The sequence below is a fragment of the Rissa tridactyla genome, chromosome Z, assembly GCF_028500815.1.
Source record: "Rissa tridactyla isolate bRisTri1 chromosome Z, bRisTri1.patW.cur.20221130, whole genome shotgun sequence".
Classification (NCBI taxonomy): domain Eukaryota; kingdom Metazoa; phylum Chordata; class Aves; order Charadriiformes; family Laridae; genus Rissa; species Rissa tridactyla.
This window is the reverse complement of record NC_071497.1, coordinates 35,238,805-35,382,983: the sequence shown is the minus strand read 5'-3', so window position 1 is coordinate 35,382,983 and position 144,179 is coordinate 35,238,805. Positions and strand designations below refer to the sequence as shown.

The following is a 144,179-nucleotide window of genomic DNA, read 5'->3' as shown; positions in this document are numbered from 1 at the left end:
TTTAATATCCTTAATAGGCGGGAAGTACATGCAAATCAACTTTCTTCCCAGCAGGCTGTCAGCTAGTTTATATGTGAAAATGGAAAGCTTCAAAGACAAACTGATTATAAAGGCTTTTAGAGTGATCCAGCTGTGCTGAGGAAGCCTTGCTCAAGTGTGAAAAATATAGTCAGCATGTACATGTGTGAGAGGTGCAGTATTAATTTATTCCTCATAGGATACAACAAATATATATTTTGTATAATATATTGTGCTCTTTCTCTATAATAGCTTTTTCTATATTATATGTATAAAAATATACACACATAATATTTAATACCTAATATAGATAGTAAAATGTAACATATAGTGTAAGGTCCATGAAACAGTCCATGCTAGTGATGCAAACGCCACAAAGTATGTAATAGTACTTGTGTGTCTGAAGTTATGTGCACTTTGCCGCAACCCATCAGGTTGTCCAAGAGCTCAGTACCATCAAGGTTTCCAGCAACCTGAACAGTCTCCACTCAATGTTTTGGGAGGATACTAAAGCCCAGTTTTCTGCCAAGAGTCTTGACTATCTTATTTTTTTTAAGGTTTCAACCTCTTTCTTTAAAAGCATATTTGGTAAGTTATATTTATGGACATTAGAATAATTTTTTTCTTCCATCAGCAGTTACTACTGCATTCATCCAATCAAAAGTGAAATTTGTGGAGATGAGGAAGGACTGTGTTTATTCTTGCTGATGTTCTTCTAGCAGGATTGTTTGGATTATTGCATTTTCTTTGACTAACTGGAACTATTATCACATTGTAAATGTGGGTTTTCCAAAAAACCTTACAAAAAAAGGTTCCAATATGAATCCAGATTTAGAGATCTTGGATAGGAAAATGGATGAAGTATTAATGAATAGCTGAGCTTTAAGAGTTTCTTCAGACTTGTAGGACTTGTAGAGAAGTTCACCGTTCAAAAAGAAATAGTCTTTCCTAAGATTTCTAGTGATGTTTCTCCAGATTAAAATGTTTATTTACATCAGACACCCTATAAAAACTTTTAAGAACCGTAGCAAATTCCAAAGATTATTCTCATCAGGTGTTTGTTATCAACATTGGCACAGGGTGGAAATGGAAAAAATATTAAATTTGAGAGCTAATGAAGGAGAGTTTCCCGAGGTGTTGCACATTGCAATCCACGGCAAGTTTTGAGCCTTTCTGGTGCTTGTATGTTCTCTTCTTCCAGCCATTCTGAAGTCATTGCCCTCATCAGAGAACCATGGAAGCAGTTAGGTTGGAAGGGAGCTCATCTGGATCCTCCTTCTTTCCCTTCTTGTAGATTAGAGTGGCATTTGCTTTCTTCCAGTCCTCCGGAACCTCTCCTTTTCACCACGACCTTTCCAAGATAATCAAGAATGGCCTTGCAGTGGTATCAATTCAGCTCCCCCAGCACTTGTGGGTGGATCCTATCAGGTGTCTTGGACTTGCATATCCAGTTTAACTGCTTCTTAACCTGCTTTGCCTCCACTGACTGTAAGTCTTCCTTGCTCCAGACTTTCATTCTTGTCTCAAGGGCCTGGGGTTCCTAAATGCTGGTCTTGCAAGTAATGACTGATGCAAAGAAGGCATTGAATATCTGAGATTTTTCCATGTACATCGTCACCACGGAGCCACGTTTTCCTTAATCTTTCTCTTGATGTACTTGCAGAAGGCTTTCCTGTTGCTTTTCACATTCGTCACCAGATTAAATTCTGGATTTTGGCTTTCCTAACCCCATCCCTACACAATCAGACAGCATCTCTATACTCCTCCCAGGTCATCTGCACCCAATTCCACCTCTTGAATACTTCCTTTTCATGTCCGAGTTTGGTCACAGGCTCCTTGCAGGCCTCCAGGCTGCCTTTTCTGGGTTTCCTACTTTTCAGGATGGTTCTTTATAGAGATCAGGGTGGATCCTTGAATATCAACAAGCTGTCATGGGCCCCTCTTCCCTGCAGGGCTCTATCCTTTGGAATTCTTCCGAGCAGATATCTGAAGAGGTTAAAGTCTGTCCTCCTAAAGTTCATGGCTGTGGCCCTACTTTTTGCTTTGCTTCCTCCTCTTAGAATCTTGAACTCACCCAGTGGTCACTCCAGCCAGGATTGCCCCCAGCTTTCACACCCACAACAAATTCTTCCTTGTTTATAAGCATCAAGTTCAGCAGAGCACCTTTCTTTGCTGGTTCCTCAAACATCTGTATCAGGAAGTTGTCATCAATGCTCTCTAGCAATCTCCTAGGTTTGTGCTTTACTGTGTCTCTTTCCAGCAGATATTGGAGTAGTTAAAGTTCCCCATGATGATCAAGACCTGTGAATGAGAGGCTTCTTCCCATTGTGGAAAGCCTTGATCTAATTCTTCTTGATTAGGAGGTCTACAGCAGACACCCACTACAAATCCAACTATGTTATTTAGCCCACTAATCTGGATTCAGCGGCTCTTGGCTAGATCCTGACCCATCCCCAGGCAGGGCTCCATGCATTCTGGCTGCTCTCTCACATAGAGGGAAACTCCTCCTTCCTGGCCTTTCCCTACTGAAAAGCTTGTATCCACCCATCACAGCACGCCAGTCGTGAGTTATCGCACTATATCGCCATGATCCCAATGAAGTCATTGCCCTGTAACTGCACACAGACTTGTAATTCTTCCTGTTTGTTCCCCATGCTGCATGCATTAATGTAGAGACATTTCAGAGACTCTCAAGCATGCTGATTCCTCAGAACAGGCATGAGAGCTTTCCCCATAAGGCTGTTCTGCAGGCAGTTCCTTCTTTACATGACCATGCTTGAAGTGATTGCATTTCACCCCTCTTTTGTTGATTGCTATCTCCCTTCTGTTCCAGTTACCCTGGGCCCTTGGCTTTCCTACCTCATCCATGACTCCTTCACTTGTTGTTTGAGGAATCTCTCTATGACACCATAATTCCTAGTTTAAACCTCTCATTATCAGGTTGGCAAGCTCATCGGCAAAGATCCTTTTGCCTCCCCTTGTCAGGTGGATACTGCAGTTGTTGACCTTCAAAGAGGGTCCCAAGGTCATAGACACTGAAATTCTGCTGCCAACACTCCCTGAGCAATCAATTGTTCATCTGTAGGATCCACCTAGTCCTCCTCAAGCCCTTGTCCCTCACTGGCAAGATTGAGGAGAGGACTTCCCATGCCCTTCATCACTGTACCCAGAGCCCTGTAGCCACTTCCTAGGTCACCCCTAGTAGTGCCTACGTAGCAGAGCAGCCACAGGTAATAGCTGGACAAGCCTTAGTAGCCTCTACACATCACCCAGTATTTGAGCCTCCAGCAAGCAGCAAGCCTTCCTTGATGGCAAATCAGGTTGGGGGCCTTCATCACCTGCAGTAAAGTCTCCTACCACTAGTACTCACAGCTTCCTTCTAGTGGTCCTGGGTGGCTCAGACTCAGCTGCAAAGAAAGATCCATTTGGAAGCACTCCCAGCTCCTCATCAGCAATGAAGATAGTGAATTCTGTAGAGTATACTGAAGATAGTATTCTGTAGCTGCAAGGTGGTGCAGGTGGTGCAGGACCTTTCTCTTAACATGAGTCATCACTAGCCTTTGTCATGACAGGAGTTTTCACTTTTGCTTCATAGACACAAGCTCTTCCTGTCCCTCTGCTACAGCTGAAGGTTCAGGCTCTTAAAGGTGCAGTGTTTTAGATATGATCTGGCTCATCTTTTTCTCATCCTTTCTGATGCTGTACAGTATGGTGACCTTCTCCCACAGTTCTTTGGCTGCATTAGAGTTGAGCATTCAGATATTTGTGTGTAGCTGAATGGAGTCCTGTTGCTGCAAAGAAAGGAATACTGCAGAGGCCAACATATGCACTCCCTTTTCTGGGCATAAGACTGGTGGGAAGTGTTTATTTTCTAATGATAAACTGCAGAAGTTAACATCTTAATGGTGACATTCGGAAGGTTTGTTAACCAAGATGCTGAGGTGCAATTGGAACTATTCTTACACACAGGAAAATTATTTCTTCTCTTGTTGCTGTTACTATGTTTATGTACTCCAGGCTGTTGGATTTTTCGAAGCAAGTGTCTGTAAAGCTAAGTCTGTCTGTTTGTGGGTAGTGTTATATTAAGGATATGAAGCAGGGCTCAGTTGGGCACTCCCTCAGAAAAAGATTGCAAAACATGTCTGTGCTTTACCTGCCTGTATTGATCTAGCAAGGCCAGATGGGGCCCTGGAGCAATACCAAAATTCCTGGAGATAGTACCTGCTCACCTGAAAACATAAAAGAAATCAATCCAACGGAAGAGACTGCGCAGTACTCAAGTGCACGTCTACCATTAATGACATCGTGAATTGTACAGTGAGGGCTCTGATGTGCAATTCTCATACCCAGATGGGATTCCTTGAAGTGCTGGCTGAAGATTGTGGCCATGCTGTCCTAAACAGAGATAATCGCTTAGTTTTCTCTAAGCATTGTGAAATATCTGAATCTTGTTTTTGTGGGGAGGGGTAGTTTAGGTTACAAATGAAACCATCCTATTGTAACAAAGGGTTTCAAGTTAGACCTGGCTACATCCTGCAACATAAATCAACATAAACTACTGAGTGCTTTCTTTTATACTGTAAATCACTTGCAAACAAGTGAAATTCCTGTGCTGGTCTCCATTCTCAGTGTATGGCATTTTCATCCATTTTTTTCCTGGGTCTTGATTGAATCCATAGCCCTGGTATTAGCTACTTCACACTCCCCATGCAACAGTGAATTAAAAATATCACAGAAATGTGAGTGTATTTCTGATGTGCCTCACTCAAGTTAAAATGCATGTAGCTTGGGGAGATTCAGAGCTGTTTTCACTAATAAATGAACCGGTACATCACTACTGGTGGTCAACAAGAAATGTAACAAGGCTCAGGGGGGAAAATAACTTTCTGTACTGCTAGAGTCAGTCAACACCAGAATCAAAAAATAGGGAACCAAGAAAAAAAATTCCTTCCTGTAAAACTCATCCTCTCTCTTTGCTTCCAAACAACTCCTGTTACTTCATGTAAGTGAATCTGCTCTACAGTATTTTGTTTTTATCCTCCTGATACAGCTGGAGATATTTAATGTTATTATCTTGTTAGTGGATAAGCAAAAAGCTCACACAAATTAAGGTAAAGTAGGGCATGGAGCCCACTTTTGCAGATTTGTGAAAAAGACATAGGATCCTCAGAGGACTCTTCCCACCCACCTTGAACAACAACCACCATATTTAGGAAAGTAGAACACGAAGCAGGAAACAGACCAAGCAGATACGCTGACATTTTGCTTTCCCAAAATCCATGAGTGAATTTCCTCTATGCTGTAAAGGGGACAGGTTCTTATTGACACTGGTAGCATACTGAACCCGTTATCACTTTAATGGTTTGCTCCAACATCCAGTGATCCAGTGGAGTCAATGGGAAAGCTTTCAGTGAGATTAAGTCTTTTGTTGTCAGAAGTCAGCATTCTAGGCTAGGAGTGTTGGTCCCTTGTGCTTTCTTGTACAGGAAGGGTATCTGAGACAGAATTTCCCTGACTGTCCAAGGGCTACTGAAATCTCTTGGCCTTCTATTTGCAAATCTCAGTCTCATTGTTACTGGAAATCCCATCTAAACAATCACCGTGACTCACAGTATAAGGATCCTTTGCATTTCTGTGAAACTCGGGTAAAACTGTAGGTGAAGAGGGTGTCAGTAAAGAGCCTGACGCATTGCAACAGGACAAGACAAAGAGGAGCTTAAAATTCGCAAGTTAAAAGCAAGTGTTCCCATGATCAATTTTACATTAAACACCCTGCAAGAAGGGGATTCCGTATTAGTAGAAAACATCACTTATGACAGTGCAATACTCCCAGCAGTTAACACAGCAAGACAGAAATGCCTCTTCTTACATGCCTCTTTGAGAGGTGAAATTAGAGATTTCAACTATTCCGAGTTAGAAATACATTTGTGGCCAGTGTCAATTTACATTAAATCACCCTCTTTTTTCAGCTGGGTTCACCTGAAGGTTTGTTGATAACTTTGGCCTCCTCTGAGGATGTTTTCTGACCTTGTAATTTCCTTTGCAGGAAAAGGAAAATATTTGTGGAAAATACATAAATAGGTATCTAAGTGTATAAATATATATAATGAATTATGAAAACAAATATAAATATAATTACAAATATTAGTACATATGTATTGGGGATATTCATATAGCCCTGTAGGGGAGTTTCCATGTAATTTAATTTTTAAAAGCTTTCTACCCCAAGTAATTATCCATTTTGTTGACTTCTAGAGTTGGAAAATTCCAACCTCTTGTCTTGCTCCTATCAGTTTCAGAAGAGAAACAATATGATTATTCCAGATTAATGTGAATTCACCACACACATGAGAACTGACTAATTGCAGCCCCTCATGTGTACATCACTCTCATGTACAGCCTATATCTGGTCACATCTGTTTTCATCACCAGCTGGAGGAAGACATGAGGGTCAGCAAGTTCTGCAGCAGCATTGCTGTGCTTAGTCATTCTCCTGAAGCCTCATTTAGCACTGCTCAGAAAGCTTTTTTAATAAGGAGATTACTGAGCTTGTAGCTAAACAACAATTTATTGAGCTTCTTTGCACCATCCTGTCTCAGGGCTATCCAGAAAACAAGAAACAAGAGATCAGCAGGAAATTTCAGCCCTTGCCATGGGAAATTAGTAAGACCTGACTCTGAAAAGCAACGAGGAATTCCCTTGCCCCTTTTGGACTGCTTTGGGATTTTCAGACCTTTGGTGAATATGAAGATTTTACTGACTAGCCTAAAAGCTTCTTTGAGTCCAGCCTGACTTTAGAGTGAAGTGGAGTTTCCCTGTCACACTGAGGGTCTCACTTAGACTGAGTGAAGTAGAAGAAGCTGGTACAGTTTTCACAGCTGTATTCCTTGGACAGTCTAGACTTGTATACAATCCATAGTTGGAGACAATGGAGATGGGGAGAAGAGTGTGTTTTAATACACCTAGCCTCTTTCCTCTGCCTCTTCTCTGCAAGATTTTTTGGGCTGGGAGGGATGTGGGAGAGGTTCTACTGGGACTGAAGGGCTGATCTAGAGAGCTGTGGGCTGTCTATGGGGCGTCTATCATCAGTTTCATATGCTGGGCTAAGAATTTTGATGTCCTTTGTAGGTAAAGGGGACTAAGACAAAGAAAAATACTCTGTGGAGGTAGCCAGGACTGTCCTGTAGCTGAGAGGGCACCCTTAAATGTTTCAAAAATCAGCTGGTGCAGGTGGTCAACTCATAAAACAAGTAGATTAATTCCTGTTTCTCTATTAGCCATATGGGTGGCTTGAAAGACTACTTCTTTGCTTTGCCTCCTTGAGTTGTTGGGACTGAGAAGCCTACGTCAGTTGAACAGGGGTTCAACTCTGTGTTCCTGCTATACTGTTGTCTTTCTTTCATGCTGAGAAAAATCCCACACCTGTAGCTTTCGGTGCAGGGATTAGAGACATGGTTTCTCCCTGAGTCTTGTGCTATGGAGCTGGTCAAATACTATAATCCTCAAGCATTGAGGATTGAATGCTTTCCTACCCCTTGGAAGACCACCTAGAAGAAGCAGGCCTAGCAACATGCTGATGGGTCAGAAAAGTGCTGGTGACCACGGATGGACATGCTCCAGAGATGAGTGATCTGACTAATAGGTAAATGCAAAGGTAAATGCAAAGGTAAATGCACCACAAGACACAATTTTTTATGCATGGTGAACACAGCTGCCCATTTTTTTGTTGGATTAAAATTAGGTCTGATCTTTAAGTTCCCAAATGATTGTGGTGGAGGAAGCTTTGAAAATGCAAGGAAGAAAGTGTTCAGAGACCTTGACAGCCTTGTCTCTAAAGTGTGAAGAATCTCCTCTCCTTTTGATACCAAGCTTTGTCTGACAATGTTCAATATATCAGCACATTTTAAGTCTGCAAAGCCTGAGTGACCCAACACAATGTGAGCACATCGCCCTTTCAGTTTACCTGGGTAAGTTAAAGAGTGTGGCTGACTGAGTCCAAGATCAGGTCCTTCACTGTGATGAAAGCTAAAAAGGAAGGCCTGCTCCTCTTTTCCCTTGGGAACTACTTTTAAGCTGAAGCTTTACTGCAGTCCCCTGCCTGCTGTCTGCATCACAACTGTGCAGCAGAAACATCTGTGCCTGGTCTTATACTTCCTCAGTTCTGACCTGACACAGACCCAACAGCTTGGCTTCCTGGTTTGAACTCAGACCTGCCTCATCACTATAGAAATGCTGGTTGATCAGTGTGCTGTATCAGACTTTCCCCAGTGTCTCTGGCCATGATTCTGAACTGGACTTGCTTCTCTGCATCCTGGGTCCTTGTTGGTGGAATACCTGCTCATGCCTGCCTTGTTATTGTGCTCTGCTCTCAGCTCACTGTCCTTTGAAGAGCAGCCTCCTTGTTGCATCCTGACACAAAGTTGTCAATTAAGTATAAAGATATAGAATCATAGAATTGTCTAGGTTGGAATGGACCTTTCAGGTCATCGAGTCCAACCATCGGCTTAACACTGACACCCTGTACTCTCAGTTCCCCCCAGATACCAGTATGGAACCTCTGCCCACCTGATACCCCAGCCTGGACTTGAGGTTTCCCTGCTTGCCAGCTGGTCTGGCTTGAAGATTGCTAGTGAATACACACATCCATGCACAGCAGGTTTTGGGGAAGATACAGACACTCGTCCCTCCAGCAGTTGGTACCAGGCACACAGGCTGTGACTTGCAGTCCTGCTCCAGCTGCCAGTGCTGAGCCCCTCACTCACACCAGTTGTCCCAGGATACAAACTTTTCCCACCCCAGTGACTGGAAGTTAAAGACCCCGTTTTGCTCCAGTCGTTAGCACTGAGACCCCCCACCTCCTCTGGAAGCTGACACCACAGGCCGGGAGCGCCCACACCCCTGCTCTGACTCCAGCAGCTGGCACCCATTTCTCTCATGCGGGTCCCTCAGCAGCTGGCAGTGATTCCTCCCAGCACTCACCCACTTGGGATAGAGAGTGAGTTTACACGGAGAAGTAGTTAAGAACAGACAGGACAGACTGCTGTGACCAGGCTCAGGGCTCAGCTGGACAAGCGCACTGACCAGCCACAGTTTACAGGAGACTGGCCCCATTGTACCCTTGTCTGTCTACCCCACCTCTTTGTTCATCCCCGCTCCCTCTTCCCCTGCACATCACCTCCTTGGCTGGCATAGTTCTACCCACCTCATCCAATATCCCAGACGTTCAGGTTTGCATCCTTATCCTTTGCAAAGTTCCAAATTTGCCTGCAGTTTCTTGATAGCCCGTCAGCTCGTGTGACTGACCAGGTTTGTTTCTGGTTTTTGTCTTCAGTATTGTTAATTGCTCAGATTTTATGACTCTGATTGTTTCCCTCCCTTTCCTTATTGTCACAGCTGAGAAAATAAACATTCTCACACTCCATATATTCTTACCAATTAGTGTAACTGACCAGATATGGTCTTATCATGATCTTCCTTATCATTTGTCAGACAGACTTCTGTCTCTTTAAGTTCTTATTTATGGCTCCTTTGACCAGATAGCCTTAAAGGAGAAGACACTCTCCTTCCACATACATGTATGGTATGTAGTTGAATGTTATGGGAATTACCCCAAGGAGGTTTATTGAGATAAACTTACAGAGAACACTATTAACTACTATCCTTAAAATAAATAAATCAATATATATATAAAAGAAAGGTAAAAACATTGTAAAGCAATCGGAGTTGAGTTATGGGACAGCTCCTTTCTGCTGTGTTAAAATCTTATTGTAATTTTGTTTGGCAAAGCCAGATGTCTTCACTTCTACAAGTAATTTCATTTTAATTAGCTTTTAAGTTCACAGCTACCAAACCCTAGCTTTAATATAGACTTTGGGAAAATCAAATTGAGGGGAAAGGTCAGATTTACAAAACCCTGAGTAATTTGGCAGTGATCAAAGCTTCATATATTCTCTGCTTGCTCCATTTTTATAATAAATGCTTTTTTTTTAGATTTAACAGGCTTTTAAAGAGTGGAAAAATTATCAAGGATTTTTTTTTTGTTGCTTTGTAAAAAGGTGAGGTTTTCATTAAAAAAAAACCTCTTTAACTTTAACTGTAGTTAATTGGATACTAAAGCTTCCTAGTTGAATAAAACACATATTGATAAGTTCTTTGAAAGTGCAGTATCAAGAAACTAACAGGAATTGGCCTTTTGCTTTGCTTGTCCTCCAGATACAATAAATTCAAAATGAACTGACTGGAAGATGCTCTCCTAGACATGGTCTTGTCTGACCCTGTCTGGACAGCGGGGTGATGATATTTGTTTATCTATCTCCACGAAGCCAGAAGAAAATGTCACCTTCCTTGTACAATCCTTGACGGGGAAAATATGTAATCTTAGTAATCTACCTGCTTGAAATTGTTTATCAGAAGGGAGCTGATGGGAGTAGGATCTATGAATGCAGAGAAGAGAGTGTTGCAAGAAAGGGCAAATCAAACAGGATCTGCTGAAGTTTTGAAAGGGTTAGAAGCAAAGGGAATTTCAGCTCTACTCCCATCACAAGTATTTGCCCTGATCAGGAAACACTTTGTAAGAATACAGTCTCATTTCTCTTCAGCTTTGGTACATCAAGCATGGGTCTCATCGTTCCCATTCCCGTATTAAGAGTGGAAGTGTACAGAGACACCCTGCCTCTCAGTCTTCTCAATCCCATTATGCCAGGACGAGAGCCTTTGTGAAAGAGACAATAAGTTGGCAACACTGTCTCTTCCCCAAAATACTCTTCAGGACTTACTTTGTGGTTGAAAAGTTTTGTGTGTCTGTAGGAGTGGCTACTAGCAAAGTTCTTAAATGAGTCAGTGTTTCTGCTTACTCTGACTTCTCTTCTTGTGTCCGAGTAACTGCCAACGTTTGACCTGTCTGTTGTGGGGATGAGTACAGGAGTAATTAAATAGCAGCAGAAGATCTGTGTTATCATGGTACATGGGGAGAAGCTTTTTTCACTGTGGTCATTAATCAGGACTCACTTGAGCACCTCTGCAAAACCAGATCATTTTCCTGAACACCGAATTGAGCAGGAAAGACAAGAGGTACCAGTAAAGTTTAGAGACATCCCTGACGGCTGTGTGCATAGCAAATGTCATCAGCCTGCAAGTCTGTATGTCTGCATCTCAGCAAGGTCCTAGGTTGGTGGGACCAAGGATGGGAAAGGTTGGCTCAGTTGTCCTGGTGACAGTGAAAATGTTTCAGTGACAGTGAAAAGGTTTCACTAAGTACTAGTAAATGCATTACTGTGGCTGATACTATAATATCTTCAATACTGACTGGGGCTAAGGAGCTAAGTGAATCGTCTGCAAGTTTTCAGATGATACAAAACTGGGAGGAGTGGTTGATACGCCAGATGGTTGTGCTGCTATTCAGAGGGACCTTGACTTCCATGGGTACTAGCACAAGGGTGGCTTGTGCAGGCCCTGTGTGAGCAACACCAACTCATGTAAGCAGCAAGCTGGCTGTTTTTATATCAAGGCAGAGGGGCAGAGCCTTATGCCTGCTATTGCTTTTTTTCATCAGTGTTGAAAAATTCAGAAGTAGATTGAGATCAACTAAGCAAGATTGATAAGACAAGATTCTTCTCTCTTGACTGCAGCTTTTAGTACAGGTCAAAAGACACCATTGTTTGCTTCTCTTGGCCAGCTGTGTCAGGAGCTGTTTGATCTTGTGTCACATGGCACATGAAAGCTTTCCTTTGACTACACAAGAGATTTTTCTACAGAAACAGAGAAGACAGACAAAGGGGAGGAATGCAGCAGCACATTATTTAGCAGATGCGGTGATGCTTTGGCCCTGAACCTGCAAGGAACTTCCAACATAAAACTACTTCTGTACATGCAAGTAACTTGCAAAAATGGCACCGTGCATGGAAAAAGTAACAGGGTTAGTCATGGACCTCACAACACCAGGGTTAGGTAGTGGTTTAGTCCCAGTAAGCATCTGAGCCCCACACAGCCACTCGCTCACTCCCCCCTAAGCGGGATGTGGAAGAGAATCAGAAGGGTAAACATAAGAAAACTCATGGGTTGAGATAAAGACATTACAACAGGTAAAGCAAAAGCTGCACGCACAAGCAAAGCAAAATAAGGAATTAACTCACTACTTCTCATTGACAGGTGGGTGTTCATCAGGGCTCCATCACAAGTAACGGTTACTTGGGAAGGCAAACACCATAACTCCAAACACCCCCACATTCCTCCTTCTTTCACACAGTTTTTATTGCTGAGTGTGATGTCATGTGGTATGGGATATCCCTTTTGTCAGTTCAGGTCAGCTGTCATTATTTTATATTTCCTCCCAGCTTGTTGTGCACCCCCAGCATGCTTGCTGCAGTGTAGAGTGAGAATCAGAGAAGGCCTTGATGCTGTGTAATCACTGTTCAGAAATAAGTAAAACATCCCTACGTCATCAACACTTTTTTGGTCACAAATCTAAAACATAGCACCGTATGAGCTGCTATGAAGAAAATTAACTCCCTCCCACCCAAAACCAATACTGGCAACCTGGAACTCACTCCAGGTATCAAGAGTCCAAAACAGAGTTTTCTTGAAAGTATGGACAGGCCTTCTCCCCTTTAACGTCACCCTCAGCATGTGCTTCCTTTTTTTACTTTAACTGAAAATTTTAGCAGGTTTCTGCACATACTTTAATCTATGCCTTGCAGCAAGGTCTCCTGAGTTCAACAGGGACCATTTCCCCTGTGACACATAAGTGCACTGCTATTTCTTCCATCTAGATGCCTGGTGTGCCCTCACCACAGACTCAGGGCTAACAGCCTATCTGGAAAACCTACTAGTAGAAAACTTTATCTGACAAATATTCAGTTATGCCTGTACCAGAAATAATCCATCCTGATTACATGCCACTCACCATATTTTGTATGGATGGCAGATCGAAAGGGGGATTCATTAAACAAGGATTTGTTTGTAGTATGTATTGTTAAAAACCCTACTCCCCTGTCCACTGGTACTATTTTTTTGGTGTTGTTCCTCCCTGGATTCTGCAGTTGTGAATCCTGGTTGAAATGATGCTGGCAAAGCAGATGGAACAGTCCTGGGTATGGGAGACACATGGTTTCCTGGGGATTACTACTACAGTTAGTTTAATGTATTTCCATTTCAGTATCATCAAAAGATTCAGTGATTCATACCCTCCTGCCCCTGCTTTGGCTTCCTTCTCTGCTAAGGGTCAGGATCTGGTCCTATGACTGGTTTTAACCTCTGATGTGAAATCTGTCCACAGCAGCCAGTGTGCAACACCGCATTTGGCCTTAGTTGTAACTTCCTCTCCAGTTTCCTTAGGCCAACTTCTTTCTAAACTCTGTTCCAGTCTCCTTCAAAGCCTCCAAAAGGCAGACTCCTCTCTGCCTTTGACAAGTTGTGTACTTTTGCTTGGGGGAAAAAAAAAAAGGAGGCAATTTCTCATGGTAAATGTTTGGGGCTGAAGAACTGGCTTACATCAACCTGCCTCCTCCCCACATGAAAGACTTAGTTTCTTTTTTTCTCAAAAGAAAAGGACAAAAGATGCATCACACTACCTCCTTTCCTGGGATACCGAAGAACTTTTTCAAGGGAAAAAGAAAAGTAGAATCGTTCTTACAGGAAGTTGAGTGTGCATATGGGAATGACAACTTTTCCACCAAAAAACTTCCTGGAATTTCCTCATTTTAAGTTATAAAAGTAGCACTGTGTATGGAGGTTGTGTGATAATTCCTCTTTTATATATTGTCTCTTCTTATCTGGGTGCAGGAATGCACAGGTGAAAATACCACTTCAGATTCCTGTGAGGAGGGGTGGTAACATGACAGTCTGTAAATGCTGTCATCCATCACCTATTCCTGAGATACTGACAAGAATGTCAGACCTGTTTCATTTCAGCTGACAGCTGAGAGAGATTATCTTCCACCTATGCTGCTTTATGCACCATAAAAGATGAGCTCACACAATCAATCCAGAGCAAATAATCAATGTGCTATTTCATACTTGTCTTTCCTAAGAAGCACAAGGCTTAAAAATGAAAAGAGTAAAGAAAAAATTCACAACAACCAAAATCCACATGGGATAGACACGGTTTGCTCACTGCAGGAATTCAATCCTTCAAGCTTCTGGTAGTGATTTTGTTTGAGCATAATTGCTTTTGTGAACCAGGCAATCACTTGATGCAATAATCAAAACAGTAAATCAGTTCAAGCAGTGATGTACCTTATAATTAAGCAATGCAAGTAATCAGCCTAAAATGGGACCTACATGAAATTTTAGTGTCATCAAGCAATAACTCAATCACAATCCTGTGTATAATTGAGTAATCATCTGGAAAAGGTTGTTTAGTTATTAAGCCCCTCAATTTTAGAATTTCTAGTAAGAGACAGGCAATGTTTAAATACCCTGTCAGAAGACAGAACTACTTTTCAGGTAAGTATGAGGCCTCCTTTTACTGTTAAACTGGTAGAAGACATTTTTATCTCCCCTAAAATCTCATGAGAATTGGGTTTCTGACAGTCTCTGTGTCTTCACTCTGGAAGCCTTTCTTTTAAAAGAAAGAACACTGTGTTCCTATCCTTTTTTCCTCTCTAAAAGCTAATCTAGTCTCAGAAGTTTACAAAAGGGTCCTACCATTGCATTTTAGCAATTTTTCCTAGGAAAAAAGATATCAAAATCTCGTTTTTGTTCCATGGAATCCCTTTACAAAAACAAAGGGATTTTAAAGTTCTTTGTGATCAAAGTAACTCCTTGTAAGATTAAGAGAAACATTTTGTGAAGCAAACTTCCTTTTGTGGTTGAAAATATTTTTTTTTCCCGAAACTAGAAGCAGAAATGAGTAACAACTTTTAAAAACTTTAGGTTGTGTCTGTAACATTTTCTGCTGAAGTCTTTGGTATTCATATGGTTTTGATAGAAATACATGAGGTTGAATTTCTTTTTATACCAAAAGTGGTTTCCAGAAATTAAATTACCATTATTTTTAATCAAAAACTTTTTTTGAAAAACAGAAGTTGTGCTTCGGGTTTTTTCTTTTTTTCTTTTTTTTTTTTTAGTTTAACATTTCTTGAAGTCTTTGAAATCTTAAGCAAAAATAACTTGAATGAAAACTTGACAAAAAACAAAGGAAAAAGCACAACCGAACTAAAGCAAGAAAGTCCTTCCACAGAAACTCTCATGAAAAACACTATCATCCTGTAGGTTTTATTTCAATCCTGTTTTCTAGGGCTAGGGGTTAACACTGTTCTCAGAAGTTGCATTTATTTTGTTTGGAGTTAAACTCTCATTAGTCCTTGCTTGGTACATGCTGCTTCATTGATTTCAGTTTCTGCCTCCTGTGATATTTTAAGTTGCAGCCTCCGTGAAGTCAGAAGAGCTCGTATCTCAGCTGCATCACAGGGTGTGCCCTTTTTAGCCAGCTAAATATATTACCATGACTTGAATTTTCATCTGGGATTTGTGAATTGAATGGATAGGTTTCTCCATCCCCCCTGGATTGATATATAATTGTGAAAGCTTGACCTTTACCTCCTGAATACCTATTTCATTCTAGCCTGAAAATAATTCAGTCCCAGAACTGTAATGAGATTTCCCAAACTTGTTTGCCTGCTAATTGCAAAGTTCTATCCTATGCAGGGAGCCAAGGACGGAACTGGTTACCAATTAACCATGACATTTCTGCTGTTTTCCTGTCCCAGAGTGACTTGACATACCTCACTAATCTTCTCCTTGAGTCTTCAGGAAGTCTACACCATATTATTCTCTACTTTTGCACTAATATGTACTGTAGGAGATAAATGTAACAAAACCCAGTGCAAGACTTTATGGAGGGGGGAGGGACTTTTATTTAAACAATCTCTAAGTAGGTTAAAACTATGCACTTACACTTTCACATCCAGTCTCACTACCACTAAGATGAGTGTGCCCACCTGCTCTGACTAAGATCAGTCATGTATGACACAGACCAATGAATGCTCACTGCTGTCTCTTCATTCCGTCTCTTGGGTTTGTCTTGGTAGGTTCTTGGACAAATTGTTTTTTCGATAGGCCTTTCATACACTTTAGGAATCATCAGCTCTTTTTCATTGAGACTTCCTTACTCCATTCTCTATGAATACTGAACATGATAGGTCTGTTGTCATTGTTTCCTGATTTGAAGATAATTTCAAGAGTATAGTCTGTCTTCTTGAGATAGGAGGAAGAGGACCAGCATAGGCTATGCTATAACCATGTTGCCATCTTCCTGTTAAGAAAGGTGTCAGTGACAAGTTGTGGGCTGCGACCTTACAAGGGCACTCATCTATGGGTCAGTGCAAAAACCCCAGTTTGCCAGTGCTTAGCAATTTAATTGTTGTCCCTTATGTCCTTGGTTACCAATACGGTCTGTGCTTGTAAAACTTATTCTGCTGTTTCTTCTGGTGCTTTTAGGTACATGCACACACACAAATATACACTTTTTCAGTAGTTCATCTTTCAGACCAATTGTTCTTTTTGTGTTAAAAATCTTTACAGAACAATCTCAAAGCCTGATCATCCAGCAACAGCTGTACGGCTCAAGGCTGTGGCAGGTCACACTCTTATTTTGTTATTTCTAGCTACATTGCACCTGGACCCTCATTGTGAGCACCTCTGAGGGATGGAGAGTAATGGTTTCCTGATACTTCACACTGATGTTATCTGATTGGGTGAACTCTGTTTACATGTCATACTATGTTTTTACTGCTGCTGCAGGAGGCTGAAAAAGCAAGCTTTCCTTTTCAGGCCATGTTTCCAAAAAGATCTTATGATCCTTGTGTGTTCAGCTTAGAAGGCTGTATCCCATTACAGGGAAGAATTTACCTGTAGAGTGTGTGAAGAGTCTGGCTGAAATAGCTATACTTCCTGCTCTGACATTCACTTCTTCCTTTTCTATCATCACTCATGTTTCCAGGAGCCCCCTGGTTGTGTCATGGTAATCAGAAGGTAGAATTTCTTCTTACTACAGCAAGAACTGAAGTTTCTAGGGGCCACACTCTGGTGATGGTCACCACACCAGATGATCACACACTTTCTGTCCCAGAAAGCGGGGGAAAAAAGGGCTTAAACTCTCTGTGTCCCATGCAGGGAAGAGGTGTCTTCATGCCTTCATATAGAGCCCTTCAAGAAACAGGTCACTCGAAAAATGTTCTGATTAGAGTAATCTCTTCTAATGCTTTGGAAAATATTAGCTTACATCAGGATATTTGCATGAGTGTTTTCTGCTTCTCTGAGCCACTGAGTAGTGTCACTTATCCAGGGCTGCTGTCACAGGTAATGGGCTTCTTTGGCAGTTTTCAAAGGCCAGTATGAAAATAAAGAAAATTGAGAGTAAATAGAAGATATTTTATGTGAATCTGATGATGAACTTCATGTTGCTGAGGCCATGCCAGAAATTTAATGCCATTTCTAACAAAAAACATCCAAACCACTACAATGTGTCAGCTTTCAGAGGAAAATCTGTACAGGAAATGCAGTGGTATGAAGTAACCGCTAACTCAGAAATCTTCCTCACCCTTAGAATATGGCTATGATGTCAGAGTGATGACTGTATAACATCCTAGGATGCTCAGAACAGCCAGTTGTAGAAAAGCAGTGCTGCGGTGGAAAACCAACTCAGCTGACATTGTCTCAAAAATTGTTCAACATAAAGAAGAGGGAGGTTCTTAGGGGTACCCAGTGACAGAACAAGAGGCAGTAGTCACAAATTAAAGCATGAAATTCCATCTCAACACAAGAAAACAGTCTTTTACCATGAGGTTGGTTGAACACTGGAACCAGTTGCCCAGAGAGGCTGTGGAATCTCCATCTGTGGAGGTATTCAAAATCTGTCTGCACATAGTCCTGGGTGACCTAGTCTAGGTGATCCAGCTTGAGCATGTGGCTTGGACAAGATGATGTCAAGAGGTCTCTTCCAACTTAAATACTTCTGTGATTCTCTGATGAGAGTGAGGACTTCAGAATGGCTGGAAGTGATGACCATACAAGCACTGGAAGGAGTCAAAACTTTCTGTGGACTGCAATGCGCAACACCTCAGGAAACCCTTCTTTATCAGGTCTCAAATTTAAAAGTGGGTTGGTTTTCTTTTTCCATTTCCACCCTATGCCAATTAGTTTTTATCCCTGACTCTGCTTCTCTTGTTCTGTTGCGGGTGTGGGGGAATAGGCCAACTGTGTTTGCAGGGAACAGCTATCAGTCATGATAAATGCACTGACTGCTTATCACAGAGCAAGGATGTGTGGCTGGGATTCCTGGCTGTAGCTAAGTTTTGTATCTCTATTCTGGCACTGTTTCTACTGGAAACTGTTTTTCCCTTTGGCACAAAAGATCCTGCCTGCATCCATATCACCTCAGCTTGTGTTTGACAGGACATGGAATGGGGTCCCAAAAATATGCACGTGCACACATGCATGAAGCTACGCTGTTGCACAAGTCCCTGCTGAATATAGACTCACAAAAAGATTCCTGAAATTAGCAGAAAGCAACTTTTCCTAGTCAAGGAATTTTGTGAGAACGAGAGCAGCTTCTTCCCTTTTAGCACCCAGACCAAGGGATTTTCACCAGGTTTATCAGACTGAGAGTCTCTCTCCTTCAGACCTTATGTCTGAACTTTCTCCCAAATCGGTATGCTGAGAAAATTAAACCAGAAGGTGAGCATGAAGAAACTAACTATGTTTGTTCCGTATGGCTTTAGCTCTTCTAGCGGGAAGACCTACAGAGGAGGGAGTTAGTTTCTGAGGAGATATGTACTCCCTCTGGATGAGTGCATAGTAGGGCATGCAAAATGGTCATAAAAACAGACCCAGCAAGAATGTGGGAATAGTCCTGTAGGGTAGTACTCCCTGGAGAAAGCGTGAGCCCTGTAAATGTAAGTTTTGAACTTTTTTGTCCCTTTTTCTCCCTTACGAGGCCTGCAGAGAGCTGCTAAAAGTGTGTGACAGTAAAACCAGGCATTGGAGAGCACAGAATACTTGGTCTGTGGTGGCACAATGCTGAGCATAAAGAGCACTGCACTTTTCAGTACAATTGTCTGATCTCCCACTCCACTCCATTATAATGTCTCTGTGATCTCATTTGGATCCCCTAGCAGCAACTGACTTTGCCCAGTGATTTCCAGTACTCCACCACTGAAGCCAGTACATTTTTCAGAACCTCAACCTTTTTCACCTCCACAAATACAGGAAGCTGCCAGGATCTCAGGGGCAGAGGGCCTGCGTTCTTCAGGTTGTTGTATAAGGTCAGGTGTCAGGAGCTAGGTTACCTGATATGGTATAATTTGACAGACAAGGATCAAAAGAATATACCAGGATCTTACAGGATTGTGGCAAGGCTTACCTTGTGTGCCTGTAAACCCTATATACAGTTGCTCATCATCACAGAAGAGTTGTTCTCCATGAAAGCTCCCAAAAACTTTCTTCACGTGAAGACTGTCTTACTGTAATTAGTGTTTCTATACATTTATAGCTTGATCTGTCGCCAAGGGAAAGAAGTGAATACCCAACAGGGTAAAGAGAACATACTTACCTACCTGTGAATTTTCCAACCTGCCCTCTCTATGAGACATTGATAGCACAGAAAACAATTGGTTTTGTTCTTTTGACTAGAAAAATTCCAAGCTTCTGTAAAGATGAAGCTACATGAGAAGCTTCATCTAGTAGCTTCATCAGAAGCTACTAGTTCTGAACTGCAAATTAACTCCACCTCCACCCCACCACTCTCCACTTTAGCAAATATTGACTCTCTCAGCATCCTGCTCTGCATGGTCCCAGGAGGTATGATCAGCTCCTTAGGGACCAGTGGTCTTCCCTGGGTATCCACACACTTCTGAGTAGACAGCAAGACACATCCAGCCACATCAGTTGTGCTAGCCAATGAATGAATGGGATTTTATCTACACAAGAGTTCCCTTGGGACACAAGCCAAAATCCCTTGGCTGGCTCTGGTCTGGCCTTATACAGGCAGTGGAATCTCACTTGTTCCTTGACGTCTCTGTTCATAAAGAAGACTCCATCTATGCCTGATCTGTATTTTGGTATCTGCTCCGTATAAAAAAAACTCCTCAGGGGATCCTATGGGACTGCCATCTAGTCTAGAACTAGGACACTGAAAATCACACTTATGATTTTGAATTGAAAGGGAACTTCCAGAGAAACCTGGTCTTGTGTCTGAAGGCCTGCCTTTCCTATTGTTCCTGCGTCTGTCACTAACGTGAGCTAGGATAGATTTTCCTCTGGACACACTCATGGGTCCAACTTTCTTTCATGGCCTCCTTCAGTAACTATCACAACACTTCTTCCATTTGACTTTGCTAACGAACTTCAGGTATCCATATTTGTGGTATCATGCAATGTTAATACTAGAGCTGTTGGTTTGTATTAGGAGTAAGAGTTCACTCTACATTCATTCCTGGAAACTTGTGTTCAAATTCTGCTCCTGCAGAAAGCTAATGTCTTTCTTGTTTTGCTTACCTTTTCTCTCTATGTAACGAGGGTGTCTTCATGGGCCATGCCCCTGTCAGCAGTGAAAGAAATACATGCTCAGTGAATTTTCAATAAATGAGTGGGGCAATTTGAAATCCAAGCAGATAACAGACAGCAGACTTCTAGAGCCTCTCAAAGTGCAGTTTCTAGTTTTTAGGTAATTTTCTAGTGTTAGTGCAGTGTCATATGGTGTACAGCAGAAGGCAAATCTCAGATCACACAATTGTGCAGACATTCATTTAAAGTCAGCTTATAAAGTCATTTTGTAATAGAGGTATCTCCAAGTAAAAAGTGGACTGTGGAAAAGATGGATTCAGTTGAGTCCCCCACCATTTCAAAATGAAGGGGAAAATGGAACTAACACGTCACTAAGCTTATATAATGTGAATTCCTTAAAATTCTCATAAGTAGATTCTCTATTTCCTAGTAGACAGTCTTAGTAACTTTTTCCCGTATGAAGACTTGATAACTCTCTTTTCTTTACCAAGCCAACAATTTCCATGAAATTAATCAAAACTCATAATTTGAGAATTTTACTCCTGTGTTCTGTGAGGCTGACACTTGCTGATGGATTTAAAAACTATGGACCAGATAGACAATACCAAAAGAATGCACTGTTGGGTTGCATAAGTTCTGTTTCCACCTTAAAAACCCTCAATTTTTTCTTACTCCTTTGGGGTCTGAATCAAGCCCCAGCTATTTTTCATGCAGGTTGCTTACGTGTGTGCTTACCGCTGAGTCCTAACCCATTATTTGGATGTTTATCACTGTTTCACCATGATACTGAAGCAGGAAACTCTCTGGAGTGGTTTAGTCCAAAGTATAATTGTGGTACATACTGAGTGGAAGTGAAACAAACAACAGTTTATAGAGGAATCCCCAGCAGGGAATTTGCCATGATTCCAAGGCAGCTTGGAAACCTGGATGAGAAATAACACAAATGGAATAGGAAAACAAATTTTTCTGTGTGGTTGCTTAAGCTTGATTTGAGCTCACATTTTTCAGTTCTCTATGGGCCACGCAAGAATGCAACATCAACCAGGCTTCTTCAACTCATCTTCCTCTGCTCTGAGCCTGCATGCTGGTTAGTTTCAGAAAGATAGTAAATGACCTCACTCTGCTAAACTGTAAACTGGCACAGCAAGGGGGAGCTTGCAGAGGCATGCATTTCTATCTGCAAGAATAATTACCTGCTTTGCTTGATGTGCATCAGCTGGCTTTGTGTGTTTGATAAATGCTCTCATTTGAAGATTAAATTTTACAAAAGGAGATTAGATGAGAAATGGCACATAACTAATTAGTGGCAAGCAATGTGAAGTTAAAAGGCAGACAAGTGTATGGAACAATGCTTTTATTTCACAGAGATTCAGACACATTTATGATTAAGAATTCGAGTTACTGAATCCTGAAATGCTTTGACTCTCAACCAGCACATTTTCATCTTTATATCTGCATCTCCTGAAGATTCATTAAACACAGTGAATTTTCTCATTTACTCTGATTTTTGCAAAGACTGATCATACAGGAAGGCTCTGTGTAAGAGTTAAATTGACAGATCATGTTTCCAAATCAAATCATTTGTACGCAGGGAAACTCATCATCAGGCCAAGAGGAGCTATTTTGGATTCACAAAGCACCTACAGAAGTGCACTAATTGAAGCATCTGCTTAAGTACAGTTATTTCAGTGTAGCTTAAGGAGGTGCTTTAAGTCAAACTCCTTTTCTAATGCTTTAGCTTAAATTGGAATCTGTGTTTTGGTCATTGTTGTCTAATACTCATCTCATTTAGACTTAAGAACTTTTTATGTCTACTGAAGTCTCATTTCTGCGGGCCAGTAGTCAGCCATCCACTCCGTGACTGTTCAATAGGGTCACAGCTGACGTGTTCTACAGACACTAACATTAAATGGCATAGCTAACTTCTTTCCTTTTTGCTGAGGGATTTGTTTGCATGCATTGGACATGGGAAGGATGTGGAAATGGGAAGAATAAAAAGTTTAGTTCTTGTTTTTAATCTATTTTATCTATAAAAGTTATTACAGGATCAGAATATATCACTTGGGTCTGACTTACTAGTTGCTATAAGCCAAGAAGACAGTGGGATAATATTATAAGCCCAATAGGTGTGGCGTAGAAAACACACTAGTAAGAGAAGAATCCAGAATACATGTAACATTTTAGGTCCACTTGCATTAATTCGCACGCATGTGGATACTTGCAGAGCAAGAGAGATGAAATGCAAACTTTCAATATTACTGAAAAGAGGAAGTCCTAAAAAACATCTGAGTGGAAACGAAAAAACTTTATAGGGACTATGATATATATGATCAACTGGCAAGACAAGGATGAAGCAGGAAGAGGGATGGTAGTGAATGTTCTCTTGGAGAGACGATGCTGAAAGAACAGGCTGTTGTGTAAGGCCATGGCCACCCTTGTAGTTGGGTTTCTTCATTACACGGTGGACCTTGTGTTTACTTGTGCAACCCTAAGGGGTAGAATCTCCAACATTGCTACCTGCATGTAACGTTGTTCCCACAACACCTGTGGAGCTCTTAGTTGACTGACACTAAATGGACCAGAGCAAGAAATATCATGCCAGTAAAGGCAGGGGATGTGTTGTTTGGACAGTTTATTTGTATGACATTACAAGTTACATTTCACAGATCCACTGAGGGAAAAAAATACTCTTTCTAAGGTGAGATGTATGTCTATATTTCATGGATTACATAGACTTGTTTTTTCCAGGTACTGCTGTTTCACTCATCCTGATTCAGCAAATACTCCCTACCTAGAAAATTACTTCAGCATATGCTTAAGTTCCTTATCAAAGTGAGGTGGTGGAAAGCAAGTTCAAGAGTGGAATAGGAAGGTATGAGGATTTCTGAGCTGTTGGATTGCATCTGACTATTGTGGTCTCTTTGGAGACATCTGAGTGTAAACAGCATAATACCTAACAGCTTAATTTGCCAGCATCACACATCACACCTAGGAGTAATTCCTCTAAAAGTACCTGAAGTATCTAAAGAGATATGCACACAATCACTTTATGTGTAATGAAAAGCTAAAAATGATGAACAATTAAGTTGGTTATGGCTGGGAAATTATGCCTACTGAGGTGAATAGCTCCCTTCCAAGTAGAGTTTAGAACTCGGGACTACTCTTTTTATGCAGGAAAAGAACTACAGGCCACAGCATCTGATACCAAGCTAGAGTCTCAGCTGAGTATGCTGTTTCCCTCTGTTCCTTTGCCAAGTATAAAAGAAGGCAAGGCACAGAACTAGCTGGGAAAATGGAAATTCTCTTCTAAAGTATGTTTGACATTTTGAATCTTGCTTCCACTCTAAATTGCAAAAAAGAGGAAAAATGTGACCTCTATGACATGGAAAACTGTGGCAGATCTATGAGCAGAGGCCTGCGTATGGCCAAGGACACAGTGAGCAGAACACACAGAAACAGGAACGCAGATATCGATATGGATGGAACGAAGAGGAACTGGTTCAATATAAACATGGAACAAGAAAACAGCTTCACTTGCTTCTCTTGGTGGGAACTGAATAAGGCAACTGGGTTGGTGATTTGAAATATGTGTTTACTTGCCTAGCAGGTGCATGGGAAGTTTTAGGGCTCAGGTATAAAAGCTGAGGCTTGAGGAGCAATAAACGATTTCCTGCTCATCGTAGCCAGAGTCCGTGCCTTCATACATCACAGAAAATCTCAAAAAGGAGGTACTCTGATATGATTATGTGTTTAGTTTTGGTAAATATATTGCTAAAACAGAAGAGTCAAGGCAAAGTGATTTACTCATTACCAAAGTGCAACATTTTTGCTATATCAAAGCAGAATGCCTCAACAGCATCAAATACAATAAAGTAAAAATATCTTCTTTAGCTTGTTTGCCTTTAAATTTCTGTATAAACAGACACATTTTCATAGAATGCACCAATTTGGTTGAGTCTTGTTTATGGATGGAAAAATTCCTGTCAAAAATACTTGAAATAGTAATCTCACAAAAAAAGCCTGATATGCTTTGGATAGAGATGGATTGTCAGCTTTGTGGACAACTTCTGTCTGCCAAAGAAGCTTTATAAGGTAGAGCAGTAAATCCTGGAGATAAGAGTTGCAGGATTTTTACCCCATCATGCCTATCTGCAGGAATCAGAGCCCTGCTAAGATGGGTCTCTTAATCTGTCTGGCAAAGCAAGAGCTTGTTCAGAGAACAGGAAACAGAGAAAGGCATGGAGCTACAGGGGCAAGGGGAGTAGAAAAGGGAGAGGGCAAACAAGAAATCACCAGCTTAGGAGCTAGAAGCTGTAAGTGGCAGTCTGTCAAAGGGCTTGTTCTTAAACCAGGCTTGGACACGTGCTCACAAAAAAGGAAATATAATATACATGCCTGTGTCTGCATGTCATGGAGACAGGACAATCAATATTTATTTGTTTCAGGTTTTATAAGTGCAGGCATCTAAAATTTGGTCTTGTGATAGATGCAGCAAATGCTTGCCTAGAAATGTAATCGTCAAGAAACCTGAATTGACTTTTTCTTCAGAGCTAGCAGAAATGGTTGGAAAGTCCTTCCACAGCTTTGAATTCAGGGAAACACCCACTTCTGTAAAAGAATATATGTATATTTCTACTTGGTTAGAAAATAAAGAGCTTACTTAAAGCCTGCTACAGGTTGAGTGGAACAACAAGAAACAAAGCAATACTTTTGAAGAGACAAAAATGCTTGAATTTTGAAACATTTTGACATCCAGAATTAACAGCTGAAGAGCAAACAGAAACATACTGTACGTTTATGTTCAATGAACTAGACTGCTGGAGGAAATGCAACCGCTGTCCACCAACTACCATTAGCAAGTGTCTGACTCCTCTGTCTCAGTAGCTGTATTGATTAAAAGCTAATAACCTTGCTTTTGTCCAGGTCTTGCCTGCAGTGCACTGAACTGTGCTGCAGTTACATCAGTGTAAATTGATCCTAAGGTGGAAGAAAACCCCAAACCCCAAAAAACAAACAAACAAACAAACAAAAAAACCCCAAAAGAAACAAAGTAGGTTCATTTTGGGCATCTGCTGAAGTATTTTCTGTAACCTTCATATTTGGTTTGTGAGCTTTCTTATTAGTATTGTTTTTACATGGTATTGATTTCAATTTAACAGTCAAACACCATATGGAATTGAATAATCAAACATCGCATCTAAAGATGTTGAAATGAAACATCTTTACTCATTTGATTTTTTTTTTTTTCCTGGAAACAGACCCTTTTCCTTCTTTTTGGAGATCTGAATATTAATTTTTCTATGGAAAATGTGACCGAAACCAATTATTGGCTTATTCTGGCTTCTAACACAGACATCAGTATGTGCACAGATTCCCAGCTGCTGGCCCAGGACTCTGGGTTCCATGGGCAAAGTTCCATGGAGGAGACCTTTGCTCTGAGTTTTCTGTACTGTTCATCTGCACCAAGCGAGGTCACAAAGTGGATTCCTATTGTTCTGGTCCTGTAAAGGAAGAACAAGCCTGTTCCCAAGATCAGGAGCAGGCATATCTCAGTCACACAGTGCAAACCAGACTGAGGACTGGCTTTGGTATTTTGGGAAGCGTTGGAGGTGTCGGCGGTAGCTGCGGTGTGTGAGGCGGTTCTCCTCTGTCCAGGGTGCTGGATTAGATCGCCCATACACATCCCAATCTCCATCCCTTGCTCTGTTAAGGAAACACTTATTTCTGAGATTTGTTTCTGTCCAGTAAATATGCTATTAAATTTCATTACTGCCAGATTCATATTCATAAAGTATTCTGGACAGAATATATTGTTAAATGCCATCAGAAAAAAGATCCATGGGGTCATTGCCTCATTGCCATGACGGGGCAATGCTGCTATTTCTCTGGTTGCAGAAGTGATGTTTCAGGTAAGTGACATAACAGATCCCCATGAGCCCATCCATCCAGTTGGGTTTCTCAGAAAATTGAGGAAAGGTTGAGTCACAACTCCTCTGTTCAATTTCAAAGGTAAAAGCCTTCTCCAGAAGCCTTTCTGGGACCACTATTAGACACAGATCTGTAGCCTACATCACCGCTTTTTGACTGTGTTCTTTCTTGTCTCTGTGCCTGAACCCTGTGTGGTGAGGAGTGTACTGGTGTGATTTTTCCTGATGAGAAGTCAGTGTATCACCTGGATAGACGGTACCCAAATCAGGCTCACAAGCATTCAGGTTTTCATCTTGAAGGTGCATCATATGGGATTTGCTTGGAAGCTGGCATTTGGTGTAGGGAATTAATACTGAAGCTGGGACTAGGAGTATCTCAGTGGGATTTGTGGTTTGGTGATCCTGCGCCTTGTTCTCCTGAAGGAGAGGGAGCTGTGAAGTATTTGATGTTGGGGTCACATTTCACCGCCTCACGTGTCTTGATTTTCTGTGGCAGCTGTATAATCTGGAAAAAGTGGGAGTAGTTTGGGGTCAGAACGATGGGCACTTGACATTTGGAGAGTCAGCTGGTTCTGGGGACAGACCAAAAGTTCTAAACAGGTCTACAAGAAGCTCAGGGACCTCTCACAGGGTCTTCTCCTTGATGTGTATATTGTTTTTCCTGGCATCTGAAAGCCCTGTGAATGACACCACTTTTTTCTCTGCACGCAAGGGAGGACGTTTGTCATTGCAAGGCTTGTAAGGAGCCTGTGGACAGGAAGGATGACATTTCTCAGCAAGCCCACTTGGCTGCACTGACCCTTGGCTGCTGCAGAAGTTGCTTAACATAGCATGCACCAGGTTCCCCAAAGCAGGGAGGAGAAACCTGATTTTACACAATTAGGTGTTTTAGCTATTAGGCCACACTTCTCTGATTCTTGTGTTTGAGGGCATTTGAATTGTTCTTTCCCAGACTCTAGGGTATAAGAGCAAGATGTGCACCTAGAGGTTTAGTAGTGTGGGCACACTGTCCTCCTCTCCAAGAGCAATCACATAATGCCTCACAAGAATGTGGGATGTTGTATGGCAGACCCAAACCCAAACCAAGCCCTGCTCAAAATTATATGGGTGCTTGGGGAGGCAACACAGACCTCGAAATACTGTGTTAATTGCACAGTTCAAGCTCCAGCAGGATCCCAGGTTTGTTTCTTGGCTGCAGCCATCTATGTTGAGCCCCTGCTACAATATGTATGGAAAAGAGAGCATCAAATAGGTACCAGTATGCCCTTTGGATTGGAAATCCTGGGGTGAGTTAAGGCTTAAAGCAAGAGGGTTTCCCACCCCCTCTGGGTATTAATTTTTCCTTTCTGAAGTGTGTTAGTAAAAGTGCAGCACATGCCTAGTCAGCTGAGCTTCCTAGGCTGATACTAGTGTCTGTTGGAAAAGTGGCTTTCTGGGACATCAAAAGAAGGAGAAGGGGAAAGGGAAAGGGAACTGTTGGAAAAGTGGCTTTCTGGGACATCAAAAGAAGGAGAAGGGGAAAGGGAAAGGGAAAGAGAAAGGGAAAGAGTAGGAAAAATAGTAGTTCAGTGGAAGGGACATACAATGACCACCTAGTCCGACTGCCTGACCACTTCAGGGCTGACCAAAAGTTAAAGCATGTTATTAAGTAAATTGTCCAATTGCCTCTTAAACGCTGACAGGCATGGGGCACCGAGGCAGACCCAGGTGGGTAGATGCTGTCCTGAGCATAGAAGCATGCCCTCCCGCATCTGCAGCTGGCACCCGAGAGCTTTGCAGGCTGCGGGGCCGTGGTGGCCGGCATCGCTGCCCCGAGGGGGATTGGTTTGCCTGCTGGACCTGCGTGACTTTCCCCGCAGTGCCAGGTGCGGCCCCGCGACCCTCCCCGACCTTCAGACGCGGTGGCCATGCCAGTGCCTCCCAGGACGTCTGCGCCGCTATTCCCCCACCCTCGGGCTCCCACTTCTGCCAGCACCATTTCCGCTCCCCCCCACCCCCCTCCTCCAGTTGCTCTGGGGGCTGCTGTCCCACCTCTCCTGCTGGGGACAGAAGGGCGTAGCAGGGGCAGAGCTCGTCCCCTCCGCAACCCGGTCCCAAGCCAGCTGTCAGCATCCCTAAAGGTGGGTGCTGGTGCCGTGACGGGGTATTGCTCTGCTTTGCCACGTAGCGCCGCACGCACCTCCTTCCTCCTTATCTTCAGATGCCGTCCCGAATCCGGGCTGAACAACGGGTCGGTGCACTGGTGCCCTCCAACCGGCAACAGCAGGAAGACGACTTTCCCCTTCCCCCGGCTTCCACCCCCCTCTCCCCCCACCCCCAACCTCCTTCTAGGCTGCAAACACCGATGGATAGCGAGATAACTGAGCCGAGCAGCCAGAGATCCTTCTCCGGCCACAGTAAAATCCGAGGCGAAGGAGGGAGAAGGCGGCTCTGCTCTCTCCCTATCTTCTTCCTTGCCTCTCCAACTCCTTCCAGGACCTAGGGGATGAGAGGACCCAGAACAGAGGACGCGGATCGCACTCCCACCCTCCCCCTTTTCCGGGAAGCTGTATTTGCAGAGATTTCCCCTGGCACACACACACTGACGCCCGAGGAGACGCAAGGAAGCAATTGCAAAATGCAACTGCGGGCTCACAGTCTCCCCTCCTTCCACCACGGCAGAGCGCAAGGACACCTGGCTGCTGCAGACAGCCGGGGATAGGGTGGGGGACAGGCATGCAAATACACGCACCCCTCCACTCCCCGGGGTTGGGGAGCGCCGGGGGCCTCCTCCGCGGCGAGCATCGAGGTGCGAGGGCGGCGCAGAGAAGGGGCGGGGGAGCCGGAGGCAGGGGGAGGGAGGGAGCCCAGCACCCGCAACGAGGGGAGGAGGAAGGAGGGACCGTGTCGGTGGGATGGTCCGGAAATCCTGTGATAAAAAGAGGGGCGCGGGGGAAAAGTAGGGAGAAGCTCTGGACTCATTGTCTCTCCCCCACCCCGCGCTTTCCCCGGCGGCCCTCAGGCACATGGGCGCCGGCCGGAGCCTCTAGGAGCAGAGCGGTGCGGAGAAGGAGAGAAGCGGAGGCGCTGCAGCAGCCACCTGCCGCCGGCCCGGTACAGCTCAGGTCAGCACTGCGCCCGCAGCCCAGCCAGGTACTGGCGCCGGGGCGGGCCGGGCCGTGCCGGCCAGCGTGCGGAGGGGCAGCCGGGAGAGGCGGGGTGTGGGCACGCAGGGATGGAAGAAGCCCTTGTCCTCCCAGGTGCTGGCGGGCCGCACAGCCCCACGGCGCGGCTGTGACCCGGTACAGGGCGAGGGGTCGCAGCCTGCCCCGGAGCCGAGCCCGCCGCTCCCTGCGGCCGGGGCCAGCAGTGGGAGGCAGCAGCCTGGGCGGCGGGGCTGCTGTGCCGCACCTGAGGCTGGCCGGTCACAACCTTGAGCCGTCCCGGCTCTTCCTGAGGAGGTGCAGTCCTCCCTGGCATTGCGCTGGAGTCGTTCTGGGTGAGGTTGCTGAGGGGCTAGGGTGGGGAAGCCTGCCCCGCATCCGTGCTCTCCATCCCGTCGCCCGGGCTGCATCCGCAACCAAGTCGCCCAGCTTCCCCCGCTTGCCCTCCCAGGCACTTGCGGAGCGCTTCACCTTCAAATGCCCCCTCGGCTGTCCCCGGCAGAGCTGCCACTCCGGAGCTAGCCCTCCGAAAACCGAGAGGGCTGAGAGGCAGGCGGGGAAATGAGAAAGTTCAAAGGTTTAACGCCTTCATGCCCGTCTGCTGGAGACAAGCCGGGAGCACCGCAGTGCTCCTCCAGGCTCACTCCCGGCCACCTGCCCTGCCTGGGGGGCCCACAGTGTCCCCTTACCTTCTCCTCACACCCGTTCCCTGCCTGCTAGCATGCAGCTCCGCTCCCCGGGTGCCTTGTCCTGTCTGGAGGGCTGGGGGTCTGGAAACTTGCTTACACTCAGGCAAGGGGAGGAAGGCTGTGGGGAGAGAGCTGAGAAAGACCACACATCAGGCTTTTCTTCTCCTACAGACACTATTCTTCTTTTGATTGTCTCTCTTTGCAGGCTGCCCTCCAAGGATTCCTGGTCTCTGCGCACGTGAGGTGTGAAGGTGGGCAGCACCCCTAAGCCATCAACATGGATTTTGTTATGAAACAAGCTCTAGGAGGTAAGTGCGGTTGGTACATGAGGAGTCTTGCATCCCTCCCCACCCCCCCCTCTCCTTTGCACTGTGCAAGAGAGAGGATGGACTGCTATGGGGCTGTGGTAAGGTCTGCAGCTTAAAGAGCTGTTAGGGGACCCGGAAGAGCATGCCTATCACCGATTCATGATCCTAGAGCCAAGCGCTTGAACAATCTGAGCAGGAGAGGGCAGCAACAAGCAAAGACCAAAGCCCCGTGTCAAGGGAAAGACCTCCCACACAAGGTGTGCAGGCCCTGGGTCATGCCTAACCTGGCACCCGACCAGCTGGCTGCATATGCTGCTGTACAGTGCACAGGTCTTGCTTTGCTTTGCAAATGTTACAGAGAGGTTTAGCTAGAGTAAACCCAAAGAGAATTTTGTGCATGTGTGTAAGCCCCTTTTTCACCCTGCCCATAAATGTTGGCTGGACCTTGACCAAAAAACAGTCAGTGCACAAATTTTTGTACCTGGTATTTGGAGCATTGTTTTTAGTAAGAATATTGCTGCAATAACCAGTGAAATAGTAATAAAGTTCCCATCCCCGTGCCCCCCACCTGGACTTGTGGCCAACTTTTATACATGGTTTCAATGTATTTCTTTCCATGCATGATGAACCATTTTAACCTAATGGTGGGAAATATAAAAGGTAGTGGTGTGGGGGACAGAAACTGAAAACAATGCAGAAACATTTGGGAATGAGATTCCCTCGTTCTGCCACAGTTACGCTGCCTTTCTGGGCTGCTTGGCCTGAACACTCAGTCAAAAAAAGGCTGTCACATACTGAATGCTGGCTGCTGTGGTGAATTGGAGCAGTTGGCCTCACAGGAAGTCAATGAAGTTGTTCTGATCATTCACTTCTATGCTGTATCTCATGCGTGCATTTTTCTTTGGAGAAATTGTGGAGTCATGAGACCGTGGGAATGTTTCATGCATGGTGTTATTGATATCATACGCAGCTTCAACATTTACTGCAGGACTCTGTCCCATGACACGGATTCATGATTTTCCTCTTTGAAAGCAGAGGAACTGGCATTTTTTTTCTCTCACCAAGGGAGCAAAATTAAGTTAGTCAAAATTAAGCTAAGAATACAGTAAGCTACTTAAGTTTTAGCTAGGGTGTTTTGAATGTAAGATCAAACTGGAGAGGAAAGGGTCTAATTTGATTGCACAAAATAGCAAGATATGAAGATATCTATGTGAGAAGATAATGGCAATACTTTTTGTTACTCCTCCGTGCCTGTTTTAAAGGAGAAATAGTTTTGACAAGAGGGCTCTGCGCTGTTCACTATGGTGTGAATAAGGTTGCTTGCACAGAAAGGAACAGGCGTACATGCAAACTGGAGGTATAGCCACTGAAGCTGGAGATCAGGGAATCCACTAAAGAGAAATAACTGCTTAGAGACTGCAGTTAAAGGCAGAGGGAGGAGGGTTGTGGCAAAGGAGTAACAGCTGAGATGCATGCCCTTTCTTGCAGTTTAGTGACTAACCTGAGTTGGAAGCAGTGTCTGGCCACGCTTAGCAGCATTTACTCTGGGCAGACACTCATTCTAACATATCGTTGCATGCTGGTGTCAGGATTTGCATTGTAATAGGAGTTGCTGAGAAGGCAAATTCAAAAGCCATCTTTTAGTGAAGCCTGAGTTTCTGATGTCTGTCAAGACACTGCCCAGGGCGTCTGCCCAGAAGTCATCACTTCTGCCAGATGACTTGAGGTATTAGCAAATGTGTCTGGAACTTGCCCGCTTACTCAATAAAGGTGAGGTCTCTGCAGAGTGGTAAAATCCAGGAAATTATAATTCATTAAGCAGAGACCTATTTTAAAATTAGAAATAGTTTCAAAGAGGAAAAACAAGATGTCCCAGGGCAAATATAACATGGAAAATAAAGGTGCTTTTGGACACTGTTTTCCCACTGAATTTAAAGCCCAAGCTGATGCAAGCGTGAAATCTGACCGTACAGACACAGCAAACCAAGGACATGAGGTTACAGTTTGTTTCCTTAATTATGGGGCCAGAACACTTTTTTGCCTGCCAGTTCTGACATCCAGAGGGAGATGCCCAAACTGAGAAAAGCACCAAACCTCTGGTGGGTAACAGGCTTGCTTTGGTTAGGATACATGCATAGTGTGATCAGCGAATGAGTGTTTTTCTTATCCCCATTTTCAGGGAGATATTCCTGTGGATTTCATGGCTCTTTGGTTTTAGTTTAATGTGGCTTTTCCCAGAACACTTTCATTTTGCTCTCTGCTTGGGACTTTTTGAGTGGTGCAGAAGTTCTTATCCCATCCCCAAAATATCTTCTGGCACCCCTGGAAGAAAGAAAAAAATATTGCAATTTTTTCAGTAAGGTCCCCTCCAATTTACAGAGAATCATACTTGCTATAGATACTGCTTGCAGACCACCTACAGCTATGACAGCTTAAGTCTTTCACTATCTCAACTGGGGACACCTCAGAAAGGCCACAGGCCAATGGAGTTTCCTTGTCTGAGCATTATGGGCATGGAATTTTCTTTTCCCGGTATCCAGCACCAAATTGGGACTTAGGCCAGATCTTATGGTAGCTAAGAGCCTGCTTTTGTTGTTTTCCTGTTGGACAGGACTGTGCAGGGCTCTGAAGCAAATGAGGACTTTGGGACCAGGTTTTACCATATTGGAGTGATCATAGGAGGTACTGGAAGGAAAACAGAATTGCTCTCCCACCTCCTCACTCACCTTCTTGAGGAAGAGGAAGTCTCACACTCTGCTTAATTAAGAATAAATAAAAACCTTAGCAGAACACTCCTGTGGTAGTTTTCCCGTTGCCTTTGAAGCAATCCATGAAGACATTTCCTTTGTCTCTAATGGCACAGGACAATCAGATCTGTTTTTCCTTGAGTTTTGCCAGTCAGAGGGGAAGAAGTCAGCAAGGTATTTTGAAAAGTAGGTAAGCCAAGTCAGCAAGCAAGGAAAGGCAGGTATGTTGTGTAGAGTTGCTTTGTTTGGTACAGGATTTAGGTTGTGTGGAATCGATTTGGCAGGTTATTGCATTGCTGAAGTAGAATGTGTTCTTTCTCTTTTTTTATCGTTGTTGAAGAGGGTCTGCAGAACCCTGCTGTTTCTGTGTGGTATAAGGCAATCAGCTGCACACTGCCGGCACTGGGATTTTGGCCACTTTGCTGTTCCTGGGACAGTTCACTAAATGAAGACAACAGAGTGATTTTGTGATTGCATTTTACATCAGGAGTGCTCTTTGCCAAGTCAGGTCAGAGCTCTGGAGTATTGTTTTCATGACCAAGGGGTATGACTTCCTGGGAAAAAGCTGGAAGTGAAGCACCTGGAATGGTCCCTAAAGGAATTTAGCCATAGTGTGCGAGTTTGGATCATGATGTGGCAGACAAGAGAAAGACTTCTTACGGCAGAAACTAGCATTGTGCAGACCAGAATGCTCTGAATATATGGATATACAGAACACACAATAGATCTAACTGTGTATTACATGGTGTTGTGCAGGGCCCTTTTAACATGCTCCTTTTATTGCCATGGATAAGAGACATGTCTAGCTGGGATGCCTGGCTTACCCAGTGACTTTTCCTAATGTCAGCCTGTGGGTAAATCATATAATTCATTTCATATATAATGATGCATATCTTCTTCATGTTACCAGTACCCCTTAAATTCATTGTGCAATGCATGCCCCATCAGGAGGAAGGGTATCTTTGAGTTTCTGGATAGATATTCAAGGGACTATATTACAGGCATGATTTTCTGTTTTATTGTCAGCAGCTTAGAGTGATGACTGCTGCTTGGCATTCACTTCTTTATCTGTCGAGATTCACTGGTGTCTTGTTTTGGTTCATATGGATTCTTAAAATACTGTAGGCAGAAGACAAATGCAACCAGATTCCCATCTGGAATATGTCAACAGGGGGGATTACCTACTTCATGTCCCTTACAGGCAGCTTTGGTTTAGCTAGGTATACCACAAAACACAGTCCAGAGGGTGTCCCCTTGTCCTTGAAGATAGGCAGAGATTTAAACTCTTCTGAAGATAATGGGATTTCAGTCACTGCCTATAATCTCTGAAAAAGGAGCCCATGTGCTAAGCTTACATTAGTGAAGGTGTGAGTGTATGTGCATGCCAGATAAACCTGAGTGGAAACTGTACTAGTGTTTAACAACATCTTAGCAGCGGCCTTTTTTGTGTCTTATGAAGTGTACATTTTGCTGCTGCATTTGCCTCACTTTACTTGCTTGTGGTATAAGGATTAAGTCCTTGATTTTTCCCTGGAGAAGTCAGTAAGACTGAGTGCAGTTAGAGGCAATACAGACCTGTCCAGGGTGGAACAGACAGTGAAATAAACACATTGGTTTCTGCCTTCTCCTCCTCCAACTCAGCCTCTTGTTTCTCAAACTTGCCGTTCTCTGTTACGCCTCTCCTGCTCCAGGACCTCATGCACCAGTTACACTGTTCTCCACTGCTTATGTTAATGTACGAAGTTCTGGAGCACGACAGAAACTGTAATGCAGAACTGCAAGTTGTGGTGCCAACAAGTAGTGCTGATATTTACTTCTGAGGTGCCTATTGCCTATTATACTTGAAACTTGTGACACACGAGGTCTTTCATTTTGCAGTCAGGCGCTTCCAAATCACAAAGACTGCAGAACTGGAGATGACATAGGAGGTCTACAGCCCACTGTAGCATGTGGTAGATACGGGGGGACCATCTACTTTTGTTCTCAGATAACTTCTGCCTATGTTGTGTGCAATTCCAGGCACCACAATTTAAAAAGGAGGTTAAGGTACTTGAATGCGTCCAGAGGAGGGTAACAAAGTTGGTGAAAGGGTTGGAAAGCATGTACTGTGAGGAGTGGCTAAGGATTCTGGGTTTGTCTAGTTTGAAGAAAAGGAGGCTGAGGGGCAACCTCATTGCTCTCTACAGCTTCCCGAGGAAGGGAAGTGGAGAAGAAGGTGTTGATTTCTTCCTGGGATCCAGTGACAAGACATGTAAGAGTGATTCAAAACTGTGTCAAGGAAGGTTAAGACGACATTAGGAAACACTTCTTTACTGAGAGGGTGGTCAAACAGGCTTCCTAGAGAGGTGATCAATGCCCAGTGCCTCTCAGCTTTTAAAAGGCATTTGGACAATGCCCTTATAACATGCTTTAACCTAAAGTAACGACCTAAAGTGGTCAGACAGTTGGACTAGAGGATCATTGTAGGTCCCTTCCACTGAACTATACTATTCTATACTAGTGTATTCTATAAACTTTTTAGTGAGTAAGAGTATAAGATGAATTCTTTACCCTCGGTATGTAGTATGGTTGTGTTATTGTTCTATTATTTTATGGATCCCTTTTTTCTTTGTCTGATGTTTTGAGTATATGCATTTAAATGACATTTTGAAGATGAAGAGGTAGTGTTGATATCTGATGGATACATTTTTCACAAGGAATGGTTTTATAGGCCTTTTTTTCTAATGAATATTGCTAGCAAAGAGATTTTCATTAAGGTATCGGATTAAGTTGAGTGCAATCATGATGCCTGTTGCCAAGACAAGGATAGAAAGGAAAATCCCATGTAGGCATCTCAATGCTTCCAGAAAAACAAGCTAAACATGGGTTCTACAGCTGTTCAAGGCTGATTAATCTATACAAGCCTTGGATCTTCCTTGTTTGTTTATTTGATGCTAGATCCTCATATGGTAACCTATAGGGCTTATTTTGTTCCTCAGGAATTCCCATTAAAACCAAGGAGCAGGTTATTTTCCAAGGAAATGAAATAGTTGACTGTGGAGATGATACCAGTGAAGCAACTACAGCGAAGGTCATCTGATTTATTCCATTAATGATCCAAACCAGGAGGAGGAAAATTGGCCAGGTCCTTTCTTCCTGTGCCTTTCTTGAGAAGCCTTCCTTTTATATTTGCTTGCCTCTGTTGGGCCTGCTGCTGTTAGAATTGTACAAATGTTCTCACTTGTGTCTGCTGGGTTCTTACTTCTGTTTGTCTTATTTGTAAGCAGGCACTGACAGCAGTGTGCTAATTTAGTGTCCTTGGAGGAAATGAGCAACCTTCAGCCTGCTGATTACAGAGATACACCACAAAGAGCTCAACTAAAATTTCTTTTGCTGAGCATCTGCTTGCCGAGAGCCTGCTTAAAGTGCAGCGACATGGATAAACAGGAAGTTTTCTCTCTCAGAGTGGGGAGAGAGAGAGAAATAAGGAAATTTCATGTCTATTATGATTCCTCCATGGCAGAACAAAAGATGCTTCTCTTTGATTCTCTGTCCACTTTGAAAGTATTTCTGCATACTTTTCATTTTGGCATATGTTGCCATACAATTGAATCTTTCTGGCTTTTCTCTTTTTCTGTCTTTCATAATTGAAATTAGATCTCATGGGGGCAGAGAAAAGTGGTGGTTTCTTGCCAGCTGTATAGTTTCGGCACAAATAGAGTTTGACAGTTCTTGATTTTTGGCCTGTGTTGCACAGGAAACATTATCTGCAGGAGCGGATTTGGAGCTGGGCAGGAGTCTAGTACGTGATGCATTACAGTTATTCAGACCCTCCTGGTGAAATGGGACTCTGAAAATGTAAACCACTTGTTTGCCTTTGTGTTGGCCCTTGGGAAGAGGGAAGTTCAGACTTTAGTTGATTTAGTTAGCTGTGGAGACCTATTCACTTGCTTATGTGCTGGCAAAAGGACAGCCATTAGAGAAGGCTGGTGTATATGAATGCTGATGCACATTGGAGGGCTTTGTTTAGATTAGAATGAAGGTAAAACTATGAAATCAAATCCATGAGGGCTACATGGGTTTAGAAATCTTGCTGAGTTAAGTTGTGAGTGTATAGACCATTTGTGTTTGCTAGTACTGCAGTAAGGTACAGGGCTCCAAAATGCCTAAGTAATCTCTGCAAAGGCTGTCCATTCTTAAGTCCTATCCTTATGGAGGGCAGGAATGTCTCTTTCTTTCTGGAGCTCCCCCAAGGCCAACAGCACAAAAATCCATTCCAGCAGCAAAATGTTTGCATGGGAAATTGCAGTATGAAACCTGTGACAGCTGCAGCAACTTTTGAAGGCCACCAAATTGCTTAGGAGGCCTGGAAGAGGAACGGCAGTAAGCAGGAAAGACTGGCAGGAAGAAAGGGACAGATCTGTAGTGTGTTGCCACTGGCTTGTCTCATGTCAGAGAGCATGCAAATGCACGCTTTTCTGTTTGAATATCATCATCCCCTTTTCGAACATTATGTGATAGTGCTCAGAGAGGAAAGAGAGGGAATAGAAGAGGCTGGTGTTGAGACTTAGAGATAAATACATGTTCTAGTGTTCTCTAGGGTGGGAACCCACAGTTTTTCAGCCCTTGGAGAGTGAATATGGTTCATAACGGGGTGACTATGGGACATTAGTTCCTCAAAGATGCAGAATTTCTACTCCCATTTCCAACAGCTGCAAATGCAGCATGCTGAGGCTCTTCCAAATTCTCTGGCTCTCCTCTTTCAGTAAAGGGGCAGAGAGCACTCTGCCTTAGCGTTGGACACTCCTCTTCGGGGGGTTGTAACTCTGCACTGCCTTTGTATTCCATGTGCTGGAATCAAGTGCTTGCTCAAGGCTGCACGGAACATTAACATTTGCTAAGTTATGGCTTTGAGAACTATGATGTTGGTTGCCATCTTATTTTCTCACCTATAGCTTGATTGTGAGAGCTTGGATATAGTCAGTTCTGTTTCTTGCAGGTTGGCTTTAGTGGCTGGAGTACGTGTCTCAAAGGATGTAAAGCTTTGCTGAGAAGGCTGAGAATTTCCACAGATTTCTGGGCAGATGATCATGTGGTTTGCTAAAGGGTAACAGCTGCAATTACAGGCATGGCAAAGGTTACTAGTGATCTTCCTATCACTGGTACAAATCACAGTGCATATTAGAAACAAAATACTTTAAACAAATTGTGTCTCTCTACTAGGGATAAATCGATGATCACACTGTGCAATTCAAGAATTGATTTCCACCCCCTGCAGTTTTAAATAACCCAATTTCAAATTGGATGTATGCTGTCACTGCAGAAATGAATTAATACAAACAATAAATTTAATCTTCTGCTTTGATGTGCATATTTTTACAATTTGAATTTGTCATTACCTACAGGAAAGAAGATTCTTAGCAGCTACTTATGCTTTTGCAGCATAATTTGAGTCTTGTGGCTTATTTGCAGTGATACTGACCTTGAAGGAATGCAAAACATGCAACATAACAGAAATTTGGGATTCAAATGGCTGTGAATTATCTTCTGTGGAAAATAAAGAAAGAAACAAATAAACACAATTCTGGAATGGTGGAGCTGTTTTGATAACTCTTGTCTCCCGAGAGAATGGGAGCAACAAAGGGGAAGGCAGACAACAATTAAAGGAAAAGGGATGACAAAGAAATGTGTGTCAATGCTTAGGTTGGCAGACAGCTGAACTGCCATGTCTCTGTGTGCCTGGATCCACCTCTTCTGTTTTGCTGGCAAGCAAAGGCAAAGTTGACCACTGGAAAAGACATTTGAACATTTGAACCTTGTTTTCAAGGTAACTGAGTGGGAGATGGTTGTCTCAACTGCTGGCCTTGTCCTTGGGAGAACCCTGGGTGTACTTGAAAGGCCACTTGATCTCTAGGTTAGATGGTATCTCTCACAGCCCCGTTGCATAGGAAGCAGTATGTGACTCCATTACCCTAAGATCAGGACAGAGTCAAGTGTGACTTATGGGCACCTGAATACTGCAATTCCCTTCATGGGAAGGAAATAGCATTCTTTTTTCCTTCTATTACTCCTTCTTCTGTTTCTTGGTGCTTAGCAGAGCTGAACATGCGTACTTAATAGACTTGAAAGCTTGTCCTTCTCTTGATATTGTCAGTGAAACTTTCTTGTTCATCTTCCTTCCCTCCCACCATGTTATTGCATGTAGTGCGAGACTTTCTGCACGCCGCCTGAGTGGAGAGAAACTGTGTGGGACTGCTTGGTCTCTGTTCCAGTGCCTGTCCTAAGCATACATGACCATTAAATTCCTTGAAAATGCATGCATTAATTAAAATTTTAATTTGCAAGAGGACTTTGGAAAGGTTTTACTAAAACATGGTGTTGTTTTTTTTCCATGAAAAGCTTTTAAACACAGTTTGTATCTTCTCAGTAATCAAGAAGAGAAAGACTGCATGAGACTAAGACATCGTATTTTATTTTATGCTGGAGTTAAGTGTATGCATGCCACTCTTCCTTGAATCAACATATGGCTCTTACTGAGTGAAATGTTTTGTTCTTTGTGAATGAATTTTTCTTTGCAGTTTCCTTTGGATCTATTTTTTCATTAAATAAGACATTTTATTTAAAAATATAAAGAAACAAAATAAAAACAAAAAAAAATTGAGGAGAAGGAGAAAATATTCAGAGGTTTTGATAACTACCAGCACATCAACATAGCTGCACCTGTCCACAGTTCTAGCTGGCAACAAAACTGCTTGGGAGAGTGTTTAGAAAAACACCAGTCTCCATTAGAAATAGACAAGTCTTTTTCAGTGGTGTGGGTTTGGTGTTTTTTTTTTTTTTTTTTTTTTTCATTCTGTATATTTAAAACACTTTTCTTGGGACTATTGCAACTTTCTCTTCTCTATTTTTCTTACTGCATGGTTTAAATATCAGCAGTTCCCCTTCCATATTAGCCAAGATTCACAGTGACAGATTAAAAGGAGCATGGAAGAGGAAATTTATAATTACATGGAGATGCATTAAAATGACGAGGGAAAAAAGGTTAAGACACAACTACTCTCTCTAAATACATAAGAGAGGTAAACACTGCAGTGAAGGACAATATTGGTAAAAGTATGAATGTAAATTAATTGGCTATGAACATACTCGAGTTAGGAATTAGAAGAGTTTTTCAGACTAGTGGAAGAGGAGAGAGGTGCTGGGGGAGCCTGCTGCTGGGGGAACCAGGGAGAAATGAAAACAGGGTCTCAGGTGGGTTTCAAAGAAAGTATCAGTGTAACTGTGCATGCCCGGAGAGCTAGGGCCAGTGAGGCAGGAAATAATTTTCTATCCTGAGTATCTTTATAGAAAGCAGACAACATCTTTGACTCTTCACTTGTAAGATTGTCCATATTAACAAAATCTTCCTTAAAAGAGGTTTAGTTTTTACGGTCAATTTGTAAGTTGTTACAATATGTGCTAGGAGTTGCTTAAAGTAGGTGGGTAAAACACATCCTCTTCACCACCACCACAGACAAGAGTGTTCTTCCACACTGGCTAAAGTGAAGACAAAGCTGCTACAGTTTTAACTCTGCTTCACATCTTGAATCCTTTCCCTGAGTTAAATGCAGAGACAAGCTCTGAATGACCAGTGAAACCAAGGGTTTGATTCTGCACAACAGGGTCTTGAGTCCTCAGAGGCACTGCCCCAAGTAGAGCATGGATGCTTTGGAGTCAAGCAATTATCTATTTTGTTGTCTTAAGAACAGTGACCTAGATTCTCTCTTCTTTTTTCTCTTTTTCTTTTTTCTTTTTTTTTTCCCTTTTTCCTCGCAGGGTGGCCCACTTAGGTGATTAAACTGCAACTCAATTATAACTGGTTGTGTTACAGTTGGGAATAAAACAGATGTAAAGAGTCTGAAGTTGATAAAGTAATTTATTTTTTGCCTTGTTGGTTAGATGAAACCTATGGTCGGGATTAAGTGACAGGCATTGATTTTGTCAGCTTTTGGGTGACAGGCATCTCACAATAGCCTTGGCTGGCAGTAGGGAATGCAAAAGTGATTCAGTGAAAAGTTGTGCATTTCATGGTGAGAGGAAAAAAGGTAATGATCTGGTTTATAAAAGATTTGAAATAAGCTTTAAATCCAAATTAAGACCAAAGTCAGCAAATGCAGTGACAGTGTGGTTTGTATTTTGTTTGAAGTGAATACATAAAACACATTACAATTTTGCATTATTTATAATTTTAATGCACCTGCAATTCTCTAATAAATCATCAGAGACATCAGGAGGGTGAATAAGTCATCCAGGTAGAGTTTGCAAAGGAGGTGACCTTACTCCAGCTGGAAACAACTCATCCTACAGAGTCTTTGGTAACAGAATTATCCTTTAGGTTAAAGGCATGACAGCCAGGTAACGTGTGGTCCATGCTAAAGAATACTGTATTTAATGGGAACAGACATTGGCTCAGTGTTGTATTTGTTTCCTCGTCTATATTGTCCTCTCACTTAAAGTTCAGGGAACAGAACAGAAGCAAATCTGTTCAGTGCAGGACAACTTGGAAAGTAGAATTCCTCTTCCCATGAAGTTAAAGGAGGGAAAGGATCCAATAAGAACTCTCAATCCCTGACGACAAGTAGAGTCAAATTACACTCCTACGTAGATACCTCTAGAAGATATCTTTAGGTATATATTTGCAGTAGGGACAAAGCTGTGGATGGAACCCAGCACCGGATTTATGCATGGACTCCAAGTGGTGGGAGGTGTACCTTCTGTCTCTTTTGGGCTGGATGCTTAGCATGGCTTCTTGCTGTATTATTGCATCCCCAGCAGCTGATCAGTGTGCCTTCACACTGTTGCCACCTGCACATTCAAGCATGACATCTTTGCCAGATGAAAACACGGTTGGCATTCCGCTCTTATTTCTGTCTCTGAAAATGTGGAAAGCTGATGCTCTAAATACATTTCCTGATGTCAGAACAAAGGAAGCCTACCCATTCCTCCTCTGAAAAGTTCCATTACCCAAGTCTGGCTGTAGTGTGCTGCTCACTTTCTACTTCAGCCTCTAAAAGTGGTCTCAGAGCTGCAAAGTCTGTTCTACACAGTGTGAGACAGATGCTCTCCATGCCTGCCTGGATTCCCATTTGTCTTCAGCAACACATGAAAGAAGTATCCATCTGCCTTTATTACTTTGTGACTTAAAGAAGTACCCCAGTGATCAGAGAAGAGCTCAGGGAGAAGGGCCTGGGGAAAATCCTCCTTCCTGTATTTGTGCTGAACTTCCCGTTTCAGGGAGGAGTGGTCTGGTAAGGAAGCAGTATGCAAATATTCTCGGAGACACTCTACCGGACTGATGGATGGGTTCATTGGTCAAGAGCCAGATCTGCTCCAAGTGCAGTTCACTTAGAATGAAAGAGAAAGATCACACTCTTCTACCTTCAAACAGTTTGTAAGAATGTAGTGCTTTATAGGGAAATTTTCCTCTGTTGGGAGGGATTAATCAGAGATACCACAAAAGATAAAAGCCAGTTGTGTAGTTTGAGGGCCTTGAAGGCCATAGAGGGCCTTGGCTTAAAGATGGCTGACATCAAGGGGAAAGCCAGACTTAATTTTGAGTGGTCTGTGTGCCGTTGGAAATTTAAAAGCATCTGAGACACACTTGCACATGATTTCATATGCTTTTCTGCATTGCCTCCGTGCTGTGCTCTTATATTGACTTCCATCAATAATTTTCTGTCCTCTCAATAACTTAAATACACAGACGTGGACATTGGCCTATCTTGCAGACTTCTTTTTTTCCTCATTTCGTGAACTGTCCTGTCAGGATGTTATCTCTCTCCTTTTTACTTTGGTGCTAAGACAGCAGTGAAACTACTTAACAGGAGAGCTTAGGAACCATTGAAATGTATCCACCAGGATCAGACAGGCTATCTGTGTGGTATTCCTCATTTAATATGTGCCTAGCAGAAGGATCACATTGACATCACTTGCCTCAGCATCTTCAGGACTGGTGCACTGCCCTGAAGAGGCACAGAGAGCATCTCTTTTTTTAGTCACTCTCACAGGGCCAGGAACGCTTTACATAGTCCATGTGAGAAAGACAGACAGGTCTTGGCCCTGATAACGCTTTCTTGCCTTTCTTCCTTGTCACAAAAGCTCCTGTCTAGCTGCTCTCTGAAGGCACCTGGTGATTCATGTCCATGTTGTCACCCTGCACAGAGCAGTATATCACCCTTGTCCGTCTGCGTTGCACTGTTGTGGATCCCTTTCTCATGTACTCCTTAGGAGCAGACTTTTTTTAATGGTGCAGCTGGTAGGAGGTAACAGCATGAATTTACTGACATTTTGATAATGCTATTAAGTACAGCCAGAGCTGCTGTCTGTATTTCACAGAATTGCTTGGGTCTGTTCTTCACGGTGACCTCTAATCAGGACAACAACAGAAGGGAGGAAATGAAACAAAAAGTCTTGTTTGAGGGCTCAGCACTACAATTATCCACCAATAAACTTGTTACCCTTCTTTTGACTGCTGCAACTTCTTCCCTGCAAACATGTACCTAGATTCTGGTACTTGCCATTATCTATAGCCAGGTGTTTCTTGGGCCCAGCAGTGAGGAAGAAGACAAATAAATGATATCCTGTGAATTTACACAGCTCAGCAGTCTGAATTGCAGGGCTAGTATTCACATGGTGCCACTGAAAGCACTGGTGTGAACTATCAGTGAAGGTAAATGTAGGGGTTAATGCTATCAGAGGCTTTCATTCAGTGAGCTTTGGTTCTGTCTCTGCTCATGATGGCATGGTAATTTTGTGATGAACCGGACTCACAGTGGAATTTTATCAATTTATACCGGGGCAATGTATGTGCAGCTCTCCCTGAGAAAGACCTGGCCTTGGCTTTAATGAGAAAGCATGGTGACCTTTGGTAGAGATGTGCATCCTAACCTAGGATGGGGAATGGCATCATTCATGTATGGGGCATGTTTCAGAGCTTCCAGCAGTAGGCGCAAGACTTTATTTATATGGTGGCAGGGTACCCTGTACTGCTGCTGGGTGTACTGCACCAAGGACCACAACTGATGGAGCCTGCTCACAACCTCAATTCCAGCAAATCTCTCCTTCTGGAAAGCCCGTGGCACCCTTTGAAGAGCCATTCTGTGCTGAGACGGCATTTTCTCTCTTTCTCCATCTGTTAGATGTGTTCATTGCCACACAGAAAAACCACAAGACTAGCTCTCCAAAACTGCTAGCCTTACTGAGAACGTGACCTCTCTGTGCCTCCCACTAGTGTGTGCACACACTAACTGCAGAGTACCATGGCTGTACAGGACATTGAATATGAACAAGAAGGAGCCCTTCATTGACTGTATTGATTATAGGCTCAGAGGTAGGAGAACAATTCCTGTTATCCACCATTCCCCTCAATTTTCATTCTGTGTGAACGAAAGGAGATTCAAAGAGACTTGCCATGATTATACCATTGACAGTCTCTGAGTAGTTAAAAGTTAAATTCAGTTCAGAGTTTAAGCAGAGAGTCATGAGGTTCCTTGTGTTCTGGGAAATGTTCACTGTTCATGTTTGCTAACCTTTTTATTAGACAACTAAACACAGAAAGTGATAAGAGGTAACTGGCTTGAAATGCAAAATACTCGATGGAGCTTTCGTCTTAACAAGGTCCCTATTCCCATTCTCTTTAACTACAAAGCCTTTATAAGGGAATCAACTCATGAGTCGGTCTTTATTAAGACAGGCTTTAAAGCTGGCAATAACTTATTTTTAAATATAAGAAATTAGTTGTGTTGGACAAAGCAGGGTTTGTTGGTTTTCATTTCTCTCATTCAAATCCACTCCCATGCCCTCAAAAACAAACGAAGAACCTCACACTGGGGCAGTGAGAGGAGAGAGGAGTACTGCCGTGATTTTTCTTCTTCTTGGAGAAGCTGGCCTAACCTTGCAGTCTTTGTTGCTCAAGGATAGAGAGCACAACACAAGTTATCAGCCACTCAGAAACCTGTCTGACTTTTGGCTGACTCTGTGATCATGAGCACATGCCAGTTCGGTAAATGAGGCAGAATTGCCTATCCAGGGATTATTCTCCCTTTCTGGCCTGTTGGATTACGTAGTTTTTCACAAGCAATATGGGAAGTCCTATCTGTTTCACAGCATGTTCTGAGCCACCGAGGGATATTGGGGAAAAGAAACTCGGAGCAGAGAGCTTTCTTCTCCCTGTCCATTATCACCTTAGCCTGCCATCATAAGCAGAGCTACTTCTCCTTTATCTCTCATTCCTGGCATGTCATTGTGACTTCTGGTTCCAAATGGCAGTTAATTGTCAGACATTTTCTCAGCACTGTCCATATACTGTCCACAGGCCTCTGGGTTTTAATAAGCTCCATCTGGCTTATACCTACACCGATCTTTATGTGTATTGGTATGGTTATATTTAGTCATTTGATGAGTGCAGAATGTATGCCTGAACACAACATGCCTCTCTTCCAAGATTGTGCCTGTAACCACAAATGTGTGAGAAGAAACTAAATGAACAGGCTGTGACACTGTTACTACTTTTTGGGGCATGGCCTTTAATCTTCCAGTGCAGTGTCATGGCAGAAGTAGGTTGGATGTCAGCTGTGGCGGTCCATCTGAAACCCCCTGGCGCTATGGTTTCACTGCAGCATGACCTGTGTCAGACAGATAAGCACAAGCACAGATATGTGGCTGCGTGTTGCAAACCTGTCAGCCACCGCATTCAAGGATGCAGACAGCTGAACTGGTTTTGATGGAAGAATATATTTGTCATGAAAAGCGGTTCATCATTATCTAAACTTCAGTTTAATTAACTTGTTATGAACTTGTCTGTGTAACTTTCCATCTGAAGCATTGAAGTTTATGGACAAGCTCATTACAGTGCTCAAATGGATAGACCAGCTTGACAGTGGAAAGTAACATAAATCGTTTTAACTAGAGACTGTTTCATTATGTAACATTTTAAAAATGTGCTTTCCTCAAGAAGATCTCAGCACCTTTGGGGAACATTTACAACTTTTTCCTGTAAGCATGTGTTCCTTCTCTGGCCCAAAGGGTGACAATGAAGTCTTTTAACAGGATCTGTGGTAGTTCTTTGCTAGAGAAGGATGAAATACAGCATTGACATATACTCTGGTCACCAATAAAAGGAACAGGGTGCAGGTCATTTAAACGTTTTCAGCAGAACACAATCACTCAGAACATCGGGATGATTTGCTGCTTGATACGCTCACATGTCAGGATGAGAGAACTGTATTTAGTAGCTCTTCTCTTTAATCTGCAATATGAGCTATTTCCTGGCACACAGCATTGATTTCCATCTCATAGTGATGTAATAATTGTAGAGGCAGGACAAAACCCAATCTAGTCTCATTTTCTAGTGTCTTCCATGTCTTAGCTGTGACAGTAGTTTAGATCTCTGTTGTCTCTTTTTCAGCAGAACTGCCGGTGAGTCCCCACTCCCTTGCAGATAGTGTGCTTGTGCACTTAAAAGTTCCTCTTTTGGTAGACAACTTTGTTTTTGCACCCTGTCTGTTTAATGCCATTATTCGAGAGCACTTGTAATGCTAATTTTGCCCTGTGTGGCAGCCCCTTTCCGCTTGCCATCATCCAGGTAAAGAACTGCAGAAAGGTAGGTGTGTTTGAAAGCTGCTCTGTGTTTTTTTCCCTGGTCATGTGAAGTATTCTGTCTCCTAACAAGCCGTGCGTGTCTTACTTCCTTACATTACTCCGTTTACACTTACACTACTGCAACAATGGGATAATTGTCCCTGTTGTCATTCAAGCAATTAATTAAAATGAGGGATAGACCTTGCAGAACACTCCCCCTGCAGCACATCCTTCCAATCTGACAGCAAATCGACTGTGCATCAGCTTCCAGACTTAACAAAGCAATAGAAGTGGTCTCCAGGACCCTTTTTATTATCACTTCTGCAAACATACAGCTAATTGGCAGATGCTGAGGTCCCCTCAAAGAACACCATTAACTGACCTTCTAAGGGATCTCCCAGAAGCACTGGCGTCCCTTTAGGGGAATGGAGAGAGCACAGGCAATGTTTCTTTACCATATCTGCTGGATGCCCATGTTAGCTGAGATGGATCCCATTTGGATCCCCTGGGAGAATGCCCTAAATGGTCACGGATACAGACCCAATTTAGGTTGCCTCAAAATGTTTGCAAACAGGAGAAGGTGGTCTCTTCTTGCAAACAGAAGAAGGTGGTCGGTTCATGCTTTCATGTCTGCTAACAAGCAGGCAGCTTTATAGCTTCATTGCAACAGTTTACTCTTTTATTCCTTCGCTTTCCCTTGTTAAAGCTTGGTAGACATGTGGAACAAAGAGGGGTGCTGTGAAACTAGAGAAGGTTTTGAGGGGAAAGAGGAGGTATACTGCCAGCAGAATTTGGAGTCTGACTGGTCTTGTATTATTAGCTGCCTCAGAGCTGTGGGTATCCTGGAACTGAGACATGCCCCTAGTCTTCTAGAATTTAGATAATAACTCTATGCAAGAGGCATCATAGATATATTCTCAGGTACTTCAGGTACATTGCTTTGTATTTTGACAGAAAAGGAAGACATAACCAACACAAACCATTTCTATGTGCTGTGGCTCCCTTTAACTTCTTCAGTGCTGCATCAGCCACCTGCAGAAATTATAACAACAAGCAGGAGGGTTTTTTTCTGAAACAGCACGTTGAGTGTTTCTGCACTGGATACATCTAAAGTTGAGGTAGGTGAAGTGGGAGGAAAAGACCTCTCACACAGTTTTCACTTCCAAAGCTGGAAGTAAGTCTTCAGAATATCAGCCAGATACTAGACAAAATTATTCCAAGCGCTATTGTGGGAATTGACTTCCACAGCCACACCATTTGGGCAAATCAGTGATGACCTGAAAGCACAGAGATGGAGTGGACTTTCTGCTCCGTGGTATGTCCAAGAGGCTCACACTGGAGTTAGTATTGGAGCTAAATTGAAAGCAGCTCAAGGATATGTTTCCTATGTGTCTGTTTATGTCTTCATTAGCCTCACTGCTAGATACTCCCCCCAGGGCAGGAATGAAAATGAGATGTCATATGGTGGACTTCTTTTGGTTCTCTCAACTGTGTGAATGCAAAGGCAAGTTATCTGACAAGGCCAGCAGAGGATGGATGTTCCTGAAGCTGGTCTGTGAGAGCGACAATGGTGATAGTACTGTTTTTGCTTTGTTCTTCCCAACTGGATCATCAGTTGTGCTTCTGAGACAAATTCAGAACCCTTGTCAGAATCAACAAGGACCTGATCTTATACAGGGGCAACATAATGAAGATGAGAGGTGAAGATGTGGGGAAAAGTAGCTGAGATGCCATGAGATGCCAAGAAGAGAAGTATGGTTCACAGGAGCTGAAAAAATAGTACAGTGGTTTGCACTGGGAGTGAGTCAGTTAAAGAGTTGCCTGGAGCTGCTGTGAATAAATATGCTGACCCTCTTTCTGACTATCCATGACAGCTGCACTTTCCCTGAACAGGCTAACTGGCATAAACATATAAGGGACACATTCATTTTGAGTATGCCCACCAGTCTAAAAGCACTTCAAGGTTCCAGCAAAAAGAGGCAGGCAGCTCTTCTTAATTCTGTCTTCCGTTCTGAAAAAGCATCTAAACCCATGGCAGTTTTCAGGTGTGTGCTGATTTAGGACCATATTTGAGCTTTCTTCTAGCAGCTTTGGTATTTAGTCTCCTTTTTTTTTTATGCCAGCTGTTAGGAGGAGGTGTGATTTCCCAGCAGTTGTGGCCAAAGTAGTGTCCCCTTCTGTTTAGGTTGCCTACGTGGTGATGGGAGAAGAATTCTTTCTGTACCAGAGAACAGTACATTGAGTTCACAAAACAAGTGAACCTGTTCTGTTCTTTTAAAATTGGATAACTGGAAATTTGTTGTTGGTGTTCGCAAAAGGAAGAAACAGAATGGAAGTGACTCAAGGATTAATCAGATTGTCCTATGTGCGGTGGTAGTCATAGTTGAGGCATGGCAGTCAACAAAGTTTTACCTTAAGAACATTCAAATTGTTCTCTGTTGGTGGTCTTCTCTTTTTTCAATGAGTTTGAAGCTGGGGCTTTTTTTCTATCTCTAAGCAAAAACGATACTCCAAAGAGCTATTTTGGTACTGCTACCTGTTCCCCAGCTGCCCCCATCTCTCCATCTGTTTCTAAGTCACTGTCTGTCAGCCTTGCCACAGACTTAAAAGGAGGAAAAAGAAGCATCAGCTTTTAGTAGGTGTGTTGGTTCTTGCCTTAACAGTGTAAGTTTTAACTCAATGTTAAGGCATGACTTTCTCTGCAAGCTGAATAATTGGGGTGTTTAGCATAAGAAGATGAAGATCAATGGGATTCCTGCAATCCCGGCTGATGATTTGTGGCTTTAATCTGGAGATGCTTTAAATTACAGCCCATCAGAATCTATTCAAGTCCCTAGCTGAAAGAAGCATTTCAAAAGTTCACCCTTGTCACAGAATCACAGAAACTTCAGAGTTGGAAGGGACCTCTAGAGATCATCTAGTCCAACTCCCCTGCTAGAGCAGGATTGCCTAGAGCACATTACTCAGGACTGCATCCAGGCGGGTCTTGAAAATCACCAGAGAAGGGGACTCCACAACCTCCCTGGGCAGCCTGTTCCAGTGCTCTGTCAACCTCACCGTAAAGAAGTTTTTCCGTGTATTTGAACGGAACTTCCTATGTTCTAGCTTGTGCCCATTGCCCCTTGTCCTGTCGCTGGGAACCATTGAAAAGAGTCTGGCACCATCCTCCTTCAACCCTCCCTTTAGATACTTATATGCCATAATAAGGTCTCCCCTCAGCCTTCTCTTCTCCAGGCTAGAGAGTCCCAGCTCTCTCAGCCTTTCCTCATAAGGGAGACGGTCCAGTCCCTCAATCATCTTAGTTGCCCTACGCTGGACCTGCTCCAGCAGTTCTCTGTCCCTCTTGAACTGGGGAGCCCAAAACTGGATGCAGTATTCCAGTTGTGGCCTCACCAGTGCAGAGTAGAGGGGGAGAATGACCTCCTTCGACCTACTGGCCACACTCTTCCCTATGCAGCCCAGGATTCCATTGGCCTTTTTGGCAACAAGGGCACATTGTTGGCTTATGGATAATTTACTGTCTACCAGGACCCCCAGATCCTTCTCCTCAGAACTACTTCCCAGCAGGTCCACCCCTAACCTGTACTGGTGCTTAGCATTCTTCCTCCCTAGGTGCAGGACCTTGCACTTGCTTTTCTTGAACCTCATTAGGTTCTTCTCTGCCCAGCTCTCCAGCCTGTCCAGGTCACGCTGGATGGCAGCACGGCCCTCCGGAGTGTCAGCCACCCCTCCCAGTTTGGTATCGTCAGCGAACTTGCTGAGGATACACTCTGTCCCATCATCCAGGTCATTAATGAATATACTGAACAAAATTGGACCGAGTATTGACCCCTGAGGGACACCACTGGTTACAGGCCTCCAACTAGACTCTATGCCGCTGATCACAACTCTCTGAGTTCTGTCACACAGCCAGGTCTCGATCCACCTCACGGTCACCTCATCTAGCCCATACTTCCTCAGCTTCCTAATGAGGATGTTATCGGAGACAGTGTCAAAAGCCTTGCTAAAGTCAAGGTAGATGACATCTACGGCTCTCCCCTCATCCAGCCAACCCATTAAACATCATAGACAGCTATCAGATTGGTCAAGCATGATTTACCCTTGGTAAATCCATGTTGACCACTTCCAATGACTTCCTGTTCCTCTATGTGTTTGGAGACGACATCCAGAATGAGTCGCTCCATTACTTTCCCAGGGACAGAGGTGAGACTAACCGGTCTGTAGTTCCCTGGCTCCTCCTTCTTGCCTTTTTCAAAGATTGGAGTGATGTCAGCCTTCCTCCAGTCCTCAGGAAAGTGCTGAAAGTCCTGTCATCAGGAAGATAAAAAGCATAGGCTAAAATTTAAGCCTATGTGTAGCTCCTTTGCTGGGTTGGGTCTCTGTCATTTTCTGTACACAATGAGAAAACTAAAACATGCCCAGCCTTTATAGCCTCTCCTTACTTGATGTTTTGGCCTAGGCTGAGATCTGTGCATGACAGAAAGCCGAACAGGAGTGCAGAGCTATTAACAGCTGGCAAGAACATTGGTGAGAGCCATGATGTGTTGAGACTTGTGAGGACATCCAGGCTACAGTCATCAGTTGCTACTTCTCTTTATAAGACAGTATTTAAGCCTTGTTTCTTGCAGCCACTGCCATTTATTCTTGGCAGCAGAAAGCCCTGTTTGCCCCTCATTTTAAACATTTGGTGTTTGGCACATTTAAAGAGTGTGCAGTCACAATTTTTTCCAGTCACTCTTCTAGGTCATGTCCCATCTTTATTTTCATCAGTTCTCTGTCTCCAGTATTGCTTCAGATGCAGTTGTGCTTCTGGGTTCTTTTGCATAGCAGATTTAAAATTGGGATAAGCAGCTGCTAGTTGGAATTGAGGCTTAGGGGCTCATTAGCTCACAGACACATGTATTTTCATTTGCATTTTAGGGGAGCTTATGATATCCTGTAATTACAATGTCTGAAGGCTCTCCATCCTACTGGGACTGAGTAGCCACTGTTTTTCTGATCGTTTGACAAATAGTAGCAACATTAACCATTTGTTTAGAAAGCAGCTAGGTTTCTTGTACCATTGACAGCCATAGAGGTGGTATCCTCCCTGTCTCTTCTGCATGCACTGGGACACCTCTGCAGCAATAACAATGGATCTTCTTTAGAGGTCATTAGACTGCAAGGTATTTTCCAAAGTATGGGAAGGTTTTTACTGCATTTCACAGAACAGAGACCTAAGTTTCAGAGGTAGAGCCTACTCACTGGGATGCGAGTAAGGTGAACTTGCCATCCTGACTAAGAACCAGATGTGTCCCCAGTGCTCATCTGTCCTGTTGTACATGTGGAGTGATAGAGGGCTGACAGAGGGTTGGAAGATGGTTTTCTTCTGTGCCTAACTTCAGCCCGTGGTATTAGCCTTTGAAACAGCAGTTGGCAGACTGACTGGCTTTGAAGTTAATTCAGTCACAAAAGCACCTGGGATAGTGTCCCTATGATAGGAAAGGAGAGTCTGCAGCAACCAAAACGTAGTGGGGAAGGAAATGGGAACATCATGTGAAGGAAGGACACAAGAATGGAGCTAGAAACTCAAATTAAGCAAGTAAGCCTTAAAGAAGATGCAGGTCTGAATTCAGACCTGCTTTTAGCAGAGGTTGGACTAGAGATATCTCAAGGTCCCTTCCCACTGAAGTGGTTCTGTGATTCTGTGGTGTGTGAAGTGTGCTCAGTGCTGGTTCATATGGGATTAACACTGTGGGGGTCTCAGGATTCTGTAACACATAAGAACTGGGAGGCTTCTGTTTCTGTGAATTTCTTTATTATAGCTTACTACAAATTACTACGAGTAAAGCAAGTATATATTACAGGTTACTACAAAATGCACACTAGTAAATATATATACGTATATATAAAAAACTAGTTCTTAGAATCATAGAATGTTTTGTGTTTGAAGGAAACTTCAAAGATGATCTATCTCCAACCCCTCTGCCTTCTACTAGATCAGATTGCTCAAAGCACCATCCAACCTGACTTTGAACACTTCCAATGATGGGGCATCCATGACTTCTCTGGGCAACCTGTTTTTATTACAGCATTACCAAAAGGAAGTACTTAATTATGATCATTTACCTTTATGCTCACCTGTATATATATTATGAGAGGTCTTACCAGTACAGCACTCACCAAACCATTCCCAGGAGTTTGAAGTCAGCCAGGCATCCCCAGAAAGGGTCCAGTCTGGGAGATGTCATGCAGAGAAGCTTTCTCAGAGAAGTTCATGCAGAGAAGCTCCCACAGATAAGCTCATCTTGGGTAGATAGCCAGTTAATTTTTATACAGTTTTGATGTAGACACATAAGTGGGCATAGGACCTACTTCCCAGCTTTTTTGTCATCGTGGTTTCTTTGTTCTGCCAGTGATACCTCATCAAGTATGTCACGTCTCCTGGAGAGCTTATCAAGGATATCCTGGGCTCTCGCTGAGCTCGTAAGGAATATGTTGGACTCCTGCTGAGTTCACCAGAGTGCTAACCTCATCAGGGAGGCCTTGGGGTGGGGTGGCCATGGCTAAGTAGGTAATTGTCTTTGTCAGTAGGTTTACTTGGTCACCTTTATGGCAGCTCACGTCAGCTCTTCTTTACAACATCCTGTGTTTCCACTTCTCAGGGCCCCTGTTATCTGTTTTATCCTATATGGTGCCAAATATGGTAGTCATAGACACAACTACACAGAATAATTGTCTGTTTCTACTACCTTTTTAAAAATTATGATTTTACCGTAGAAAGATAAGCAAGACCAAGACCAATTAGCTATAGCCACCTGGTCATTAGAAAAGCTGCTGTTAGAGCTAAACCAAGCATAAATGTAACTCCAAGAGGGTCAAAACCAGTTCAAACAAAGAAGACATGGCAAGCCTCAACCCTGAGGACATGCAGACTCACTATACAGTTTGTGGTATGGTACTCACACTATCAGTATTGCAAACTGCCTCCGTCACCCACAAGTCTTTAGCCAGGGTGAACCGGGATGCGTGGTCTCTGGCTGTTGTGGCTGCCTACCTGACTCTCACCTAGATGGCTTGCACCTATTAATATTCTCAGGTTTACTGACTCCAGCTGCACTTGGTATAACACAACATACAATGCAGACATCCAGCTCTTACAGTGTCATTAACACCTTTTTTTTCAGCTTTCTTGCAGGAAATTTTATCTCTGACAAAAATTTAATTTCATTTGCATTTTAATTACTTCACCTCTCCATGCTGACCTATTCATTCAGATAACGATTACAACCATGTACCTGTGAACTAGGGCTCAAGTGGTTTTGTTGTTTTTGTTTTTGGGTTGTATTTTTTTTCTTTTTTTCCTTGGGATTTTTTTTTCTCTTTTTTGAACATTTTTTTTAATGCTTAGCAAAGCCACATTGGAAATATTCCATGACTGCAATAATCAACAGCAACTTGAATCTGCCAGTATTTGTTACCAAGGTCTTGCTATGGAGACTTTCCTGGTGCAAGCACAATGCATTATGTGGTGTAGTAAACACTACACTGAGTTCTGTAGCATTTTCAGGATCCTATGATTGATATTAATCAAAATGTGTGTGCTGCATTGTCTTACTTTTGTAATTTGTCTTCATCTGAGATGCAGCAGAACCTCATCTCAGGAACTCCTTCATGGTAGGGACTCCTATGACAGATTGCTATGGATTTGAGGGGAACCCAGCTCAGATGTGGAAACTTAGAGCACTGAAGATGAAAATTAATATGTGCATGAGCAGGCAGCATCCAAAATCTAGTTGGAAAGGACTAAAAAGAAGAAAAAAGTGAAGGGTTTATAAAGAGGATACAAGTATTTTTACTGATAATGAATGGCCAGGAAGGCTATTACAGGAAGGATATACGTAGCCTCTTGATCACACACTAATTATGTCACTAGTCAGCCAGAACCAGTCCAAAGTTTTATGCAGCAAGGACACCAGTCTGAAGACATGGTTTCTTTCCGAGGATGAGCTACAATTTTAACTTTCACTGTGCATGTAGGTTACCCATCCTGCACTTCTGATATGTACCAAAATAGGCCTCAGGTCTCTTAATCACCAAGGCATATTCTCCATTGATGTTGACTTCACAGAATTGCATGATAGTTCACAGAATCTAAGAGCTCAGCTTTTACCTGTAGCTCTCAGAAGCAGCAACTTCTGTGTCCCCCTTACACACACTTATGGGTGATGCAAGCTGACTAATGCATGTGGGAGAAGATTAGTGTGGTACACACACTACATCTGAAAATGATGAAAGGTTGCAAATGGTTTGAATCTACTCTGTACTTTAGGTTAGAAAGGTAAAGACAGAATAAATTGAGCAGGGACAGGATTTCTGCCTTGCAGTCACTGGGAACAATTTTTTTTGGAATTGGGCATAGCAGGCCTATAGGAAAGAATTTGTTATAAACAAACCAAGGATGAATACAGAGGGGATCCCAATAGGAACTGAAAAAGCGCTGAGCAAGAAAGATACAGATACTGCCTTGTGGCACTCAATACTGCTCAGTATGCAGCAGGATTGTCTTGGATCATTGAAAACAGCACAGCTGCAATCATATAAGTTGAAAACCTTCACTACAAATACAGCTGGAATAAGCACCGGGCAGACAAATCTTAATACAGTGAAGTCTGTTTCTGTGCCTAGCTCCTGTCATTTCCTAGCAGCTGCTTTGTGCCTAATATCACTGAAATTCCCTCAAGATTCAATTCCTATTATACTACTTCATGCTGTAAGTTTAATCCTTCCTTTTGAACAGTGGAGACACCAGAAGTACGTGGAATCAGTTTCACTGTTGTTTACAGTTAGTTCAAAAGGATATTAGGCCTTCTACGACACCATTATAGTGTTGGTGGATAAGGGAAGAGCATCTACCTGGACTTGTGCAAAGCATTTGACGCTGTCCCACACAACATCATTCTCTCTAAATTGGAAAGACATGGATTTGACCAATGGACCACTCAGTGGATAAGGAACTGGCTGGATGGCTGCATTCAAAGAGTTGCAGTCAATGCCTTGATGTCCAAGTGGAAACCAGTGACCAGTGACCCCAGAATTTAGTACTGGGACTCGTGCTCTTTAACATCTTTGTCAGCAACATGGACAGTGGGATTGAGTGCACCCTCAGCAAGTTTGCTGATGACACCAACCTGTGTGGTGTGGTTGACACGCTGAAGAAAAAGGATGCCATCAAGAGGGACCTGGTGAGGCTTGAGAGGTGAGTCCACGCAAACCTTATGAAGTTCAACAAGGCCAAGTGCAAGGTCCTGCATGTGAGTCGAGGCAATCCCAAGCACAAATACAGGCTGGGTGAGAATGGATTGAGAGCAGCCCTGAGGAGAAGGACTTGGGAGTGCTGGTGGATGAGAAGCTCAACATGAGCCAGCAATGTGCGCTTGCAACTAAGAAAGTCAATCATATCCTGGACTGCATCAAAAGAACTGTGCCCAGCAGGTCAAGGGAGGTGATTCTGCCCTTCTACTCCACTCTCATGAAACCCCACCTGGAGTACTGCATCCAGCTCTGGAGCCCTCAGCACAGGAAAAACATGGACCTGGTAGACAGAGTCCAGAGGAGGACCACGAAGACGATCAGAGGGGTGGAGTATCTATGCTATGAGGACAGGCTGGGGGTTTTTCATCCTGGAGAAGAGAAGGTTCTGGGGAGACATTACAGCAGCCTTCCAGTACTTAAAGAGGGCCTACAGGAAAGTTGGGGAGGGACTCTTCATCAGGCAGTGTAGTGATAGGACAAGGGGTAATGGTTTTAAACTGAAAGAGGGTAGATTTAGATTAGATATTAGAAAGAAATTCTTTACTGTGAGGGTATTGAGGCACAGGAATAAGTTGCCCAGGGAATTTGTGGATGCCCTATCCCTGGAAGTGTTCAAGGCCAGGCTGAATGGGGCTTTGAGCAACCTGGTCTGGTGGGACGTGTCCCTGCCCATGGCAGGGAAGTTGGAACCAGATGATCTTTCAGGTCCTTTCCAACTCTAATCATTCTATAATTCTATGACAGGTGGTAGGACTCTAGCAGATCAAATGAAAGGACCATCTAGCCCAGTGATGCCTCCAATAGTGGATGCGTTGGGAAGGCAGCAACTGGGAAAGTGTAGTAGGGATCTATCCCAGAACATTGTCCAGTCTCCAGTAGCTGTGGCTTTCAGATCCAGACATGTTACCTCTGTATATGTTTTATAAACATGAGGATTCTTTATCTGGGGGCAAGGGATTCTTATGTCAAAAATTAATTTGATACAGGATTTGAATAGAGACAAAAATTTGTTATTCATTGATCTTGTAAAACTAGGCCTCCATCCCCAAATCTGCATTTTGCATTGAACTGGATTTGTCATTCAAAACAAAGCAAACTGCCATTTTATAGGGCTATTCAAAGCAACAGTAGAGTTTAAAAGGCTGTGGAAGTCATTCTGTGGAAAACTCTGTGCCTTTTGCTTCTCTAGGTCACAGTCAAAGACTCAAACACACTGAATGAAAAGCCTGGGTGATTATGATTTGGGGAGAAGAGAGAATTTTGACATTGACTCTCTCTTGTTATAAGAGTGATGGGTGAGGGCTATCAGCAAAAAATTGCTATAAATCATGCTCATTGTAAAGTTAAGAGGCCTGATTGCAGTCAGCACTGAAATCTCTAGCATATTTCCTAGAAATTACTCACTTGAAAGATGGAATTAAAAGATCTTGTGCTAGGCAAACTCTACTGGGGAATTTGCAACTCATTGGCTGTCCGTTTATGTAACTAGGATACATAATATTTAGAAAATCTTACCAAAAAGCTGTTGCCTACTGTCATTTAGATGCTAGCTTTGACTGTCCTTTTCTGCAAAGAGGTAGGCAGCTTTCTGCCTACATCCTGCACCACTGAAGTTAATGTGTGTTTCTTTTAAATTTTGAAAAGGCTGAACAAAGAACACAGACCTTTCTGATCCTATGTGTCGTGTGGGCAGCTCACACTGTTTGTTTCACCAGTGTCTCACATCATCTGCTCACAGTAGGGCCTTTTTACTGTTCTGAGATCCAATATGCCAGAAATATGTGTAGGAGGGCAGGTCTACGCTGGATCAAACCAATGTTCTGCCTCTTTCAGTATCCTGTATCCAGCACTGGCCAAAAGTAGATACTTTATGAAAATGTAAATTAATAGCAAAACAATAACTTCTCCTAATATTCTCCCATCTCCTTCTTTCGCTACTTTTAGTCCAGGGGCTTCCTGGGCTGTAAATACTTTCTCTGTATTTAATGATCCTCAGTGCAATTATCCGCCATAAGCTTGAATCTGTGGCACCTTCTGGTGTCCACACCACTTCACGCTGGTGTTTCACCAGTATGCTACCTGTTGCATGAAGATGCAGTTCTTTCTAGTGACTTCGAATCTCGCTCTGTGTACCTTCACTTCCTATCTCAACTGATTTTCTGGAATGTAAGTGTATAGGACAGGAGAAATGCATCGTGTTTTCCTGCAGGGTGGAGGTCTGTTCCTTCTCATGGCCCCACACTTAAAGGAATTCTTCTGAGGGGCATGATTCCCAGTGCACATCTCAAGCATTCAAGAACTTATTGCTGAAGATAGTTGTATAATCAGAAGTGGAAATCACATTCTCACTGACAAAATCCATATTGTCTTCTGAGAAGACTTGTGGAAGGAACAGCGTAATCTTGGGAGGGATAGCATTGCTGTGCCATTGGAGCACAGTTGCAAAGACTCTTGAAAGTATCTTGTAGTAAAGGGACTCTTGAAACCATTACCTCTGATCCCGAGTGGCAGCTGAATTCGATCAATGAAGAGCACAATCTCTGTACAGTTTTCTTGCTATACAAGAGAAGCTCAGTCTTCATAAACAAATGGAACTGATATTTGTCTACCTACCAGAAAACTTTTTATTTCTGCAAAGGTGTTTCTAAATATTCAATAGGTCAGTTAATGAGCCATAGAAAATGCTGTGTTACCTAAGCAAATAATTACCTTTTTGACATAAGAAAGAAGAAGCATCTTAACTATGAATGAACAGTTCAGAAAGGTCTATCACTTGTCAATTCTCTGTCCGTGGTCTGCTGGCAATGTGACAAATTAACAGCAGCACCCCCAGAAATTAGAAAGAAGATTGAATGATACTGCTAAGCTTGCAGCAAAAAAGGATGTATTGGGAATAATTAGATTAGGGCTCACTTGTTTATTCTTTCCCTGACTTGCTCAGGTTGGATGACCTGATTTCGTATAAGCCTAAGCCTGGCTTGAGATAGGAACACAGACCACAGCCCCACCCATGTGGTTAGAAGGAAGGTGCTTGAACAAAAGAAAAAAAAAAAAAAGAAAAAAAAAGAAGGTGCATGAAAAGATTAATCTTTTTTGCCTTCGGATAAAAGGGGCTGTTCCGTCTTGGTCGTTTTAAATGATTATTGCTGCTGTTATTATTGTTGTTGTTGTTACTTACAGTTTTTAAATTTGTCTGGAGAAATTAGCATCAATGAAAAAATGGAGAAAAAGGATCAGCTCTTGTGCTGACACCAGACAGACAAATGAAATTATTGAGGCTGAGGAGGGAAAGTGTTTACAAAAGAGCAGAACATGGGCAGTTGCATCTTTCCTCTGCAGTGCTTTGTGTAAGAGCCACGTGCATGGAGTAAATTGCTTCTGCATGAAAGGGTACTTGTGCTTTGTAGGACTAGCATAACTGAAATTCCTTTTGCTGTCCTACTCTATGCCCCAGTGCGGAGAAACTGTGTGTTAACTTGCCTGAGAGCTGAAACTCTGGGCCATTCATAGTTTTGCACCTGAATGAACGCAGCGCTAAAGGTAGTATCTGAGAAATATGTGGACCTCTGCTCTCAGAAAAAGAGGATGGCGTAACACACCCCTCCCCCACCTTTGCCAGCACAGGTTTATTCATAACCCTCTGCCTCAGTTGGTAAAATCAGACCCATGACTATGCACAAATACCAATATCAAATATCAAAATGTTGGTGGCCTTGAGACCTAAAGAAATTCCAAGAGGCTCTCCAGTTGGTGAAATCATAGCTTAAGCCACTAAACACTTCCATAGGATGGAAATTCAGACTTCCTCTCTTCTCCAAATCAGTATAGAAATTTTAGTGCAGGATATTTGTAAAGCATTCGGTATAAGGATAGGGTTTGGGACATGCCAAGTCTTGGCTTTTTGCCTGAGCTAGCTGTAAAAATACTTTTGACATGAAAAATGGAAACTCTGTCTATAAGTATAATGCACATGTGCTTTTTTCTTTTTTGCCTTTTTTTTTTTTCTTGCCAGGAATCTGTATTTTGTGCAGGTTATAGAACTGGCTTCTCTTGCTTTCTTCTAGCAAAGGTATATTAGAAAGGGTTTCCCAAGATGGTAGTACATCCTGCTATTGAGAAGAGAAATAATTCAGTGTAAATGAATTTAATGGAGTTAAATTCACCAGATGTGAGACGTGTGTTCCGTGGAGAAGATGTTGCAAGTTGAAATTTAGTTCATTAGAGGTACTAGCATGCTTCTCTGGGGTAAGCACAGATGGTGTTTGCCTATAAAAGAGCCACAGTCAGTAGCCCACACTTATCCACAGATCTCCACACTGTTGGAGATCCTCAGGGGGACTGTGTTGGTTGTACCTTTCAAATTGGTATTGTCCCCCAGAGAAAATCCCATTAGTGACACACTGCACAAAAGTGACTTACTTTTGTGACTATGCATGTCACAGCCAAAAGGTAATTTCTGTGGCGAATAATATTTCTGGTTCTTTTGAAGAAGAGGTGTTCCAGCTTTTGCCTTAATATTTTGCCTGTGTTTATGAGTTCTGGCAGTTGATAGTGTTGGCAGAGCTCTTTTACCTATTTCCATCATCTGAATAGTTTTGGTGGATAACTCTCGAGTTTCTTTCTCCTGACACGGTGCTATAGCAAATTTGATAGCATGCCTTAATTGGATACAAAAGTATCAGTATACTGTTCAACTATCAGGATGTAAGGGAAACAAAACATGAGTTAGATTTGTTTTTTCAGCAGGCCTGAGTGGGATCATGAAATGGATAAGATATTTGAGAGAACATAAGTATCCAACTTTTCATGACTTCCTTGTACACTACAAGTTATCCTGACCTGCAGCTTTTCATGTGTCATCCCTGAGGGAATTTTGCACATGCAGAGAAATAAGATCCCTTTCTTATATTTAGACAGTGAACTTGATCATAATTCACTGTGGTAATTCACAGCAAACTGGCATTTATGAGAAAACCAACAGTCCAGAATTTCCTTAGCACTCAGCAAAAGGCTTTGTGAGTCTTTCCTTGTCCTTTTGTGGCTCTTGTCTTTTCAGCCCTGAGCATAGTTGTCAGCTGGGTCATGTGCTGTGTTAATGTTGTGACAGGGGCCGGGGAGGACCCGGGGGCTCTCATAGCAATGACACCACAGCCTCATGCTGCACAAAGTGGACATGGAGATGATCGTTGCCTTTTAGGGCTCAGTTTTTCCTCACATACCATCACAATATCTTGTATGGAGGCGGATTCTGGGCTGTGGTGTCTATGAATACATAGGGACAGATCTGTCTGACAGAATTTATTACAAGTGTCAGAGAATGAGAGGTAATGAAGTCTTCAGTAGCTTCTTTCCATCCCAGAAAAGCACAATGGACCAAACCTTTGCCTGAAGGCTACTGCCTGCTGATTTGGATTCTTAATTCCTACACTCAGCAAGAGTACTCTCAGAAGCACATAATAGCTAAAATTGAAAGGGACCTCCTGAGATCTTGTACTCCAACTTCCCCACTCAAGCAGGGTCAGCTTGAACTGCTCAGGACTATGCATGGTCAGGTTTGGAATAACACCATATATACGCTCAGAGGAAGAGAGAGATTTTTCTCCGTGCATGTTGTGATGACAAAACACTGGTTTAGACTGACTTAAGGAGGGGGAGGGGGGAAAGTAGCCAAGGTCTAGATATCTGTCAGAGAAAATCTAAATTCCTTCTTGGGGGTGTGCAGGGGTAGAGTTTCTTCCCCTGAAGGATTAACAATAGGTGAGAAAATAATCCATCAGATAAAGTGATGCAGAAACAGCTTTCTAGTCTTGATAGGAGGATGGATTGTGTGATTTCTTTGAGTTCTTTCCAGCCCTATTTCCCGTGGTTGTTTTCCCTTGATAAAATTCTACCAAATTATTGCTTTAATGAGGAGTAAAGATTTCTCATTTTAGGTTTTGATAAATTATTACAGTATTATTTAGAACTTGCATAACCATTTTAATTTTTCAGAGGTTTTAAAAAATGTTAATTACTTTATTACTAATAATTAGCATGTTCTTTGGGAATTATAGATTTTTTTTTCCCCAGTTGTTTGTTTGCCATTGATTTTGTTCTTTCAGACGTGTTTCTTGTTCTTAATGTGCAGTTTGGATAATGCATTTTCACCTGGTTTGTTCAAGTTACTCTCAGTTTCTTCCCCCTGTCCCCTTTGTTTCTGGTAGGATGGGTCCTGAGTGCAAGGAGTAGTATGGATCTATGATGGAATGACTGTAAAGATGAGGAATGACTTCCAAACATTGCTTTAAGAGCCCTGTGAATGGGAGACCTCTCACCCTGAGTGTAGAGTTAGCCTGAGTCCTGCCATACAATGCACCTGGTGTCACATGTTTTTTTGTTATCTTTAAACATGTTTAAGGAGTGGCTTAGGGTTTTGGGGGAGGGGAGGTGGTGGTGGTATTTTTTTCTTCCCCAGTAGACTGCTGTTCTGCTGGAATGGTTGCCATGTTCTGTGAATTGATTTGGCATGTCATCTCCAAGGGTTTTGTGTGCCCAATATATAGGTGTGTGGCCAGGGTTATTCAGTGAAGTTTGGTAAGTTGTCGTGATGTGCCATTAGGAGTCCAGCTTGGCTCCTACCATAGTTGCTTCTGTGGCAGTGAGTGAAGTCAGCACCAGGTGCATAGCTCAGCTGATTACGAGGAGAGTGGAAATATTTCCTGGCTCCACTGCTGCATAGATTTCACATTGCCTTATTCCCAGACAGGAAGGTAATACCTAGCACATAATTCCTTGAAATTCTTAGGAAGTACTTGAAAGTAAAATTTTTACTTGAAAGTAAAATTGTTCAAAACAAGGCCTCTATGTGTTATAGTAATAATACTGCTTAATTATGTCATTGTTAAGTTTAGAAGATATAACATAATTTACCCCTCAGATCTTTGCTGTCTGAACCAATTGCAAAGGAGCATAAGCCAACAGTGAGCACTGGCGAAAGCAATGAGTATGTAACTACTGGCATCTTCAAGGATATTTCAGGTCCCTGCAGAGATTTGCAAGGGAGTGAGTTGGGCTGCAAACGCTTTCTGCTGGAAGTGGATTGTGGAGGGGTGTTGACTGGTAAGTGATTCAGGGATTGTTCCTTCTTTTGAAAATATTGCTAGTGATGCACCCTTTGAACCTCTCTTCTGGTGTAAATCTTTTCCTTGCACTTACAACAGTGGGTAGCAGGTCTGTGGCTTTCTATAGGCATGTGAAACTATAGCCAGGCCACAAAGACTGCCTGAGCAAGACTGCATCCTGGCATTGGTCGGAGTCTGACTTACCTGGAACAACTTTCCTATCTGCTTTGGCTTCTTTTCATAGAATCATAGAATCTTCGTGGTTGGAAGGGACCTTTGAGATCATCGAGTCCAACCATACATTTTTCAGGTTTATGTCATGCACTAGCTCCTTGCTATAACAGAGACTAAAAGATAACTACACTGGAGCTTACAGGGGCAAGGGGATCTTGGTCACCTGTATCATCTCTTTGAAAAAAGAAGGGGGGCATGTAATTTATTTCAACGATCAAGCGATTTTCTTGCCAGGATGAAAAAATTTTCCCACTTACATGTGACATAAAGGTGATTGGGGGGAATAATCAACTTCAATTCACCTTCAGTGATTTCCTTTTCCTTTCTTGCACTGAGAAAATGCTGAAGACTGGATATTGGAAAGACTTTACTCCACAGCCTGAATCACCCCTACTTCAGTAAGTTCTGCAATGCGAGAATCAACCATTCCTTATGGGTTTGGGGAACCTCTGCCCCTTTCAGGAAAACCAGTAGCATTCACAAGACCTGCTGGTCATTCTGAAGGGACACAAAACTAATTAAACAATATGCAAAGTCCAGTGCCTTTTGAGTATATGTGAACATCAAAATGGCTTGGGAATCATCAGAATAAAGCCTCACCTCCTGTGAACTCATGTTTTTGTCTCTCATTTCATAGCTAACCTATGTCTGCTTCCTTGGAACCCCCTCAGTTCACCACCTTATGCACTAGCTTTCTAACCATCTACATCTCATATCCTCTTTGCTCCCACTCCACAGTTTTCTTTGCTCTTTCTTATACTGCCTGTCTGTATGGCCAGTGTTGGTGGATGAAGAAGTGAGGACTGATATTCTGATCACTGCCCCTTGGGATAGGAAAGGTCATCACTCCATCCCTCTGGGTGCTAATTTCAGTTCATCAATCTTTCCTAATCTTCTGGGTTTTTTGCGTAACATGTCAAGAGCTTTCAAGCTGCCCTGCTCCATCTAATCTGTTTGCAACAGGAATACAGGGCTGAAACTGTGCATGTCCCCCTGTCAGCAGGAGAGCAGAAAGAGGGTTGGTGTGGCATATTTATATGTTACAGTGTGGTGACATATAAATGATCTTTCAAGGAAGCAATCTTAAAAATCAGGAAAAAAAAACCCAAATCAAAAGATGCAGTAGGTAATATAGTTGGTATTTTTCCCACAAGATGAAGATATCCTATCCAGGCCCGCCAAGAGAAGTCTTTCAGAGAAGTCTGACAACGCTTCAACTATTCCAGAGATTTTTCCTGAATATGTACTGGGTTTTGACTGCTTCTCAGGATTCCCCCAGAAAGTAATGCAATAGCAAGTAATCACTTGAAGATGTAGGAAAAAGCCTTTAGATGAATAAACCAGCTGGTTTGTGAATATCTTGTTAAGGAACACTGATTGAAATATTATTATTTTTTGCAGGGGTTTGCTGTATTTTGGTAACCAGGGCCTTTGCCACAGTTCTTTGAACATCTGGATATACAGAAATATTTTATTTTTAGATTGCAAAGTTTTCTTTTTTAGTCTTGCTGCTCTCTTTCCAACTTTTTCTCATTTAAAGCGGGGAAAGGGAAATTGCTGCCGATAGTTTGAATGGAGTTAGTTTTTTTTACTGGCCTGCTCAGTTCTGATTTCCTTGTGGGGAAGACTGAAATCAAAGTAGGAGGATAATGAGAAAAATGCTCAGGGCCTAACCAGGAAATCAACACAGTTTGCTCAAAACTTCAAGGTTGGTCAGTAGGTGCACTGAACCCTAACCTTTCTGCCATGGAGAAATTTAACGACCCTGCCAGACTGTCATTTACTTTTTTCCAAAGTTCAAAGAGAGACTACACTTCATGCAAAGCCCAGGTTCCCAGCCTGCATAATCAGGGAAATAAAGAATAATTCTTGCCAGTCATAAAACTTGCAGAGTTCATCTTCTCAATGGTTTGGGTTTTTTGTCACAAAAGTTAAGAGACAGCTGCCTGGGAAAAAATGAAGTCCCAAGACACGAGTGGATTTGTTGTTGTGCATGATGTTGTGCTCCTGTCTTCCTGCTCCCTTTCAGGGGCACAAAATGGCTCTCTGGAGGATAAATTCTTCCACTGCTATGAAATGGGTTTTACTGCCAAATCCCCTGAAGACCAGGGCTGAAGGTCATTCATCTGTTGGTGGGAAAGAGAAGATCTTCTGTCTAACACATACTTGCTTGCAGTTGAAGATAACACAAGCCAGTATAAAACCAGCCACTTGTGCACCCTGGTGTGCTTGAGGTGTAGAAGGTGGGGAGAATGGATGTCTCATTTGAGAGGCACATGTGACTTCTGTCAAGTGGAGGCAGAAAAAGAGGAAGTGTCACATGTGTTGCCCAGCTGATAAGCCAGAGAGCAGGACTGGCAGATATTAAGCCAGGTGGGGCAGAAACAGATGAGCTGTAGGCTTCCTGGTCATCCTCTTGCATGTCAAAACAGCATCCAAATCTGTTCCGTATGCACTAATGAACAGATGAGATTCTACAAAAATAGTAGCCTGCCTTCCACTCGTGTCTGTTATGTGTGTGTTTCTTTACATACATAGAATGTCAATTTGCAAACCTGAAGAAAGTGATTGTTGCAACCTCCAGACACAACACTAGCTCATATTCTAAAGGGTGGTTTCTCCAATGAGCCATAAGACCTAAAGTGAAACAGACCTAGTGTCATACCCTTTACCCTGCTTTGAACTAGAAGGAATTAGCAGTCCGGACTTTTCCATGCAGCAGAAGTGTATCATCTGCATTAATTTGTACTCACACTAGTACGGGCACTGCTCTGCTAGCCCCCTTGTGCTACTCTCTGGAGTCCAGGTGACCTCTGCCAATGCTGAGGACTCAAATGAGTCATACCTTCCTACCATTTTCTACCCTTTTGGAAAATACAGGGAATCTTCCTTCTGATTTTCAAGGGAGGTGTGCTGACTGAGAACAGAGCTGTTATGAGCCTGCTTGCTTGACAGCTAAGGGAACACCTAGGTTCTTGCTGCAAAATGCTGGTGCAACTCTCAGCGTCTCTTGCTGTCTTTTCGATCATCACAGGGCACTTCAAAGACAGGCTTTTTCTGGAAAACCTTATTCTCCGAATCAAACCTCCTATGAGATCTGCTATTGATAAAAGAAACAGCTTTTCACCATTCTGACCCTGCATCTATCTATGATTTCACAGCTATGATGTAAATTTCCTATGTTTAGAAGACTAGAGTGGTGCAAGTATGAATAAGTCCACTGTGCTGACTTACACCTTAAGCCGTGTGCAGACCTGAGTTATCCACTCAGCTTACTTAGTGTCTGTGTGAGACATTGACACAGGCCCAGCTTGCAGACTGGATGCTGAAGCTTGGACCCCAGATATCCTCACCTTTGCCTTAACACTTGCATTTTCTCCCTGCTGAAGGCCATTCTGTCATTATTTATGTAGCAAAGTCCGCATAGCTTCATGTCATGCCCCAGGAAGGTGCAATATGATTCTATGATTCTATGAATATAAAGAAGAAATGAGAGTAGAAGAAGGAAAATATCTGGACATGAATGACTTGAGATAAAAACTCTTCCACTTAGGCAGGACTCACTCCACTGGGTGAACCCTGAGGGCTTCAAGACTTTGTTTTGCTGCTTTATTGCTGGTAGCCAAATTCAGGCAGCCAGAGAGTGTCGCACTGGCCTTGTTCCTTGTCAGTAGGTCTTCTGTACTGCCAGATCTGAGATGCACCTTTGCATGGGTTATACCTGGCTGCAAAGCAGCCTGTGTAAAAGGATGGGAGATGTGATTGGCCTGTTGAACCCAGGATCCTGGAGAAGGAGTGGGAAGCTCTCTTGCATGGCTGAGACTTTTTGTCAGTTCCCAAACAAGTATTGCCTCTGAGGCATTAGTAGTTAAGTGACTCAGTGAGCTGGTGCTGCTGGTGGTGTGTCGTTACTGACTATGTTACGGGGATGGCAGAATGCATATGCCAGCATCAAACCAGGTCTGACAGCAATAAGAGGGAAAGTTGAAAAGACAGACCCCCATCCCTTTCCTAGCTCTTCTCTTTGAAGTCCTTAATTTATGTACAAAGCATAAAGAGAAAAAAACAACGGCTTAGAGGCAGACTTGGGGGGCACATTGGATGATAGTTTGTTAAGGACGATAGACAGATAAAAGCAAACTGGAGGCAATGTCACTGAAGTACTGCAGACAGCACCAGCACAGTGCTGCACAGAAGGGTGAAGACCTGGAAATAAACCAAGATTAAGTCAGCCAGTCTGTTGTAATTTCAAAACAGAGCTTCACACTGCTTCTCCAAAGGGAGTCAAAGATGTGCAAGGTTCCGGGCGGTATGATACAAAGCTGACAGATCTGAGCATCTCAAAGCATTATTGAGGATTTTGGCCGTCATTCTGTGTTTTGGTCATGGAAGTTAGAGCCCTTGATACTGGAGAATACCAGGCATCTGGATGAGGAAAAAGCCTTGCCCTGCAGTTATTTTCTGTACAATATTATAGACCTCCAAAGATCCCTTCCAGCTTGAAGTGTTCTGTGATTTAGTCAGTTAAGAACATTGCTGGTCAGAGCCATTGGAAGGTATTCTGGACTTTTTCCTGTGTCTCTTACTCCTAGATGCCCTGCTTGGAAGCCCCTGGCTTTCTCTTGGATATCCTTTTAAAAATGAATGAACCACTGAGACTGCAGAGGAATAGGTTGTGAAGCTACCAAAGTGCAATAGGGAAATGCCGAAGGGCAGTTCCACTCACAACTTCACACCACAACTGAGGTGAAATATTAAACACAGAGAAAAGAGGCGGGTTGCAGGGCATTGGGGTTTGTTGTACAAACTGTACCTTTATCTTTGGCAGAAAGCTGCTGTTAGGGTATGGGGTAGCAAGGTCCATGTTCGGAGGTAATTACAAGGCTAATGGGGAAGACTAAATTGTTAAGCACAGCGGTGATTTACCTGTGCTAAAACAGGTTTGTCCGAGAAATTTAGATTGTGTTAAATCACTGCTTCTAGTGATTTCAAATTACAGTGTTATCTCTTGCTTAATGAACAGGGCATAGGAGGCTCCTAAAATGTATAACATTTTGGAGAGGGCAAAAGCTATGTTTGTCACAAGACATGAATGTTGCTCCATAGTTGAAAACACGAACCAGAAACGTTTTTTTTTATTATTATTTTTCTGGAGCTCTGACTTTGTAAACACTGGGTAGACACAACTTTATTCTGGTGGAGACACAGCCTTGAACTCAGCAGTACCTGAGATCACTCTCAGGTAGTTTGTTAGCCACAAAAGCAGGAGACTGAAGCTTATATTCTCCTTTGGAGGATGTTTTTCAGCCCTGCAGGTTTGACGTGATGACTTTGAATGCAGGATGGAGAGCATGTGTGTTTTTTTATTTCAAATGTGAACCACAAGACTTAAAAATAGATGGCTTCCTTCTCTTGAATGAATAACTTTTAAAAACACTACTTAAAAGGAATAGGTAATTAAAACAATTCTAAATACCTTTCGCCTGACTGTGTCCTTATGAGATGTATCATCTCTCAAGCCTGGGTTTTAATCTAACTCAATTCTCTGCTATATTGCTGAAAACATTTTACATTTTCACTTCCTCCTTAGGAAAAACTATCACTGCAGAGCTTGGTTGCATGTGGTTACATTTCCTCCTGCCTCTATCATCCTACAAACCAGACACTACCCTGTTTTGGTAGATGGTCCTGGGGAGGATCCCAGGGATGGGGTCTTGTGGATCCAGTGTGCAGAGCCAGGATGAGGTACAAAGACACTTTTCTCCTTGCTACCCAGAGATTCATGGACTGCCTAGAGTGCCTAGGGTGATTCAAATCAAACAAGTAAAATGGAGAGAGAAGGAAGGTCTACATTTAGTGAGATGTCATCAACATATTACCAGGTAAGGAAGGCAGACAACATCGATTTGGATTTGTGTTTTGGAAAGGATTCACTTCTCAAAAAGGCAGCAGAAAGTCAAGGCACTGCAGAAGTTTATCAATATCAAACTGAAAAATCTTGGTGATCTGATCTGTCAGAGACTGTATGTTTGGACTTAGAAACTGGAAGTATCAGCCTTTAATTGAGCTTTCCAAAAGCCCCAGTGTCATTAAAAAGTTCTGGGACATGATGATATTTTCTGATAATGTCTTCTGTATTACCTCCTGCTGAGTACTGACTGTGAAGTCAGCCTCTGTCTGTTCTTGAGATGTGAGAAGAAGAATGGTTGAGCTGGGATATAGATGAGAAATAGTGCATTTAAAAGCAGTTTTGGGAGTCCATCAAGATCTCTTTGCAGCCTGTGTGACTCTGGCCATGCATGCAGCACAATCCCCTCTAGAGCTCCCAACTGTTCAACACAACAGTCTGTACCCACAGCCAAAAGATGCTAGATTAATGCTTTAAGTGCTTCAAACCTAATTCCCTGAGCTAGTGATCCAGACCTGAGCTTTACCAGCTCACCCTGTGCTCTGTGGGTATACGACAAATGTAGGACATACCCCAAATGAATCCTGAGCAGGCAGTGTCCATGGGAAAGCTGGTCCTGGAATTACTGCCAAAGCTCTTGTCACCGAAATCCTACTTTGGTGCCAGATGTTTTCCAGTAGCCTGCTGCCCTTTTCCTCATTGTCTATTTATGGGGGGAAAGGAAGGAGAGAAGGAGAAGGAAGAGGAAAGGTGGCATACAAATTCATCTTCAAACCACAAGGTCTGGTACTGCTTCAGTACTTCAGTCCTGCAGGCTTCATTTCCATCTGTCCTTGCCATCCCTCCTCACCCAGTTCCAAGTCTTGTTCTATTGGTCAGTGTATTGTGATGGCCCTTGTCTACTTCTAAAAGACCATCCAGAAGACTTTCTGTTGTTTTATTGTCAAGGATGCTACAATAGGAGCAGGGACTGTAAATGGCCCAGTCTTTCCTCTTCTAGGGGCAAGCTTTTAATTTTTCATTCAAATGTTCAGGTCAATATGCCATCAATCTGTGATGAAGCATTTCTGTAACAGATTTGGCATAGCCTTTTATTTCCAGGTGATTGTAGGCTTGCATTCATAGGACTGGAGACCTACAAGTCCTTTTTGCTCCAGCTCCTGACATTGTTTAGAATTGTGCTTTCACTTCTGGGCACTTAGACCTGGGTTTTGCAACTCCACTTCTATTTTCAATAGGTGTTAGCATTCAGGTGACTCTGTCTTAAAGCAAACTCTACAAATTATCAAAAAGAAATACAATAAAATGCATGACCTCTTAAGATTTATCTGTATGTTCCTTTTTCAAGAACAGCTCATTTGGGAATATTTGCATGCCTGGACGGGCCTGTTCCAGAATCATTTGGAGTCCAGAGTAGCTTAATTCCCTTTTAAATATGTTGCACTTGAACCTTTCCATTTACCTTAACCTGAAAGAAGTTGTGGGTTAAATATCCCACAGAGCCAGTTGCATTTTGTAGGACTGTTGGCCATATTAGCACACAGTTCTTACCAGTGGTTAAAGGAAGAACTCTTCTGCCTGTCGTCAGAATTGGCTCTTGAAAATGAAGGTAATAGATTTTCCCACTGTGGTGGTTTTTTTTTGTTTTTTTTTTTTTTAATAAAATCAGTCCTTGTTAGTGATGGAAGGGCAATAATATGTGTGCATTTTAAAGTGGGCCCTTTGCAAAGAAAATATTGATAAAATTCTAAAAACAGTCATGCAAAGCAGTTCAGCAAGTACTTCGTCTTGGAAAACAGGTATTCCTCTTATTGTCAGCTTCACATCTCTAGCCTGATCACCATTCATCCTTATTTTAAAAAAATGATATGTGTGTCCTTTAAGTATCATTAAGCAAAAACTTCCAATGAAGCAGTATTTGTCTGGCAATAAATTAGGGTGAATTATGTCGGTGTAAGAACAAAATGGAGCAAGCTGGTGTAGAAATGGAAACTCAACTCAGATGCCAAGGTAGGCATGAAGATTTAGCAAGTGTGCAAAGGCTTAGATGTAGTTTATTTAGTGACAGTTGAGCTTGAAGTGTTCTGCACAAGAAGGGATGCATTCAATGAGTATTTATACTGGTACAAAGGGTACAGCCACTGGTGAAATCTTTGCATCCTAAGAGGACGGGAGCTTTTGCAAAATTTTAAAATTGCTGCCCAGGGAACTCTGCAAGTAATATTGTGTTTTCCCAGTAAGTTTGAATACTGTGGGAAGCCCAGAAGAAAATTGACATTACTTCAACAGTTAAATGTTGAAATGTAAAGAGGATGACTCAACTTCATCTGCATGTTGAACAAATCAAGAAAATATCTGACACAAGGAAGGTAATTGCATACTTCAGTGTGCTTGATTTAATTGATGGTAATGCACATTTTCTTGAAAGTATATCATGTCACACTAAGCCAATTCCTTCTGGAAATGAGATGACATACCAGACAGAGTTGCGGTATTGCTGATATAGTTAGTAACTTGAGCACTGGAAGACGTGAAGGTAAAGGCACTGCGTGCTGTCATTGAATACATTAGGATATCACCAAACGGTATACTGAACGGATTAAAGCTGAGTCCTAGGTCAGAAACCTTTGAAACCAAAAACATGGGCTTACAATGTGCGGTGTTATATGTTATGTGGCTGGCAAGGCAAGGGCTGGTGAGCCTCTGCTGAACTGATGGGAAGTAGATGCTATGGTCCAGATCACCACGGTTCTGGGTGTCCAGCTGGCCCTATGATTCATCAAAGTGCAACAGAGATCACAAGGAAATCTGCATTATTCTGGTGGCACACTAATGACAAGTACTGAATAATGGCTTTCAATGAAAATTAAAGCTGCTTGTATGTGGATTTGTCAAGACTCTGCCCATGTTATGGCCAATACCCTTTCTACATGCATGATGCTCAATTGCTTTTTAGCCAGTCTTTTCAATGGGTGATTTAGCCAGAGAAGTTTGTGCAGCTTTGCTAGGGTGTTGGAGGTGCACAGGCACACAACTTGGGAGTGGAGCATAGTGGAGTCTGTAACAGAAGGCTCAGATTCTGTGTCCATATTCACATGTTCATCTTGCTGTTGGTGGAGTGGACTGTTTGCCCAGCCTGGGAAAGAAATGGGACCTGTACTCTACCTTGCAATGGCTGGCTTTGAGGTTTGGGAGAGGAAACAAAATGATAATTCTCTAGAGATGGTTCAGGATGGACTATGTACAGGATAATGACAGCTTAAACAGGCCTAGCGTTCTTCCCAAGGGTAGAACTGTAGCCCACAGCCTGCCTGTGCTTTCTGGTGGAAACAAAATAATTCTAAATTCTTATTTAAGCCAAAAATTTCATGAACCTCCTCATTTAGAGTTACACTGCACTTTCAGCCTGTTCAGGATAGGACAGCAGATAAGCATTTCCCATCCTCTCTACCTCCTTGCTCACCTCTGTGCAACATTAGGGTGAAGATATGTTCTTGGACAGCATCACAGTAAATGCTACAGCTTCCTATGCTTTGAGCTAGCAGTAAGATGGGAGAGTCCATCTTAGTGTGTAAGAATGGATCTCCGTTCCTTGCTTATCCAGGATACTACATGTTTGTGGTGCTTGGGGCAGCAGAAAGTTGCTATATTTAGTGACAATAACTGCTCTTGAGAATAGCCACCTAATACTAGGCTAGAGTCTCTTATTATTGTAGCATGGACTATAAAATAAAGGTAACTCAAAGTCTATTATTAGGCAACCATATTTTCTATAGTCCTATGGTGTCAGATAAAAACTGGTTGAGAAGTATGGGGGGATACCAGTATAATTATCTGTTTGCACAATTGTGCTGGTATTATGACTACACTCAAGGACACAATCCTTGTACAAAGATGCCTTACACTCTTAATCTGGTCTTTTCCTGGACTGGGATCGAGTGACAGTGGATTGGAAACACTTTTATATTAGTGTCGTCTGTTTCATGAAGAGATTCCTTGGACAGCTGAATATATTGAAGGCTCAGAAAAGTGTTGCTTGGGCAGCTTTGTTGACACTTGAGGCCTCCTAGACGAATGATATTGGCCACTTTGGCTGGGTGGAGAACGGAGTGAGAGCAGCCCTGAGGAGACAAACTTGGGAGTGTTGGTGGATGAGAAGCTCAACATGAGCCAGCAAGGTGCGCTCACAGCCAAGAAAGCCAATCATACGCTGAACTGCATCAGAAGGAAGTGTGGCCAGCAGGTCAAGGGAAGTGATTCTGCCCTTCTACTCCACTCTCATGAAACCCCATCTGCAGTACTGCGTCCGGCACTGGAGCCCTCAGCACAGGAAAATCATGGACCTACTGGAGACAGTCCAGAGGAGGACCATGAAGATGATCACCTCTCTTATGAAGACAGGTAAAGAGAGTTAAGGTTTTTCAGCCTGGAGAAGAGAAGGCTCAGGGGAGACATTACAACAGCCTTCCAGTACTTAAAGGAGGCCTACATGCAAGATGGGGTGGGACTCTTTATCAGGGAGTGTAGTGATAGGACAAGGGGTAATGGTTTTAAACTGAAAGAGGTAGATTTAGATTAGATATGAGGAAGAAATTCTTTACTGTGAAGGTGGTGAGGCACTGGAACGGGTTGCCCAGGGAAGTTGAGGGTGCCCCATCCCTGGAAGTTTTTAAGGCCAGGCTGGATGGGGCTTTGAGCAACCTGGTCTGGTGGGAGGTGTTCCTGCCCATGGCAGGGAAGTTGGAATCAGATGATCTTTCAGGTCCTTTCCAACGTAAACAATTCTATGATTCTATGATAATTTCTGGTAGGAAAAAGAAAGGATGGGAATGGATGGCTGAATGTAGTGAGTCCTAGCAAAATGTATGTTGACTGTACCCAGCAAAGAGGCTTGCTTTTTGAAAAGACAACAGGGGCTGTGGGATTCTTGAGGCTTTTGAAAAGTGGTCTGGTTTCATGTTCAGCCTCACATGTTGTGAAGCACATACTGCAAGTTGTAGTATGGAATTGTAGGATGGTGGCAGCCCTCAACACAGTAATTCCTTCTATCATAGGTTCCTATCCATTTTCACAGAAACCCTACAAAGATTTTTACAGAGACATTTGGGGTTACAGTATGAGGACAGAGTAAGAGGAATGTAGTGTGAGGGTGGAAACACTTAATCCAACTCTAAAGGCAAAATCTCAGCCTGTGTTCATAATTTGATAACATCAGAAATTTTTAGTCTGTCCAGGGATTCTTTACCAACTCCCAGAACAGAATGAAGGTTCTGGGTACCAGGCCGTGTCATGGCAAGTGCTTCTGCATCCATATATCTCAGATACACTGTGATGCAGCATTCAGTACAAAAGCATGATCTGCAGTTAAGTGTCACACACAGGCACATGGATAGAACCTGGAACTTAAGGAGATGCATAAATAAAATATAAAATTCCTGAGTATACTTATTTCCCTTCATCCCTCTACAAGTAAGAGTCCACTGGCTGCAAATGCCTCTTTGAAGAGAATTTTTATTAGGTCCACAAAATTTAGCTCCACAAAATTTGCAATTCAAATGAAATGCACTTGTGTCAGTGTTTGACAAAGCATGACCAGTGGGGTGCCCTGTAATTCTGTCACTGAGCAGATGGGGAGATGAAGGATTATTGCTTGCTGTATTTCATATAGACAGCACATTGCGCATCAAAGATGAACCCTCACAGCTGAAGTTTGACAACTGCTAATGGAAAAATACTGATGAAGTAAAACGTAGCCTATCGAAACTGTAGGCTTACATTATGAGAATTATTTTTTTTTTTTAGTGTAAGTGTTTTCAAACTTCTGGACTTCTTGGGAGTAAAGAGGGTACATTCATTTTCCTTCAAAACAATGAAGTTCTAATAAATAAGTAATCTATCTTTTTTCTGTTCAATATAAAGTGTCTGTTTATGAATAAAGAAAGTGTTTGTTGATGGGCTTGGAAAGATCTCCTTGTCCTGCTGGAAAGTCTGATGGCATTTTTAATTTCTATTGTGACTTCTGTTTTATACTGAAGTGCAGTGTTAGTCTGTGTACCGAACTCCAAAAGCCTGAAGCATACTTAGATATGTAGTTGATCCAGTTATTTTAAAGCTTGTAGTTTGATAGAAGCACATTCCTTATGTAGCAGAGAAAGACTATGTGTTAGTTCCCAAAGCAAAACAAAACTTATGTCAACAGATAAAATGACTCTATTTGGCTTTGGGGATATTATCTCCCAAATGCCTTCCTGGAGTGAATAAGTTGCTTGTACCCTTAAATTACTAGCAGAAATAAATATCCAAATGCTTAATTTGAATGTCTGTAACCAAAGAGCTGTTGACCTTGAGCAGTATGCTGTATCTTATAAACTCATAAACCAATACTTAGGTATGGTCCCCCTGTTAAAGGACAATATTCTTTTTGGTCCAGCTCTATTTTCTCCTTCACTGCCAGTTATGTGACTATTACATGGTTTACAGCCCATTTCCCTGCTGAATCATCCACACATGCTGTTCATTTATGTGAAAGAGAAAAAAGAAAGCTGGAAGATTACTCTCATCATGTTGAAAAGATGAGGTCCCTCTTAGCTATGTACAGTCAGGCTGTCAATACATCTTCCTTACATTGCATCCTTAATGTTGATTTACAGTTGTTTCCTGAATAGGAAGCACAAAATCATTCCATTAGAAGTTGGTGCATTTGTGGTGCAAGGAAGGCTAGTTCAACTTTTAGCAAGAAACTTTTGTCGCAGCACTCAGTTCATCTGTGAAAGCAATGTCAGCATGAGCTCAGGCATCCTTCCCTTGACAGAGTCCATTCCTGTGGCCGGAAGGGGTACTTCCCCATCTAGGAAAGAAATGGAAAGAAGTGCAATAATTTGGTATGTTATATTTAGTGATATCTCATTCTACTTACTAAAGGATCTTACTGGTGTGACAGAGTTGGTGTACCTAAATCTTCTAACGGTAACAGCCTTTTTAAAACTTCCAAACACCAAAGAAATTATCAACGCGATGTAGTAACATTGTAAAATACGTGCACAAATACCCGCATGCTGCTTTCACTGTGGGTGGTAAAAGGCAACAAAAGAAATCATGTCTTGATGGGACATGAGGGAAGATGATGTGCCTCAGCTTCCAGAAATTGTAAAAGGATTTGTAATGTCACATTTTATTTTCTTTTTTTTTAAAGGACTCTTGCGCAAAAGCCTCCATTTCCATTCATTCCTCTGCCCCTAGCCTACTGCTGAAACCTAATTTATCTGTGGGTATAAACTCTGATTGTCCCTTAATCCTAATCTAGGCTCAACACCACATACTGCTGGAACAGCTGTCCAACAAGGTAAGACCACAGGTCACTTGAGCCTGCCATCCTGTTGCTGCTCATAGTGAAGGTTATAAGAATAGAGAAAGTTTAGAATCATGTTTCCCCAAATATTTTCCCAGCCTCCAACAATGCTGTTTCGGGAACTTCCTGAACAGAAAGTAATTTCTTTATATTCAACAGCCTTCTTTTTCTTCTTTATCTTCTCTATTCTCCTCTCCATGTCATGGAAATATATAGGATTTGCAATATTCTGTGTTCCGGAGTTTCACAGGTCAGTTACTTGCTTTATGAATAAGCACTCTGGAGTTTTCCTCAGACTAATTTTGTTTGAAACTTGCTTCCTTGTTAATTCCTGCTTAGGTCTTATATTTGAGGACACAGGGAAGAGTCATTCCTTCTTCGAGTCATTCCCAATTCTGCAGAGCTCCAGCAATGTGCCTTTTTCCCTGACCAGAAAGTTCCACTCTATTAATAGTTTCTTGGATTGAAGCTGTCCCATACCTATCATCCTTGATGACCTACTTTCATATCATCCCAGTTACCTTGACAAGCTGCATAGACCATTCTTGCAGTGCAAATAGAGTCTAAATTACACATTTATGTGAACTTACTCTTGACAGATGCTGACTGCACCACAAAGTGCCCTCTGTTTCTCTCAGGTTACCACTTCAGACTATTTCTGTTAGCGGACATTGATAAACTTTCTTGCACTGCTAGATCTGTCTACGCTTTTATTAGAAAGTTTCTTTTTACTTAATTTAAAAGGTGTTCGCTTCATATAGCTGAGAATATATTCTCTTTAATCTTTTTTTTAAACTTTTTTTTCCTCGTGCACAGAGTGAGCTCTCAGTTTTTCACATGAAAAAATGGGTAGCTTCTCTGTATTGCAGCCCATCTGGCTGCAAAAATGAGACTGAATCCAGTTGCAGTTGAGGTTGCAGATGGATTGAAAATAACAGTCCCTCCTACTAATTTTTCTGGAGTTAAACATCTCAATGCTTAAACTGTTCTTTTGATGTCCTTACCCATGCCTGCAGTTCAGGGTTGTAAATGAGGATCCTAAATGTGTTTAATTGGCTATTGAAGTGAACAGTTGAACAGTATTTTTTTCTCTGTGTAGAGCTTTTAATTGTGCCTTTCCCTCTTTTCCCCTGCATATGGTCTCTGTGTATTACTACAGCATTATGGGTCAGGAAGAACAGGGACAAATACAGCAAACCACAAGTTGGATTATGTCTTTAACAGCAAGAAAGCTATAGCCTTGAAAGGATACTGTTGTGTCATGTCAGCCTTGTTCCAGTGACTGTTGACTCCAGAGCACATACTTAAGGGTACAAAAGACTTGGCCTGAACTGGTTCCCCATAGCAAATGACGTATGTCCTTGTCAGTACTGGGTTGCACTGTGGTTGGAAGAGTGTGGAGTTAAAAACAGTCTCTTTCTCCAGCATTAGCTTTTCCCAATTGAAACCTGAGGGCTTGGGGTCTGTATGTATCACATTTTCTTGTTTGGTACTGAAAGATTTGGTCCTTGAGCTCCCTTAGGTCTCAAGGCTTGTAAGCATGGGAAATGGCAAAGTGGTGTAATAGCAGTAGTCCCTCCAGGGATAAGGTTTTTTTGGGATCTGTGATTACAAGGGTCCAATTAAAAGACTGTGCCTGAATAGAATATCTATTTACCACAAGAAAAAAATGCAGCTTTTTATCATGATATTGGAATCTCAGATTATGAAACAGTCACTTTATACACCAAGTAAATATGGTGTTGTCTTCTTCATGACTATGAGGGATACTGCTCCTCCCACCTTTAAATACTTAAAGAAGAGCAGGATGCAGTCCCAGTGATTGTGGTGGATTTGCCGCCACGGTATTTAGAACCATATGCTATATTTCATGCCCAGGGCAAACCTGTACCATTGTGTAGTAATCAAGTTTTTGGGCATGGCTGTCCCCTCAGAGTCTCTTTCGAACCCTGACTTTTCTGTTGCTCAGATTAAGCAACAGATGTGGCTGTGGCTTTCAAAGACAGAAGGACTTGTGTAGGGCTGCTTTGTACCCTCCAGCTGTACCTTCCATTCTGCAGGACAGCAAGAGGGACAGAGTGTCTCTGGAGAACAGGCTTAGCAGACCTACAACAATAGACAGCAGTTCCCAGAGGAAAAAATACATTTCCATGAGGTATAGTTGGTGTCTGAGCAATCCTCATCACCATTTGCAATGCTTGCTCTAGAGTGCAAGAGAAGGTAACATTCATAGGAGTAATGAATGCAGGGTGAATGAAGCTGTGTTGCTTAGACAGTAAGGTGTATCCATGTAAATCCAGGTAAATTCAAGGAGTCAGAGCAATAGTCTTACACAATTGTTTCCTTGTCTTTTCCACTTAATAAGCATTTAGTAAAAATACGCTTTGTTTTAGGACTGCATTGTTGGCTCTTTCATTTATGTAATACTTCTATAAGTTGAGGTTTATCTAGAGCTGTGAGCCATTAAAATCTTGCTTTCCTCATTTTTCATCCCTAAATGAGGATGTGAAATCTCAAATTGGGCAACATTTTAAAGTCTTCTATAGGAAAGTTTCCAAGAAACATTTTCTTCTGGTTCAAAAGTGTTCCATGCCCTTCAATTTTCTTTTGACACTCCTGCAGTAGAAAGAAAGTACAGAAATGACATCAATTATTTTTCTTACCCAATTATCTCCTGATCCCTTGAGCTTTTCTAAGTAATTCTATAGACTGAGGTAACTCCATACCATGCTGAAAAACACATCGATCAATAGCAGCCATGGCCTATATATTAAAAAGGGTGAGAGAAAGTGCTACTGATGGAAGACTGAAAATAGAACAAGCACATCTTGTACAATCAAGGCTGTAAGGTGACTTGCAAGAGGTCTTCGATCCCTTGGTGTTTAACAGCACTGTGGAGCTTTTGTCTCCTGAAGTAAACCACTATAAAATTCTGTAAGAAACTTTACCCTCCTTCTTTAAAGAACATTTGCACTGAGATTTGCATGTTCTAGAAGGTTTCTGAAGGTCTTGTTATGACGGAGACTAAATGAGTCACCAGCATATGAAAGAGACACCAAAACCAAAGCTATTTAGACTCCTTCTCTCCATACCTGTGGGTTCTCTTCTGAGTGATGCATGAAGAGTGTTGCTGAATCAGGATTTCATATGATTCAGGGTTATGCAGCCTGGCTATGTTATATGAAACAGGGTTATGCAGCCTGGTCTTGATGCAAGGCCCACAGAAGCTGACGACAGGTTGAGCAGCCGTTGTGGCCTCTCATCCTAATGATCTTGCCTTAGGATAGTTCAGTGAGTCCTCTAGTGTTCTGCCTCACAGGGAGGAAATCTTGCCTTGTTTTTGCTTTCAGACGAGGTAAATGTTTAGATTAAATTATAAATGGAAGATCCTTTTTTGAATATAGTAATAGTGCTACTGTATTTCCCTTACCTTTCTTGTGGTGTTTGGACAAGAAAGGACTGTCTTTGGTATTGGGTCATTGTTTAGCCAAAGTCTGAGTGGCACTTCAGGTAGCCATATGGGTGTTTCCCACTCAAGATACATTCATGACTTTTTGTTTGAAAAAGGGAGACAGCTTCACCTTGGCATCCTCAGAGCAGCCTACAGTACAAACTTCAGTAGTGTCAGGTGGCTGCAGTGTCCTTAGACTTGTCAGCAAATGATAAAACCTACCTTAGGAGCTGTATCAAAAAACTTTTTCTGTCAATCTGAAAAGTAAGAGCAGCCTTTGTTTTGAGGATGTTACCCATAGGGGTCTGCAGGACCAGAATCACAAATGTTGGGGTGAAAGAGAAGGCCTACCTCCAGGGTGGGAACACGTGCAACAGAAATGCTACATTCTTTGGTTTGGGAGTAGAAGATGTTATTCTTTCCAGATATTTGAAGGAAATGGACTTATCTTGGGATGTTCTTAGTCCTGAGAGATGGTGTTCTTGGTGTCAGAGCAGATTTACTGCTCACAGTCTACCAGTCTTTTTTTCAGGTGTTCAAAGGCCTCAGTTGCAGACTGTGAGATGAGATTCTTGAAAAACACTCACAGTGACAAAAGTCGCCTTCGTAGAACGGAAGATAGTTATGTGGAGTTCAGAGTTCTGTTAATCAACGCTAAAGGCTAAACCAGAGTGTGGCGTATCAGAAAAGAGACAATGGCCAGGCCAAATCCAGGAGCTGTGTTTACTAAAGAGGCATAGGGATCCAGATTCTGATACTCTCTAGGTACATGCTTGTGAAGGCAATTTCTTCAGGTCTTTTTTCTATGGATACAGACTTCAAAGGACTTGCAGATCAAACATTTCATATTGAATCTGCTTCTTGCCAGGACAAAGATTTTTAAGTTTGGAGGTGAGATACAATCATCACAGAATAACACAATAATGACAGTTTTGAAAATAACATCGTACGTCTTTCCTAATTATCAGACTTGAATCAAGAACAAGAGTTCATCTATCTTTTCCTTTAGGTTATACATTAAGAGAATTATTTCTTATTTTATTTTTTTATTCTCTAGTTTTTTGAAAGGTATTTTTGGCCTTCCGTTTTCACTTGCAGTCGCCTATACTATGAAACAATGACTGCATTGCCCTTGTGATTTTTTTTTTTCATTTTTACAAATAAAACCATATGTGTCAGACTGAAAGAAACTTCAGTTCTTTGTTTCTCATGACAGAGTTTTTGCATCTCAGATGTCTTAAAAGCTTTGAACTCAGCAGGGTCCAACTGCTCCAGCACTGCTTCCCCTCCACCTTTTGGGGATCTCTTTCATTTTTGCAGCTTTCTGAAAATAGTCCATTTAGTGACCTGCATGGAACCCTTGAAAAGGCCAGGCAACCATCTTGCTAAGTTCTATAGTAGCAACCAGACCCAAGGCAACAGTTTTTAGAAAACACTGGGCAGAATGTGCCAGTTCTTTCACAAACTGATTCTGTCTACAGTTGCTAATAGCTCTAAAGTATGGAGACAGGTGGCCAGAAAAGCAAGTTTATCCATTGCATGTCTGTTTCAGTATATTGGGATACTCAGTGCTGCATTCTAAGCTTGCCTGCAGGTAGCAGCACATTGTCAAGTCTTTTCAGGAAATTCTCATCCTAAAGTTTCAATTGCTGCCCCAGTGGAAAGGTGACAAGGTGTGTGTGTGCATGTCATGGGAAAAAGGAGACTGTTCGTGCTGTGTAACTTTTGCGTGAATCAAAGACAGTGGGAAGCAGGAGGTGAGAATGGGCTGGGAACATCTGCACGGCTTCTTTGCCAGAACAGAGTAGCCTAATGGTATTAAGGAGGTAGCTCCCTCAAGCCACAGAGATGGGCAAGCCCAGGGATGAGTGGCAGGGAAGAATCAGACTGGGCATGGCTGCTGGAGAGATGCAGGCAGGACTGCCTCATCAAGTGACCCCAGAGGAGGGAACGGCCTAAGGCTCTGCACCAAGTGACACAAAGACTCCTGGGTGAGAAGTCACCCAGTGCAGGTGCAGGGTTTTGAAATACCTCTCATGCGAAGCTGAAAACACACTCCTCCACCCCTGTTTCACCAAGGAAGTCCTTGTAGCCTGGGACTCCTCATTTGCACCTTCATTCAAAAGACATTGCAAATTATGCTGTTCCTGTTCTGCAGGGCTGTGTGTGTGTACCCCTTTGCTGACTCTAGGCCAGCTTTGGCAGTGCTGGATAGGGATTGTGCAAGGGTAGGGATTGTGAAAGGTGCTGCACAGCTCCCTTTGTTAGGGAAACTTCTCAGGTATTGACACAGAATCCTGTTATCTCAAATACGTCAAATCTGTTAATAAACCTGTTGGGGTTATCAGCTGAATGATTTCTGGGTTTGATTGTTGTGTTTTGTTGTTTGTCTTTTTTTTTAATTGAGGGAAGGTAAAGGCTTTTTATAGCTTCTGTTCTGAAAGTGCTGGCGGCACACTTTGCCTTTTACTGTTTGAATTTTTCCTTCCTGGTAGATTTGTCTGTTTGGCGTTTTATTTATGTTCTATTAGTGCTGCATCCTAGATGAAACTCCCACATAGAACTGAAATAGCCCAAGCTGCAGAGAGAAGAGAGAGCTACTGTGGCTAGCAGATACCATGTTTACGTGTGTGTGTGTGTGTGTGTGTGTGTGAGTATATATGTTATGTTTCTGTCTGTGGGTGTACGAAAAAACTACCGAGAGCAAACCTAATTTAAAGAGCTTCTTTCTGGGCATGGTGTGTCTGCAATCACTGTTATTTCTTGACTGTGGAAGTTCCACAGCTTCTCATGAAAACTCTCTCTCTTCTACTCACAGCCTACCTACTGACCCTCAGACTTGAGAAAACATGACAAATCACTGACAGAAAATACATTAACATTTCTTCAAGCAGATCTTGATTGTATGCAATAAGCTGAGGTTTACAAGCACCTAATTTGAGTAAGGGCCCATTCCAAAAAATATTTTTCTGTCTGGTATAGTACCACCCCACTGATATCACTGTGGCTGCCAAGAAGCATCACAGCACTGGCGTATTCCTACACTGCTGTTACCAAGCATCTACATTTCTTCAAGTATATTAAGAAGTGAAGGTGCATTAATTATTTCTAAGGAGTTCCTGCCTTTTCTGATAGGTAGAGTAATTTCACCAGTAAGAGTACATTTACAGCTGTTTAACATCTCTTGCTGCTATGAACAGGTTCACAATGATAGTCCGATAATTGTCACTCATCAGAAGAAATCAGCTGTGGGGGAAAGACTTGTAATGAATGTTGAAGATTGACTGCAGTCTCTTTAAAATTTTGCTGTGGGAGGATGCTGTGTTTCAGTGATGGTTTAGCTCATGGCCAGTCCCAGTGCCCTTATGCAGTTTCATTTTTTCCTGCCAATAGGTTTCTACAGGGGTGTCCTTCAAGGAGACATGCCTTCCTGGGAAATCTGCTGGGGTGGGGAGAACAGTTTGCAATCTCACATGCAGCCACTGAGGAACCAACTGAGGCAATCATAACATCTTGCTAAGCCTTCTTAGATTGTTTTATTTTGTTTTTTACATTTAAAAAAAATAATAAAATATTTTATTGCTTTTAATACTACTAAACAAATTCTTCTGACTTTGGTGCCAATGTTTTGAAGCTAACTGGTACAATCTGAGTAACTTGGAACACAGAAGTCTGTCTAGGGAGCAGCATTTATTGCCCCTCCATGGCAGCAGAGGTAGGTGACTTGCCTCCCACTAGAGGAAGGAGGCATGTTCTGAATCCTTCAGTCTCATTGCCTGTTGCCAATTGTGAAATACTGTATATATACATACTTAACATGTCACCAAAGTTACTGTTGTGTGGTGTTGCTCCAGTCCCTCCTGTTCACTTTTCTTTAAAACAACAGGGAGATTTAAGTCAGCAGGATTGTCTAACAGGCTGATGTTGTCTGGAATTCCTGGATAGGCTCCATGGATAAGGTCATCATCCATGTCAATCAGAAACCATGGGGAAGACTGTCATTTTCCAAGGCAACAGAGAAGATCTGGAATCTGTCACCAGCATGAATTTAGAAATCAGCAGAGCAGCAGAGATTTGCACACTTAGCAATGTTGGGTTTTTTTTGATTCAGCTATTCTTTCTGTGCCAAAATGAATAATTTCTGTGAAGCAGAGAAATAGGACTGAAATGACCATAAATCCCAGGCAAATAAATATTGTGGCAAGCAGACCTGCTTTCAAGTTCTTTTTTCTGTTGAAACTACAAGCTGTGTATGACTAATGCCAGCGTGTTGCAGCGCAAGTGGGCTCATGTGAAAAGGTGCTTAGGTGCTTTTCTCCATCAGTAGATATCCAGCGGGCAAGTCCAGAGATTTCCTCTCCTAAAGTACATGCTTTCACTTGGCCAGAAGAATTTTATCCCAAGCTCTTTGAATTTCTGGAGTAGATTTTCATGGACTAGGAAAGGAACCTGGGTTTGTTACATCTGGCTAGCAGAGATTATTTATACCTACGCCCTAGCTGGGTCGTAGGTGTCAGGAAGACAAGACAAGCATTTGCCGGGGTTTATTGATCGGAACAGCAACAGAAGGCACTGCACTTGTAGTACACAGGAATTTATCCCCGCTTTTTGATTGTGGGGTTATATGGAGTGTACCCTTGAGAATGGGGCTGCACCCTTCCAGCTGTGGTTACAGAGATGCAAGTCAAAAATGCCTGCCTCCAGAGGGTTTACAACGCAGACAGTGAAGACGAATGAATTCCTGAGCAAGAGAAATGGGGGTACCTCCCAAGGGTGCATACAGCAGCTCTGGAATAGACGTGGCAACAGAACTACCCGTTATATTAATCCCTGTTAATTCTGTTAATCTTAATTTGTCTCTTAATCCCTTACCCAGTCATACAAGGCACCGTCTTTTCTTTTAGGGAAAAGAGTTGTATAATATAGTAGTTTAAAAGAACAGTTCACACAGTGAATGGCTTGTTATTTTGGTGTAATGCAGCTGAAACCATATTAATACAATGTGCCTGTGGCAAGGCAGAGTGTTTTTTAACTAGGATTGCACACACTTTGCAGCATAAGTAAAAGCCTGTGGCCTTCCAGGTATGGAGGAATAATATGCCTCCAAAAGACCAGTCAGGTTTTCATTCTTCAGCTGGCAGCTCAATCTGGTACACCAGGATCTCCATCATGTCTGCATCATTTTTGTTTCTGTGTAAGCTGCCTGTACCCAGCAGGGGCACAGTGTCTGAATCTCCTTTTAGTGCTGGGTGCTGAAGGCTGATGATTATTTTTGTTTCCAGCTTTTGCTTTTTTCCCCTGCTGCCTTGTAGCAGGATTTAACTGGCAGGAGTGAGGCAAAAGGAGGTTCAGAAACCTGCCTGCTGTGTTTGTGGGTCTCAGGAGAAAAGATACCTGCTCATGGCCCCTCCTTGCACAGCTGCAGGACCTTGAAAGCTCATGGCCTGGTGCTCTTCAGCAGTGGACACAGGCATCAGTGTGGGATGGGGAAAGGAGAATGCTCCTTCAAGATACCTGTTTGTGAAAATGTCTGCATAAAGCATGTGGGAGGGAAAGCCTAACTTTTACCGTTGGAGGGATCTGGGCCAGTAAGGTGATGAGTGGGGTTAGTCTGATGGTGTGTCCCCCAACCCAAGGCATCTTCTTGGGGCAGGCTGACCTGGACACATTGGCCCTGCTCACATTAAACTTTGCATGTGCATCATCAGATGTTCCCTTGTATGACAAGGTTGGAGTTGCAGGTATGCTACTTAAACACACATGCAGACTGCAATAAAGCCTTTTGTAACAACACTAGGATATAAATGATGTTTGAAATATCACAGAAAAATTGTATTCTTTGAGCCAGTTTTCTGGTCTCATCTTCAATGGGACCTGCTTAGGTGAGCTCACCCCTTTTCCAAACAGTCTATTTGCAATCAACAGGAGTATGACTTTTACCAGTGAAGTAATAGCCAGCCTTTCCTAAGCACCTGTGTGTCCACAAAGACAATGGTAGAAGTGCTTCATCGTGGTTTGAGTGTTGCAGAATGATGCACTCAAGCGAAAAGGAAACCACTTTCCTGTAGAATGTGAGATGTGTGTATGTGTGGAACTGAGACTTTTTTAACCCTTCAAAAGCAAAGTGCAACAGACTGTATCAACACCTCTACTAGCCTTAGGTTTCTTTCTGCTACAAAACTTTACCCCCAGGTCAGAGGTAGATGGTAACCCTCTGTCTTCCCACATTTGCATTTTACATTTTTCTCAATCACCTCATCATATACCATCATCTTGTAGTTCCCACCATTAAATGATGTTATCTTATGATATTAATAGCTGTTTGGCATACAATACACTTATGTATCAGAAAATAATTGTTCATGCTGCTTCGTAGGCTTTGTGAGAGGTCACAGAGCAGAAAGAGAATGAATGAAAGTCCATCAGGGAATATAAACTATTTCAACTAGGAAATGTGCTTATTTTTTGCAGCAGAGGATGTTTGCAAGTGAATCAACTGAAGTGAACATTTCACTGCTCAGAGATATGAAGTATACTAAATTGAATGTGCACAGCATAATAAGAGGCAAGAAGAACACATGCATACGTGTGTTCTCATGCATACAAATGAGTTACCACTGACAGGCCATCAACAGTGTTTGACATCTTTCACAAATTTATTATAAATTGCAGTACCTGCTTCAACCTAGAAAAAGCCCTACTGGGTCATTATGAATAACAGATACGTATTAGCCCAGTGTTTGTTTCTAGTTTGTCATGAAATAGAAATTGTGATTGGCAATTAAGAAAAAACAAACAAACCCAGTAACAAACAAAAAGGCTAAGTGTGAGGTCCTGCATTTGGATCACAACAACCACATGTAGCTCTACAGGCTTGGGGAAGAGTGGCTGGAAAGCTGCCCATCAGAAAAGGATCCGGGGGTGTTGGTCAACAACTGGCTAAATATGAACCATCGGTGTCTCCAGGTGGCCAAGAAGGCCAACAACATTCTTGCCTGTATCAGGAGCAGTGTCGTGAGCAGGACTACAGAAGTGATTGTCCCCCTGTACTTGGCACTGGTGAGGCCCCACTTCAAGTACTGTGTTCAGCTTTGGGGCCCTCACTATAAGACAGACTTTGAGGTCCTGCAAAGTGTTCAGAGAAGGGCAACAAAGCTGTTGAGGGGTCTAGAGCAGAAGTCTTAGCAGGAGCAGCTGAGGGAACTGGACTTGTTTAGTCTGGAGAAAAGGAGGCCGAGGGGAGACCTTATTGCTCTCTACAACTACCTGAAAGGAGGTTGTAGCGAGGTGGGTGTTGGTCTCTTCTCCTAAGTAAGAAGTGATAGGATTAGAGGAAATGGCCTCAAGGTGTGTCAGGGGAGGTTTAGATTGGCTATTAGGAAAAATTTCTTCACCAAAAGGTGGAACACGTGTCCCAGTGAAGTGGTTGAGTCACCACCCCTGGAGCTATTTAAAAGATGTGTAGACATGGTACTTAGGGACACGGTTTAGTGGCGGAGTTGGCGGTGTTAGGTTAATGGCTGGACTTGATGATCTTACAGGTCTTTTCCAACATAAATAATTCTATGATTCTAATGAAAAGAGAAAGAGAGAGCCCCATATGTCCAGGGTAGTGTCACTGTGAGTCTGAAATCAGATCAAATGAATGTCATCTGAAAATGATTTCTCCACATACATTGCACAGGCAACTTTATTGTTCTAGTTAAAGCGGTATAAAAGGGACTTAGCACCAGTGCGAATGGATAAATCATATACTAACTGAAGAATTCACTTAAATACATGAATTGATAGTTATAAGCTAGAAAGAGAAAATAGAAGAGGGACATATAACAGTCATTTACTGCAGAAATGCACAAGTAATATTGAGATTAGATGTTGGTTTGTGTGCAAGTACTGTACTGCTCTACACAGCTAGAGAGAAACTGTCGCTGTGCACAGATGGAGACTTCACAGAGGAAATAATATAGATACTAAGATGTTAGCAAAAGAAATGATGCTGACGAGGCTGGCAGCATCTTGCTCTAAAAAGAATATGTTCTTTTGTCTGCCAGAGGACACTCTCCAGCAGCTTGTAAAGTAGGGAAATAATTATGTTCTGTTAACATGGCTATCTACCTCATTCAGTTTTGGGCTTCAATATCCATCTGCAGAGTGAAACATTGCTCTTGCACATGTTAGAACCCAGTGCTATCTCAGAAAAATGCTGGAAAAATCATTCCTGGAAAGTTCTATGTGCCTCCACAAGGATTTGTACCGAGTTTGAAAAAGGTCCTTCAACACCAGCCTTTAAAGTCTGCCTTTGGGTGAGTAAGGGAAATGAAACATTACTGTACTGGTGAGAAGAAGCATTGGTCTCCAAAGAGCTAGAGTTCCAAATAACTACAAATCTCCTTAAATATTTCAAGTACCTTTACACCTTTGTCTGGCTGGATACACAGAGAAAGAAAGAAAGACTGAAGTGAAATACCAGAGAAAGAGAAAGCTGAGTCTGGGGATGTGGAATGGCTGAAGAAAAGTCCCCAGGGACAGTAAAATAAATGCTTTGTCTAAACATGGACAGTAAGGGCAAATGCCTGCTTGTTCAGGACCCTTTTCTGAAGAAGTTGTGGGGAATGGCAGGGCCTGAGATTTTTTTGATGTTACACCATGAACACAGACCAAGATGTGGTAAAAAATCCCAGGATCTGGAAAAAGGAAAGATGGACAATAGATATTGTGCTGATGATCACCTTAATGTCATTGTGACCCACATGATCACCTAGTGTCTTGTCACAGTGCTGATTCTGTGAATCACTTCTCACTATTACCTCTAACTGTTTGTCTTGGTACCTGTTACATGGGATGGGTCTCAATGAAGCCTTTGTTCTAGGTGCTGGGTAACCTCAGACCATGTCTTTCCTGGTAAGCTGGTGATAGGAAATAATTTAGATCCCAGCATTAGCACTCAGAGAACACAAAGGACCGAGTCAGTGAATTCCACTAGGTTGAGGAATGGGAATTACTACAGATGCTGAGAAAATAACAAGCCAACCAACAACTTGGATAATGGAGATGGAGCAAAAATGAAAAGACTGAAAGCAGACCAAGTGTGTATTGCAGTGTGGTGAGCACTGCAGCAGCCACCTAGCTGTTGACCACAGCCTTAGTCACCGTTTTGCCTTCAACTCTACAGTCCCTTGTGGCAGGTCAGACAAAAGGCTGGAAGGAATAGCATAAGGCTAATCCTTGGGGCAAGGGATAGACCAGACTGGTGTCTTGCGTTCTTATTTATTTGGAAAGTAATCTAACTGCTTTGTGTTTGGGAAAAGGAACAAAATAAAAAATCAAATCCATACCTTCCTGTGTAGCATTTTCTTAATAATATTCATTTATAAACAAAGTAGACTGAAGCTTTGAGTCATCCTTTTCTACTCTTTCCTCATGCCTGTTTGTGTTCTGCCACTACATAACCTACACCGTACCCACGATCCATGGTTCACCACTTGATATATTCAGATGGACCTCACTGGGATCCTTCCAATATTATTTTTCTGTGATATCTCAGAAAACTTAACGCTGAAATCGATAGGCATCTCACTGAACTGGAAATAAGCCTGAAACCATAGATTGGCCCAGGGAGTAGAAACACATATAAACATGCCCCTTCTCAGTTGTGTAAGACACTCCTTGTGCTGAGTGGATCTGGAAAAGTAAGCAGAGAAGGAGTTCCATGTCTCCTTTGAGCTTTGAATTTCATTAAGAATTTCTTCATTTAATATGTTAATGATCCTTATCAGAGATCCCCACTGTACCAAAAGACCAGAAAATGGCATTTTCAGAGATACTGTGATTTCTCAAGTGAGCTCCTCAAGTGAACTTGTCATCAGTTCTTTGTTTATGAAAGAGGAATTACTAATGTATTTCAGTAGGTGTATTACTTACTGTTAATTAATAGATTGTGATGGCTCTGTAGTAGCTCTTCAATACTAATATACAAACACAGTATTTCATTCATGCAGGTACCACTTTGGAGTATCATGCGATACCTTCCTGAAGGGCTGTTACATTTTTATTGAAACTTTGACAGGAGGAAGTCAGGGTTTTTTTCAGCTGAAAGCATTGGTGTGGCATTTACTTCCTTGGTGGAAAAGAGTAAACTGGTGGATAATAAAACTACAGAAGGAAAAAGCCCTGCACTTTTATTTCCCAGTTGAAGGAGTAGGAGGTAGATAGTAGAGTCATCTTTGTTCTTATCACTGAAGAAATGTGCAAGCATTTGCAGGAAAACAGCTTTCTACAGCAAGCATGGAGCTGTGCTCTTGTTTCCAAAATGATGTTTGCAGCCCATTGACTGTTCTTTATTCTTTCCTTCTTGGCCCGTCTGGTTGCTAAAAGTGCCAAAGCCATTGCTTTGTTTTCACTAAGTCCTAAGAGGGAAAATTTACATTCCTGCTGGACTTAAACAAAGTTACAGGAGTTATTTGTGTACAAGATAGTGAGCTATGAGTAGTAAGTTTGGGGCTGTTTCATTTTAGGGAGTCAGAAAAACTCATGGATGATTCAGTTGATTTTATAAGGCATCATGGAATGGAAGCGTGTTGCAGTTGCACTGAAAAAATCCAAACAATTTATAGAGTGGGTTAGGTCTGGCTGTAGAATACATACTCCTTACTTTCCATTTTACTTGAGTCTAAACTAGCTTCTTTGTAAAATGCTCTTTAGTGATCATTCTTCTATCACTTTGTCTTTGCTGCAGGGGAGGTTGGGGATATGCTTGAAACACCTCTTTCTTCTTTAAGGGTGAAAGCATTACATTGGATTGCCATCCAAACATAACATGTTTGGGAGCCTGCTGTTTCTTGTCCAAATATTATGCTAGGGAGAAGTTACACTCACACACACGCACAAACACACATTCTGCTCCTGTACGTTGTAGTTGCGAGTTTTTACTCTGTCTCCGACTAAGGTGTACATATAAATCTGGATCTTAGCATGATTCTGAGCTGATGGTTTACTAGATCAGAAGACGTGGAGATGCATCCTGCTGTGTAAGACACATAGGACAAGGAGTACATGAGGCATCGACATGGCAAATAGGTATCTAAACTCACCAAAGGTAGAAGTGTGTTTTACCTGAAGCTTAATGCAGCCTTGGAGTCCATTTCCTGGGCTGTCATTCAGGCTCTGTAGAAAACCTCACTCTTAAGTGGTAGACAGAGACAACTGAAGGTCTTAGTGGGCTTCCATTTACTGTATTGGGAAGCCAGATGCCCAGCACACATGGACACATATTTGAGCAGAAACTTGAATCTAGCCATCCCTGTTGGGAAATGAATTTCACCCTGGTAGTGGGAACTGCTCTCTCAGCGAGTCTAGTTCATTCAGGTGTAATCAGCAGATGTAGTGACTTTGCTGGAGGAAGGTAAATGGGTTGGAAATATAACACCATATTTTGAGGGCAAGGGGAACAGAGGTTCAGTTTGTATTTTGTCTAAAAGAATCTCACCTACTGGTGTGTATTGTGGCTGCAAAATACAGCCAAAATTCCCCCCACAATTCCCGCCACTGGAGCCAGGGGGAATAATTTGAAAACATCTCTGCAACATTTAAGCGATTTGGACAAAAACACTTGGACAAGATCTGATTCCTTTAGATACGATTCATATTGGGTTAAAATTTTCGTATGAAATTCCTTTGTTTTGTGAAGTCTTCATATAAATCCCAGCCTAGCTTTTGCTGACAAATTAGTAATTAAGAATCATGACTTCTGGAGAAACTAAGGAGTTCCATGATGATTGCCATAAGGCTTCTTTCTTATTGGCAAATTCACCTTTTTCATGAGCCTTAAAATGGGGAAAGGACTTCTTGTACACCAGACATAAGCTTTACATTATGGCCTTGATGAAAAAGGTCTCTCTCCAATAAAACATTCTTAGTTCTGGTTCTGAAGTGATGCTGCAAAAATGAGTGACCCATTCCTGACCCAGGACAGTACTCTGTGATTAGCACCAGATGTTTGGATGATGTGATAAAAATCACACCATGATTCAGAAACTTGGGGACATCAGTTGTCCTATCTGTTTGATCTAAATAGGGCTCAGCTACAAACAGTACTACCAAAGGACCACCTGCAAAATTTCCTCAGGGCATGCCTGTTTCAGGTAAGCCTCGTGCCACTTCCTCTGACAGCTGTGATTGAGAGTGCAAACTTCTGCAAGATCCTCTGAGATCTAAGCACACACATATGCAGCCCTCTTGAGAGACAGGTATGTGGTGCTATTTGTCTGCAATACAAAATAAGATGTGTGCAAAAGGAATTCTTTTGATTTCACTTAATTACCTTACCTGAAGCAATGGTGTGTGCAAGTTTCCATCATCCTGTGCTTAATTAAGAATGCCCAAGATGTTCCTACTAATCTCTTTCTCTGTAAGTCATCCTTAAAAATACTAATCCTGTTTGATATAGTTTTTGCAGCAAATAACTTTGCATGTCAATATTTAGGAGATTTTTTTTTTTTAACAAGTAACAAACTGAGCACTGCTCCTGCAAGTTGACTTCTGAGTTTATGTTTTCTGTGAGAAAGCTGGATTGATGTCAGCCAGGTATTGAAGGGATAGGTCATGGGAGGTGGTGCTCCTGTGTTGGAGATCATGCAGTTTAAGAACTTACTTTCCTTCAGATCAGATGCAGGATCTGTTTGAGTATGTTCTCTTCATCCTTTTCCTTGTAAAATTCACTTCAGTCACTTTTATACTTTATTATTGCTTTTCAGATGGCTGATGACAACTGAAACCAGAAAATGTCACATCAAAGTGTATCTGAGTGCACTCATAGTATTTGGCTTAACACCTGATTACCTAGTTCTTTAGCCCAGGTGGATCAAGGGAATAACCACTAGTTTGGAATGCCTGCCATGCCACTTGTCTTCTAAACAAACCAGCTCTGAGATGATACCCCTCATGGAAGTTTTTTATCATTTGGGGGATGGTAGCCAGAAAAGTGACATTTTGCACGTGTTGTCCTGGAGCTTTAGCCATTTCTGTGTTCTTCCTGTGGTCTTGTCTACAGATGTTGGAAATCATGTTGATTGAAGCTCCCTACTGATTAGTGATTACTTTGACATTCTCTGTCTTCTCTTTATGTCAAGGTAGATGTTATGGTTGGGATGTGAAAGAAGGCAAAAAGGCCCAGGCTTATCATATGAACAGATTCAGTAAGTGTGTCCTTCCCCTCTGTTTCCTTGGAAGCTTCAAATGTAGGCTTGAGGACAGAACTTCTGCTCTTCTGCTTGTGCCTATAACTGCAGCATCTCAGCTACATGCAGATGAATTCTCTGGAGCATCCACTGCTGGAGCCAGAAGCTGTTATTCAGGGAGTGTTAATAAAAAAGCCTAAAGTTTAGGTTCAGGAATAAATGAGAAAGAAAAAACCCAACTATACCAAAAAAACTATACCAAAAGTAACACAAGAGATTGGATTTAAAATGTGTGAAATTTTTCTTCTCATAATACAATTCCTTCTAATTAGTTAACCGTGATAGTACAGTGCAGCATTCTGGACATTTAAAAGATGACTTTGAAATCAGGGCTGAATTAAGACTTGAGTTTGTAAGGATCTTGAAACTACATTCTTGTTCCTGTAGGTGTCCTGTCTACCGAATAGCTGCAAAATCAAATATGTAAAGTATTCAAAATCTTGGTCTTGTCTAAGAGATAAAAGAAAGTCTATGCAGTTTCATTCCTTACATGATGAATTGAGTTGACATTATAACTTAATGATAGCCTAGAAGTACTGCTAGAGGGAAAAAAAATAACCTCTTTTTTCTGCTGAATTCTTCTTCGTAAATAACTAGTGTTAGAATCTCTAAGTGGAGAAAAGTTAAAAAGAGATAAACTTGATAGACTATTGGACCCAAATCAGTTTGCTCGCCAGTGTAAGTATTTGTGCAGGGGAATCCATAATTAAAGGTGTTACTGGCATTGGTCATCAATGATTTACACACACTAAGGCTGCTTAGTGAGGTCCCTGTAATAGGCATGTGTGACCCAGCTAGTCTGCCTTTCCATGTGCTATGAAATTATAACTTGCTTGCAGTTTCAGTTAGCCTTCCTTGCATCCCAGGAAAGATATCACCAGATGGTCTGAGTAAATTTGCCCTCAAAATGCAAGAGTTCCTGTATTACTCTGACACTGCAGAGGAAGATGCAAAGTGACAGTACGGGAAGGCTGACAGTAGCTAGGGACCATAAATATGCCAGCTGGGGTTGGTTTGGGGTCCCTGGGTGTCTTCCTCTTTTTATCCACAGGCTTCACAACAGGTTGGAACTGTCAAGAGGCTTGTGGTTAGCTAGCTGAATGGAGACAGTCATTTTTACTATCATTATTTTCCACCTGGCAAAACCCCCATCTATAACAACCAGATCTTGTCAGGCTTTCCCCATGTTTCTTTATGGGAGATGTAAAGGGACCATTTCTTTGTCACATTTTGGGGGATTGGAGGGTTGGTTTTGATTCAAGGCTACTTTCAGCCTTGTTTGGGCTCTGGGAGAACATGTGGCTTGGAAAAGGAATGTGGAGGGGAAAAACCACAGGATCTGCTCACCTCTCGACAAATTCTTTGGTGGTTTGTTAGAGACAGTAGTTAATCTGATAACTGTCATCTCTGGGGCAATTCAGGAGGAATCATCCTGATGGGTTGCAGGTGTTTCTCCCTGTAAGAACCAAGGTTGCGCCATTGCCATCCCAAGAACTGACATGGAAAGCAAGAGCAAACACAGTCCTCCAGCGCTGTTGACATACTAAAGAGGTAATTTATAACAGAGGGATAAGGGGTTGTGAAAACCTTTCCCCTTCACTTTGCCTCTAATAATGCCAACAAACAATTATTTGGAAGGACGTTGACAGTGTCTCCATCAGGCCTAAGCCTTTAAAAAGGCCAGATAACTTTGGCTTATGCAAGGCAAGAGATGTTAAATATGTATACCTGTAAGTGCATGTGAGTGTGTGTTACAAGAAGGCTGTCTCAGATTAACTCTGAGACTTAACTAAGTCTCAGACAGCAAGGACCCAATCTGGAGCTGACTTCACCCAGGAACTAAGGGCAGTAACCATCCACCTACAGTATTCTTCCAGGGTGAAAGTGCCTTTTTTGGTTAATGACACAGGGTATTTTTCTGCTTCAGGCAAAGTCCAACACAACTCACAAAGGATATGTGTCTTTACATCATTTGTGTAACCAGGCTTGATCTTTCTGCAGCCCTCCAGTGCCCTGACGATGAAGTATCACAGTAAATGACCCCCCCTTTCCCCAATACCTCCTTTTCTCCCCAGCTGGATGATTGCCAGTCATTTGCCAATGAAAGTGCCTCTGCAATACAGGGTAAATGGCTTTATGCAGCCCTGTGTGGACAGCGGGGCATGCAAGAAGACTCCCCATTTACATAATAACAACAAATATTGCATAATATCATATTACTATTATTATAATAACATTAACATTATAATATTAATGACTAAATATTGCATAATAATAATAATAATAAATATAGCATTTTACAATAACAAAGAATTGGTTCATGAGCACACAGGGGCTGAAAATTTGGGACCAATGTGCATGCAGGGATAGAAAGAGGACCAGACAGATCCAGTATCCCACCTACATACCAAGCATTAGAAGCAGTGGTGTCCAAGGGTAGAGATGCTGCTTCTTTCTGATCCATGATAGGAGCCTAGAAATCATCAGCAACTCCAAATGTTTGCTAATTCTGTGTGCACCTACCTGTCATGGGATGCATAATTTCTGGCAACAATTAAGACACTGATTACTCATCCCTGAAACTGAGATTTCAAATTCCTTTCCTAGCCCTGATGTAATTTCTTCCTGGATGTATCACCTGCCTGTTACATTAAAGACTCTCCAAAATCAATCTTCAGTCACTTGACTGAGCTGATGGAGTGAAAACATTGCGTGGATGGCAGCTTGCCCCCTTCAGGACTGCAAACCAATTGTGTTGCCATCACAAAAGTCTACAGATGTAGTCTGTTCCTCTTGGTGCCCTGCTTCTCCCACCAGTGGCAGGTAACCCACTCAGTCAGACTAGGTGCTTTGCCCACTTGCTGCCTTTGTGGTGAGTGTGCCTCCTCCTCAGTGGAAGGAGAAACCTTTCCAGATGCAGGGGGAGTGGAAGGAGGTTCTGAGTTAGGGGAAGGAGAATGGTTTTCCCAATTTCTTATACGGCTGACTTTCTTCTGTGCTTTCTCTAGGGGCTACCAAAGACATGGGGAAGATGCTGGGTGGGGATGAGGAGAAAGACCCGGATGCAGCCAAGAAAGAAGAGGAACGACAGGAAGCCCTCAGGCAAGAAGAGGAAGAGAGAAAAGCCAAATATGCCAAGATGGAAGCTGAAAGAGAAGTTATGAGACAAGGGATTCGAGACAAGGTAGGGATCCGGCTTTTGGCACATACCGAGCAGCCCATAATGCTCAGTGGAGATCTACTGTTTTCAGATGATTTGTCCCTGAGTCGCTGCATAGAGCCTGGTACTTTGCTGCACCCAACTTTCTAATCTTGTTCACTGTCCCTTGAGCTCTGTTAATGTTTAAACACACCTGCCACACGAAAAAGCACTGCAAAGTTGCAAGAGAGAGTGAAGATGAGGGGAGAAATTTTTCTCATTATCTGTTAAATGCACAGATTATTTTAAGTGTCAAAGGTTTTTCTGTCCCTATGTGGGTGCTTTCCAAGCTTGCATTTGTGGTTTGTGAGAAGGATCATAATTCGGTGTGTTTCTGAGAGATACAGTTCAAGTACCTTCTGTATTGCTTCCAAGGCTTTCTTTGTGTTCACAGGTGAAATGGGAGAAATCTACTCTACTTTTCACATTTAGACTCCCACTGCTCACAGGGGATTAATCTGAAAGAAAGAGAGTTTCATTTTTCTGAGGGACTTAACCATTGGTTAAGTCACTATTACTCTCTTCTACTCAAGTTGATTCTTGTAATGAGAAGGAAATTAATAATTGGGAGGATTCAGAATGAGATTGAAAAGCAATGTACAAAACAAACCTTTGCCAGAGAAATGAACTAATTTAAGGTAGCTAAGCCCATTGTTACTGTACATTATGCTTTGGGGACTGATGCATGGGGAGAGAAGGCAGTTTTGCTACCTTACCCCCAAGACCGGGTCAAAATTGTTTTTTTAAAATAATTTGATTTTATAAGAAGAGGCGCTGGAGCTCAGATAACAGTGAAAGAAATGTGGCTAATGGTTGGAGGAGGTCTTTCTGATCATGAAGGCCTGTGTGTTGAGGCCTTATATCATATGCCAAAGAACAGCAGAAAATACCTGTAGGCAGAATGAGAAAGCCCAGCGCAGTATAAGTGCTGTTTCCTGTGCAGTGCCTATGTCTGCACAGGTTACAGTGACCTAAGAACATGCCTGGGAGAAAGGTTCAAAGTCTTACTGCCGAGCTGAGAGTGGCTGTCCATAAACAAAACTATGTCTGCACTGGGCCAAACTTCTGACCCAATCCTTATGATTCAGGAGGGAAACTGATAAGGGTGAATTGTTCTGGTGGCATAATGCATCTTATAAAGAGGTATTGAGAATTTTTGTGCAAATAAAGAAATTTGAGATTATGCTTCTAAAGAAAGAAATTGTCAGGGAATTGTCTATCTGTGACACTGGCAGAGAAAGGTATTCATATGATCTTTTAAAAGAGGGTATTGATTATCAGACAGACAGATTTAGAACATCTACCTGGTCAAAAGTTTTTGATTTTATAATGTATTTAATGAATATATAGATAGATAATGTAATATATTAATAGAAACATATCAATGAGCACAGCATATGTTTATAGGGGAACTGTTTCTAAGCAATGATATAGGTCTACATTAGACCTGAGGGGAAGAAAAAAAAAGAGTAATGAATTTCTGAGTTGCAAGCCAATGGGCTAATGACCTGTTTTCACTGGTCGTTGTCTCTTCTGATGGACCACTGAAGTGTTCCCAGAAGTAGATTATTTCACCTCTGCCATGCCTTACAATGTATGTTCTCATCTCATTTACTATGCGGTATCTGAATTCTAATGGCAATATAATGAATTTCCTCAATCGAGGGTTTAATTATTTGTTACTATTATTGTTATGCTTTCACTAGTATAGTTGATGAGTTCATCCCAAGCACGGTTTCTTCTAAGATTTATCTGAGTGGGGGACAAATATTTTTAAGTTTTTTCTGTTTACAAAGTATAAAAGCAGAAGGGTCATTACATGATAAAGCCTTGATGGCAGAAGAATGTTAACATCTTGTTGGATCAGTGAGGCTCTATGGCACAGTAAGAAACACTCAGGACTTCTATGTCTCTTTGCTGGCAATAGGAGAATGGTGAAGTCTGGGGTTTGATGTTTGTTCCTGTAGGCGACATATCATGCAGCAGAAGAATGTGCAGTCCATGTCCTGTTTAAGAGTGAGTTCTTCTGTCTCTGGATGTGTGCCATTAATTCTTTCCATTTTTCTTCCTGGGCCATTAAATGCTCTCAGTGGTTAAGCAGTAAGATTCTCCACAGTATTTGGCATTGTCCGTGTCCCAGGAAACCCATGAAGACTATTCAGTTCTTTGTAGATATGTGAGACGTAATTTCCAGGTACTTCATGTTTTCAGATAGGTGGTATTGGAATTTACTGCTAGAAAAGTGAGAACATTTTGGTTGCTGGCAACAGGGTAAGTCCTTAGTTAGGGCCTTTGTTCTCTCCAGTGGGAAACTGTTCTCATAACTCTGCTTTTTTTTTCTTTTAAATATGATTGCTGAACTCACGTTTGGCTGTAAATCACTCAGACAAAAAGGTAATGAGGATTTATAGCTGCAGTCCTATGTTCTTATGCGAGACAATCATCACAAAACATCATATAATTATTTACTTTTAATATTTCATTTGCCTATTTCCATATGTAACTGGTGCATAGCTGTGAAAATCCTATCTTAGGGCAGGAAAAATACCAGAATGTGAATTGACTCTGTTCTCCAGCAATATAAGACCTTTGAAAACAAGCACTAAGCTCATAGGGGGCAAACTTAACTTTGGTAAAACTTTGTTGCAATAAACCAGCTTCACAATGTTCGCAGTGTTAGTACATCTATGGGTTGTTTCGTTATTGTCTAACTTCAGATGCAGATATTGCCAAGGGCTTCAAAGGAATGAAATGTCACTGCCTGAAAATGCAATTTTGAAAGTGCGTTTTTCCTTGCGAGGAAGAAATATGTAGTAGATTTTGCATTGGAGACTACTGACAACTGAAAAAAGTGCAGAAATTGTATTCTTCATGTCAAAAGATGAAGGATCTCAAACAAAGAAAAGATTTTCCTCAGAAATGAATCATATTCTGTAATTCAAATGATAAAATTCAGATGTCAATGAACAGAAACATTCTGTCTTATCTCTTCCCTTTAAAATCATTGATATTAAACCACTGATATGAATTTTTATCCAGCACTTGTGGTCTAATGAAGCTGTGGCTACTGTTCAATGTGTGGGCCTTAAAATGGACTTTCAGAGATACATTTGTATTGTGCAGATGGAGAGGTAACATTAACTTGACTCTTCTTCTACTTCCAAGGTGGCTTTTGATAATTCAGGATAAAAAGCAAACAAACAAAAAAAAAATCCTTGCTTATTAAGTTCACTGCAGATACTCTTTGTTCTATAGACCAAAGAGTGTTTACAACTGGGTCGCAGACCCTGTGGCTATAAGAAAGCGGTAGGCCTGGCTATGACACTCCCAGTGCAATGCTTTGCAAGACAGGGATTATATTGTGCCTTCCAAGAAGCAGGCTCTGAGGTGGCAAGGAACAGTCAAAACGCCAGTAACGATGACAATCAAGAAGAATTGCACTCTGCAGCAACTAAATCATGGGCTGTTCTGGGTGAAGAAGGCTGCAGGGACAATGTCCTGTGGTGTTTATTGTGTTCCAGACACATTTGATTCATAGGTTATTGAGGAGACTGGAAGCTGGAGTAAGCCCAAGCAGAGCTGGAACAAGGAAAGGACATTTGCAGGTTGATTGAAAAGCACCGTAACCCCACAGATCATTTTCATGTTAGTATTTGGAGACATCCAAGGGGATAAAGTGATTTGACCTGGACTAGAATTCTTCCAGAACTTGTCCCCCAGCCAGCTGTATGCAAGGATGTCCTGGCTGGCCTGTGTTGCCTCTGAGGCAGATTCCTGAGTTTCTGTATCAGTTTTCGCCATAGCTTAGAGTACAGATCTTTAGCAACAAACTAGTTTCAGGATTACAGTCCTTTGCAAATTTACTATATCACCCACTTCTCTAATACTTTCAACCTTTGGAAATTCCAGCTAGAAATTCAATTTTCTGCTTTGTACCTCCAAAAAGTCCTCTTTTCTGCAAGGCAGTGACTGTCTTTTCTGAAATGGTGAAAAAACTGGTCTCCTCCAGTAAGTGGAAGCACGAGTAGAAAGTCAAAGGTTTACAAAGTTATCTGGGTATGGCTAAGTACATCAGTCTCCCTTGAAAGTGGAGAGAGAGAACAGTACCTTCCCAGATGTGCTTTTCAGCACAAAACAGGGATTGATGTACCTGCTAAGGACCTCCAAGGCCATTATTAAACATAACGATCTTCAGAGTGATTTTAGGGGATCTGTAGTTTCATCTTTATATTCCCTTGGAAATCCCAGGATATGCAACACGTCTTGGTCTTTGTGAATCCGGCCACCTACACGTATAGAATTCTCTAGGTGGTCTATATGAAAGTGTGTGTTGCCAGGTCTTATCTCTTGGCGTTAAACTAACAGAGCTTCCCTGATGGGAAAAGGTGCATGGATTTCTTCCTGTGCTGTAGCTTTAGGTCTTTTTTTAAAATTCAGAACCGGGAGTCACCATTAGCAAACCATTGGAGTTTGGAAGCAAGATGACATCTTTTTCATCTGCTTCCATAATAGTTAGAGGTTCAATTATTTAGCTGAACTCAGCAGGTTCAGTTTCCAGCTGCTGATTCCCCCACTAATACATTTTGGGGCTCATTAGTCAGCTGCTTTGTGCAGCTCTGCCTTGCTCTAACATCGTTTCTACATTTCACACTAATCCAAATCTACACCAGTAGATGTCACTTTGGATACTTGCTAACGAGATCCCACCAGGTGATGCTTCTGGAGCTACTGAAATGTCTCTTGAAATGCAGGCTTTTTTAATGTTATGCACTGACTAGGGTGACTTGTAGAGTCCTTCAGCTGAAATCCTCACTTAAACAACTTTTTTCTCACTGAGCTGGCTGGCAAAACTATGCACATTGCTGGCACAGGGCTGAGCATATTCACACACTCAGAACTGGGTGCAATATAAACCCAAGCAGATGACATACAGTGATTAGTGCTGGAATTTAGCTAGAGAGGACATCTGAATGGTGTCTCAAGCCTTCCTAGCTGTGACTTATTGAAAATCCAAGGATTTGGCTCACCGACTTGGAAAGACAAGAAATATGGACTCCAACAAATGGCCTTTTGCAAGTTCTCTTCCAATACCATTGCATCTGAGCAACTGTGTCTGAACAGCCAGACATTACTACCCTGCTGGAGGTGCTGTTCTACCATCTCACAGTCCAGTCTACACTTCTGGCCCTCATACCAGGGTGCCCCATTACCGGAAGATCTGTTTGGAAACTAATATCCAACAATTTTAATTGACAAATTATTCTGTATTCATAATAAGGCACCCTTCAGTACAGCCCTCCCTCACCCCATCAGTTATTTATTTATGTTGCCACCCAGAGGACAAGAAAGGTGAGAAGGCAGTAACTATTTGTAATTTATTGTCAGATCACACAGTACAGCCTCCCTCTCTTTCCTTTGTGCTTTTTTTCTTTTCGTTGTTGAACGGATGTTTTAGGATCTTTCCTTTTTTTCAGAGCCAGGATAGACTGACTACATTGCAGAACACAGATGTGGGATCTATGAAGCACTGCTTCAATTCTACAGAGCTACATTACTATAGGGAAATAATATACACGCTGTTGTATATACCAAGTTCATGTGAATGTACACACAGAGAAATATATATAGAGAGAATTTCAATAGATTTTCTTTAATCAGAAAGAATTTTTTTCTTTGCATATAGGAGAAGATGAATGCAAAGGAAATGTCAGCATCATGGACAAAGCCTTACTTCATTCCAGTTGCAGTGGCAGTCTACATTCCTACTTTACCATGTCTAGTCCACAGCTTGAGGAGGTGCATGAGGGACCTGCCCTCCTTCAGGGGACTAGCAATGGTTAACATCTGCATAAAGAGACTATTTAGTTCTAGTTTACTGGGTAGTCATTCCTACACTAATATGTCAAATCCAGTACATGAACAAGGAAGAAAAGCTACCTACAGGCATGCTGGATCCAGAGCTCTCTTTTTGCAAAGGCTGTAGACTTGTCTTAGTCTACTTCCCCAGCAGAGCAGACACGGCCCACTGTCTACCTGAGTTTTGGCTGGAGTCATTCATGCTGGCTCTGCAGAACAGGAACTGCCCAGTTCTGTACAATGGGAACTACGAACCCGTACAAAGAAAAAGATGGCAGGTCTTTTCAGTGGATTTCTGCCTGGACTACCTATGAGAAACATGAAGTTGTCAGTATGCAATAACCTCTGATATACCAGTTAGCTCTGTTTATGCCTTTTTTATGCTTTGTGATTGTAAGAGTGCCAAATAATGTTTCTCATTCACATCAGCTAGAAAGACCAAGCTCGGTCTCAGTGTTCGAGCCTTGCCAGGTGCAGGGATGAGGAGGAATGAGGCCTGGGCACTTGACCCAACCTGGCCAACAGGGTTATTTCATACCATGAACAGCACATTCAATATAAATTAGAAAGTTTGCTGTGTAATTTCACTCTCCATTGATGGCAGCGGTCCAGAGAACTTCTTGCCCCGGTGCCAGACCCCCTTGTCCCGAAGGCGGTGTGCTCGCAGTGTCTGACACTTGTTGTACTGATATGATTGGCTGAGTATAATTCTTGTGTATCTTATATTAGTATCGGAATCAATACTGGTTCTTTAGTATTATCGTTAATTAGTTAGTCATATTCTATTAAATCTATTTATATTTCAACCCTCATATTTCCTTATTTTCCCCAATTCCCCTTCCCGGGTGGGGAGAGGTCATCAAGTGGTAGAATGATTGTCTAAACGACAACAAATTTTTATAGATTTTCTCAAACCATAACAATGATCCACATTCCCATTGCTTCTGGTTTTTAGAAGTGGCTGCTATGCCCACACCCTTCCACTTGGAGTTTCTTTAGTGAGTACAGCCAAGACCACGTGGAATAATTTCTTGGCTAAATCCCACCAAGGGCATGAATGCATCCGTTTGCATTGAGAGGAAGAACAGCTTATTTGCTGCTCTGCTGTTTTGGGGGACAAAATATTCTTTCCTCAATGGAAAACCCCCTTAGTCAGGACAGTATAAAATTTGGCTAAGTGTCTGGAGGACCTCTGAGTTTTTTCCAACACACCCTCTCCAACTCTTTTAATTTATCTCATCTTTAAAGGTAGACAGTTCTGTCCTGCATCATGCTGCTTGTGTCAGCCTCAAAATGCAGACAATAGCAAGGGAGTAATTTGATCAGTACTATTGCCCGTAACAAGTACAGCTACACTATTTTTTTCATGTAATTTTTTTTTTTCTCCTGGCTTACGAATCAGATGCAAGAGGAAGGGTTTGTACAATTGTTGGTTCTTTTTTATGTCAAGCCAATTCAAGGACTGTGAAGGTCACCAAAGAGAATTTAAAGGTCTGTCCCCTTTTTGTGGCCGCCAAAGAGCTCCCATTACTGCTTAAAATCAGGCATTAGCCATATTATGTCTGTTATATTGGCAGTTTGTTATCTGAGTCTTGAATGATCAGATAACTCACCAGAACTTAATGAGACCAGTGGAGTTACGCCTGCTTGGGAATGCAGCCTGATGTCTTCACTGCCCAGCTAAGGGATGCATCATTCTTTTCTGTTAAAAGTCATCACAGCCAGGTTCAGCCTTTGAAATGCTGCTGCTTCCTTAGAGCAAGATGTGACTTTGTGCTGGCCTCACTACAAAGCTCTGCATCTCTTCTGACATTGCTTTCAGTTTTATCAGCCTGTGATTTAAGACTGTCAGGGAGAATTAGTCACCCCACATTCCTGAAAGAAGAAGGGCTGATACTAGGCCAGATCTGAGTTGATGCATGGGACAGCATGATAAAGTTTGGGACATATTTTGCTTGTGGTACTTTTGTAACCTTTGCCTGCTGTGTGTCTTTGTTCCTCATGGGTGCTTGTTGCTTATGGTTAAGCTGGGAAAAGAAGGGAGGATTTGCATGGCCATTCCTGGTGAGTGGCAATTCATATGGCCTCCCTGAGGGTCTAAAACAGGCCTCAGCATTTCTCTTCCCTTCCTCACTAGCCAGCTTTGAGAAAGTCATGAATAGAGTTGACTTAATCTTACCAGACTCTGGTGCAAGGTTTGGAGCTCCAGGGGAAGCAACCCTCTTGCTGATGCAGGAGAAGACCTTCCTTTGACCCTGTCAGAGTTTGGGGAAGGCAGAAGGGCTGTCTGTCACAGGGCAGAAATAGGGTACATGGGGAAATATTTGCCCTTCTATCATTTCCACTGGATGGGGTTTTCCAGGGTTCCCTCCTTTTCCTTTCAGCACGACCTTGAGTCCTGTCTCTGCTGTAGGCCTTCTCCTTTGGCAAAACAGCACATAAGTATGCCTGCTCCTGCCAGGAAGCACAGACTCTGGTTATTTGTTACCTGCTGAGAGGGAGACTTCATTGAGGAATGGCTTTTCCTCAGTTAGGAAAAAGGGAGGAATAATGCAACCTGTGAGCTCCAGGCCACCACATCCAAATTCCCCAGCATTCCCTGAAGCTGTTGGCATGGTCTTCACAAGACCAGCCTAAACCAAGTACTGTGGAACAGGTACAGTGCTTTTATGCTCTTGGTCCCAGCCAGACCTCCAAGCAACCCATTAGATATTTAGGGTCATAGTGGGTTGAGCTGACTTTTAAAACTTGCACCATATAGGTCTGTAGGATCTCACTAGTCATTTTACAGCTGCTGGATTATTTCTGTCATGCTCAGTAACAAAGATGTAAATTCTGTCTCCTTGTTAAATAGGCTGACCCTAAATTAGAGGAAGGATTGTTCAGCCAGAGATCAAAACAAAAAGATAGTCCAAGCAGAGGTCTGGTGTGGGAAAGGCATCTGACAAATTGCCCCTGGAACAGAACTCTTCATCCACTCAAATGCAGAAAGCACAATGGGGCTGTATGTATTTTTTATTCAGGTGGCTTTTATTTTATTGTATGCCTGATTTCCTTCTTGGACATTTATTCCAGATGCTGCCAAGGAGTTTGGGGAACGGAGACATCCCAGTGTACACCTCTCAAAAACCCCTACAATGTCACTTTTTGATGTTTCTGATGAATCCCTGGTTGTTGACTAGTAGGTGGTGCTGAAAGCATTTCTTTCCTTTCTCTGATGAGTGGCTTGTACCACTGAAGATTCTATAGGCTGGACCTACCAATTTAAACTACAAATCTGGCCAGCAAAGGCAAAAGTGTCAAAACAGTATTGCAGAGAAGCAGAGAATCAGCTTCATCATGTCTGTGTGCTTGGTCCAGCTGCATATCTGTCTAGAAAATTCTCACTTGCTATCTTCACATTTCCTTTGCTCTGATGTTGTAATCACAGATTTCTGTGCACTGTAGTTTGCAGTGAGTATGAGAGTTGTTTAGAAGGCAAGAAGCTAGTAAACTGCCTTCAGTCACGTAAAGTACAGCACCTTCACTTTCTGCAGCCAATCTCTAGTTGAATGACAAGGAAGACTTTTCTGCCCCTGCCCACTTTGAGTTATTTTCATATAACATAGGTTTTTAGCTCGAGGTGGGAATTAAAATCTGTGGCTTGAATTTAGCTGAATTTTGATCTGGAATTGAGGCTGGGAGTTTTCAGAAAGCAAGGCTTCTGGGATATTCTCCATCCATACCTCATTACTACTAATACAGCTTTTTTCTAAAGTGTTTTTCATCCTGGCCAGCTCTGATAGGAGAGATGAATGAGAAGATTTAAAGCAGACACAGAGAAAGATGTTTTTGAGGTATGCTCAGACCTCCACAAAGCCTTGGACATGATGCAGAGCCTTCTGGAAATCTGAGAGAAGAGTTCCCTGGCTTCACCCAGGGCTCTGTCAGTCTTATGCTGTTTAACAGAAGTAGGCTTACTTCAGTTAACTCTGGAAAGTTTGACAGTGCCTTGTAAGTCAGGAAGTACAACACCAATGTCTTCTATCCATGTGCCAGCTGGTCTTCCAGCCTTTGCAAATCTGTCCTTTCTAATTTAGAGAGACAGTTCTCACTCCTAACTATGCCATCTCCTTCAATAAAAGAGGCAATAACCTATATGTGCTCTTGAAACAGTCTCTCAGTCTCGATGTGTGCATTTGCTCTTCATTTGCCTTTCTCCCATGTCTTGAGAAAGGAGGCAGATTCCGGAGGAGGAACCGAGGACCACGGATCAAGCTGAGAGCTGCAAGGGAAGCTTTATGTTGAATTGTTGCTGGTGAAGTCTGACTTGGACCGTGAGAGGGCTTGTGGACTCATCTCTCTACAGGCATTTGAAATGTGTTCATCTCATCCCAAACCAATGTAGGGTGTATGTTCTACTTCTTATAGGTTGTTCCAAAGGAAAACAATGTGTTGTTGTTAAGTTTCAATGCATGGTGAAAGAGTCCCTTCCTCCTCCAAGAGATTTGCTAGGGAAGGTGCTATGCGAACAGAGACAAATAGAAAAGCAGTGATCTGCTTTTGGATGAATGACTCTTCTGTCACTCAGACTGGCTGTTTGGCAAGTGGTTTAAGGTGATTCTGTGCTGCCACGTTCTTTATGTGTGGATTTGGAGGTGGAGGGAGGTAGGGGGTGCTTCAGGGTTTCACTTTCAACAGATAGTGAGAGAATCTCAAACAACAAGCTATGCCCAGAAATAGGAATATCCCTGCTCCAGCAGGGAATCTGATACTGTGAGGGAAGGAGCAGGAATCTAACTTTCTCAGAACTGCTCTGGAGGCTCTTTCCCTTGACAGGTGTGTGTGGCCCCAGGCTGAAGCTTCCATTTTCTTGGAGATTTAGTACTCAACCTTGTTTGACAGGCTCAGTGAGAGTCAAGGAGAAAGACCTGTCACTTACACTAGTTACAATCTGCCTCTCACTCTGACATGTCATGTTAGAGCCTGTGTAAAAGGCACTGCACCCTCCAGGCCCTTCCAGAGGCTGGAATCACAAGTCTGTTCACCGACGTTTTTGGCAAGAATCTGATTGGCGAAAGTGATCACAGTGGTGGGGCAAAAGCAATCACAGATTATGGAACAACTCAACACACCGGCATTTGTATTGATTTTTCTCTTCTGCCTTCTGGCTGTTCACTTATGCTGTTACATAAAATGGTCAATTCGTGTTCCCAGCACTGCTTTTTATCTCTTCTTGCCTCACAAATGCAAAATCATATTTTAAAACAAATAAACAAGACTGCGTTCTTGTCCTTCCACTGACTGGTTCCGAGTTTCAAAAAGCCAGTTACTCTCAGCAAAATACAGCTCCTTCTCCTGGGATTTTTGAATACTGAGAGCACTTACAAAAGCATCAGGCAAAGGATAGAAGACAGGATGCTTTGCCTTAGATTCAGCACTCCCACACTGTGTCAGAACTGGGAACTGACTTACCTAAAATTTTTTAGTCTCTTCTTTTCAATTTAATGATCCACATGAACACATCAGTGTTAGAGGAACCACATGATAGGTAACAAGAGTAAATATCTGACAATAACATAGAGTTTGAGCCCATTAAACTAATTTAAATCTGCTTAACACAATTATGAAACCATACCCTTGATAAAGCCTCTTCAGAGAAATATTTTAGGCTCGGAGACATTATATTTTTTAAGAAGTCTCACCATTTAGAAAGTTTTGAGACATCTTTGTTTCCAGGTCCAGCGATCTGGGCACCCCTTGTGTTTTTCCTGTGTTGTTCATATATATTATTGAGGCAGGCAGAGACAATATTTGAAATCCTGGCAGGAGATGGTAGTTCAAAGCTCCTCTCTGCCTACTTCTACAACATATATCTTGTCAAGTGTCTTAACTACAGAGCAGTGGGAATAAGAGCATAGCAGTTTTAAAAGAAATTTGAATTTTTAGTTCAAAACTAAATGTAAAAATTCATTAATTTCTCTCAAGTCTGATATGAAACAGAGTTGAGGAACTCAACTGGTGGGGGTAATTCAGGTGCAGAGAGACCAATAAAGGTGCTTTGTCCTGATAGCACCAAACAGCATGAAATCCATTCCCATATCTCCCACATACACTCTGCAAGCTTTTAACACAAAATATAACTCTGCATTTTTAGGAGAATTTCTTGACATTTGCTCAGTGATGACTCAGAAGCAACGTGGTAAGCCCTGCACTGTTGTTCATGTATAAGCTTGAACACGATTCTGACAAAGACGCCTGAAGTAAAAAGTTCAAAGCTTCAACACTAGGTAAGCACAGCTTTGAAGGAGTTTGGTAAGAACCCAATAGGACAAAACTATGGCTCTTCCTAGTGCAGCTATCTTGCAATAGCATTGCACAGTTCCTGTTCCCTCAGTCTTTTGTAATCAGAGCATCATGATTGTGAAGTAAGGCAGTTCCTTAAAAAGTACTAAAAATGTCACAGCTCCCCTAATTAAAATCAACCCTGAAAGCTCTGAAGTGTTGGTGAAATGGAGTAATAGTTATTAAAGCACACGAGTCTTGCTAAGAGATGCCAGGTCTCTCTTGCTTTACTGTACTCGAGGGCACACTGAACAACTTCACAATATGAATGAAAAATGCAACTGGAAGCCGCACAATGGGATGGTTTTGGAAACAGATTAATTTATAAGTTGGTGCAGAGCTAACAAAAGGCTACATTGGATTGATCTATCATGATTTTAATTAATAAAACACAACACTGTCTTCACAGGTCTGATTCAATTGGGCAATCCATGCACTTTCTAGTGATCATGCTCTTAAATGCAGTTCCCCTCCTATAAAAACCTCCAGTCATGCATGCAATATAGTCCTGATCACAGGGGATAAAACTTCTGATAGTTCCTCATTTACAAAAGTAGAACTCAAAGGCAAGAACCTCATTTGCAGTTATGAGTAGTGCTTGGGAAAATTCAAGAGTTGCAATGGCCTTATAATTTGCAAAATACAGTAAGTACCGCCAGTAAGCAGCCTCATGCCTTCTAAAACAGAAATTACGGCCGTGCCTTTGTGACAGGGTGAAAGGTGAAGTGACATATAAGAATAGGGATAAATTCACCTCCAGTGCAGCCTGGAGAAGAGGATCTCAGCGTCAAGGAGCAGCCTGGCTTCTGTTTCCCACAATTGTCTGAGTTAGGGCTATAGGATAGTTGGTTTGGTCTCCACAGTCCTGTGTGGGAAAGGCAGCATGCCCTGGTGTCAGGGTCATCCCTGTCCTGAGCAAGCTGCTAGACAAGTGTGCCAAACTGAAAGGAAAAGCAGATGCAGAGAGGGGCTGTGGTGTGGGTATATGACAGGGCCTGTGTCACATGTTGGTGGGTGGTTTTCTCCATCCTGCTTGAAAAATTGGTTTGTCATAGGACAGGTCGTTTTCTGGCTCCTTTATTCAGCCAGTTGCCTTTAGCTGGGAGACAGAACATTTTAGGAAGATGATACCACAGCTAAGAGAAAAATCCCCTGTGGTAGAGAAGTGTTATTAATGATTCTGCTATAAATTGCTACCCTAATGATGCCAGCAGAACTTAAATTTGCTGTGCTTCCTGTCACTTGTGCTACACTGTTCGTTTAAGGAGCCATCCCACTGTGAAGACCATCACAGAGCATAGCAAGAACAGGTATAATCTTCTTTTGAGTCTATGCCCCTTATCGAATTTGGATTCCACACCACTCTCTGCCTCCCACTGCCAGAGAAAAAAAAAAAATAGAAACCCAATTAATTCAAAGTCACAGTAGGTTGCTGATTATAGGCTTAAACAAGATAATACATGCATGGAATTTTTTTCCACTTAACAAACCAACCAAAATATTAGCTACAAATTAAAGTAACTGACAATTTTATTTAGAACTCTTAAACTGCAGAGAAATGTCCTACAGTATTTATTTTGTTTAAATGCAAATTTACAGATTAATACAGGAACAATGATATTGTTATGCTAATCACAACATTTTTCATCTTTTTCAGCAAAGGCTGATTTTCTCTTTCTTTTGCTTTGGTAAGAGCTGTTATGCTCTCTCGTTCTTTGTTCTGAACCAATGAAAGTATTTTTTGGGAAAAATACAGGGTTGTTTTGCCATAGATATTGACCATACTGTAGAGGAGGAAGCTTTGCAATCCTTTCTGTATGGATAGTTAAACTCGTTTTGTTTGTGTATTTGTGCATGGGATGTTTGTTTATGGTTTATCTGACCCAAGATATCACCCTTTCTGCTCCATGACTGCTTTTCATATGGCTTGTAGGTGGTTTTTCTTTCTTGAAACAATATCACCAAATGTCAACTGGTAAGAAAATGTCGGAACCTTATATTGTATGTTATACCTTCTTACATAATTAGAAACATCCACTAATATATGAAATGGAGTTGACAATATTTACTCTGTCCTTTGACTCTTTAAGTCATAACTTAAATTTTTCATAACTTATGTCATTAATTTATGCAAGTTAAAGGACCAAAATGCAAAAGTCAAGCCAAGATTTAAAGGCATTCTTTCTCTCTATAAAAAAGGAACTTAAATGTGCGTGCGAATGGTGGTAGATCTCCACCACCTGTTCCCAAGGCCAGTTGTGCAGCTGCCAATCACTCCTGTCCTCAGCACCTTTCTGGACAGCAGGCTTGTGTCTGACGTGAGCCACTGGATTCCGTCAGGTGCCAGGTGCTATTGTCAGAGCTTAAACACAACAGAGGCTCTGATGGTACATCTCAGCCTTACAATCCTGAGACCATGGGCATGATACTATGGTCTGCTTTACTCCGTGTTAAGTTAGGAGCATAAGCTGCTTCCATGCCTCTGCAGTCTCCTGGCTTCTAGCGAGCACTTCCTGTCTGTCCTTTGTGCTCTGTACAGAAACAGTAATAGTGCTTATAAACTAATGTAAAAACAGTGCTCTGCCAAAGAGCTTTGTCCCTGATTAGCCAGAGTATTTCCACCCTGCTTGGCTCCTGTCTGGGGCTCTGTACATACAGATGTCCACACTGGTCTGCTCCAAGGAAGCAGCTTGGACAACATGCCACCAACTTGCTGTGCCTGTGATCTAGACTGTCTAGCAACAGAAATGTTCTCCACTAGCAGGTGGAGAGCTTGTAAGGTTAAATGCTGGTCAGCCCTTCCCTGGCACCATGCGCTGAATTACCCACCCTTCCTGTGACATGGTGAGCTGCCTGTGCTTTCTGAGGCAGCTCTGAGGCAAATGATCCCAAATACTTCTGAACAGATACTCTCATGCTTCGCGTACAAGATGGGCTGTAAATTGGGGTCTGGTATGGCTAACTATGTTGCAACACAGAACCGCACAGCCAGCTCTTCAAGGATCTAAAATACTTACCTAGAAAGTGTAGAAAAAATCTTATTTATCATGGGGGACTTCTACTGAAATGAAGTATGCTGCGTAGTTGTTGCTGCCAGTACTAAAGGCATCCTTGGAAATATTCTTCCTAGCTGAAGAGGTGTTGCTTTTACAGGAGAATTCTATATTAGACCTCATCTTCACAGATAAGTAGGAATCAATCTCAATACTTAAGGGTGGATGATTCTCGGATGCAACCCATCATGGCCTGAATATATTTGCAAAGCTAAGTTTAAATAAGCAGGTACTAACTATTTGGTACTTCTGATGTGTGGCTTCAGAAAGTTCAAAACAATAATGGACTAAAGCAGCTAGAAGATTGTATTTAACCAGGAAAAAATAATTAATAATTTGCAACTGGTGAAGAAATTTTGTCAGGTGCACATTATAGAAAAAATCCTGATAATCTTGGAGGGAACAAAAGTTAGCATTCAAAATAGAAAACACACTGGACTGAAGAAATTGTGGAAGAATAATACAGTCAAAATGGTAAAATGTACAAGAATTTATAAAGGAAGAAAAAGAGCAGAAGCAGAAGTTTAGAACTGGCAGAACTAGAGGCAATAAAATTATATTTTTTTTTAAAAAGAACCAAGAGAGAATACTTCCAATAATATTGATCTTTTATTAAATGAATTCTGCAGAACTATTAATAATGCTAAAAAAAAATTATTGGTACAGAAGCAATGCATATGAGATGAAAATTTCAAAAAGTTGTTCACAGACAAAGATAATGCTTTTAACGTCAGACATTAAAAGAGTAGACTTAGATCACTCACACTGTATGTACCAGAGGTCAGGCCAGTTAGGTGGATACATCAGAAAAAGAAATACAGATAAAATAATATCAGTGAGCCTGCATTTGACCATGTGAGGTCAGAAGACAGAATTGATTCTTGTGTGCAGTTAGAAATTTGGTTCATAATATAACAGGACACTCTTAGGCTTGGTACAATGTCACTTCTGAATCATTAGTCTTAAATACATATTAAATAGATAAAAATTTTACAAACAGAATCCTTCTCAAATAGGTAGCTCCTAAGTCTTGTGAATCATTAGTGCTTGGCCCTAGACATAGTGAAAGTTTTTATTAAGGAGATAAAGACAGTTATGTATAAAAAGAACAGAAAATCCATTTCATTTTCTGCTGGCCAGGTTAAGAGCAAGAAATAACATCCCCTGAAAAATTCGTTTGAATCATCATGTGACAATAATAATGCTGTGGGCAGAGTTCATTTCAGCCCATAGTTCACTGATGTAAATAAGGGCAGATCCGTTCCAAAAATTGCAGCTTTACTCACCTTATTAAAATAATAAATTATTTTAAAAAAAAAAAAAAGAAAGAAAAGGGGGAAAAGAAGCATTTGATTATAAAAGTTTGTTATGTACAATTGGAAATTTCTTTGCATTCTCTCAGACTATTAAAGGCAAGAACGAAACACCTAATTGTGCTTTGCACAGGAGCACAGCTCTGCTTGCTAATGACTCCACTTCACTTAGCTACCCCTAAGCCATTGATGTTGCCAGAATTGAATCACCAAGTTATCTGAAATCTGAATGGATTTCAGGTTGCTTTCTTTCTAGCTTCCTAACAGAAGAGAGGAGACTGAAGGGGGCAAAAGCTTACAACCTTCCTGGACCAAACTCTTCCCTTCTCCCAGAGGAACAGACAGCTGCAGGATGAATTTTAGACAAATTTATGCTGAGATCCTAAAGTGTTGTCCTGGTTTCAGCTGGGAATTAACTTCTCTTTCCAGTGGTTGCCGTAAAAGGGATGGATGTCAATAATGCCTATGGGTTTTAGTTGTTCCTAAGTGATTTTTACATTGTTCAAGGACTTTTTTTCAGCTTCCCATAGAAGAAAAGACAGAATAACGGCATGGCCAATGAAACATTCCATACCACAGATGTCATGCTCATTACTTAAACGGAGGTTAGCCAGGGGGCGGAAATCCGCAATGGTGCCAATTCATGAGGTGGTGAGAGTGTCTGGTGTTATTGTTATTATTATTGTTATTATTTTTATTATTAGTGTTATTTTTCTTTTTCTGCTACTGTTCTATTAAACTGTCTTTATCTCAACCCACAATTTTTTTCCTTTCCCCTCCTTTCCTCCCTCTTCTCCCTTGTTGGGGCCAGTGGGGGTGAGTGAGCAGCTGCGTGATGGGGGCTAAACAACAAGTATATCTCTGTTTTGGTCAATGGAGCATTATAGCCCTAAAGCAAAATCACCGTTAAGCAAAAATAACATGTGCTGTGGATAGCTCTGAAAGTCCCATCAACCGATTGCCAGACAAGAAAATGTTACTGAAAACACTGATGTTGAAGACCTTTGAAGAAAATACATCAATTTGAAAGAGATTTCAACTAGCAACAGAAGAACCAAATGTTCCTGGCCTTATGAAACAGCCCTATCTCAGGAATTTTTTTTCTTTAATAATGAAATAGCTCTTCAAATGAGGACTTATTGTTGAAAGCGAATGAAAAGACCACTGTAAGTGGAATGTCTTAATTTTAGTAAAACAGATGAATTCAGCCTCTGCTTGGAACTCATTTTTATGCAGTACAGCTTTTTTTTTTTTTTTTTAAATAAAGACCAATTTCAGTGAGGGAGAAGAAAATCAAACATGGAGAGTTTCTTCCAAAACAGCAAAAGTATGAGTCTGAGATTTTGTTGAAGCCAGTAGCAAAACTACCATTGACTTCTGTGAGGCAAGAGAAAGTCTAAATAGCTGCTCATAAAGAGCTCAGGACAGCAGAGGAACAAGGAGGCAAAATGGGTTAAGTGACATCATCAGGATGTCACAGCAATTTAGTGGCAAAGCTGAAAAAGATCCACATTCCTTGAATTCCTGTATCTGCTTAACTGTATGGCTTTTCAGCATGAGAAGGCAATCCCACTGATTTCCAACACTGTAAGAAGAAAAGAAATCTGATTGAGACACTGTTCATGTGGTGTGGAGAAAAGCAGAGCACTCATGTACTTTAAACCTTGGCAGGCTAGGCAAAACAGACTCCCCTGTGCAAATGCTCTGAAGTGATTAGCAGAGTAGTATTTGTAAAATTTATTCAATTTAATAGACATAAGGAGAAGAAGTAAGATGGTCCCAAACCTGATCCTCTGCTCAGAGAAATCATTGAGAGACTTGCATTACTGTTAATTGGAATGGATTCTTATTTTTAGGAGCATTAAGTTATCTTGAAATCACAGATGAAAATACAATCTTATATGAAGAAATATAACAATAAATAAAATACATCCGCAGAGCCTTTATAAAACTTATAAAATGTAAATTGGTAAAAGGCATGAATGTTGTTAACCCAGATGGGGTAAACATGGCAATTAGAAAGAAGTACCTCTGGTACATTCACAGAATGGAAAATTAAAAAGTCAGCTCTGATCTCTGTCTTCAGACCAGTGTAAGTAAGCTCGGTAAGATCTCATTATGATGTTTAACTCAATCATAAAGACCAGCATAGTAAAATATAGGATACATTTTATGTTCATCTGTTACGTATTTCATGCAGTGTCAAGATATTGTTTAAATTCTCTAACTATACACTTCCAAAACAAAACAAAGAGCTGACATGTTTCTGAGCTTTTTGTTTGCCAATTGTAAACTACCAATATTCATGACATGTACACACTGGAAAAGCATTCATAGCTCATCTCAGTTTTTTCTGGAAAAGAGACACAGAAGCCAAACAAGGGATTTTAAAAAACTGATTTCACTAAGATTGAAGAATCGCTCTGATTTTTTAAAAAGCCTAGAAAATTGAAAACACACAGAATGGGAAGATCGTGCACAAAAACATTCCCTGTCCCAACTCTGCACTACCGCTTTGAACAAGAGAAGTCAGTTAGCAGGCATGTCCTCCAGGACATAAACTTCTTTGCTGAGTCTGAATAAGGGTAGACTTCTGGTTTCCATTTAGCTGTATGAATAAGTCTTTAAATATATATAATAAACAATTAGCAGAGTATGTAACTCTGCTACGTTTGGTTGAGTAATAACTTTTTTAGTGAACAAGTGGTCCTTCAGACTAAAGAGCAGTCTCATCCGCCCACAACACTCACTTCCATGTTCTCTGGAGTTTAATCTGAATGCAGTAGTTCAGTCTCTAGCTGTGACTGAAAGAGCACCCAAAGTGTGGTGCTGGTGAGAAGCTCAGGAAAATGCACAACACTTGCATCCATCTTAAGAAATTCTCACAGAGATGCCCAGTAAGGCTGGGATTTGCCAAATCACGCTAGCAACTCATCAGAGAAGGAGTAGGGATGTAGGGTTTTGCAGGCACTATGAAATCCTTGTCACAGTTTCAGGTGTGTTGCAGTGCTCTATTTGCAGGTTGCATCTGTTTTCAAGCACCATGTCTGGTCTTTCAACAGAATTGGAAAAATATAGGATTAAAAAAGTAGAATCATTACATCCATCCATGGAAGAGAGAGAAATGTGACAGCCTGAATACAAGCTTGGTTTCATGATGTCCCGAAAGTGCTGATGGTTGAAAGTAGTTGATGCCAGAGGCAGGATCACTTAATATTGCCCTAATTCTCACAATCCTTCTCAAAGCAGCAACTTCTGACCGGCTAACTGCACCCTTGATCTAACACAGTATTACAGTTCTGCTGTACCATTACATTCCTGCTACTCATTTTGCACTGTGACGCTCCGCTCCTCTCCTCCCCTCCCCTCCCCTCCCCTCCCCCACCTGTCCCCACAGGTAAGGCCCCACCCCCCAAGTGGGGGTTCCAGCCCCACAGATGTGGGTCCCAGCCCCATAGGGGGGGGTGTTGGGGCCCATTCCTGAACTCCTGCATCCCTTTTGGAGTGGGGGGTTGAGGGGAGATCCCAGACACCTGGGTGCCTCTTGCCCCATAGATGTGGGTCCTGATTCCTATATGTGGGTCTGGCCCCCCATATGGTTGTTCCCACCTCCTATATGTGGGTCCCCAGGCCCTATATGTGGGTCCCCATGCCATAGATGTGCGTCCTGGCCCATATATGTGGATCCCACCCCCTATATGTAAGAATTGCAAGAAGACTATCCTGAAACTACATCTAAATTAAATCTATGTGTGAGCCAAGAAGTATATTCAATGCGCATTAAATGAAGGTAGTTTGGCCTTCATTTTAAAAGACTCTTTTTTGTTTGTGCTAGCTGTTAGCTGTGAAATGATCGTGTGTGACATAATATTCATTGGCAATAGCTGGGACATGCTACGGTGAATCTCACAGCTATTGCCAGCTTTCATAAGCAGAACGCAAATGTACTCCCAGGCTGTTTGCATTTCTGCAGAAGGAATTGATTACACCTAAGGGAAGGGGGGTTGAGAGAGAGAAACGGAGAAAAGGGGAGTGGAAACTTGCTGCTTTCTAATTTTACTGAATGGGTCAGAATGAGAATGACTAATTAAGTATCTACTTAAAAAAATTAAAGAACTTCGCAATGGGTGCCTACAAGGTTCAGAGTGAGAGGGAAATTAATTTTGCTAGCAATTTGATAGCAATTTTGCTATCATTTTAGGGATAACCAGGTTCATTAAGTGGGTTTACCTTATCAAGCTTTACCTGTCAAACTGTTCATCGTCTCCACCTGAGCTAGAGGTCGATTCGTGCTCAGCACTCAATAGGGAGAAATGCATACTCAAAGGATGATATCCTAGGTGCCTATATTGCTGTCCAAAATGTATGTCTCTACCCACCGACTAGAAAAGCTCATAACAGATGCTTAACTTGTAGCTGTCAAACTGAGCAAGGTGCTCATGGGGAGCCTCTTCTTCTATTATCGGATTCATTGAAAAGCCTTTGTGGGGAGCAGTGCCCAAAATGGGAGAACATCTTGCCAAATAGTCAGCTTAATTCCTCTTAATCATGACCATAAACCAGCTACTGGTTTGCAGTCCATGTCTCTATCTGGAGCTGGAACTGTCTGTATCTGGCACAGGGCCTCTCACAGAGGCCACCCCTGTAGACCCCTGCTGCCAGCACCTGGACACAAAAACCCCATACAGTGTGGCTTCCCAGGGTCCTTTGTGCTTGTGCCCCTTGTGCCCCATGTTTTTAAAGCATGGTGCAGAGGGCAATTGCTCAAGTGTCTGGAGTTTTGGTTTTTGTTTTGAATTTGCTTTCCAGATGATATGCCTGTAGAAAAAGTCACTGGGCAAAATGGAAAAAAATATTGTTAATGTCTTCTACTTGAATTAATTGAAACAAAGCAGCTTCCTGCTTCCTCCTTCTTCCTTGTCTGCAGTGTTGCTGTCCCTCCTCCAGCATGAGCTGGCACCTTCTTCTCTTGGGAGTCCCACACCCTCTCTGATAAAGGCTGATGAAGTTAGCACCCCAGAAAAGTAATTTTCCAAACACAAGCCTGAACAGCCAGGCAAATAGCATTTCCACACTACATTACTGAATAATAACACAGCATCCTCGGGCTTGCTGTGCTGTGAAGCAGGACAGTGATGGAATATTGATGGGTAATCTAAAGAGCAAGCGGGTGCTTTTAGGGAAGCTACTATCACGCTGTAAGTGAGGTGTTCTGTCTTCAGACAATCAGAGACTGTGTTTCTCTAAGGCTCCCATTTTTTTTTCTCCTGACACAGCTGTGGGAGGGGCTGGTTTCTTTCTAGAGAGAGGATCAAGTTAAACAAGTGCAGGGACTGGGGCTGAGGAACCTGCCACATTGGGAAAGTGACAGGCAAGCTGTTACCAGTAAGGATGCCCAAATGTATGAATATATAAATAAAAGGGAAATTTTCTATCAGCACGAAAATGCATACCAAGTTTCCCACTCTCCTTGAAAGAACTCCAGAATTAGAAGCTTGTGCCCAGCTTAAAGATCTGCACACAATTTTTTTGCCAATGTGCAAACTTCCTATCCTCCCACACTCTACAAGCCCCTTTGGCAGAAATCCTGCAAACGGAAGACTTCCACCCTCAAAGCACAGCAGGTCAAGAGCTACAATTGCCAGAACTCACACAACTCAGCATCTGCTAAGCAAGATCTGAAGGGTAATCACAGAGTAATATACCTGCTTGACATGTTGACATAGTGCCAGGAGCAGCCCATCAGTGGGCATGACATACCATCTCCTTTCAGTCCTGCAACCCAGCCAGCCCAGACACAGAGCAACGTTTCTACTTGCCCTTTTTGCTTGTCCTGTCCTTGTTCTAAGTTGGGCTGAGTTGGTTCCACACAGAGAGCCCTTTCTTTCCAGTGCTTCTCAGAGGCAGCAATATTCCTTCAGCCAGTATTAGACTTTCTGTTTTCTGCATTTGTGCTAGCTTCTTCTGTGTGTGCACTTGCACAGTAATTATTTTTTGAAGTACTCTACTGTTAGTAAAAGAGACAATTCCACTAGCACAAGACTTATTTTGTGTTAGCCAACGATGAAATTTGAAAGGGCTTTTCTCCCTGCTTCTCAGCAAAAGCCATTAGAGGAAAAGTTTCCAGGTTTTACCAGCAATTTGGCTAACTAGGACCTTTACTGAAATGTGCTGAGGCTTTGGCCAAAAACACCACCCAGATGATCCAAAAAAGCTCATGCGTGTTTCAGCGAAGTGTGTTCTTAGTTGTTCTTTTTAAATACTCTTTTTGTATTTGAAGAATAACTGTTCATTAATAGCCTGAAGAGACGGAAATTTCTGCAGTGATAGCATTCCCATTGCTTCATGGTTTTGTTAGGCATGAACAGATACTTTATAAAGGCAAAATTACGGGAAGGAACTAAATAATGGTTGGGGGCATGGAACAGCATGATTATTTGAACTTGTTTTTTCTGTGCACAGTCACATGTATGTGCAGGCTCAGTTACTGATGTGTTTCCTTGCAACACTCCCTGTCACTTCATGTCATCCAAGGCTCAATTTTTGTGTGATTGTAAGATCTTTCTCTCACCCTTCCCCACCCTACCCAAGAGTACTGGAAATCTCAATAATAATGCCAAGGTGCTCAGATGATATAAAAATGAGATCTAGCCTTCATTTGCCTAGCTTGAGGAGGGTAACATGAGCATGGCTAGTAACACTTATCCCTTAAGTGAGTACGTAAACCCGCTACTTTTTGAAATGGACACACCAAAAGCCAACACGCCACTGCAAAAGATCCCATTCATTGCTGTGTCAGAAAAAAGCACCCAATCCAGATGAAGAGGCAGAAAGAAAATCGGCCTGTGACTCTTGCCCTGAATCTCTCTATGGAGGATACGTGCCTCCACCCAAGCATCAAGAGGCTAACATTTCAGCTGTTCCATTCCCTCCTGTGCAAATTGCTATGAGGTCCTGCATATATGGAATGGGCAAGAAAAATTGCAAACGAGAGCTAAAGAACCTTTGAAAATGATTATAGTAACTCTCCTCCCTTGAAAAGGCTCCTTTTCTTACTTTAGTAAATAGAAGCTGGTAGGAGTGACATGAAACTCCTTTGTCTTGTTGCCATAAAACAAAGGCACGTCTATGGGAAATATACAGTAGAGTCAGTAATCTCTTCCATACAAGATTTTTCTCTCCCTTTAGCTGTACAGCTCTTAGTTTGATGCGCATTTTGAGCTTCATGGGATCTGCACCTGATCACATATTACTGACCATGCTAAACATCTGCTCTCTGACCATGGCCAGTCAACAGAAAGGAGAAAAGGTCAACAACCAATTCCACCTGGAAGAAACGTGAAACATGCACCTCATCTCTAGTGTGGGTTTTGAGCTATCAGCCCAAGCTAGTTGCAGGCTGTTGCAGGTGGGAGCTTTATTATGCAGCAGCTGTTCACAGGTGACAGCAGTTGTCCAAATTTGTAATAGCAACCCAACCTTACAGCACTACAGAGACAGGGTGGTTCCCTCTAGCACTGTAACACCATTAATGCTATTCAGTTGGATTGTTAAGATCCACCAGCTATTTTCCCTTACCAACTTTCGTTCATTACAAACTTGACTTCCACAGCATCTCGGGGAGAGAGAAAACTACCTAGAATTACGAAAGAGAGAGGCCAGTATGCCAGATCAAAAAGGACTAGAGAAAGATGAATGACTTGCCCTTCATTTTTTCATGTCCCTGTAAAGGGCTACAGTATGTGAATAACCACTCATACTTTCTTACTTGCTCTTTTTGGGTGTCAAAACGTTCTTCACATTTTTAAAGCATTTTGATGTCAGAGTTCTCCTCTCTGTTACTGGCTAATGGGATTGAGAAGTACTTTTTGTACTTCAGAGGGAAACGTATGTCAAAGGTCTGAAACTAATAGATTAACTACCTTTGATTTTACTGAGTCTTGGCTCTGAGCTTGTGGCAATGTCTTAGTCTCCACAGATACACTGTCAGGGTGGGTTTGCTAATTAGATCCTAGCCACAATGGTACGGCAAGATTTATTCCGCACAGAAGAATCCCTAAGGAGTTGATGACAGAAATTAAATAGTCTCACAGCAAGGACTAAAGACAAACACCTAACTAATCTTTCCTGAGCTCTTACTATAGCAGAATTACATTGTCTATTGCTGTCAGCAAAGTCAGCATTGAAAACATTGGTGTATGTTACTGAAGGGAAAAAAATGATTAGTGAAAAGTTTGAGGGAGCTTAATGTCCTGTCAAACTCATCCTACGAATGCAGGGGAGTTACTGAGGACAGAATAACCTTCTGAGAATGGTGTGGAAGCAACTTGTTATATTTCAGTGTGGCACCATTATAAGCAATGACTGTGTTTCAGAGCAGACTGCAGTCCCTTTGGAGGAGTAAATCTTACTTAATTTCTCTATCCACCAAGAAGAAATGAATTCTCTCCCATAGAGGTGACATAGTAAGTTGGGGAAAAAATGCAGATGCATACCTAAATGTCAGTTTAGGGGACTATTTTCCTTCCAGACTAGTCCCCAGGATTCTGAGCAGTGGTAATATGAGTGCTTCTGTTATATCTTGGAATGTTAGTTGGTTCCCTTCTAATATTGTGGAATATTTTTTTTTTTTTGCTTGTATAACGATTAAGCTATGTTTATGATCTCTTGTCTGAGTTTAGATATTATTTAATCTTTTTCATTTCCCTCAAATCTGCTATCTAATAGAAGAGTATAATTGAATGCAACTGTCCCTCACAATGCTGAACTACAGCAGGGAACATAAATTTAGCAGGAGCATACTTTCAATCTTGTACAATATCGCTTCCAGAATGCTTTCTAATTTGTTCTTCATCTGCAGTGATGAGCTCTGTTCCCTGCCACATTTCTTTGCTGGTAACTCACTTCTACACGTTCAAGAGCACTTTTTAGTGTGCTACAAAATGCAAAGGACAACCTAAAGTTCATAATAGCAAGAGCTGACACATGCACAGAGCAATGAATGCAACATGCTAGAAACAAAACTCACACTCAGAAACATTTGGGTTTTTTTTAAAAAAAATCTATGTTTAGTGGCCTCCCAGAGATTTGCAAAGGGATCAGATGCAGAGAGCTCACATGTTCATCTACCAAGAACTGAACTTTAAATGAATCAGCCATTTAGGGTTCAGCCTCTGAATTTCAGCTGGCTTCAACCTCCAGTCTGACAAAGTGCTTGTGACCAATAAGGCAATGAAATGATGAACACTAGGAAGCACAAACCTAGCAATGCAGGATGATAATAATTTCTAAGCCTCACGAGCAGTCAATGAGTTCCCTATCCCCCTGGGGAGGACAAACAATATTTGTTTTGGCAGTTATCTGTGTCTTTACCATGCTTTGCACCCTAAACCAAATCTGACTCCACATCCTGCAGTGAACCACTCCTCATCTACTGGAACACTTGTACTAGGTTTTTGTAGAAGCACAAGCCCAGACCTACACTGGCTGGACTACAGCTTTCAAAATAAGATTAAATAATGGAGAAAAAAAAATAAAAGAAGAAGAAGGAAAAAGAGCTTTTAACAGATGGCAAACAGAGGCTATAGAAAATAAATGGTTATGCTGAATCTAAATTGCTGCAGCATACTGGGGAATTAATTTTACCAGCCTTGTACTAAAAGGAAGGCTTTCACTTGGTAAAGCAAAAATATTGCAAGAGGCAGGAAGGAGGACCATCAGCTTATGCTCCATGTTCTGATCTTGCAAAGTGCACACATAAACACAGGTATGTCTAAGGGATTTATTTATGCTGTTGGATACAGAGTCATAACATGAATTCTTCTAAATTTATGCCAGCAATTGCATTCGTGCATGTCCAGGGTCCCTGCCATTGGCTTCTGGGAAGTTTTCCTTGTAAAAAACTAAATGCAGATATTGTAAACACAAGAAATCATATCCCTCTTGGCTAGGAGCACACCTGCTCTTCATCACTGGAAAATGCCTCTGTTCTGATGGGAACCTTCTGCAGCTTGACCACATCCTGGTGATCATGGAGCCAAACTAAATTTTCACTGCAACCTGTAAGCAATTAAACTGTAACGTTAGTGTGGAATACGTAACTTTTCTTTCTTCTTATCCTGTCTCAGCTGCTTTGAAGAATAGAAATGACCCAGATTTTTCTAATTGAAGCTGAAAGTTGGGTTCTGGGGGAGAGATTTTCCAAAGGATCTAACAGGCTTAGCAGTACAACATGTACAGTACTTATCTTGGCCCCTGTGGTTATGAGTCAGTGTGGTGATTTCAGTCAACCCTCCAGGTACCTAAAATCAATATTTTGGAGTCTCTGATCCTGTGCTCTTCTTCATGAGTCAGATATTCTCTGCTTACTCTGGAGATTTCTTCTCTGATTACAAGATGGAAGTCTTTGCTATTCAGCAGTAATTTAAGTACCTCCAATCCTGGAACTTTCTAAACCTCATTCCCTCTCACTGTGGCTGACCATTATGCAGTAAGGCATTGTTTTAATATGGATGCTGTGTACACAAGAGGAAGTAAATTAAGTTATTTGCAAACACAGAGAAAAAGAAAACATGTTTTTTGCTGAGTATTCTGAAAAAATCATGATATGTGATACCTATGCCTGCTCTTTCTCAAAGAGGAGTAAATTTGTTCACAAATTGTAGTTCACACGACCTGAATTTAGTAAGGGGAAATAAGCATTTTGACTGGGACAGCCTAGCATAGTCCAGGCAGTTGAACAGTGAGCAGAATGGCCAGTTTGCTTCAGCTTAGAGTCAGCATCCATAGAGGATCAAGCTAAAACACACTTCACATCTCTCTCTTTTAATGATATATGTCTGTTCCTCCCTCCATTGAGACCAATGGAAAGATTCCCCTCAATCTGAGTTTGCAGCAAATTCTCACCGTCCTCTGCAATGCTTGGTCTTCTACTGTCTCCATTGTGGTGCATCAGTAAAGCAACTTTCATATCTGTTGATTTGGGCTGTTTTACTCTTAGATGCTGCTGGCAATGGGTGTTCCCATAGGAATGTGGTGCAATCCTGCAGCTAATCAGAGCTGAAAACACATGTGTGGTTCTCAGACAGCAATGCTGCTGGGAGGGAGAAGGAAGTGACTGTCAGATTCCCCCAGTGTCATCAGAAGATGTTGATAGGAGGCAGATGAAGATCAGATGAGACCTGTGAAATCCACATCTGCATCTGTGCTTGTGGTGCAAGTGGAAACCTTCAGGCTCCTGTGTACCTACCATGGGAACCTGCCATGTACTCCCTGATTGAAACAGGGAATGAGGCTGAAATGCATACTGGAAGACCTGAACCAAGACCAGTGATGAAATGAAGAGCTGCTGTGATTTTTACAGAGCTGAAAGCCTGAGCTAGCAGAGAGGAGCAAGGCATATGCAGCCACAGGGAAGAGATGTGGTTCTTCCTGTGGGGAGATGGAGCCTTGGATAAGGTGAAGGACTCAAATGACAGAAGCCAGGTCAAATAATCCCAGCAGGAAAGCTGGCTGAAGAACTCTGGTGGCCCCCAAGAAGATGGCTTGGGAAGGTCTGCTCCAGGAAAGATGAGGCAAGAAGCAGAAACTGCTCATATATCCATAGCTCTGCCTTTGCACCTGAAACGTCTCCTTCCCAAAGTTTTATTGTCCTCCTTTCTTTTTGCCACCTCTCTCCTGAGTTGTGGTCCTGTTTGGCTCAGACACAATTGAATAATGTAATTTAGGACTGCAGTTTCCAGACTTTGCCTTGTTTTTTTCCATTATTAATCAGCCCTCTTCCACTAACACAGTGACAGGGTCCTGGTCAGAAGAGCTATGCAGCAGCATGTGGTAACGAGGACACTCAGACACACACCACCTCCATCCCCACCCCACTTGCCCAGGGAATGGCAGGGACTGAAACACCCAGCAGTCTCTCTCTTACCTTTCATTCTTCACCGCACCTGGTGAAGAATGTTGTCAGGCTGTGATTCTTTGTTTATGACTCCTCACAAAGCACAGAGATTATCCACGGTCAGCATGGTTGAGCTGCCTGAGCAGACTGGGTAATTCTAACAGTGTATGGCAGAGCTTAGACTTAGATGGATAAATTGAGGGGCAAAGACAGTGTCCTCCTTTTCTGGGGACTAATCCTCTCCCACTCTCCATAGCAACTCCTTGGGCATCAAGCTGGAGATAAAAGGGGATAATCAGAAAGAGAAGTAGACCAACAAAAATAAAAAAACCCAACCAAACAAAAAGGAGCCAAATTTCACACACAAATGAAAACAAGAGATCCAGAATGTTGAGGTGGAAGAAGAGCCAGTGCACATGCTGGCAAGATCCACATCACGTCAAGCTCTGTGTGCTGGAACAGAGTACTCAGGGCTCTGGGTTTCTGTCATCTCCTCTAGGAAAACCCTTCTCTCTTTGTGCAACATCCCCAGCTGAGGGGCTTGGAGGGAACAGTCATAGGGGAAGAGAAGTCTGTTGTTTCCATTGCCACATAAACACACTAAGCAGCGCTCTCACCCCACAGGGAGATCTGCAAGTAATACTGTAGCATCAGTAAAAAGACAAAACCAGACCATAGTCTATCACAATGGTACATACTTTCCTAAGCCTCTGACTGAAAACTGCCTCATCTTCACCTGAAACTTAAAGCCAAAGATACACATGGCAGCCTGTTCATTCATAGAGAGACCAAAGAAATCATGTAGAAAGATTTCAGGCTTGTGTAAATGAAATACACACGAAGTCTTTTTCTGTACCCCAGAATCTCACAGTTGTGGAGCTAAAGTTCAGTGTTAGACCCTACCTATTGCTCTCAATTTGTTTCAGTCCTTTATATAGTCCTAGCAGAAGGTTCCATGAGGTAATGATGAGAAGATCTTAAGTGGGCTGGTGCTCTCTTGGGTAATGGAAAAGAAAAAAATAACTTAGCACACATAATGAATGAAGCCCAAAAGGACAGATTAAACATAAATCTTCTTGCAGTAGCTGTGTCCTTTCAATTTTCCAGATTTTTTTATTTTAAAAAAAGCATTTTAGAATGAACCAGGTTAGGTATGAGAAGTATTTTAATTGTAAAGGGTAGTTAAGTTCCAGAGCAGGTGAGAGTTCTTCACCAGCTGAGGTCTCTAAAAAAAAGAGTGGTTCAGGTGAAGTTAACCCTTGAGGTGGAAGGGTGGGCAAGTTGCCCTCTCAGTGTCTTCTGTAACTGTATGCTTTCAAGTCTGGCTGATAATTTTGTTCTTCGTTTATTGTGTTGTGGGTTGGAATGTGAATTAAACTTAATAGATAGGGCTGTGTAAGAAGAGATAAGGTCTCCCCTAATTTGTGTATGAAGCAAGATAAGGAACAGGCATTGAAATCTCTCAGTAGCTTTTAAAAGCTCAGATGGTAAATAAAATAGTAATTCCAGAGATGGCTGTATCTGCCACATCTGTTTAGACACAGAGTCAGTAACACCTGCAGCTACACAAAACTACTGAGGGGAAAATCACTGAAGAAAAATGTTACCAGCTTTATTCATATGCCAACCTTTTCCCAAAAACTAAAACTCAGTGTTAGCTGATAAGCAGTGTTATTTCTTGTGATGAAGATCGAAGACCAATTTCAGGGTCTCAGAGCACCTTAGGAGGAAGAATTGTTTCCTGAGTGAAAGAATAACAACGTTGCCAGCTGGCTACAGCGAAAACAACCAGCCATGGACAATTCCTAGCACCATGGGTGGTACACAGCTGTGTTGCAGGGTTCCTGTGTGTATACCTCCAGATTCCAATCACCCAGATGTGGCCACGGTGCAGGAGACTTGGTTGCCAGCTGCTAACAGCCACGAAAAGTGCTGTCCGGACAGGTCCAGCTGTACCATTAAAAAATTCCTGCTATGCAGATCTGCGTGGGTTTATCTTAGCAAGGTGTTACAACATTTACTTGCATCCCACTGCCTGCTGTAGGCTTCGCACACACACCCTGAGTCAGCTGAACCTTGTGTTAGTCAGACATGTGAATACCTCAAACTAGCCAAGGGAACATCTCCTCTGCTCCAAGGACTGAAACATGGCTTTATTTATCTTCTTTACACTCACAGTAGCTGACACTGCAAGTCTGGACTGCAGGACAGGTGTGTGATACCAAAAGCACCTTTCTTTCTTATGCAGGTATTAGGAGGGAAGAAAAGTGTGCACAGAAAATATGTAGTGATGAAAGAAGCTGTGACTATACAAAGTATATACATAGTGATGTTTAATAGTATACAGAGACTGTAAAATATGATAGTTCAACCATGCCAATAGCAGATGTAATTGTGTGAATAACTATAAGAATCTTAGCAGCATAAAATTGTGGTAAATATTAGTAGCATAACGTTATGGTTGTTTTGTTATGGTTAACCCAACCTGCTAAGGTCAGGAAGACCATCACCAACAGGTCTTTTGAATCTCTATCCAGAGTATGGGAGTCCCAGGGGCACCCTTCCTAGCATATCAGTGGGAAAGATATTAATTTTGGCAGCAGTTTATTCTCAGACTCCAGGGTCCTCTGCAGCACTGATTGATAATCTTCTGCTGGTCCCACCATGTAGTCTTTGAGTTGTCTTCGTATGCCTGACAAAACTCCTTCTGTATTTCCTTAGTTTCTCCAGATAAATCACTTGTTGTTCCTAAGGAATCAGTTCCAAATATGATCCAAAGATAACTGCTCACTTGCACCTTGATTGCAGCTGTCTTCCTGGAGAGTTAATTCCATAACTGACCCAGAGATAAGCAGTTCCTGCTGCAAGTGTCTTAACTGTGATGTTACTGCTTTATTCATTCTGTGGCCTAGATAGATATGTTCATTTTTAGTAAGCAATGGTTAGCTTGTCATAAGAAATGGTAACTATATTTGTGGTTGGTCGAGATTTTAGCTGCAGGTCCACCTTGGCTCAATAGTGCCCCTATTCCTTGACACACTTACTGCCATTAGAGTGAGATCGAATTTTCACCGTGTTTCTAGTTCATGCACGCACTTTGGCTTCTTCTGGAAAGCAGAAGGAATAAGGAAAGAAAGACATGGGGAGGAAGTTGGCGGCAGCATTGTTAGTCTGGTCTTTTCCTGACATGCAGTCAGTGAATGTGGGGTAAACCAAGGACCATGGTATTTTTTTCCTACTCTTTATACCTGATGACTGAGGACTTGAGTGCTCCAGTATTTTACAACATATGACCCGGTGAAAACAATCCTTATGTGATGGAATAGTAATGACTTTGTGAGCAGCAAGGTGGTTCACATACTTAAAAAGTTTCAGTATCTTACTGGATTATGTCCATAATTCTACATTATTAACTATATGGTGGCAAGGGACCTAAGGAAATATGTCAGCACAGACTGACAGGTACAGTGCTAATACCTTCATATAATCTTTGAGCATTTCATATATTCAATCTTTTCATATAATCTCTGTCCTAGCACACAGTAGCACTTGAATGGTTGTTTTTGTTCCACAGTTCCCTGTGGCATGGGTGTTCATCAAGTTCATGAGCTAGAACATCAACCTGCTGTGAGATGATATTTGTTTTGAGGTGGAGGATTTGAAAGCATGCAGGAGACCTGTCTGTTACTATAATTTGTGTTGTATACACTACAGCTCTTCTCCTCTAGCTGGCAAAGGGAGGCAAAGTCTGTAGATAAACTACATTGGGAATCACCTAGAGACATCTACCTGTGCCTTGAGAGGGAGAATGAGTATCAGCCAGCCGTACAGACTGTCCACAGCATAGCAGTGTATGTCATCCCCCCTGCCGTGGTTACTGGTCCTATGTTGGATCTTCTTTGTGGTGTTCAGCCCTGTAACTACGAGTTGATCAAATGCTTCCTTTGCCTCACATGTGAATGGAGATATCATTTGTCTTGAATGTCTCTCCCATGAAATCTGTGTGACTGGCATCCACCAGGTATAGAAATCATGACAAATGTCCTTAAATGAATATTTTGGTTTGAAAGAATTGGTTTAGAGAACTAGGGGGTTTTGAAGTTATTGGTTTCAGCCTTGCAGGCTGTCATCCTAAATCTTGATGATGATGGAGAAAGGAAGCAAAAATACTGCCTTTGCTCAGAAATGTTTAGGAGTTTCTTGTGAAACCCAACAACCCTTTGAAATCACAAAGTCATGACTGTAGCAATGCATTTTTTGCTTTACTGGTAAACATTTTGGTCTACTCTTAACAGTAAAAATGAAAAGAGCATACATTTCATTTCTATTCAGCAGTACTATACTACTGATACTAGAAAATACAGAGTACTTTGTACAACATAATTCTTTGATGTTTTTGAAATCATATCTAATTTTCTTTTCAAAGTTCTTTTCAGGCTTGTCATGCGAAATGTTTTGCTGGCTTTTGCATCCATTTGGGTTAGTTACTTTATGGTTCTGATGTACTGAGAGCAATCTTAATTCCATTTGGTACTCTAATTAAAATTTATGCATAAGTAAAGGAATGGCTTTTACAGAGCAATAATTTTGAAGCTGATAGGTGCTACAGCAAATCTGAATGCCTTTCCTTTTCCTCACAAAGGTCAAACACCTCCCTTGAGTAGCTGAAGTGAAATAATTGTAAGTAATTGTGCAGGCGCTTGTGAGGTCACTGGTGGCTGAGGATCTGATAGGGCAGGAACAGGCAGGTGTGAGCAGCTATAAAGGTGGCTGGTTAGAAGGGGAAATGACTGAGCAGAAGAATGTTCCTGCCAGGCTGGGAGCTGTGAGCCTAGGGATCTGCAGCATCCTTGAAACACTCAGCTGGACCCTTTGAAACACAGCTGGGCACTGAGAAATGGGACACCTCCTGAGTCTGCATTGATGATCACAAAACCAAGAAAGTTTAACCTCCATCTATTGTCAGAAAAAGTGGAAACAGTCTGGGAAATTGAAATTGGTCTGAATAAACAGAGCAGGTGTCTAAGCAACCTGATCTAGTTGAAGACATCTCTGCTCATTGCAGGGTGGTTGGACTAGGCAACCTTTAAATGTCCCTTCCAACCTAAACCATTCTATGATTCAGTAATAAAAAGGGTAGCTTGCAGGTATCCTTGTTGCTGTAGGTTTGCATCTGACAATTTGAGTTGATTTTTTTTTTTAATCATCTGTCATAGTAATCTCCAAAATTTCTGTGCAAACATTTATGGAAATAGCAGCAAAACCTGAGAATTAGAGAAAAGTATGGAAGCTGAGAAATGATGAGGGTTGGTGGTGCAGAAATGGTTTTTCTTGAACACACCTTCAAACCAGCAGTTGGAAAGAAAGTCCTAGTCACTGTGGGAGCTGTGATACTACAGCACTTCTCTCCCTAGTCTGATTCACTCAGGCATATCTTTACTTCTCAATTAAATATAGCATTTTGAATATAAAATCATAAAGTGAGATTCTGGTTACTCATGTAAAGTCTTAGTAGCATACCTTTAGTTCTTAATGAGAGTAGCAAATATCGGGTATCCATAGGCTTAAGAATGTTTCTCTTCAGACAGTATGAGTCAGCTTTGCCCCGAGAAGTGCAAAGTTCAGTGTGCAAATACAGACAAAGTTTCTTATGAAGGTTTATTTCACAAAGAGATCTTTCTGTCCCACTTATATCACAAGAACAGAGAAGGGCCATGAGGATGATCAGAGGGCTGGAGCACCTCTCCTATGAGGACAGACTGAGATAGTTGGGCTTGTTCAGTCTGGAGAAAAGAAGGCTCCGAGGAGACCTCATAGTGGCTTACCAGTATCTTAAGGGGGCCTACAAGAAAGCTGGTGAGGGACTTTTTAGGATGTCAGGTAATGATAGAACTAGAGGGAATGGATTAAAATTAGAGATGGGTCAATTCAGACTGGATGTTAGGAAGAAGTTCTTCACCATTAGGGTGGTGAGACACTGGAACAGGTTGCCCAGAGAGGTGGTGGAAGCCCCATCCCTGGAAGTTTTTAAGGCCAGGCTGGATGGGGCTCTGAGCAACCTGACCTGGTGGGAGGTGTCCCGGCCTGTGGCAGGGGGGTTGGAACTAGATGATCTTTAAAGTCCCTTCCAACCCTAACAATTCTATGATTCTGTAATTCTATAATAGGTTGTGTAGGTTATGTCCTGCATGAGAATATCTAAAACTGTCATTTTCACTGCCGTCTGCCTGTCTGCCCTGTCCTGTTTGCTTTCTTTTGTGGATAATTATTTTTTTCCTGGTTTTGCCACTTCCATAAACCTTTACTCTAAAATGCTGCAGATGAAATTTCAAAATCTTTGTGGATGATGGACTTGAGCATCAGACGTGTTAACACAAAAAAGGAGGATCAACACCGGTAAAATACCACCCCAAGACTTTACTAAACACAGAACTTATATTGTCTTTGCTAAGCGCACAGCTGTATAGTCCCAGATTCACTCTCCTGCGTGTTTCTGAATGATCTGAGCATTTGGCCATCTTCTCTTGTGAGAGCTGTCCATCCCCTGAGCTTTACTTGGTGGCGAGATGTTAGGATTGATAATTTGGTTGTCTATGTAAAAGAGCAAAAGCAGAATATTAACAGTGATGTTCATACTACAGAATATGAGGCACCGTATGTGATGGCTGGCTTCATCAGTCATGTTCAGTGTGACTGACAATGTGTTATCTTTCCCCTGCAGTATGGGATAAAGAAGAAGGAAGAAAAGGAAGCAGAGGCCCAGGCCGCACTGGAAGCTAATGCTGAAGGGAGTCTGACGCGCCCAAAGAAGGCGATCCCTCCTGGCTGTGGGGATGAGGAGGAGGAGGAGGAAGAGAGCATTCTAGACACAGTCATCAAATACCTACCAGGGCCCCTGCAGGACATGTTCAAGAAGTGATAGCTGCAGACTGTTAGATGGGCATAAACAGTACTGCAAAGGATTTCTCTTTTGCCCAATGGGGATTTACAATCTTGCCATCCATCATGCAGCCCTCCCCACCTCTGCCCTCTACTGCTCACTAGGACTCCCTTCGCTTCCCATTCCCTTCTGACTGCCTCTTTCCCTTCCCTCCACCCCAAGACTCATCCATTCCTTTTTTGTACATAGTCACATCCAGTAGATGCCTCTGAATGGATGTAAAGATTAAAAAGCTGCAGACTACACAAATTTTATTATAAGCCATAGTACTATGTATGTTAAATAAAGCAACTGTACATTAAGCATAGAAAAGGAACAACCTCACGTGCATTTCCATTGAAACCAGGAAGAAGTGTTCACTAAATGTGAACAGTGGCCTCTTTAATTTTCTTTGATTCTCTTTTTATTATTATTTGATAATAATTATTAGTCATTTTTATTAATGTTCTTGTTGATTGGCTCACATTAGCCAATTTTTGTGAGCACATCTGCCCTTGGAAGGGGTATCTCAGTTCTCCCATGGAAGCAGAGCTTTTCTGTTTTAATTCCATCACTGGCATAAATAAGAGATCGTTTGGAAGGTAAATCACGTGTGACTTACACAGCTGATATCACTCAGAACTGTGGAAGGAGTGAGTCATCTTCCCTCAGATGCTGGTAGATGTTAAATGCCTCAGAATCTAAGCAAGAGTCATGTTACTTTGGGAATTAGCCATACACTTATCTTGAAAGATAAGATTTGGTCAGACAGTTGCCATACAAGAGCTGAAAGCACAGGAGAGTGCATGGTGCTCTGGTAGAGGACCTCCCCAATGCCTTTGAAGTGAATGACTAAGGACATAGACCATTCTGATTGACTAACCTTTCTGTTTCTGCCAAGTGCCATATTCAACTATCCCATTCCCAGCAGTGCTTGCAGGATGGATATTTGGTTTCCAGTATATTGTTGCGGCTGTGTCCTGCCCACCCCTTCCTGCAGTGTATGGGGGAGTGTGGTGGCATGAATGTTAGCCATAGCCCTGGAGATTCAGAAATCCTGAGCATGCCTGCTAAGTATCATGCTAAATTAGTGCATTGCCTTGGGAAGGTCACTTACTTTTTTGCCCTGCCCAGCTTCTCCAGCTGTACAATTTAGGTTTCAGGCTCTGCATAAAGTAAGGATAATTCTCCAGTGCTGTGCAGGAGCTAATTAATATTAAAACAGTGTGTGGCACCCCTTGATGTTAGCAGGCTGGAAGGAAATCTCTCTCTGACCATTGTCTTTGTTGCCTTTCCCAGACACAGGTACAGAGGGCTTCTCAATACAGCACTGTAGGTGTTGAGTAGCTGCATAAGGTAAGCCAAATTCTACTGGAGATGTTGACTTGCTAGTAGATACATAGACTGTCATACATAGACAGACTTATTTTGAACACAAACGCTCATGATCAGGTGGCTGGTTTGTCATCTGAAGAGCTGATACTGGAGTTTTTGCATTTGGCTAAGTCTCTGTAGTTGATGTGAGAACATCATGCAGTCTCAGTCTCACAATCTTGTAAGAGAATCAGGGTTTGTTTGGCAGAACTACTAGTGCTTGTCCCTGTCACGGGAACAAGAAAGGTGTCCTAAGTACATGGAAGAGATTTGGAAGCAAATACATGCTTTCTACTGACAACAAAAAGGAAAGCAATCTCAGACACTTCATTATGTACCTAAATTAAGCATTTTACTTCAATGGAACTTCTTAGATGCAGTTGTTCAGTTGAAAAGAGTTTAGGCAAATATCTCAGTACTTTCCTGAATAAGAAATTTTAAAAGATATTTATCATCTTTTCAGGTAAGCAGAAGAAATCTGCACCATGGTTAAGACAGTGAGCTTGTGAATCCTGTGACTTTTAGTAGCATCTCTCATAATAGGGAAAAAATATTATGAAAGAGAAGAACTATATTTATTTTTCCCTCCTCACCCTATTCTTATTAAGCTATAATAGTCCTTGCTTCTTCACAAATAACTTCAACCATAAGTTTCTATGAAATCCAAGGCGGAGGCTGAAGAAGTTTGACGGATGGACAAGTCAGACCAGCTAGATACAAGTTATTTCAGGCTGGATCTACAAACAAGACATGTTCGTTTAAGTACAAGCTGCCAAGGGCTCCTCAGAGGAAAGAGAAGGCAGGTTTCACTCTTTCAAATGGTATCAGTGTTTTTTTGCCCTAACTTTCATTTAAAGCATGAATGTCTCCCCGCTAAGACTTTAATAACCCAGGGCACTCTCTGTTTCTGAATCAATGCTTGCGTTTAGCATAGAAGTGTTGAGCAATTGACCATTTTCTAGGCAGAGTGTCCTATTCACCCCATGCAAATTCAGCAGCTGGTACTGTGAGCCTATTTAACTGGAGCTCAAAGAATTGAAAACTCTCCTGTCACAAAGGCAGCAGCGGGTTTGATGCTGTAGAAAATCCAGCACCCCTGAAAGCTAAAAGGCAGAGGCTGGCTCTTTGCTTCAGCCACTCATTGCTAGCAAAATCTTCTAGCCCAGATCACACTGAAATACCGACCTCAATGCTTCTGAAATGCTCTGCCTAATCTCTGTGGCCTGCATCCCCTAATACATAAGTAGAACCAGCAGAACAGGAAGAAATATGCCCTTGCTAAATGAAACACATCCATTCATATTTTCCCCTGGCCTTGTGCTGGAGAACTGTGAAAAAAAACCAAACAAACAATTAAAGAATGAGGTCATTCAAGTTTGCTTTGGTCTTTCTTTACCACTTGCCTGTGGACCTTTCTCTAGCCCTCACCATGGATCCAGTTCCTCATGCAGCCAAATACTGTTCCTGACAGAGAATCAGAATTTTCTGCCTCGCAGAATGTTACTGCCAATTGTTTGTTTATTTTCACAGTCTCTCTGTCAGCTTGATGTGCATGTGTGTGCCCGCGTGTGGGGAAGATGAGGAAAAGGGAGAAGAGAGAGAAGGGAAGAACGTTCGGTATTATTTTTTCTAACTGTGCCTCTGCAGCTGTGCCACTGAATGACTGGTCTAAGTCAGGATCTTGTGTGGCCTGTGCTCTAATTTCATTAGCAGATAGTGCTATCCCTGGGCTCAGAGCATTAAAAATACTCCTTTTGTGAGCTGAGCTCCTGAGCTGTGTGAACATCTGGATCCAAACCCTGAAGAGGGCCATAAGTACTCTGTGCTGAGTTTGTTAGGCCTCATGCCAGGGTCACAGAGCAGGAGGGAAAGGGAAACATTAAATAATGTTTGTCAAGTCGTTTTCATTGTGGGAGCTTCCCAGCCCAGCCATGTCATCACTTCTGTACCTCAGCTTTCCACACCCACAGCGGCCCTCCCTCCATGGACAGCAGAGAGTTTGGCCAGATGTGAACTGGTAGTTCCCATTTTAATTTTCCTTTTCTTTCTATAAAGAGACATGGCAGAAGATCTACCATAGGTACTGTACAGGTTTTGCCTCACATAACTTGTTCTGGCACCTCACTTGAGTTCTGGACCTCTCCTCAAGTCGTTCCACTGTCCCTGAAGTGCCTAAGCCATGCTGAACAGAGGTCGAGAGCAGGCACTCTTCCCTACCTTCTGCCCACCCATTTCCCTTCCTACTCTGAACTGGCAACATAGGACAGACATCTTTGGCTCATGTATGGATATGAGAAGCAATGTCTCAGACACTTTCCCCCTCAGCACCAGAGCAGGTGCTGAAGCACTTAAACAAGACCAAAGAGAAACATGGTTCATTGTTTGGATTCTGAATATCTCTTTGTCTTTCCATGCTATTGTTTTATTTGCATCACTGCTCTGTTCAATCTCAGGTAAATGAGGTCTTTTGTTTTTTTAACTAGTTTTTTATTTACACAGAAAGGTTGGTGGCTAGACACTTCAGCCATTTTCCTTCACAGCTCCAAGACCTTATTGGTTACTAAAAAAAAAAAAAAAGTCAAAGGGCCTCCACATTTGGAAGGTAAATGATTTAGTTTGCCATTGACCTAGTGAAGTCACATTTATATTTAGAGAAAGCCATATGAAATCAGACTGCAATATTAATTATGAATGCTATTCTTGTGTTTAAAATAAATAAAACAAAATATAAGATCATGTGCTAATTCACTTTGGAGTTCCTCTGTCTATGTTTCTAGTACCATACATTGGCTTAGGTCCCTCCCAGCCCCCCTCTTTCATCATGAAAGACCATACCAATGCTGCTGAATACATCTTTTTGGAAAGCTTACTGTGCTAGAATAAGCATTGTTAGAAACTAGCTGTTGTGACCTCAACGTAATGTCTTATGTATCTGAAAGTTGTCTGTATCTGTTCTGAATATATGTTATCAGGATAATTGTTTCTTCATGCACTGAATTAGTAAAATGTTTCAGTACTGTCATTGCAAAATTGCTTGTTTTCTCTCTTTCTCTCTCATACACAGAAAGAAAAATTCAACTTAGCCATGCATTTTCTAGTAGAAATGCTCCCCAGCTTTCTTTCAGATGCATGCAGTACTCTCTAAGCAATCAGAAGATGATTTATAGTAGAGACTTTGTGAATGTGAATTTCATTTGTTATCTGCCTGCTACTTTTTCCTGCATGATGTGGGTAAATGGTATGATGTTATTTTAAAATGGAATCACAGCCAATAAAAAAAAAAAAAGTGATTTCATATACTTTTTGCAATGCTTTCCTGTGAAACTCCTACCAGACTACACTTGGAAATCAAGTATGGCTTCCGATATGCAAATAGAATGGTAACAGAATCAAGGAGAAACATGGATATTATTTAAATGGATAAGTAATCTTTTTCATTTGTCAAAAACACTGATGAGGTTTGATGTCAACGGGTGATTATAGAATTTTAAATATGTTTTGCTATTAGGAATTCGTTTTCCTTAAGAAGGGCAGAACAACATTCCTTTGAAAGAAACACAGGCACCTAACTATATTTTAGTGAGAATAAGTTGGGTTCTTAAAACAAAAATGTAAAAAGCTGATTTGTGATGACATCAAATATATCTCTGGATCCAGAATTTGTGATATTGGTGGCCAGTTGCACACAGCTAAGCTTCATTTTACTTGCTCAGGGACAAATCATTAGTTGTTATGTTCAGCATAAAAGCATTGCATCATGTTAGAAAAAGAAAGAGACCAGTGTGGTCAAGGGAGACAGTTCAGATACCAAAGAAGGAAAGCAGGTGATTTTGACAGGCCTCATTTTGCAATGGGGGCAAATTATTCTTTGGAACTGTCTTCAGCTTTCTTACTGAAAACATACAGAAGGATAATTCCAGCGGTTAAGCTGGTGCAATCTACATTTTCCCACTTTAAAAGTACACTTTGTCAGGTAAAACATTCTCCAGAGCAGAACAAGACAAAAAGAAATCAGCAGGCACATCATGACTGGCTCTGGTGAAAAATCGCTCCCGTTACAGAGATGCATTAGGAATCCACTTCTCAGACACTGGTACTGGGATACAATTATTAGTCCTACTGCAAGCTCTCAGCCTTCACTGACAGCAATGGAGGCATAGACCACGTGCTTGGGGAAGGTATTAAACTTCTAAATTAAAAGCTGTGTGCAGTAATACTCACCATTTGTTGTCCTGACTAAGTCCTTTTTAATGGTTTCATTTAATTTTCTTCCTGAAATACCATGGATGATCTAAGCCTCATAAAGCTCTCTTTGAAAATGGGACTTGAATGAAGGCTACTGGACAATGCCGGCACAATGCTGTCCTGTGTATTGGCATCCCAGGAGGTTTGTGGCAAGCTTAAAAAATCTCAACCAAGATTTTTAATTCTTCCTCTCCAACTGTCCCTGCTCTCTTCAGGAAAAACAAGGTTACAACTGCATTTGGATATTCTGTCTTGAAGATAGCTCTGCTTAAGCCTGTCTCTGGTGATTTTATAGATAGTTTGAGATAGGCGGTGAAAGCACAGCAGAGAAAGACAAATGGCTGGAGTATGTGATGTCAAACATCCATGCTTTCTTGAGCCTTCAGTGTTTAGAGGAAAGCAGAATCTGCTAGTGCTGTGGGACGGAAACAAGTTTTTCATCTGAGATTTGCTTTCCTCCCAAACCAAACAGCAGCAGCTGAGGGTGTTTTGAGTCAGAAAAGGACTTCTTTAAAGCTTATGTCATGAACATTTCAGCTGGACTATGAGATGTTTAGAACATGGCAAGCAACAACTACCTGAGTGAAAACGTAGTTCAGTTCTTCTTGATTTTTACTAAAAAAATATTTTAAAATTTACACAAAAAGGAACATCATCTTTCCAATTTGTCAGCTACTGATCAAAGAAGAAGACAAACCCAAGCAAAGGCCAGTCTGTATGAGAACAGACAACGTCTACTGAGATGGAATCAAGGTATTAAGATTTTATATTCTATTTCAAATTTCACTTTATTCGTGCTGAAAATAGCCAAAGTATGTGTACAATCACCTCGAATTTGGTTATATAATCCATCTTCCTGAAGGCCACGCATAACTGAGACAGGATTCTTTACTATGGCAGTTTCATAGCCTGATAAACTGTGAATTTTCTGCATACATGAACCCACTATCTTGCAGCTGGCTTTTAAACTGTAGAAAATGAGACACCTTTCCTAGTTTCCTTATCTTATCAACAGCTGAACAGATCCTCATCAGATATTCACCCCTCAGTGGCAAAGAATTCCTCTTTTTGTGAAGACTGAGCATGGCAAATCTCAGACCAAATGTGAACATTTTAAGGTGAATACATTTACAAATTAATAGATTAATAGACTTTGACTCTGAAAAAATATCTTGGTACTGAAACTTATCTGGGAGACTTGGGGACAAAACTCTCAACTATTATTTCTTTCTAAGTAATATTTAAAGAATATTTAAAGAAATTCTAGCACACCTATTGCCAACTGTTAGCAGATAAACAGGTTACAGATTGAAAGCCCTTCTTATTTAGATGATTAAGTAAAGAATTGGGTTTCACAGTACTAAATGGGGATGAGATGCAAGACATTTGGATGTTTTTCACATAGTGTTACAGTATAACATCAGGAAGCTCCTAATGATTTCTTATTTTTACTTAAAAAAAAGATCCTTCATCCTCTGTGGGACAGCAGCTATTTTTAGTGTGGAGGTGAGCCAGACTAGCTTAATCAGCTATGACAAAGAGAGGAAAAATAAAATGTCCACTACACAGTTAAAATCATGGCCTGGCAGATGGCCATTGCTCACGGGTTTTTTAGGTCAGTTCCACACAGCTCTGAGCTACATTCGGGGGGAGAAAAATGAGAATAAAACATTTTAGTGGAAATTTCCTAGGCAGTCTACAGAAGTTCTATTCAATGAGGTTGTGAGGGATAGCTCAGCAGGAACGCTACAGTCATGAAAAAGAACAGGCTGTGGAGACCCATCCCCATATAAAGCACAAGAGAGAATGCTGCCCGGTTATTAAAGTATATTTCGCTTGCCTGAGAAGCTAAAGCTACAGAGCTCCTCATTTTCCCCCTCTGGGTAGTGATACTGACCCCTCTTTGAGATGTCCCAGTGAGATGCACTGTCCTTTACATAAGCAGCATTCTCTCAGGACTCCTGCAACTTAGATGTCAACAATATCCAAGGAATGTGTGTCAGAAAGAGTCTTGGGAATGATGGGATGAAACAAATGAGAAAGATGTGACTTACCAAATGTTATGGTAGGTTATGACACCAACTAAAATCAGTTAGAGCAGCGTAGGTGATAGTCAGATATTTAAATGTATTTATTTTTTGTTTGGAAATTTACTTACCTGCTGTAAAATCCACTACATACTTATGTGAGTGGAGTTAACTGTGCTCCATAAGCAACTTAGCAAACAGGACAGACGTAGTCAGTTCACTGCATAAAATTTATGTGCTGTTGATTTTATTTTCCCCTGCATGAAGTGATCTAAGCCTCTTTAAACCTGACCATAGAGCAGCATTCCTTAATGTTATTTTTTTGTTTCTTAGAGACTACAAGTGTTTTCACTCAAAAAATTCCTTTCTATCTTCATTTCCTTTCTCAAACACTGAGACAATACAGTCCTGCCTCACTCAAGGCATTCAGCAGTTGTTGCAAGGGTGTCAAATTAACCTCAGCGGAAGTCAAACATCAAGCATCTCACCACAAGCTTTTATTCCAAGTCGGAAGTTCTCTGAACAAAGAGTATTTACTCTAGTATTTTACTCAGTTGTGATTACCATATTCTTTCCAGACCTAGGGTTCTCCAGGAAAAGCAATGAAGACAAAATTCTTGGCTTGTTTAAAAATCCCGAACAGATATAGAGTAAAACTTCTTAAGCTTTTACGAACTCATAAGTAATGTAAGAGATTAATGAAGAGCAAAACTTTTGCAAGTCCTCTTCCTGCCTCTCTCCCACTAGTAGCTCTGAGAAGGGCTCAGGAGAGGTTGTAGTCAGCATGGAAAGCAATGCTGAACAAATGCAGAGTTCGTTGTGAGTGATGTCCCACAGTCCCGTGGCTGGTTACTGTCGTTGTTAGTCAGGTGACTGGAAGTCTCCAATTAAGACCGGATTCCCCATGGAAGCAGACTGGTCTGCATCCGGGGTCTCAGGTATGGTAGCAGGTGCTGTCAGGGAAAAAGCACAGGGCTGCCAGTAGGGGCTGCTTCCCTGCAGATCTCCTGTGCCACAACATTATTTTCTGGTCAAGAGACTGTAAAGGAGAGAGAGATCTGAGAAAATGAGTTACTGTGCTAAAACACACTTCACTGATGACTGTAAAAGGCTTCTTAAACCCTGTCTGTCCTGGCTTGTAAATCCCTGGCTTGGTTCTATCCAAACAAAGTACCCAGATTTTATGACTAAAATAAAAACAAAATATGTGAGAAAGGGCACAAACACATACTCATAGTGGTGTGGCACATGATGTGACAGGGAATGGCTGCTCAGCAAGCCTGATGGACTCTTGAGGTATCCTGGAGAGGCAAGGCTGTTTCTACAGATTTTGAATCTCTCTGTACAGTCACCCTTGACAGTGCTCAAGTTTGCTGAGCAACGAAGGACTTGCAATCACCAAGGGAAGTATTTCATAAGCTCAGGACTTGACTGTGTGCCTACTGGAACTGCTGACCAGAGCTGAAAGATTATGTGTTCATTTCTTGTGTCAACTAAACTGCAGGAAAAATCATTTGCCTTCCTTGCCCAGCACAAAAGGCCCATTCCCAGCTCAGCCTAGTGACCACAAAGCAATACATGGCCTTCTCTAAAGCACAGGACCGTGATCCCACATATTTCCCTTTTCAAACCTCTCTTCTTTTCACCTGGAAAGTGACAGGTTGAAATATTTCCAGTGAAAACATTTTTGACCAGCTCCATCCTTGCATTAAATATCTCATATCTCCATTGCCACATTGTTCTCAGGGTTCGTTCCTTGTGTCCCTCTCTGCTGATATAGAGCTGGAACCCCTACGACCGCAGTGGCCAATTCAGATTAATAGATTTTTTGTTCCCTTGTCCCCTATAACAGCCATCTTAAGCATGTTGAGAAGCTTTTCCCAGGCAGAGAAGAAGCTGGTTAGGAACAAGTTTCAGGCCGTGGACCAGACAGCTCTGCTTGGCCTTCACTGGCACCTTTGGAAGCTGATGTCCAAATTTGTTCTGAGAGACAGCCCCAGAAACTGCACCAGCAGGTTCCCCAAATATCACTGAAACACAGAAGGTGAGTGACAGCATGCAGAAGTTTCATACTTTGCTTTCTGCTTCCATACCTTCTTCCCTACTACCCTTCCACATCTCCTTCAATGGTCTGCCTAAGAGCATCCTGATTCTTTCATTACCAATGTGTTTGGAGAGAACCCGGGACCTCCTCCAACTTCTGGGGATAGAGGGCTAGGAAAGGTGATTTGAAATACTTACTCACAGATATGAGGCCAATTGTATGAGATTCAATGAGGCCAAGTGCTGGGTCCTGCTGTTGGGCCACAACCCTATGCAGCGCTACAGGCTTGGGGAAGAGTGGCTGGAAATCTTCCCGGAAGAAAAGGACTGGGGGTGTTGGTCAACAGCCAATTGAATATGAGCCAGCAGTGTGCCCAGGTGGCCAAGAAGGCCAGCAGCATCCTGACCTGTATCAGGAGCAGTGTGTTGAGTAGGACTAGAGAAGTGATTGTCCCCCTCTACTCACCACTGGTGAGGCCACACCTTGAGTACTGTGTCCAGTTTTGGGCCCCTCACTACAGGAAAGGGCACCTGGGTTGTCTAGTCTGGAGAAAAGGAGGCCGAGGAGAGACCTTATTGCTCTCTACAACTACCTGTAGCAAGGTGGGTGTGGGTCTCTTCTCCCAAGTAAGAAGTGATAGGACAAGAGGAAATGGCCTTAAGTTGTGTCAGGGGAGGTTTAGACTGAATATTAGGAAAAATTTCTTCACCGCAAAGGTTATCAAGCATTGGAACAGGTTGCCCAGTGAAGTGGTGGAAACACATTCCTGGAGGTATTTGGAAGATGTGGTGCTTAGGTACGTGGTTTAGTGGTGGACTTGGCACTGCTGTGTTAATGGTTGGACTTGGTGGTCTTTTCCAACCTAAACAATTTTTTGATTCTATGACACCTGAGCTCTCGCTGAGCTTCCATGCTTTTGGGCAAAACTGCCTAGGCATTCCTTGTGCCTAGAGGCTGACCTTTTTCTTCTTATGAGTGGTAGGCTTAAGAAACATATCTGTCAGCCGGGCTGGCTCCAGTTCGTTCCCAAAAGTCAGTGCCTCACTCAGGCTCATACAGCATTTTTATATGCAGTCACCACAGAGTGTCAGATAAAAAAAATAACAGCAACATATATAAGATTTTATTTGGAGATAATGCACAACAACTTTTCCCCAGTGTATTGCTATTTGGCAGAGAACATCTGGCTCTGGTCCACCCTAAGCTTCTGCAGGCATTTAACACCACTGTGGTTCATTAATTTGTGCAGACGTACGCCTACATTGTTCACAGACTACCTTGCTGTTGCCAGTAGACTTTGGCAGGTGACAGTGAAGGAACTCTATTCATGCTTCTCTGAGGAAGACCTCCATGATCTAGGGAGGGAAAAAAAGCAACAACTCGCTTCAAGAGAATTAATTATACCTAAGCTTTTCATGCTGTTGGGAGGGTATTATAAAAATGTGATGAAAAATGACAGACCAAAAAGAAATTTGCCCATATTAATGAGCCCAAAGTTGGCTTGGCTCTGGGAAATTAATTTTAATTGATTCATCAAAGAACGGTTTCTCCCTACCATTTCCTAATGGGTTCAAATGGATCAAAACCCTCCAATGCTGAAAAATTTGATTTGTCGAAACAAAAAATTCACTATATCCAAAGCCAGGTCTTTAAGTTCAAAGAACCTCAGAGTAGCACTGGCATTATGTGAGCAGGAATCATCTCAACATGACTATGTTACTCTCTCACCTTCTCAGGTGAGCCTTTCTTCAGCAGGGTTTAGTTAAAATGTGTCACACACTCCCTTAAGGCCCTCACTGGTCTCAGTGGAGGCCAGAGTGATGTCCTTATTGCTGATCATGGAAGAGAACTCTCCCTCTCTTTATGCCTTGCAATGGCAGCTGACAAACTGCCCTGCAGGAGCACCTCTTGTTACTGTTGGAGCAACTGGGATGCCATCTCAGAGGTACTACTTAAAGACCTAGCAGTACTCTTAGATGCCAATGTAATGTAAGATGTCATACCTTTGCCTGACAAATAGGTGTAAGATAGTTCTGGAAAATTTGTCTTTATCTTCTCTGGGACTGACAATCTCTGCTGGGTGCTTTAAATACTGGAACATGGTCTTCCCTAAGCCTTCTTTTCTCAAGGCTGAACAAACCCAATTCTCTCAGCATTTCCTTATATGGAAGGCTTCCCGGTCTTTTGCTCGTCTTTGTGGCCCTTCTTTGGGCCAACCTTGCCAACCTGCCTACATCTTTTCCGTATAGCGGGGATCAAAACTGCACACATTGCTCCAGGTGGTAATGGCCTTGTTGATGGATCCCAGAATCCTGTTAGCTTTCTTTGCCAGTGCAGCACATTGTTCAATCATGTTGAGTTTGTGGCCACCTGGACCCCCAGGTCCCTTTCCACTGAGCTACTCCCCATTCAGGTAGATCCCAGTCTGT

At 42.1% G+C, this 144,179-nt stretch overlaps 1 protein-coding gene across 2 annotated transcripts; it reads left to right on the top strand.

Moving 5' to 3' along the window:
* The first annotated feature begins 29,354 nt into the window (after window positions 1-29,354).
* CPLX1 (complexin 1) lies at window positions 29,355-136,647 on the top strand. 2 transcript variants are annotated; one of them, XM_054187017.1, is made up of 4 exons: window positions 29,355-29,551; window positions 30,485-30,587; window positions 96,509-96,684; window positions 131,863-136,647. In XM_054187017.1, the coding sequence occupies exons 2-4, from the start codon at window positions 30,557-30,559 to the stop codon at window positions 132,058-132,060; spliced, it is 405 nt and encodes a 134-aa protein (XP_054042992.1). In that variant the 5' UTR covers window positions 29,355-29,551; window positions 30,485-30,556; the 3' UTR covers window positions 132,061-136,647. The 2 variants fall into 2 exon arrangements, with proteins under 2 accessions (XP_054042992.1, XP_054042993.1); XM_054187018.1 differs by having other exon boundaries at window positions 29,355-29,579.
* The last annotated feature ends 7,532 nt before the right edge of the window (window positions 136,648-144,179 follow it).

Bases quoted from the DNA above. Each gene is read 5' to 3' on its own strand.
- CPLX1 (XM_054187017.1), top strand. From the start codon at position 30,557: ATGGATTTTGTTATGAAACAAGCTCTAGGAG. The intron at 30,588-96,508 runs GTAAGTGCGGTT...TGCTTTCTCTAG, and splicing joins TATGAAACAAGCTCTAGGAG to GGGCTACCAAAGACATGGGG. The intron at 96,685-131,862 runs GTAGGGATCCGG...TTTCCCCTGCAG, and splicing joins GACAAGGGATTCGAGACAAG to TATGGGATAAAGAAGAAGGA.